General features: G+C 34.2%; 10 protein-coding genes across 29 annotated transcripts; 4 read left to right on the top strand and 6 right to left on the bottom strand.

Annotated features, from left to right (window-relative positions):
• Positions 1-12,332: 12,332 nt before the first annotated feature.
• LOC112275868 (uncharacterized) lies at positions 12,333-16,172 on the bottom strand. Its single transcript, XM_024506572.3, has 3 exons — positions 15,850-16,172; positions 14,821-15,217; positions 12,333-14,560 (listed from the first exon to the last, which is right to left on the bottom strand). Exons 1-3 carry the CDS (start codon positions 16,046-16,048, stop codon positions 12,727-12,729), a joined length of 2,430 nt encoding a protein of 809 aa, XP_024362340.3. The 5' UTR covers positions 16,049-16,172; the 3' UTR covers positions 12,333-12,726.
• A 15,220-nt stretch (positions 16,173-31,392) lies between these two features.
• LOC112279033 (uncharacterized) lies at positions 31,393-39,562 on the bottom strand. Of its 2 annotated transcripts, none has more exons than XR_016500912.1 (18): positions 39,269-39,562; positions 37,986-38,119; positions 37,512-37,569; positions 37,087-37,302; positions 36,560-36,835; positions 35,874-36,008; positions 35,531-35,656; positions 35,132-35,176; positions 34,811-34,921; positions 34,417-34,562; positions 34,104-34,227; positions 33,774-33,848; positions 33,197-33,515; positions 32,854-32,975; positions 32,517-32,609; positions 32,176-32,373; positions 32,023-32,073; positions 31,393-31,756 (listed from the first exon to the last, which is right to left on the bottom strand). XR_016500912.1 is itself a non-coding variant. In XM_024513074.3 (18 exons), the coding sequence occupies exons 1-18, from the start codon at positions 39,449-39,451 to the stop codon at positions 31,545-31,547; spliced, it is 2,604 nt and encodes an 867-aa protein (XP_024368842.1). In that variant the 5' UTR covers positions 39,452-39,560; the 3' UTR covers positions 31,393-31,544. The 2 variants fall into 2 exon arrangements, 1 of the variants encoding a protein (XP_024368842.1); XM_024513074.3 differs by having other exon boundaries at positions 32,176-32,353; positions 39,269-39,560.
• Positions 39,563-41,728: 2,166 nt separating this feature from the next.
• On the top strand, positions 41,729-43,821 carry LOC141045074 (uncharacterized). Its single transcript, XM_073532146.2, has 7 exons — positions 41,729-41,836; positions 42,083-42,166; positions 42,380-42,592; positions 42,699-42,740; positions 43,002-43,035; positions 43,231-43,381; positions 43,800-43,821. Exons 1-7 carry the CDS (start codon positions 41,729-41,731, stop codon positions 43,819-43,821), a joined length of 654 nt encoding a protein of 217 aa, XP_073388247.2.
• LOC112278853 (uncharacterized) lies at positions 43,231-46,980 on the top strand. Its single transcript, XM_024512707.3, has 10 exons — positions 43,231-43,359; positions 44,036-44,198; positions 44,294-44,409; positions 44,622-44,675; positions 44,807-44,831; positions 45,069-45,191; positions 45,359-45,528; positions 45,750-45,831; positions 46,057-46,155; positions 46,453-46,980. Exons 2-10 carry the CDS (start codon positions 44,079-44,081, stop codon positions 46,537-46,539), a joined length of 876 nt encoding a protein of 291 aa, XP_024368475.1. The 5' UTR covers positions 43,231-43,359; positions 44,036-44,078; the 3' UTR covers positions 46,540-46,980.
• A 374-nt stretch (positions 46,981-47,354) lies between these two features.
• Positions 47,355-53,811, bottom strand: LOC112278851 (sphingoid long-chain bases kinase 1). The gene is made up of 10 exons (XM_024512701.3): positions 53,666-53,811; positions 52,313-52,698; positions 51,863-52,086; positions 51,190-51,546; positions 50,801-50,894; positions 50,454-50,491; positions 49,665-49,811; positions 49,290-49,389; positions 48,048-48,832; positions 47,355-47,882 (listed from the first exon to the last, which is right to left on the bottom strand). The coding sequence occupies exons 2-10, from the start codon at positions 52,554-52,556 to the stop codon at positions 47,739-47,741; spliced, it is 2,133 nt and encodes a 710-aa protein (XP_024368469.1). The 5' UTR covers positions 52,557-52,698; positions 53,666-53,811; the 3' UTR covers positions 47,355-47,738.
• A 616-nt stretch (positions 53,812-54,427) lies between these two features.
• On the bottom strand, positions 54,428-57,339 carry LOC112278852 (psbP domain-containing protein 7, chloroplastic). 5 transcript variants are annotated; one of them, XM_024512704.3, is made up of 5 exons: positions 57,080-57,339; positions 56,218-56,539; positions 55,674-55,865; positions 55,070-55,280; positions 54,428-54,956 (listed from the first exon to the last, which is right to left on the bottom strand). In XM_024512704.3, the coding sequence occupies exons 2-5, from the start codon at positions 56,402-56,404 to the stop codon at positions 54,641-54,643; spliced, it is 906 nt and encodes a 301-aa protein (XP_024368472.1). In that variant the 5' UTR covers positions 56,405-56,539; positions 57,080-57,339; the 3' UTR covers positions 54,428-54,640. The 5 variants fall into 5 exon arrangements, with proteins under 5 accessions (XP_024368472.1, XP_024368473.1, XP_090103706.1 ...); XM_024512705.3 differs by having other exon boundaries at positions 56,218-56,536; XM_090247580.1 differs by having other exon boundaries at positions 55,128-55,280; positions 56,218-56,536; positions 57,080-57,306.
• A 4,915-nt stretch (positions 57,340-62,254) lies between these two features.
• Positions 62,255-67,245, top strand: LOC112279116 (uncharacterized). Of its 4 annotated transcripts, none has more exons than XM_024513250.3 (8): positions 62,255-62,999; positions 63,323-63,689; positions 63,898-64,119; positions 64,686-64,821; positions 65,413-65,602; positions 65,901-66,033; positions 66,301-66,597; positions 66,865-67,245. In XM_024513250.3, the coding sequence occupies exons 1-8, from the start codon at positions 62,890-62,892 to the stop codon at positions 67,117-67,119; spliced, it is 1,710 nt and encodes a 569-aa protein (XP_024369018.1). In that variant the 5' UTR covers positions 62,255-62,889; the 3' UTR covers positions 67,120-67,245. The 4 variants fall into 4 exon arrangements, with proteins under 4 accessions (XP_024369018.1, XP_024369017.1, XP_090103691.1 ...); XM_024513249.3 differs by having other exon boundaries at positions 66,862-67,245; XM_090247565.1 differs by having other exon boundaries at positions 62,422-62,999; positions 63,326-63,689.
• A 1,068-nt stretch (positions 67,246-68,313) lies between these two features.
• On the bottom strand, positions 68,314-86,393 carry LOC112279115 (protein SHOOT GRAVITROPISM 6). 2 transcript variants are annotated; one of them, XM_024513245.3, is made up of 51 exons: positions 85,923-86,393; positions 85,709-85,799; positions 85,492-85,546; positions 85,046-85,189; positions 84,831-84,902; positions 84,618-84,708; positions 84,099-84,194; positions 83,688-83,766; positions 83,362-83,425; positions 82,957-83,060; positions 82,571-82,673; positions 82,161-82,250; positions 81,857-81,934; positions 81,570-81,637; positions 81,221-81,320; positions 80,806-80,982; positions 80,422-80,511; positions 80,060-80,125; positions 79,742-79,840; positions 79,523-79,597; positions 79,345-79,404; positions 79,138-79,227; positions 78,899-79,020; positions 78,419-78,548; positions 78,023-78,102; positions 77,755-77,890; positions 77,098-77,179; positions 76,803-76,960; positions 76,597-76,677; positions 76,275-76,375; positions 75,901-76,136; positions 75,468-75,577; positions 75,182-75,310; positions 74,802-74,876; positions 74,406-74,539; positions 74,067-74,139; positions 73,665-73,787; positions 73,166-73,353; positions 72,939-73,058; positions 72,428-72,488; positions 72,231-72,329; positions 71,622-71,722; positions 71,366-71,471; positions 71,072-71,185; positions 70,604-70,690; positions 70,053-70,151; positions 69,784-69,855; positions 69,511-69,596; positions 69,211-69,304; positions 68,848-68,955; positions 68,314-68,732 (listed from the first exon to the last, which is right to left on the bottom strand). In XM_024513245.3, the coding sequence occupies exons 1-51, from the start codon at positions 85,963-85,965 to the stop codon at positions 68,628-68,630; spliced, it is 5,145 nt and encodes a 1,714-aa protein (XP_024369013.1). In that variant the 5' UTR covers positions 85,966-86,393; the 3' UTR covers positions 68,314-68,627. The 2 variants fall into 2 exon arrangements, with proteins under 2 accessions (XP_024369013.1, XP_024369014.1); XM_024513246.3 differs by having other exon boundaries at positions 75,907-76,136.
• A 944-nt stretch (positions 86,394-87,337) lies between these two features.
• Positions 87,338-93,659, top strand: LOC112273108 (protein HLB1). 11 transcript variants are annotated; one of them, XM_090247540.1, is made up of 15 exons: positions 87,342-87,713; positions 87,868-87,924; positions 88,989-89,075; positions 89,233-89,308; positions 89,595-89,720; positions 89,973-90,042; positions 90,229-90,342; positions 90,587-90,626; positions 90,967-90,996; positions 91,180-91,242; positions 91,367-91,432; positions 91,685-91,800; positions 92,234-92,269; positions 92,372-92,491; positions 92,678-93,659. In XM_090247540.1, exons 4-15 carry the CDS (start codon positions 89,289-89,291, stop codon positions 93,023-93,025), a joined length of 1,149 nt encoding a protein of 382 aa, XP_090103666.1. In that variant the 5' UTR covers positions 87,342-87,713; positions 87,868-87,924; positions 88,989-89,075; positions 89,233-89,288; the 3' UTR covers positions 93,026-93,659. The 11 variants fall into 11 exon arrangements, with proteins under 11 accessions (XP_090103674.1, XP_090103666.1, XP_090103663.1 ...); XM_090247537.1 differs by having other exon boundaries at positions 88,985-89,075; XM_090247532.1 differs by having other exon boundaries at positions 88,493-89,075.
• Positions 93,660-102,808: 9,149 nt separating this feature from the next.
• On the bottom strand, positions 102,809-104,426 carry LOC112274008 (uncharacterized). Its single transcript, XM_024503139.3, has 2 exons — positions 103,760-104,426; positions 102,809-103,643 (listed from the first exon to the last, which is right to left on the bottom strand). Exons 1-2 carry the CDS (start codon positions 103,961-103,963, stop codon positions 103,035-103,037), a joined length of 813 nt encoding a protein of 270 aa, XP_024358907.1. The 5' UTR covers positions 103,964-104,426; the 3' UTR covers positions 102,809-103,034.
• Between the last annotated feature and the right edge of the window lie 39,753 nt (positions 104,427-144,179).

Genomic DNA, 144,179 nt, shown 5'->3' with positions numbered 1-144,179 from the left:
AAATAATTTAACCAAAGGTATAACTTATAAAAAACAATTATAAATTTTAAGAAATAATAGAAATCATTAAAATATATTACTCTAATATGTCATATGTGAATATTAAAAAAACTCTTTAGATACATAGATAACTCTTATTAGATATTATATATTTGACTAATATGTGAACAAATGATATTGAGTTACTATGAGCTGATACTAGCTTATCATTAATTGACAACTTCTAACACCCATAAATTGATGGTACTATTGTATAGTCATAAATGGCCTAATAAGATAATTATCTCTGAGTCAAATAGACCTTAGTAGTAAACTATTGTTAATATGTTTGTACCATAAAATCCTACTTATTAAACTATATTTTTGTACTATAAGAGCCCAAAGCCAAGGCTCACTTCATATAATTAGTTCTTTTGAATCATTGAATTAGGTGGTAAAATTATTTTATATTTGCATCATTAAGCTTTTATCTCAGCAATACACTTCTTCATATTTAAGAATTCACCTACATAATAGAATAAAAAAGATATCAAGAAAGAATTTGATTAAAAAAAAAAAAAAAAAAAAAAAAAAAAAAGATACTCAAATTTGTAAGAATAGGATTTTGTAAAGAATAAGGTCATTTCTAAAATTAAAAAAAAAAAAAAAACTAATACATTCAATAAACTAAAATTCTAAATTACTTCTATAGGCTTGGCCTTTGGAAATCCTTGCAAGAAGCATTATTCTTTGATCTTCCATGTTAACTTGCAAGTAAGGTTGTTGCCTTCCTAAATCCCCCTTCCTTTCCTCCCACATTCATTGCATGTATGAATTAGGCTTCATACAATAATAATTATTAGGATATTAATTTTAAAATAAACATATATCATTTCGTATTATTTATTTGAATTATAAAAAAATATATTAAATTTACATAGTATACTATTTTTATGAATATGTTCTTATAATTTAAGTTGGCCAAAAATAATATGACATAGAGAAGACATATCTTTTTTTTCAAATATGTTTTGAAAATCATCTTTGTAAAATTAGTAAAAATATTCCTACATAATATAGTTTAGATATAGCATGATTCAATATTCATATTTTATTTTTTATTTTTTTTTGTGCTTAGGATAAAGTAGGAATTAAATATTTTTGTAGTGTTTGAATTTGATAATAGATACACAAGGGCAGAAAAATTTAAATTTTTCTTGAAATATATATTAATAAGGAAAATAATTCTGACGTTATTGGGAGACCTTGAAGGCATATTGAGATGAATGAAATTTAAAAAGGAGATTGTGTGTGAATTATCCCCGCGAACAAGAAGAGAATGTGCATGTTGGATGAACAGAGAGGGAGAGAGAGAGAAAGAGAGAGAGCAGAGAGCTCGCGAGAGAGTCCTATCCATCCACACCCCCTTCCATCCACGTCAATTAGCCCTTGTTTCAACGAACTCTCAGCGCCACTTGTTCATCCATACATCCATTCATCCATCCATATAATCATCCCAGAAGATGTGCCAATCCGGGTGGTACAACTGGCAGGGGTCCTGGTATCCAGCATGGCCACAACACCCTAAACCTGCTCCTCGATGGCACTTTCAGGGAACGGAAGGTGACGTGGCAGGGGAACGGGAGGAACGGGGAGGTGGGGGGAGCATGGTTGGGCTTGGAGTTGTGGCAGATGAGGAAGAAGAAGAACAACAACAATGATTGTGGGTGGGTTAGAATCAATCAATCAATGCAGTTCCCCTTTCATTCCCTATTGTACCCAACACATACACACACTAACACACTCTCCTAGCACTCCTCTAACACTAAGGGAAGGGGTAGTAAGTTGTAAGTTGTAAATAGTAGTAAGCAGTAGGAATGTGGGGGTTTGGTGGAGTTCTACCATTACTACTCATTCTACTCCACCATCCTATTCCATTATATACATATATATATATATATATATATATATATTCTATTATATATATATATATATATATATATATATATGTGTGTGTGTGTGTGTGTGTGTGTTATATTTCTACTTCTCTACCTCCACTTCTACTACTACTACTGCTAGGCATGAATGATCCAGACTTGCAGACATGCATCAGGGAGGGAGGGAGGGAGGGAGGGAGGGAGGGGGGACCCCTTCCATGCAGTGCAACACTCTGTGTCCTTATGTGTGTTTCTCTCTTTTGTCAACCTGTATTAGTATTATAATATTGGGTTCTTCCTTCTATACTTGGAGTGGAGTAGAGTGGAGTGGTGCCATGATGTAGTAGCTCCCCCTCCCTTTGTTATGTTCACACTTGGTGGGTGGGTTAAACCCAGTTGGTGTCCTCCAGTACCCTCTTCCCCTCTGTGCAGAAAATTACAGCACCCACCAATTCCAAGAGAAACATTGAATAAAAGAGGGAAAAAAAAAAAAAAAAAAAAAAAAAAACATAATAACAATACATACACACATGCATACTAACCAGGTAGACCAAGTTTCAAACCATTCAACAATACACAAATATATATATATATATATATATATATATATATAAATGATTTTGATATGGATAATGATTTCCAATTTTTCGCTTTTTCCCTCTCTTTTTTCACTCTCAAATGATGGCCAACCTGTAATCCCAAGCTAATCTAATTTCTTACAGATAGATGACTGGTTTAAGCATATTAAAGTTGTAATCAACCTAAGTATCAAGTTGTGATCCAGGTGTTAATCTTTATTGTAGACAATTATGAACATTGGAATGTAAAACAAAGTTCAGTAGATTTAATTCATTACATTTTCAAAGATTACAGGTGGATTGATCTATAAATCCTATTGTTCTAAAATAAAAATATCTTATACAAGAAACAACAACATTACAATATGATATTTCTTCATGTCAATTAATGTGAAACTCATCTATACTAAGATTATCAAGCTATAGGAACATCTTCTAATATCATAAAATAAAATAAGATTGTATTTCATTGTCCTTCAAATGAACAGCATGTCATTTAAAAGATTTTCACCTCAATTTTGGCATTATTATTATTAATGTTTGTAATAATCGATATGGCTTACCTAAACTAAAAATATAAATTATTGTTACAATTACTACTTTACAAATTGGTTGTTGGTTTTTTATTTGATTGGGGCAAAATTTGTGAAGAAGTAACAACCATGCTTTAAAAAAACCGAAACAATAATAAATAGTAAAAAAAAAAATAGTAATCATAATGATATCATTATATTTTATACATATTTAGAATGAAAATCAAACTATACATTTTATTTTTTAAAATTTATTTTTACAGTTCTTAGATAGCTTATACATTTATTGTTTAACATTGTAAACAATTTATGAATGAAATGTCTAACAGAAAAAATTACATAGAATTTAATTTTTTTACAAAAATGCAATGTGATATTTTTTAAATTTTTATTTATTTTTAAAATAAAATCATAATAAAAATAGATTTCTATTGACACAAAAAGGATAGATTATGTACAAACGTCCAGCAACCATAGTTTTGATTTTGTAGTTAAAATACTATTATTAATTCCTAATCTTTTTGATACTATCCTCTATACTTCAGTATAATGTACCATCCTTTGGTAATTTAAGGTCATTTTAAAGGTCATATATTGTATACATATTATATAAATTAATGACCTTAAATATTATATAAATCAAATATAAATTATAAATCTGATAAATCAAAAGTAGAAAGTACATAAAATTTTAGTCATAAAATAACTTGTATATAAATAGAGGTTTGATATATAGACCCAAATTTATACTAAATTGACCCGCCCATTGTAACCATCATGAAAAAAAATAATGATTTTGGATTCATTTCTCTATTAATAGATTTGCACGAATAAAAACCAACCACATTTATTATGATTATCATATTCTTCGTCAAGGGTAAGTTAATTTAGTAATAGCATGGGTCCATTTAACATATATATATATATATATATATATATATTATATAGCATAAAAATTTAGATAAACAATATTATGTAAAAATTAATTTGTTTTTTGTTATTAGAGATTTACAAACAAAAAAATTGAAACATTATATTTCCATGTTGTTATGCTCTTATTGAAAAACTTATTTTGTTGTTGCATTGATATTTTTTTTAATATGAGAAAATTTTCTTTTGAAGCAAGCTTGATATTTTTTCCAGTAAAATATATATATATATATATATATATATATATACTAATAGAATTAATTGTGTACATTGAGCTGATATATTTGTGTTATACTATCAAAGTTATGAATCTACAAAAGCTTGTCAAGAGTTGAACACTTTAATATTTTTAAAAAATACAATAATTTCGATCAAACTTCCAACTACACTAGCTAATAAAAAGGTAGTAATGAATTTATTTAAAGACCACAAGGCTTGTAAATAAGTATTCAAGTGAAGGAACACTTTGACAATGACTTTGTAGATCCATGAATCTTCTTCAGAGAGGCTTTCAGGTCAACATGATGCATCTAAGAATACTTGTGGATCTAATTTATGTCTAGAAAACTTACACAATGTTTCAAATTAATCTGAATATATATATATATATATATATATAGCAAACTGTCTCTTTTTAGTTTATATGTGCAAAAATAGATTATTTTAAAATTATTTTTAATAAAATAAATTTAATATTATCTTAGTTTTGAAGTATATATATAATATTTTTTATTACTTAATAATATAAAAGAACTATGCGCATGATATAAAAAATTAAAGTATGAAATAAAAAAGCTAAAACAGCCAAACACATAATGAAATTGTTTTGTAAGCATGAAATGAAAGTGACGAAGCATTATGTCTGAGTGGTGCCAGATATGGTAATGTAGCTCGACCAATTATAATCTACAATTCTAACTACATTCCTTGAGATAAATGATATACACTACAAGCTGAACTTAAAAAATTGGTGGTAAAGTTGGTAGAATTAACCTCAGTAAAAAAATTGAAACAGACACCACTTTATTTAAGATGAGTGAAAGTAATAATTTGCCAGATGTTCGATAAATATATTTTATATGTAAAAAACATGATTCATACATCTTTTTGAAAAATACTCAAAAAATAAATAATAAAAAATTCAGCCATATTCCGATGTGGGTTATTATTTAATATTTTTTTAATGGAAAAAGTTGCAGACACATGCAAATAAGAAACTTGATTTTAAAAAAAAAAAAAACAAACGGAATTATACATCACAACGATAACTTCCTGTCCATTGATTCTAGCCTGATTTTATGGGTGACTTATACTTGTAAATAAATAAGAGAATAAACAAATAAATTGATGTTTTATCATCAATTCACATCCATGACATACCTGATATCAATGTCTTCATGTTCTTTATCTTCTTCTTTTTTGTATTATTTTTATAAATAGAACATATAAATAGTATAATAAAGTTGTACACAGAAGAAAAACACTATAAACTTTGAACATGTGGATCCTTTTTTTCTTGCTTCACTGATACTTACTAACTGTACCAATCTATGCACTTCTCCCTAATTATTGTATAACCTCATATAATATTTTTCCTAATTCATTTGATACACATTATTCTTAGGATAGTGCTCTGATGTTCCTTTTGGTTACACAGTAGGTGTGTGTAGTTGTGCCCACTGTAGTTGTATGTGGACCTATCTGTAAGTTGCATGCACTATACAGTACACACTTTTTAATATTCTTTGATGAAAAAAATTATATGCAATTGTTACTGTTATTTATATATATATGTCGCCCTGAGTTAAAGATAGAGAATCATTAAGAATGAACCTTCGAGTTTAATATAAAGTGAATTGAACTTTGTTATATCAATGCAAAAAAAGCGAGCTGTGATTGTATAAAAACCATTGTGTTCTTTTTGCAGCTTTTTTTTTTTTTTTTTTTCTATTATATTATATCCAATAAATTTTGAAAAAAGAAAAGAAAAAGGGATGATATTAAAGAAAGCTTATTTTCAGCACGATTTATTATATTTCATCATTGCAGTATACAAAGCACTTTTTGGGTGAAATTATAAAAGCTCAATTATTGATTAAAAAAAAATGAAATCAATAATTAAATCATCAGTAGAAGGGGAAAAAAGAATCATTGGCACTTCCATTAGACACCCAATAGTTTGTAAAACAGCAATTTTAGTTCAAATATTATAAATTATTTATAAAGTGTTGACTGCAAAAAGGCTCGGCAAGTAGCTTCATGTGTTACTGCATGAATCAGACTGTGTCATGGTCACCATTTTCATAAAATAGATTGACATGAATTCAGTTCAATAATATATCATTTATTTAATATTTTTCTTTTGATATGTGTGATTTTCATGAGTAACCAGTTGTAAAGTAATCTGAAAGCTTTGTATCAAAACTATACAAACCCAAACAAAACTTCTCATATGTTAAAATTTTAATTGATATGGAGTTTCAGATGTTATTATCCATGTACAATTGAATATACTCTCATTAATTAAATGTGTGCCAATATATATATATATATATATATATATATGTGTATATGCATTCTAACTCAATGTATTAGACCAGACATATTTTGTTGAAAATTCACTCTTCGCTCAAAAACAAGCATGCTGTACTGTTCTAATACCAAAGCAAAGATGAACATTCCTTCTAAAAGGAATAATTGTTCAAGAATTTGTTAACATTCTTATTAATTGATTTATCAGAGATTTTAATGAAATAATTTTTAGTAGCTTTTAAAGATAATTACGAAAACAGAAAAAGTTGAAAAGGAAAATTTGTTTTGCGACAATTTCAATTATTGACTTCTTGTAAATAAGTCTTCTTGTTGGGAATAAATTTCTTACCAATTGGAATTTCAGTTAATCTTTGAAACAACGGTTTTCTTTTTGGAAATTTAACCGTCTTATAATTTTTGAAAGGAACATGACAATTGTTCGTAGGATCTCTTATTACCACTTTGGTCTTAGGATCAAGTTGAAATCTTTTGAAAAAGTAATTTAAGACTTTTTTTGCTCTTTCCCCTCTCAATAGAGACTTGCAACCAATGCCCTTGACCAGATATTGGTCCACAGATCAGAAACATGGTGGAGGTAGATAAGAGACAGGAAAAAATAAATGAAAAAGGCAAAAGGCAAAAGCAAAAAAACGATCTTTTCCAGCCTTAATCCCATTCGTTTGCTCCACAGGCACGGTCAAGGATTATAAAAGAGTATTTGATTGATATCTTTAAAGGAGAATTTGAATGGGCAATGGATGAAAATATCCTGCTAAGCTAAAGCATTTCTAGATCCAACTACTACTTTGAAGTTGAAATTATCTTACACTATTATCATTACTTCTTTTTAATTCTGCTTTTAAGACTTCCTAAAATCAAAAAATTCAGTTCTTATTTATCATAACTATTTTTAGTATGATTGAAAAATACCATTCCTTTGTGTGATTGGTTTGCCTTATGAAATAGCTTTTATTTCTACTTTTTTTAATTTCAAGAACTAATTGATGACTTGCAAGGTCAATTATCAATAGGTTATATGAAGGAATTATATAGCGAAAAATCATATACTTCTTACCTAATGTGAACTCTCTTTTTAATTCAATAATTGCAATGGGAATTTTTCAAGTAGAAAGAATTGTTCTATTAAATTTAATTCTTGTCCTAATAGATGGTGTATTGTCTATAAAATGTATGGTTGTCATCTTATTTTAAGGCTTTAATTTTAATTTTAATTTTAATAGATTCTACAATATGTATATATATATATATATATATATATACATATCATTTCCATTTTTTATACTTTTACATAATTTACATAAATAAAAATAATACTTTTGCTATCTTTATCAATTACAATATAACTTCATATGTAAAATTCAAAGTTTTAGAGATATATACAAGACCATAAAACTTATGTTTTTCATTAATAGATCGTATTACTATATATATAGTAATATATGAAACTTTATTTAAAATAAAATAGAACATGTTATCAATGTGAAAAATCACAATATTTCAAGAAGCTATCAAATTATTCTTGATATTATATACAGCATTAATGAACTCTCGAGAAAAAATTATACATACATATATGTGTACAAAAAGTTCCTCATATGTACAACAAAATTATAATGCAAACATAAAACTTTAAAATTTAATCAGGTAATAGTTGAGTCCCTATTGTAATTCCTATTGTTTCATAATGTTCTGATATTTCATTTTTTAAAACCTAGATTTCTGAAGGACGGTTCTTCAATTTTCAATCTAAGAACTTTTTAAACTTGTGCATTTCTTTTGTTCTTTTATGATTTTCTTTTTTCTTTTTTCTTTTTATGTTATGGTTACACACAAAAATAAGTTTGTAACTAATTGTAAAAATTTATCAAAGACTTGAAGATACCAATATAATCACCATTAGGGTTTTATCCCATTTGTGCCTAATTTATGCTACATATCAAGGAATATTCAAAGCCCCCTCAAAGATATTTTATATCCCACATATAATAGAATCATCCAACGTATTTGAGTACCTGTAAATAATAAATCTTTAGTTATACAATTTACATCATAAAATCATTAAAAAAAATGTGTAGATTTCTCTTAAATGTTAACTACTCTGTCCTTATTAATAAATCTACATTTAGTCTGTGACATACAAATTGGACCAGAACCATAGTATTTAGAAAAATGATAATTTTTTCATGTTGGGATGAAATTTGAGATTCTATAAAACTATGAAAATAGCATTCTAATTTATTTGCTTCATGAAATATTACTCATGCACCATACTGATGTGAGTAGGAAACAAGATGTGATTCACTTCTGAGGGAAAATAAAATATAATAAAATAAAAACTGGATTCATGATAGATTACATGTTCAAAAATGCATACACAAATATTAAACTTTAATTTGGAAACAATGAGCACAGATTTGAATGTGGAATTTGCAGACCTTAATATCCTTTTGTGCAATTACAAAATTTTCTTAACTTGTAGTTGAATTGCATCAATTTGGACTTAAGTCCAAAGAACAACAAAAATAAGGAAGCATAAAAGAAACATGAAGCAATTTGTCTCTATTGCATTTGAAATCAAAATTTCTGAACCTTGTTATAGTTAGTATCCTACTCTTCAAACTACTCAAATATTGGGAAAATTTCAAGTTATTCATATGTAGGAATAATTTTACTTTTATCATTTTGGGTTACCAATACAAAGTAGGAACATCAAGAACAGTTAAATGGACAAATGTACCCTACAAGTGATGTTCCCACAGAGCATATCCTGTCAAACATTTATATAATCTCCCTCATTTGTCTCCAATTTTATTTTATTTTTGTTTTGTTTGAGAGGTAATAATCCCAAGAGGTTCTCCTCTTCCCACTAACCAAGGAACCCTTCAAACTTCCAGGAAGAAAAACCCTCATTAACAACAGTCCACTTGTGTACCATGAAAAGGTGTGTGACCTCTAATGCTAGTTGTGGAGGACCAAACTCAAACCCAAATGAAACTTACATGGATGGTCATACAAAAAGAAAATAAAAAGAAAAAAGAAAAAATATCATAACAATATATAAAAACAAATGAAAAAGAGGGCAAAAGGCCACATTGTGTGTGTATGTGTTTGTTTGTGTGAATAAGTTTGAATGGGGTTGGGAAAAAGGAAGAAGCTGGATACTGTCATGCACCACCCCTTCCCCATTTGTGAAAAAACAAACATAGGAAAATGGAAAAAAAAATATATATATATATATATATATATACAGTATATAGAATATATTCCTCACAAACCTCATGTTACCTCCACACCCAACTCAACAATGCCTATTTTAAGAAATGGATGAGACATGCTGACGAATGATAATCTGAGGATGATCCTCCTCCTGCATGGCTCATCATCATCATCATCATCATCCAGCAGCACCTGAGATGGGACCTTGGATGTTGGGATGGGACTATAGAGTTGGACACAGAAAACAGGTACTACTACCACAACAAATTATTATTATTATTACAATAAAAATTATAAGAATAATAAGAACAACAATAATAAAAATAATAATAATAAGGTGTATGATTATTGCTTTATTGGGGTGTTTCTTCTTTTGCCATGAAATGCAAGTCAAGGTCTCTCCCAGCTTAAGTGCATTCAAACCCTCAACACACAGAATAATCCCCAGAATCCTGATGGTATCTACAATCCTCCCCTTAGATCTGATGTATCACCTGCCCCAATAATAAATTTATTGTAGAGTGTGTGTGTGTGTGGATCTCAGATAATGTGGACCATCAAGAGCTCTATGTCAGTTGTGGATTATTGGCAACTCAAACCCCCTCTTGACCTCATTGTGGCCTTATGCTAGAAGCCCTGACTTCTTTTACAAAATCTCTCTCTCTCTCTCTATATATATATATATAAAAATATCCCCCCACCCAATTTCTTACGAACTCTTCAATGTAATAATAGAAAAATGAAAGGATGAAAGAAAGGATGGACTCAAAAGCCAAGTGAGTGAGTGACCAAATTGTGTTCTAGATCTTCCAACCTGGAAAGTAAATAAAAAGTAAAACCTGTAGAAAAGGCATAAGGTTGGTGAAGTATTGGAATGTAAGGCTGAATCCATGACACTTGGTCACCCAACAAAATCCTCTGGCAGCCTTAGAACACACTTAAACACATGGACCATAAGCAGCCAAACACAGAGAATGGAACAATAAGGGGAATCATTCCATGCTCACATACAATGTGAGCAGCCCAATACTAGGGCTTCTCTTTGTCCACTTGCAGGCAGGTATCTTTCTTTTTGAATGAAGCAAAGGCAAGAGAATCCAGGTTAATTTCCTTTTCTATTTCATAGGTAAATAAAAAAAGACTTCAATGCCACCTCCTCATAACACTGTCTCCAATCCCTCCCACAGAAGATGTCAGTATGAACACACTCACACACAAACACACACACACACACACACCCTGTTTTGTCATGTGTAGAGGGGAATCATGAGTTTGAAGACAACCAAGTGTGGTAGTGGAATTTGGGGAGGTGGGTCTTGAAGGGAATGTTTCAGGTGGGTGGGGGCTGGCTCTGTTGCATTATGTTGCTGCTGTTTCTGATAGCTTATGCTTGACAGGCTTGTTTCTCTGTTTGCCAAGCAGAAGAGGGGGGGGGGGGGTACTGGGACCATGGAAGCAAGCAATAGAGGAAGGACATTGGATGGAAGTTGTCATAATGGGGGAGTGGGGTGGAGGGGGGGTGGCACCATCTGATGTGAAGCCTACCATTGGAGTTGACAAGAGAATATTGTGGCACCAGGGAATGAAATCCCAGGCTCCATGAAGTTGATGTGTTTTTGTCTCATCATTCTCTACACTCAAGGGAGGGAAAGTGAGTTCCCATTAGGGTTTTAGTGGCAGTGTATGCACTAAGTCAACCTATCTATGGAACTATGTGACACCAGGAATCAAGAGTTTTTAATTGGGTAGCTTGGGAACATAGATTGGTAAAATTGAAATATGAATGAAGAGGGTTTTGGTTGCCTGTTAATTGGTTGCATGTGAGAAGCTAGCTAGCCATTGTTGTTGCTTTTGCTCAAGTCTGAAGAGATGAGATTAAAGCATGCTTAAAACATCCAATAAGGAAATCCATCACTGCAAGTACAGTGATGAAAATGCCCTGGTTCCTGCTGATGCTGCATAATTGTGAAAGAGGGTTTGAGATGGGGGGGGGAGCTGTACTTCTATCATGTGAGAGTGCCAAGCATTTTGTCCTGGGGTCTCCATCCTGGACAGCAACACTTTGCATGGCTTGCCACTTACTGGTCGCAGTAATGGGGCTCCCCTTAGGGTACAAGGCCAAGGACAATGAGTTGATTTCCAGGCATGGAGAAAGAGAGAGAGCAAGCAGGGCAGAGAGCAGAGCAGGTAAGTACTGGCAGCAATAATGTGTGAGATGACAATCTTGAATACCAGGCATATAAGGGCCCTGGCGTCCTGCTACAGGACAGGGAGTGCCAAGGATAAGGAGAGAGGTCGCATCCAGACAGCTCTCATCCCATCAGTTAAAGGGGATTAAAAAAAACACACACACACACATACACACACCAGCCTAGCCCTGTAGCCTCACAAGATTCCGCCAGCGGGTAGTAGGGCATGTCATAACCCCACCACACACCTGCAAATCACGCAAACCGAAACTAGACATGAAGGAGAGAAAAAACCTAGGATGACCAAGCGTTCGGTGTAACTACAAGTGTTTTGAAAGTTTTTGAGGGAGTTTTAGCATACAAATTCAGATGCCGATTGTGGAGCAAGAGTTTAACATTGCGTACAGAGAAAACGGGTGCAAGGAAATGAGAAGCATATAATTTTGTTGACAAAGAATTGTTACAAGGTGGTAGAAACCAGCTATGAAACAAACAACTAGTGGCACCGCAAAGCTGGCCCAACAGAATGGCCAAAAAAGGCTCGCAGCGCTGAATGGGCTATGTTACAACTCAAACGCACCATCAGCTGAATTGAAGAGCTTTTCTCAGTGATCATGGCATGCGCAACATCCTTCAGAGAGGGCAGGAAGGGGGATTGGGACACGATGTACAAAGGGGCACTGCCTGCCGGCCATGTATTACAAAGGAAAGACTAAGTGTAATCAAAATTGCATCTGCCTCCTAGGTAATCCGATTGACCCTAGACAGGAAAGGGCTCCACACTACCATCGAAGGAAAATAAAGAAAAAAACTAGGTAGCGGCGTCCCATGACTTCCCAGGAGAGTGGCCGCTTGCATTAACAGATCGCAGGTTCTCTCTTTGGTTGAAGAAAGCGCCTAGGTCTACCCCGGGACCCAGCGATGTGATACTAGCCAAGTCTCGTTGCGAGAGTGTGCGACCCATCCCTCCGCCAGCAGCTGTCATTCCTGAAGCTCTTCCTACCCCCAGGAAGTCACGAGTAAATCTGTCACTACCATCGTTCTCCCCTCTGGAGGAACCTCCAAGACCTGGCAACAGAGAGGAAGGGCTCAAGCCTTGCAACACTCCTTGTCCTCCAGCGAAAGCACTGTTGGCAAGGACTTCACTCGGAGACATCCTATGAGTACTGGGCGGCAGCATTCCTCCCATGTTGTTCGAACTAGGTCCGAACATAGAGGGCATGTTACCTAATGGTCCTCCGAATATTCCAGCACCTCCAGACAGAGAATTCATGAAGTCTTGCACATTGGCGGAACTGTCGGACAGTCTCCCTTGACCTCCTCCAAAATTGTTGCTCTGCCCTGGCGACGTCCCACCCAGCCCTTGTGAAACACTCTGCAGGTCACCTGGCCGCCTCATTAACGGATGGTTGACCATGTTACACATGCTATTAAGTGGAAGATCACCTGCCCTCCCTTGCTGCTGTTGCTGCAACTGAGGTTGTGTCTGAGATTGCTGCTGCTGCTGCTGTTGTTGTGGTTGCTGCTGTAACTGAGGTTGTGACTGTGATTGTTGCTGCTGCTGTTGCTGATGTTGTAATTGAGGTTGTGACTGAGATTGCTGCTGTTGCTGGGACTGATGCTGTTGCTGGGATTGATGTTGTTGCTGCTGGGACTGCTGTTGCGACTGCTGCTCTTGACGTTGGCCCTGCCAGATGCCCATAGAGCTTGAGTCTGTCCCTCCTAACCCAAATCCTCGCAATAGGGAGGTGTTGCTGGCAGTTGCGCCCATTTGAGCAGCTTTCTGCAGCAAAGCTGTTGCAGACATCTGCGCAGAGGCAGTGTGTTGTTGTTGCTGGTGATGAGCATTAAAGAGTGGTGAAACGGAGGACAGGTTCCCGGCACCATTGGTATTCCCTGAAGATGAGTTACTCGTCAACCCAGCGGAGGAAGTTGGAGACCCTCTCTCCATACGATTGGCTCCTGCTGTTAAGTCTGAGAACCCTGAAATACCAATGCCAGCAGTGGATCCACTTTGCGATGGACTTGATCCTTGAAGTCCATGCATCCCATTTCCCGATGCAAATAAATGAGCAAACAGGCTTCCTCGGGGTGTCAATGGAAGATGACCACTTGAAGGTCGAGGTGCCTGAGGCACATCGTAATCGAGTGGGTTCATCATTCCAGGTAGACCTGGACCACCCTGCATCCCTTTGTGAGGCTGCATCAGGAACGACGAATTCCCATCCGATCCTGACAATAGTTGATGCATTTGGTGCTGATTTCCAGGAGGACCTGGCCCAGGTCCTAACCAGAGCGACAATCCAGTGCCAGTCCTTGAGACAGGACTAGAACCGGGGTTTCCACTCCAACGAGGCAAGAGGGAATGGCCCCCCTCACTAAGACCACCCAAACCCACCATAGACTGCGGCATACCACCACCAGGTCTGGATGCTAATGGAACCACAGAGGCCAATGGATCTCCACTCATACGACCCACGTTATTACCGTGAGGAGAGGAAGGAGCACCCATGACTGATATGGATGACGAACCTGCACCCATGAGGCCATCAGGTTGTCCACCACCTTGCTTTCCTGCTGACACTCGGGCACTCTCTTCTGCCAGAGCATCACAGAACGCTCGGTGGGTAATAAAACTGTCACGCCTGCAGCATTGTCATGGACCCCTAACGTCAGCCACCAAGTGTATTCACCAAGATTGAATTTACGGACGAGATGCAGATCATCACTAGAATTACAGTGCAACGACCTACATCCACCCTGAACGAATACAGCTAGTATCGCAAAAACAGATGACACCAGGGAGCTTCCCGGAGTTGACACAAGCACCCTATGAATTGGCTGCTCATCGTGTCAGTGGAAGAAACACCCATCTAGGGAAAAGAACCAAGGAGGAGAAACTGACCTGGAAAATAAGGTACCACAATCGCAGCGGTACTCTCGAGTACCACAAGTCTTAGAGTGGGCCTTCCAGTCGGATTGAACAGCGTATCTCTTAGAGCACTTGTCACACTTCCACTTCTTCTCACCGTGCTTTCGGCAAAAGTGTTTTTTAATACCAGTCAAGTCGCCCAGAGCACGCGACGGGTCGTGATGCACACAAGAGGGCTCGGGGCAGATGTAGACGCGCTTGCGAATCTCCTTGCTGGTCCGTTGCCGCAGCTTCCACGGCAAGTTGTGGCCGCGTCGGTGTAACTGCAAGTTTTGATCTCGCTGAAACCCCTTGTTACAAATTTCGCACACGAATCGATTCGTGGCCATCAATGTCTTTGGTGACAAAGCTATCACCTCCGCTTCCGGGTCTGCGTATTCAATCCAATACCAATGGAAAAAAAATTAATTCACCTTCACGATCTTAAAAACACGTTCGAGCTAGAGACATTCGCAGACTAATCACGAAGGACACTTCACCCGTTGTGTAGAAAAGAGAAGACTGAAATGTGAAGGGTGAAACTAACTAGTTACGAACCGGAGTGACATGGAATACCAGCTCTGCATGTGCTGCACTACCTTGACCTTGTAAAGGACGTCATTTCCAAGTGAATGATAACAGTTCGAACTTGCGACAAGGGACAACAATGCGCATGTGACCAATGGCCCATGGATGTAGAGCATCACATGTAACACTCGATCGACTAGCGATCACATGAACATCTCAGCACATTCAGAGGTGTCAGTACATATGCCAGATAGAAACGGAGAGTGATGATATCAACTGCAGTGCAGTTGGATGCTTCAGACTAGAGAGTCATCGCTTGTCAATTTAAATGTCGTGAGAGAAAAGGCTTGCACCCTCACAGGTGTCTCAATATGTGCTACAGCACATGCAGGAGACGGACCCAATTCTTAATTCCATTTCCTGCATTGAGCTAAGCGAATACGGGAGGTTGGAAGATTGCAACACCCCAGGAAGAAGTGAGAAGAAAAATCGCACCTGGGGTACCCGGCAGATTCCGCTTGCGTTTAACCGCAACAGTGAGAGGCTGCCCACTCGAGACCGTGACGGTGGTGGTAGTAGGTGTGGGCGGGGTGGATGACGTTGGGGGCATCCCAGTATTGGTGCCATCCATGCGGTTGCCTGATGACACACTCACCTCGCCAGCTGATGCGCTGGTTAAATTTGACAATGTCATTTCCTCTTCTTCTTGTTGCTTCTTCACTGCAGCGGGGAAGAGCTCAACGAGAGCGCAGGAAGCGTCTGACGTCCCAGAAAAGCAAGGGAGAGAGTGAGTAGGAAGAAGGGAGTCTAAGGGAGATGCAACGAAGCTGCCGTTGACAGCAGCTGACGACACCAAACCTGAGCTGCCGAGGGCGTGCTCTTTTCGCGCACCATGCTCAACCCTGTCTGCAACCCACACTAGCGATCCTTCTGAACACGAGAGCGCCGTTGCAAAAAACTTTGACAATTCCGCCACTCCCGGTGATTCCTTACCAACTCGTCTTCTGGTTTCCGATCAATACCTTCCTATGAGCCCTGGCTACCACGATAGGCACAAATTGCATCATCGCCAGCGCTTCTACAAGTATTTTCCTACCCCACCGCCTGCAGACGCCGTCCAGGCTGCCGCTGCAGAACGATGATGCTACTCCTACCTCTTCGTCCGCCCCTAAAGAAACAAGCCAGAGGACAGGACCGCGGTCTCTGCCGAACGAAGATTCATCTCCTCCGCCCTCTTCGTCCATGCCTGTGCCTGCGCCGTATGCAAGCCAGCCCCTGCGGACAGCACACTGTACCTCATTCTCAAGACACCCCCTCCCAGCGAACAAGGGGGGTGTGGAGGAGGAGGAGGAAAACAAACAGTAACAAGAGAAGGGAGGAAAAGGAATCTAGCAAAATGGAGGCCCTATAGTCATTAGATTACACCAGGAAGGATGGAAGAGAGGAAGAAGGGGGAAGCGCTCGAAGGAAAAGAAGGCTCCAAAAACAGGCTTTCAACGATGACGACAAAAGGATGCGCAAGAGCAGGACCTGCCTGACCCGACCCGACCTGACGTGATGAGGGAGGGAGGGAAGGTGGCGGAGGAGCGGAATAGTATAGAGGAGAGTGAGGACAGTAGAGGAGCGGCAGATGGGCTGGCAGCCGAGCGCAGACGACGACGACGACGAGTTATTTTGCTACTACCGTAGTTGTTGATGTTGTTGTTGCTGCTGCTGACGATGATGCCCAAGGGTGCCCACGGGCTGAACGGCACCAACGGGGGATGGGGGCCCAACACACTAGTGCTGGCTGGCTGGCTGGGTGCAGCAGCAGAGGCAGCAGTGGTAGTAGTAGGAAAGAGGGAGGGAGGGAGGAGAGTAGAGTAGAGGAAAGGAAAGGGGGCGAGAGGGAGAGGGAGGGATTGTGTCGTCGTGTACCGTAGAGTATTGTACTTGTCTCTCTCTCTGTGTGTCTGTCTGTCTGTCCTCACAGCGAGAGTGTAACTTCGTATAATGAATGGTGCTAGAGGAGAGCGGGCGAGCGAGTGACTCGGTGATGGAGCGACCAGCAATGGGTGCCACCGAGCACGACACACACCACTACTCTCCTCCACTCTACTACTCTACTCTCAAAATCTCTCTTTCTCTCGCTCTCTCTTCGTTCCAGCTCCAGCAGCACCATCCTCGCAACTTACCCCCTTCTTCCCCTTGCCCAGTTTCCCTGTTTCCCTTCTCGACCCACCCCCCCTTCCCTTCCTTCTCCTTTTTCTCCCTCCTGCCAACCAGGTCCCCACCTTGCTCGCTCCATTCCTTTTTGCTCCTCCTCCGCATTTTTTTTCTTGTTTTTTTTTCTCCTTTTTTCTCTTTCCTGTCAGGCGTACGCCTTGCTGCCCTACCACTGGCTCCTAGCTGTCCCTTTAGTTACAGTAGAATAGAGTGGTAGAGTAGTAATAGTAGTGTAGCTCAGCTGAGCCTAGCCATGAGGACATCCCGTCTCTTCACTATGACTTCCCCTCCCCCTGCCTGCCTGCCACAGCACAGCACTGAAGCAGCTGACCAGGCTTGCTTGCTTTGCCTTCTCTTCCTCTCTCCTCTCCTCCTCTGCACTGCACTGCACTACCCCCTCGCTCCCTTGCTAGCTAGCTAGCTAACCTAGCTATCTATCAATCTATCTATCTAGCTGCCTGCCCTGCCCCTGCCCCTGCCCTGGTGTTGTCTTCTTCCATTTCATTTCACCTAATTGGCATGCCCTCCTGGCCCCATTCCACTTCAATTGATTCTCGCAGTCTGAGTCCCGCTTCTCACTCAGATTTGTACCTGCTCCTTCCTTGCCTTTTGCTACTATTCACTGCTCTCTGTCCGATCCTTTTTGTTCCATACTTCTTAAAAGCATCCCAAATCTTGTTGTCACCTTCCTTTGAGCATGGAGGGTGGTGCTAGACCTTGCTTGTGCGTATCTGTAACACTAAAACCTAAGGTGGGATACATGTGAAGTAACATGTATTAACATTCAGCAAATATATTCTAATTTCTTCTTGCATTTTTTCAAATATGTGGGGCTTATGCCATTTTAGCGTGTGTCGCCCAGCTAGGCCTTCGTTGCAGGAGATTGCGGTTTCTTTTCGAGGGCTAACTTCACATCCAAATGACATATGGGTGAATGAGGGATTCATCCATAAATGTGGATGTGATTCATCCCGTGATCCGAGGACGGAATGTCTTTACTGAGGGACAAAGGCACGGGGGACTTGTCAGATCCTCCCAGTCCCCACATGCGAAGAATTGCAGGTTCTTCATTGAACCTTGAGCTTGGGGAGGAAGGGGGTCTTCAAACGCAGAGAGGCCCCAAAGTGTGTGTTCATGGGTACCTGTGTGGGGCTGAAAAGGTCAATGCCATTAAACTCACTTAAAAGCTTCGTTTTCATAGGATGCATGTCTCCAGTGAAAGAGTCAATGCTACTGCCTTTCTCTGGTTATAGGATTGGTTCTCTTCAAACAAATCCAACAAACACGACTTTAAGATATTCTAGGTGAAGTTATCAGTTTTGATCAAAGTACCTTCATACATAATAGACATATATATATATATATATATATATATATATATATCAGATAATATACTACTTATCTATGAGATGTTGGCATGGGCTAATAAAACCAAACAAAATTCAATTTTATTGAAATTAGACTTCTCTAAAGCATATGATAGAGTCTATTGGCAGTTCTTATTTGCAATTATGACTAGAATGGGCTTTTTGTCAAAAAAAATTAAATATAATAAAGATCACACTTACATGCACTCGCTAAAGCAATGGTTAATGTTAATAGCAAAGCAACTACACCCTTCCCAATTAATCATGGAGTATGTCAAGGATGACCAATAGTCCCATATCTTTTCTTGATAACAGGAGAGGCCCTGAATGCAAGAATACACCTAACTCAACAGCAAGGATTACTTAAAGGAATGTGTCTATCATGCTTAAAAAATCAACAATTCAACTTACAATATGTGGATGACACCTCATTTATAGTAGGAATAGAAAAATAAAACTCAGTAGCACACTTAGTTAAAATTCTAGATACAATTAATAGAGCATTTGGCCCCATGATCAATTGGTCTAAATTAGGTACATACTGGATAGGAAAAAAAGATCCTCTACCTATACAAACAAACATATATGACTAGAAATGGGTAGAAAATGACAACATGGGTAAACTTCTAGGCACTTCTTTTGGTGTGGGAATCTCAATTCCAAATATTGATGAATTCTTCATTAACCAAGTAAAGCAAAAACTTAAGTACTAGAGCACAATAAAATTATCTTTGGCTAATAGATGTCTCATAGTCAATTAAGTATTAATGTTAACACTTTGGTATTTCACAAGTATTTGAACATGTTTTAAGAAAGCTATGAAACAAATTAAGAGTCTTTTAAAGAATTATCTATAGGGAGGATACAAACATGAGACTTGTACTTGTGTAGCATGGCAAATATGCACTAGAAAAAAATGAATAGGTAGATTAAGTCTAAGAAATCCAAATGCCATCACAACAACTTTATTCAATAAATGGATTATTTAGGCCTTCATGCTTAGTAATTCAAATCTTTAGAACTTTATCAAATATAGATCATGATGTTTTTAACTTGAGAAAGATGGTCAATAACCACCAGATCAAAGATAATACATGATAACTTAGTATAAAAGTGCACATGGCTCTAAAAATATGGAACAAAATGAACCATGCTTGGAAGTAGGTATTTCCTCATATTGAGTAGAAACAAGCGAATTCATTTGAAACAACTATGAATATTGAATTATGACACATTCAAAAACTTGCCTTAAGCATTTTTTCACTGTTTTCAAAGAAAAGAGTGGCAGAACTTTGCAAAAAGAATATGAAGACAATTGCAAATTATTGGTCAACTACCAATCAAAATTTGTTACTATGATCAAAAACTAAAATTGATTTTTAAATAATAAATAAAGAAGAATAGAATTGGCAGTTGATGTGCAACACAATCACAAGCACATATAGTAATTTTCTATCTAGTGGGCCTTAACCACCTACAAAGGATGAATAGATTGGCCTCTTCCTCTCAGGATTTGATCATATTCTTGCAATAGTCTATCATGCATTTAAAGAAAATCAGTTTATATGTGAGCAAGAAATTCAAATTTCATTGGAAGTACTACCAAAGAAAATACTTTATATTAATTTAGTCATATTGATATTCTTTTTAATTCTTGATTCTCAGTTATAGTTAAAAACAATAGTTAATTTCTATATGAGCAATGTAAGAAATGTTAACTTAAATTTTATTCAAAAGCTATAAGTCATTAAACAAATCAAAGGAATAAAATAATATAAGATCCGCTTCTATTTTGGCCTAATAATTGGATTCAATCTTAACTCAAATAGATTTAATTGGCTAGGAGACATTTCAATTTTGAAAATTACGACTAAAATGAAGAGAAAATAACTAGGTAATTCAAAGTTACATGTTGACCTATAATATAAAATGGAAGGACCAAATTCCTTTCAATCTTCTTTTTAATTAGAAGAATACTTGGCATAAGCATTGTATGTAAAAAGAAGGAGCTTTCATATGGATTATGTGTCATAAGGTGATAGTTGTTAATGAATGATGGAGCAAACTCAACCTTAATATTGATGTTTCTTGCATGTTTAGCCCAATGATTGTAGAGACCATTCTTCATAGGTTTTGGTACTACTCCAAGGTTGATGAAGTTTGAAAATGGTGATTTGTTATCATTCATAAAATATAGCAGAAACTTGATGTATTGCCATCATGGTACAACATTCAATGGTACCATTGTATATTTATTAAACCATTATACCAGTGGTTTAGCAAATTTAAGCTTGTTTGGATGTTGTTTAAAAGAACTACTATTTAAGAGTCATGATTAGAATATAATGCTATGGTTTTCAGCAAAGAGAAATTGTCAATAGAACATTTGTCATGGATATATCTATAATTATTTAGATAATATAAATAAATAAAAGTAAATAAAAGTAGGTTAATTTGATAATACCTCATGGAAAAGCTTCTTAGAAGCTTTATAGATGTAGTTTCACTTTTATGCATGTCTATAGGTGATTGATAGGTTAGAAACCTATTCAATAAGTTAGCCATGTTTCACACGTATTGGTAACTTGTAGTATAAGTTAACAACATGGCACACATATAGGCAACTTGCCTTTAAGTTAAAATATGTGTCTTGCAAATTGGACATGTGTTGGAGATCTTGTAGAATGTTGCCACATAGCTCTTAGATAGATAGTATATATATAGGCAAGAGAGAAGTCCTCTTCATTCTTGTCAATTCTTTTCTTGCTTCCAATTTAGTTTCAAGAATCTCTAGCTTCTTAGTCTTTGGCAATAGTCATTCCAATTTCTTATTAAATATATTTACTTTCTTATTTCTATTTAATTTTTTTCTCATTTATTTACATATCTTCTTTGAGTTCTTATCTTTAACAATGTGTCACAATTAGAATATAGCGATGGTTTCAAGACTTTATTGCATTGAATAGACAAAACTCATTGAGAAGTTGCCAAATGAAGAAAATATAGCTAATTTTTAATTTACAAGTTTTGACAAGACATGGAAAAACAAGAAAATCCTATGTGTCCAATCTAATAAACAATTAAGATGGTAGTTTAATAGAATTAGCATATAATATTATAGTATCTTAGCTAACTGGATTGTAATATAAATATACATTGAGTCACTAGTTCATTCCCAAGCTAGGTTAGGTTTCTTAACTCTATCTTAACATGGCCTTGTATTGGTTACTCTTTGCAATGAAATCTTTTGCATTTGTGCCAAAAAACAAACAAACGAACAAACAAACCCAACAAACACCTTCATGATAAAAGAAGAAAAAGAAGAAATTTAAAAAATAAAAAACAATCTAAGGTTAGATTCTCCCACCTTGTCACTAGAAAAAGGCCCCATCCTAGTAGATTAGACTACAAGCTTGCTATTTAAAACAAAAAAACACATTTCTCACTACAACCTTAAATTTGGGTGATTTTTCTCCAAATCTTTAAAAAACAATTGTATGCACACAAACTTTTTTCCACTGAAGGTTTGGAAAGTGGCTTTTCTTGGTCTAATAATTCTCCAGTGGCTATTTTGATACCACAAACAATTATATTTTTACTACATTTACACTTATTTAAAGAAAAATGAGAGGAACTTGGGGATCTATGCTAGGGAGTGGGCAGAGGTGGCAGAGAGAGGGTTCCTGGAAAGCCCACTTGGGAGCAGAGCAGAGCAAGCAGGGTCATGGAATAATTACCCACCCAATGCATTCCAAAGTGAAAAATCCTTAAATTACTTCAACTCTTACCAAGATATGATAGTTGCTTATCCCACTCTAGAGCATCAAGGAAACGGTCTGGAAATATGTAATCTGTTTTATTCCCAGAATCTTAGTAAATACAATAGTAAGTAGATTTACTAACTTATATTCCAAAACAGACAAGAGAAAAACAAGGATAATGAAGTAGCAGCAGAAGAAGAAGAAGAAGAAGAAGAAGAAGAATGATCATATTGGACATTCCAATTTTGAGAAATTAAAACACTAAATAAATAAAGTAAGTAAATAATGAAGAAATATGTGCCCTATATGACATGAACTTGACGTGTGTCTCCCCAAAATTAATGACGATAAAGATAAATTACATAATAATAACAAAAATTGGGAGGCAAGGTCCCCCCCCCCTTCTGGTGTGGATGGAAAGCCCAGTTTTGGAAGGAGGGAGGAAGGGGGAGGGGGATGATGGAAGCCAGGAGCAGATCCTGTGCGTCGGTTTCGATATGTCGATGTGGCACCCAGTAAAGATAGATAAGCTTTGGCTCTTTATGTCAGAACAATCCCTGGACTGCACTGTCAGAGTTATTCATCCCTACCCCCCTTTTCCTTCTCTGAATCCCTTTTGTGGGGGCATTTTCCAGCCTGGAATAGGTCCTCCTTCGAAGCACAGGTGCAGGGATGGGCCAATGGACACTCCTCCCTCGCCCACTCCCCTTCCATTTTCCTCATTCAGCCCTTGAAGTCCCACAGGCTCTCAACACATCACATGTCACGTGTTCATTTTTCAATATGAACACCACAATATCTTACTCATTCATATGAGCATTCCATGGTGAGATCTATTTGGAACATTTAATTATATCTTGGGTACCACATATTGTTTGGTCTTTATTACCAATCAATACGACAACATAAGGTTTTGAAACTTTTTCATGCTGCTCTCTTACACTAAATAGATTATCATGCATCATAGGCACCCATTTGACAGTAAATCTTGATGTTGGCCTAAAGCCCACTGATCATACATGTGTATATATATCCACACACAGTGCCATGCTTTCATGTTAAACCTTAAAAATTGCAAATATAATAATAATAATAATATTATTATTATTATTAAACCCCGAACTTTTGAGAATATTCCACCACATGATCTGTGTGCGGGGAATTGGATTTGAAAGCTGAATCGAAAGGAAATGGATGTGAATCATTCGTTCGACCATAGAAACATCCATCGACGCCTGGGCATCTTCCCTGACACCCATCCACGGCGGACAAGGGGCGATAGACGTGGAGAAAATGATTACTGTATAAGATATTTGATGATGATGATGATGATGATGGTGGTGATGATCACATAGTGATCGCAGATGCCTGGGCTTGCTGGCTGCAAAGGAGGGGGGCGAACGGGCCGGGCGAGGAGGGGACCATGTCTGAAGATTCCATGGCCCTGGGATTTCCACCGAGCAAGCACCCAGGGGACGGGCTTGAGGAGAATGGTGGAGTTCCCGAGGCAGCGATTGATCGATCCAGGGAAAGGCAAAGTGAATGGCAACTGAGGGGAATAAATAATAATATTAATATATTAATATACAGCCCGGGTGTGAAGAAACTAAAGGGCATCAGGGTCCCACCCTAGATCCTCTTCAATGCCCCCCACATTTATGGATCCTGCACGGACCCCACGGGCTCCCCCCAATCACCCTTGCCCGTCCGGTCACAGTCGTGGATGGATGAGTGAATGAACGGATCCAAGGATGGATGGTGTTCATGTCATCACTACCCCGCCCTCTATATACTCACCACATATCTCTTTCGCGCTCTCTCTCGCTGTCCTCCTTTATTCTCCTCCCTCGTGTAAACGCATCTTCACGTCCTTGATTCTGCTTCCCCTTTCAGTTACCATCCGTGCATCCATCCGTCCATCCATCCACCTCCTCCTCCTCTTTCACGGCATTCATCCATTTTGTGAGTCCCATTTCATTCATCGTGCTAGGCTATTACTTACTTTTCTTTCATATTCAATAAATGAAACGGGGGGGGGGAGAGGAAAACAATGGAATAAAATGTACTAGTAGGAGTGGGCCCTCTTGTTTATGAAATACTATATGGAGAGTGATTCTAGGTATGCTTATGAGATTGTTCTACATGCAGGGTGGTAAAATGTGGTTTTCCTGAAGTTTTACACTAATTTTTCACTGGAAACCTCCTCATGATACTTGAATTCTGTTCCTGTGTTCAATAATATGATTCCACTTTCTCTTTTGAAGTAAAAGATGACTGAGTGGAAAAACTCCATTCCGAAAATAACCAACACAGAGCTAATTTTAAAGCAGAGAAGAATATATGGGATGTGGTCATGGTGTGAACCAGCAACATTGAAACATCGAGATCCTCAATTACTTCAAACCAAGTAATTGACAATAGGAGGAAAAAAAAAAGCTCCGTTTAGCTTTTCTTTTTCCTTTTACGTTTATTTTATAAATAAAAAAGGGAGAAAAAAAACTTTCTTTCAAGATTTTAAGGATCAGTTTCCTGATCATGTTAAATTGCATGGGCTTTAGAAAGGGTGAGAAAGTAGGCATGGTAGCACTGTACTTGGAAATGGGTTTCCTTGGACAAAATAGCCCCAAAAGTAATGGCACAAACAAGCTTTTGTGAGTCATTAGTGACTGTGATTATAATTTTTTTTTTCTTTTTTTCTTTTTTCTTTTCTTCCCCTCAAAAGAAGATGTTAAGGGTGATGCTTGCAAATTATCCTTGATTTTTTATTAAAAAAAAACTCGTGGTATGATTGTTGTGTGGTTGTTGTTTGATTATTATTATTATTATTATTATTTTAAATTTTCAGTGGAAAGGTCAATCATTCAGTAAAATTTGATTGTTATTGGTGCAGATTCATTCATCATGTGAGGCAGATGTCTTTTATTCCAAGTAACCAAAAGTACATTTTGAAGAATTAGCTTGACTTTGTGTTACTATTGTTAGACCTTATTGCCCCACTTAAAACTCCTTTCTTAATTTTTATGGTCAGTTAATTGTTAAGATTTGTGCGGGTGTTTGTTTTTTTTTGTTTTTTTAAAGTGAAACTAAATGTGCAAATAAATAAAGAAAGAACTGTGAAGGAAACAAGGAAGCTTTCAAGATTAAAGTGATTGAAGCTTCTTCAATGCCATGTGTCATTCAAAATCCGGTGGAGTGTTGAAATTTTTTTTCTGATTTGAAACAACTGCTTCAGATTTATATATGCAAATAGTCTAGGTTGGCACAGTATAACCGTAAAAAAGACCAATCTCATTTCAAAAAACCCAGAAATACAAAAATTAACACAAGATATCGATGAACAAACGAAAGAGAAAAAGTACCAGCTTATTGGTTAAAAGCAAGACCACAATAAATGTGAACTTAAGATTTCAATAGCTTTATTAATATTATTTTGAAAAAGCATACGATGATTGACACCTCATATACGGTGTTTTCTTGGCTTTTCTGTGATAATTTCATGCATAAACTAAGTATTTGAGTATCAATTGATGGGATGATGAACTCAATGATAAACCTGATGGGAGAGAAAATTAATAATAATAATAATAATAATAATCAAAATAAAAAATATATGTATCTAACAAACTTCAAAACCGAATTCGAAAAGGAGTAAAGAAGAGTAAGAAGGTGATCAGATACAAGAAATTTTCAGTTTAGAGAACCGCAGAATGTTCCAACAAATCTTTGTTGTTTTGATTCATTTCATATTAAGCTTAAAAAGATCAACAATGGTGGAATGTTCATCAATTAGAAAAGCATGCTGATACTATTGATGTCACCCTGCTTATCTTTCTTCTTTACCTGTACCTTTTGGTATTTTACTGTATTTGTTTTTTAAAAGGAAAGAGTGAAAGAAATATCAATAACTATAATTCTTACTTTTTTTTTTCTTTTCTGGCTTTTAAATTTTCGTGTTATAAAATAATGTAGACCGTAAAAAAATAAAATCTGAATCCGCTTCTGTTTCATGTTAAGATTTCAACTTTGTATTAATTTAGTATTATTATTTTTTATTATTCATAGTTCTTGGGCTTAAAATTTCTCAAAGTCTTTTGAATCCAAGTGAATAGTGGTTGAAAAGATTTTTTTGAATAAAATAAGTTCTATTTTGAGACAAATTAATTTTTGTGTAAGGAAAAACCCATTAGTATGTAAAATAGTAAAGTATATATTATGGTTAAGTAAATGTTAGTCCTTCAACAATGATGCCATGCAATCCTTTCATGAAACGAAGTGCAACCATGAATGAATAGAATATTTATAAAAAAAAATACAATGATTCATACATTGCAAAAACCATGAAATTGAATTTCAGTGTTTCCTTAAATTATCGATATTGTTTAATTCAAATTAACAAACTAATCATATATTTAATTTATAGTAGTATCCAGTGCTCTTGAAAATCGAGCTTTTAAATTTGATGAACTAACATTTCAAATCTTCAATTTGAAATGTACCACTTTCTTCTAAGAATATAACTGACATTATATATAGAATTTTAATTAATACTGATAGTGATTAAATCAAAATCAATCAACATCACAAACTCTGTCTCAAACCATCTTCAAAACTTGATATTGTCTTGATAAAACATGAACTTGGATTATCTCTCCAAAATAATTATATATATATATATATATATACACCCACACACACACACACACAAATAAATAAATAAATGTATACTTATTCAAATTGTACCTTTCCTTCAAAACTTTCAGTGATAGGTATCAACATCTGAAGTTTCATTGTTGGTTGTTTGCAAAGTTAACATGCTAAATCAAACAAGTATATAATCAAGTGGGAAAGTTGTTACATGTTTTAAGTCACAAGTTTTACATGTTAACAAGTTATTTTTTGTTGCTATGTAAATTATTAAATTAATTAGTATATTCCAAGGTGCTTTTCAGTATTTGTTCTTTCACCACAAAAGGTGTTCAAATGTTTTTATGATTTTTATTATTTAATATTTGATTTAATTTGTGTCATTTTATAAATCGTTTCCAGATCAAAAGATTGTGTAGTAATGTAAGAATCACTACTACTTATGTGTTTCTGTATTTTTGTGCTGTATTATTTCTATGCACATTAATATCTAAATGTTTACCTTTTAAAAATAACTGGAGTTTAACACAATAAAAAAATTTATGCATAACTTCATAATGAATAAGAAAGCAACACAATATTTTGAATTTTTTTAAATAATACTTGACAAATTAAATTTATTCCAGTAACAAACATTGTAGTTTGCATAGTTAATTTAGATATTTTCCGTACAAAATAATTAACCATGATTCAACCATTGCTGTAATTTTCAAATCAAAATAAGAACTGGAAATGAATAAATTCATACAACATATTTGGGACCATACACCTGCGAAATTTGATCTGTACAGAATAGAGGATAAATATTTAACAAAAATTTTAGGGGTATTGTTAAATATTTATTTCTGTTCTACTACTTGTGAAATAAATATATATATATATATATATATATACATATCTACATTTTCTCAATGACAATTGTAAAAAACGGATATTAATGATCAACTTATCAAGATCACATATTTAAGCAAATTTGAATAAATAACTGAAAAATTGACCAATAATACTTCGACCATATTAAAAATTGAAAAGTGATTTTAGTATAAAATTAGATATTAAGTTTTGACTTTATTCTTTATTTTTCATATGAACCATTTTTTCACAAATACATATTTAATAAGATTCGTACATATTAATAAAATATATTTTTAAAATAAATAAATATATTCGCTACTACAAATCTGCATATATGAAAAAATATAGATTTTTTTTTTTTTATTTTTTATTTTTATTTTTTTGTAAATTATAGATTTCAATTATTAAAGATGTGCTTATGAATTATATTGATATTTTTTAATGAATTTTCAAATAAAATTCTGGGTAAAATATTATTGATTGTATTAAAAGTCTACACATTAAATACTTTAAATAATTAAGTATACTTTTTGTATTAGAATTAAACAAATAAACATTGTAAATCAACAATTAAAATATTTATGTATTATATAAACTATCTTAACAATCTACAAATACATATAAAGTTCTACAAATATTTTTTAAATTTATATTTTATACTTAATTGTTTATATCAAAGAAGGATAAGAGATATAAACAGAGAAAAGATTTTAGTATAATACAATAAGAAAATAAGTGTTGTCAAGATACAAAATAGATTGTAAGCCAAAAGAAAAGTAAGACTTGAGAAAGAAATTGGGAAAAATAAAGATTTCATCAACAACTTCACATATACAACTTGTAAAGCTAGAAGCTTCTAGTTTGAGCTTCCAGTGTTTAGCTACCTGAGTTATAATAAAAAGCTTCGTAATAACATTGGTTATCTAAGCCATTAAGAAGGCTTTTGAAGAAACATACTAACAAGACTTGTAAACCAAGTCATTAGATCTAGTTTCTTGATATTCTTATTTAAAGTTCCAAAAGTATATGTAAAAGATTCTAGCTAACAAATAAGTATAAAAGAATTATATTGTGTATCAAATAAAATCCTATAATTCTACTTATATGGTTGAAAGAAATATCATATAAATAAAGAGAGATTAAAAAGTATATATATTTATAACGATAATTCCATAGTTGCATTGTTTCCAAGATACTTATTTGTAGTCCCATATAGAAACTAAGATAATTTTAACTTATGGCAATTTTATTAGTTTTGAAGAATTAGTAACCTTCTACAACTTTAATATTAAAAAACATTTGTACTCTATCATACTGTTTGTCATAGTTACAATTTTTGGTAGATGTTAAGTTTTGATCTAAGATTATGCATAAGTTATTTTTTTCTAATATAACATTAATACACCATATGCAATTTGTCTTTGTATAATATTCTCATTTAAATTGGACTATATAGATGAAATTTAAAGTTTTAAAAAATGCCTACTGTAAGTTAAATTTGTAATTTAAACATATATCATTGATTTATTAATTTACATAAATAATTTAAATCTACAGAATATGTATAATTTGAATCTATGGGGTTTTTTTTTTTAAATATAAGTATTTTTTTAAATATAAATATTGTTGACTTAGTTTATAATTTTTAAATTACTAATTTTTTTTAATGATATAGTTCAAAAGACATAGTAGTTTTGATTATTTAAAATTCTTCCAAAGTATTTTAATTTTCAATATGTGAATTTGATCTTCAAAATATAGACAAAGTGCCAAAATCAAAATATTAACCAAAATATTGTCCAAGAATATATGATTTGAATTCCTAAATCAATAAATTGTAATTGAATTTAAATGAACATTTAAATCTCATGCTTTTATTGGGGAAGCCAATTGAGTTAAAGAACAGAAATTCAAATAAGCATTACCCATTGAGATATTATCTATTTGTGTTATAAATATAATAGTTCTACCTGCTATTAGTCTAATTTCAAAGATGCATCTTGTAAATGTGACATATATGTAGAAACATACATAGACAATAAAGAAGGATTGTTGTACTCATACACAGTCACAATTCTGTTATTACATAGATTACAGTTGAACTTTATTCGTCAAGATACACCTATTGTGCACATATATATATATATATATATATATATACATTTGAGGATGCTGAAAACCTAAAATTCATGATAAATTATATAAGAATAGTTGGAAGTTACTATGTAAATATAAAAACTCATAAAAATTATAAATATGTTTGTGATAATAAAAATTCCATAATTTAGTTCAAAACAAATAAACGACAGGGCCAATGCTTTTCATTTTTGTTTTATTTATGGTTACATGTAGGGAGAAGAGAATGTCCCAGAACCCTGGGGAAGAATTCCTATCGAGACAAATAGACCGCAAGTACTCCCCCCCCCCCCTTCTTCCCGCTATGGACAAAAGTTGTCTTAGTTCGTCTCAAGCTGATAATCCTGCGGTGCCTGCAGAGAGCGAAACAAATAACAAACAAAACAATACAAAAAGACCGCTTGACGAATCATTTATAGTGTTTGTTTTTCTGTACTGGCCTCAGTCCTTGACGAACTTCCATATTCCTCTGAACGTATGAATATAAAAGAAAAGAAATGAACTTTAGTTCAAACTATTTGTACTTATTCTTTTAGCTCAACAGTCAAGGATTCAGGCAGCATTTCCTGTATCATTATTTCAGCCGGTTACCGATTTCTTGGTAATAATGTCCAATTTCAGCTTTCTGTAGATTAGTCTTCTAAATACAGATACTTCTACTTAAAGACTGCATCGGGAGCTTTCTGGTGTACACAAGCTGCCTCCTCCCTTGGATTTTCGGGTTGTAACTTTACCCTGAAACACCCTTGGGGCATGAGAAACGGTCAGTATGGTCAGATAAAGTTACAGCAGTTGTAAAGGAGAGCCAGAAAGGATTAGAGAACGCTTTTTTTGGCATTGAGATGAGGATATTTCAAGGTTGCAACCACTGCAGAACCCCCCCACCAACCTGGCTTCCTATGGCTGATTTTTTTGATCCCCAGTCTTGGCATGAAGATCTAAAGCTAGAGGCTCAAGTCGAATCGTTCTAAATTTCTCTTTTCCTAGATGAATATTTAACACGTATAATAACATCATCTAAGCCAAGGATCCCGGGAACTGTCGATCTCTCAAGACACCACCAACAAAGCTTCGCCAAAATTACACATTTTCCACAAAATTGATCATTAAAGTGAATGGGCGCTTTGAGCTACACCCTTAGTGCGAAATTACAGACCAGGTTTCAAGAAACCCATCTTAGATCTACTTTGAAACTATGAAAGAGCATATTACACTTCCAAACTCAGCTTTGCTTCAGAAACATTTCTCGAAATTCTGTATTCGACTTGGGCACTTCACCTCCACTGGCATTCGAGGAACTAGTGGCTAGGGGATTGCCCCAACCTAAAGGTCGAGGTACATTTCGTGGCACAGCAAACGTGTTGGAACCTGTAAGTTTCAGATGACCACCACGACGATGTCCGACTGTTGGAGGTCCAGCCAAACCTCGACCACCTGAGTGCCACCGTAAATGCGATGATTGTTAACTCCAAGTTTAACCCAAGGCAAAGTTTTGAACATCATACCTAGAGGAGTAATATCCAGACAAAAGAACCGAACCAAAACCTTGGTCCATCATGAGATGGTTACGCCAAAATACAAGACCTGGTAAGTAGGCGTTTGCACTGAGGCTTCAAAAGTTTCAACTCGATATTATCGTAGGTATAATTCTACAGCGAAGACTTATTTTTCTACAAGGACGTGAGGAGTGAGAAACATACCTCCAAGGGCGTTGCTTGAATCACTTCCTCCTATGCCTCCACGACCCCCACCTGAACGAACAAGGTCAATGATAAGTTTAAAAGTTGTTTCGAGGGGTGCGTAGCAAGGGTTTCAGACATCAGGGTTTCTATCAAAAGGTCAAAATTTCTCACCGCGCCCGAGGGCACTTGTTCTTCCACGGCGACTGGATCCAGAGCCTCGACCTCCACCACGACCTCCTTTGGGATCTGAACGAGCAATGCTCAGTTGTCGCCCTTTGAGTTCCTCTTTATTTTTGGCTATAGCTGCAGTTAGAGACTCTTCGTCTTCAAAATCGACATACGCAAGCCCCTGTTCACATACACAAAAACCTGAATATAATGAATAAGATAGGAAAAAACCAAACTTGTAAGTCTTAAGCACCCTTAGTTACCAGATCAATTTTTAAGCGCTTTGCATGATGTATTTGTGAATAAAACCTGGAATTGGAAAGTCTTATTTGGAGGAGACTTACTCGAGGTCTTGCAGTGCCACGTTCCCGCAGTATACGAACTTCTTTGACTCGAGAAGAGGGAGAAAAGAATTCCTTAAGATCCTCCTCAGTCACCTGCATTATCTCATTGAAAATTTAGAATGCCACTTTGGGATTTGTAGTCCTAAGTCATTCACGCTTAAATTTCATCATGAATATACAGTACAGAGCTAAATTCATCTCGATTCAAAATCAATGGGAGTTAATATAAACTAAAAAATTTGGCATCAATAGTTATTGCACAAGATTCAGAAATGTCAATCTTTCACTCTCATTTGTAGATGTTAATAACGGATTGAGAAGGATTGCCACCACATACTTCAAATGCTACATTAGACAAAAATGCAGTACACTCGTCCGTGAAAACAACTGCCTTGTTCAACTCCTTCACTTGTTTTGGAAGTTCTCTTGATGCATTTTCCGACTTTTGCTCCGTTCGCTCTGCGGGAGGTAAAATTTCACCCCAGCAATAAGCTTGCAGTTTATCAAGAATAGAGCAAACACAGATTACAGTCGTAGAAATAACACGACGTACGGTATAACTCGGATGAGGAGCATAGCTCGCACACGTAAATAAGAGCGTAGGAACAGGACTCTCGTTCGCGTAACTTTATCAGTCACTTTTATATATGAAAACAAGGAGAAGGTGCTTGAATGGACACCTGCTTCTTCCATTCCTGTAACTATGCCAGCTGCTGTTTCTGAAGCCCCTGGTTGATCGGTGTCTTGAGCAGTAACCTTGGGAACTTTCTGACGTTTCACGGCGTTCTCTGATTCTGCGTTTCCAAGTCCTCTTTTTCTGCCGCTCGTTTTAGATGCGTTGTCAGTTATCTTGGATGATCTGCTTTTGACATCACTTTTAGGTTTAACTTTATCCGACGGCTGAGGCCTGGATTCCATCTTCACTCTTTCTGTTCCTGTTGACTGCTTTTGCTCCTGTTGGGTCTGCAAATTCTGAACCTCCGCAACCCTAGGGCCAACCTGATTTGACCAAAATAATACAATATCTTAACCTCAAAATATTTACTGAATGCGGATGACCATGCAGTTCCAGTCCGATCACTGAATATCTCTAATTATTCTTGTAAAACAGAGTACACTTTGAACAAGCAATATTATGCACAATGCCTGCACTTAATTCTTGGGGGATATGCTAAAGATGACTAGTTCCTGATCTATTGAATAAGCAGTTAGATTGTGAATTTCTTACAACAATAGAAAGCACAGTTTGAAGCCCACCTTCAACACAGCCCGGTCATAGTCTTCCAGAGCACCATGTTCTTCTTCGAAGCGCAACCATGCAGCACACATGACCTAAGAAAGGAATGAAAAAAACGGTTGAAATAAGTAACAATACATAGCGCTATGGGTTTCTTATAGATCTCGAAAAGCTAGATAAGCAAACAACGAACAATAGATACGCTGCAATGATGCAGAAAATAAAGTGATGAAAAAAAAACCTATGAAATATACACTAAATTCAGAAAGATAAATCACTTACAATACCTACGCATATTAGAAAGTGAGCAAACTACCGTATTCCTTATCAACATATAAGCTTCTAAGTACCTGTGTTCCAGTACCCTCTAGCCTGCGGCTGTAGCAGCGCTTATATAAAGTTCTTGCCTCCTTCACATTCCCAAGGAGCAGCTCCATGGAAATGTAATTTTGCCACACCTCTAACATCCAACCACTATAACCAAAATAATCAGTATCTTTACTGGCCAAACCAAGTATATTGTACCAGTAGCAGCACACTTAAGAACCATAAGAGGCAAAAGTGCAGGATTAAAACATTATATAATACAACAGATTATGAGAAGTAAAGACATTAAGACAATCACATAAGAAAAGGACATTGAAAATTATAGTAGTAACTCACTGAGTCTTTATCAGGTTCTCCCAAACACCACGAGCTGCTGTTATGTCCTTTAGCAATGTAGCTTCCAAATGAGCCCAATAGGTCCACAGTCTTATGTTATGATTTACATGATCCGGGAAGTAAGTAGACAAAAATTCCGTTCCACGCTGCAAAAACAGACTGCAGATGAGCATTATTGATGATTGCAATGAACTTGTACAAAATGTACAACCTGAAAAGATCAATTTGCCATCACGAATGAAAGAGAACTATTAGTCAAAAGAAATAATGACATACTTGATACGGCTGTATAAATACCAGCACAACTGGTCGCCAACGATTGCCAAACTGCAATACAGATAATTAAAGGAACATCATAAATACAAATAAAAGGTCAGACCACCAAAGAAATTACCTCAAATGTATCATGCAAAAGTGTAAAATTGGAAGTCTGATCAGAATTTGCATCTGCTGCCATAATCCGTCGCCTTAGCCCATGAGCCCTCGTAGAGTATACCTCCTCATACTGTTCTCAATGTAGTCAGTGAAACAGGATCTTTATAAGTAATCCATAAAATAAAAAATTGCCCATTAAAGAAAAGAAAAAAGAAAAAAGAAAAAAATAACATCAGTACACAGTCGTCCCAAAGTAGAAATCCACATTTAGAAGGACAACAGGCACAGATGATCATATGATAGCATCGTCTTCGATAATCATAATGAGTAGGAGCCCCACCTCATTTGGTGACTGAAATCCACACCCTAGTGCAGTTTCAAATACCTGCAGCAACGACCGTAGTAATTAACAGCAAGAATTTGAACAACCAAGTAGCTGGAGCATGTAAATATCTTCGCTGGCATGATCTACACATTGTCATAGTCGACAATTGAATGCACCTAGACCACTGAATTCGTTAGATTTTTTCAAGAACATGTAGTTCAAATCCATATTTCAAACATTGCATTAAAAGAAAATCAAACTCATGGAAATAAATAAATAAATGACACTCGTGACCATAAGGGAATCTACCGTGAACATGACAGAAAATACGGCAATCACTGTTATCTATCCATCTCAGTATTTGAGCGACATGAAAACACTTTTATTCATAAACAAACTGATCATGATTCTTACTACTGATAGTTCTGTTTCTGGAGCAGCTGCTCGTTCAAGAGCTAGCATATATTTGGTCCACAAAGCACCAACCCAAGGACAATTCCGCACAGCTCGAGCATACACACTCCTTAATACAGATGCTACCTACAATCAGCACAATACATTAATCATGAGAAATATCAAACAACATAATAAGCTGGAACAAACTATAACAAGTTTACGGCTCTACTTGACAATACAGGCTTGTTCTCACTACGTTCATTGATTCAAGCAAATAAAAGGATGAAAGGTCACTATGCAGTAAAACTCACTTCATGTCACGCTCCTAATAGAACAATCACTCCACATCATTGAAAGTTACCTTGAGGTTGACGTCAAGATAATGAGTATATTTGAGCCAAACTTCATGAGTAACAGGGAAGACAGATAAAGCACGCTCGTACAGTATCTGAGCGCGAGCTGGATCACCTGTTGCCTCCTCAACGCTGATGTATTCCTGATCACAGAGGAAATATGTAAATCAATACCGAAAGTGCCTAACATGAGCTGATAACACCTTAAAAGAAGGTTTCTATGCGTACACATCTCACCTTGCATCTGAACATTTGAAGCATTATCAGAAGCAAGAACCCGCCCTCTAACGAAATCTACCTAAGAGAATTTTTTTGAAGTCTTCTCAAAGACACCGAATTTCGACAAAATTCGGAAAAATCAGAGCATCACTAAGAGGTGGACTAGTGTTCATATTATCAGCCAAGATCCTACACGTCATTACGCACCCCAGCTGTCTATCACTATGAGGTAACTCCTGTTTTCTTCGGTTTGTGGACTAATGCATTTCATTAATAAATAAAAAGTTCTGTTCAGTGGAAGTAGGTAATGTGGATGTATAAAACTGCAAACTGAGACTACCACACAGCTTCATCGTGCTGCAGAATATGTGGAAAGCGTTGCCCTAAACAGCTAAAACTGAAAAAAGATTGTAAACATAAGATGGAAGCGTCTCAACAGAAATAAAGAGCACAGGGAATTAAAAAAATGAAATACCAAGTAATGCTGAAGCAAGTCACCATCAACAGGCTTCTCAGCCGTTATGTTATTTTCAAACAATCCTCGTGCCTTGCTCATCTGCTCTGCCGTCTTGTATGCAGATGCCACACCTCCAGGAAGGCCAGAGAGATCATCATTGTCAGCCCCAATTTGGACACCTTGCTGTTGCTCCCAGTCCTTGTATTGCTCCAGAGTCTGGGCATGATCTACTAAAGGAACTCGCAACTGACGATGAAACAAGCTTCTTAAGATCTCAACCTGCTTGCTTTTTGCCTGGCAAGGTCGCGTGAAAAATAATCAAAATAACAGAAAAGAGAACAGACATGAGTCATTGAACTACAAAGCAAGCGGCCATCGTGTACATATTTCACACAGTATGCAGTACGGGCCACTTTACTCCCCAACATTAAAAATATAAAAATATAAAATATAAAAATATAAAAAAGACCTATGACTCTGCAGTTGAGATCAACATGCTTCAAAATTAAGAATGTCGTGCGCAATAGGAATAGATCTTGCAGCACCTCAGGACTTGCTTCGGCCATACTAAGCAGGAGAGCTGATTCATAATCACGATAAGCCTCCCAAACCTTTCCTCCTTCGGTGAAATGCAACCCAGTTGAAGTCAGCGCCCGTTCAAAGAGTGCCCTCATTTTAGCTATCCCAGGTTCAGTGCAGTCAGCAACAGACGTGTCCCGTTCTTCCACAAACTCGAGATATTGTAGCCACAGGGGAATAGACTGGAACAAAAAACAGCAATCACGTATACAAAAAACGTAATGATTAACATCTACGTTCCAATACTAATTTAATAGCAGAAACATGCAGCGGTAACCAAGTGTCGAAATCCAAAGCTATTTATTTGAATTATAATTGAAGATGATGATAACCATCTTAAATAACAATGCCATCTGGAAACAAAATTAAATGCAGGGTTCGATGAACCTACTAAATACTCTTTGACACCGCGCTCGTACAAAGCCTCTACTGCTGGAACTGCTCCACGGCTAGAAGGATTTAATAAAACAATAAGTCACAATTCAAGAAATATGACACAGAAATATGATTATATAGATAACATAATCAAATGCGCCAAATTTCCAGTACCAAACTGGGTGGCCACAAAATAATAAAACGAAAAAATTTCAATCCCAAGAAAATTGAATTGTTGGTCAGCAAAGGATTGATGTTATTATCCCATTACTTAGCACATAATTACGGGAGTAATCATCCACCACCTACTAAAGATAGTGATAAATCCGTACCGGCAAGTAATCTATCGAGATAAAACCGACAAATTTTAGTTTAATGGCAACTTATTACTAGGTGAATTGAATTCTTACTTCATAGTGGGAAACTAAATAAAGATTACAATAGGATGATGTTGGTTGCGGTAATTACAAATTGATGAATTTTCAAATACCTGGTTGCTAAACGTGACTCGTCTTCACACCATTCTAACCACATGTTAGGAGTTAAAGGAAAGACCGCATTCATAGATTCCCTTGCTAGCCGAAGCTTCTCCAATTCTGCCGCCTTTCGAAGTGCGTCAATGTACTGCACCCAAGAACTGCTATTAAAACATACAAAAGCAAGTAATCTAAATGATTCAAGTCTGATTTCAAGTGGTGATAGATCGAACTTGCAAAAATGTTTCACACTCCAAGACGCTCAAATCCATGTTATCAGGTTTAATTCAAGCATCAAATTGTTGTGAAGGTCAACATTTACGCTAAATAATGGACCAGAATGTTAGGATAACGACTGAAGGGGCTCAACGTTAGGAAACCACAACCTTTTAAAGCATCCACACTTATATTGCGCGGAAAGGACGCGATCTCTACATACAATTCTGAGGATTTACTTGAACGACCAACAGTGAGAAATGAGGGTGGCATTACAGCATGTATTGAACGCCAAAATATTTCCAACCCTACACGTCAACTTGGACTATTCCAACAGTATATATATGCTGCGTACATATCAATGTATGTGTGTGCGTAATTGTATTCAAAAAAAAGAAGTAAACAGCCTGGTACAGTATCCTGAATATATACTTCAAAGTACACAAGTGAAACAAATCTATGCGAGATTTCTGAACCCTTGATTGAGAAAACGGCATGATGTCTAATCAATAGTAGCTGAATTTAGCTCCGCTAAGAGATTTTGAGAAAAACTTCAAAGTTCTTGTGACACTATGAGGCATCTGAACACACCAATTCTTAGATTATCGAAGAGGAGCTACAGTTCTTCAAGCAACAAGAAATATCCAAGAATTTATCACTGCGTTGATTCAGTCAGTCAAGACGTACTTCAATCTATTCCTGATAAGAAATGTTTCAGACTGCATTGATCGAGCCCATCGACTACATGTGCAATTACCTGTAATATGCGTGATCGAAGCACACGGCTGGAGATATTGCAGCCTAACAATGTCCAGAGCACTGGCAAGGCATAGAGACAGGAGCTAAACATTTCTAAACGTTCACGCCAATGTTTACAACCGGCTGTGCACAAGGATCAAAGAAGTACCAGCTGAGAATGTAGCATGGAAACTGTGCAAGGTAATCAAGAGGAAATGAAATCCATGAGCATGATTCAATAGCGAGAAGTGCGCCACTGCCGTTCAGTTGGACCGCGTAACGAGAGCCGTGAGTGACAGTATAATTGGAAGGAAGCAATCCGAGAGAAGGAAAGAATTGGTACATTAACATGAGCCTCGTAGGAATTGGACTCGTTCACTTGGGCCTGGAGGCGCTGCAGCAGCAAGGCAGTGGCCTGATCATCCTCATCGTCATCGAGGTCGGAATCAGACTCGGAGCCGGAGTCAGGGGAATCGTTAGACGGGACGGGCATTGGATTTTCAGGCTCATCGTCGGAGGACGCCATGGATTAAGCAAGGAGAGCAAGCGAGAGAGGGAGAGTGATGCAAACTAGGCCGGAGACAGAGAAAGCACAAACAGAAGAAAGCAACCCTAATCACAAGCTGAGTTAGAATGCACTCTGCTGAGATAGAATTCACACACATGTCCATCAGTATCCTATTCACACACATGTCCAACAGGGTCCTATTCACACACGTGTCCATCAGAGTTCATATTCAATAATACCATTGCAATCAATGATATTAATTTCTTAAAATTAATGAACATTATTACTTTTTTCCTTGAATATATACATGTCTATATTTTTTATTAAAAAATTCAATCGTCCAGAGATCATATTTACTTACTAGACCCACAATAAAAATAATAAAAAATAAATCATTTCTTTTTTAAAAAATATTGTAATTACTTAATAATCATTTTAGATACAAGTATTAAGGTATGTCTTTTTCTTAGAACAATCTAATCCATATTATCAAAAGCATTAAAAATTTTAATCAGAAATAAATAAGTATTATTTATATATTTATCTATTAATTAAATATTTATATTTTAATCATTATTTATGTAATATATATATTGTAAATTTATTTATTTATTTATTTATTATATATATGTGTGTGTGTGTGTGTGCTCATGCATATTCTCTTTGTCTTTTTCTTCCTCCAAAAAATTTTATTTTATTTTTTACATTTACTTTCTTTGTTGTGGTACAAACCAACATCTCATAATAGCTACAAATCTGAAGAGGCATAACAGAAAACAAAAATAGATATTTAAAAGATAAATCAATTAAAAAATGAAAGAATGATCAGAAATTTAATTCGAATGATCAAAAAAACTTACATGACCTTAAATTGTAGGCCATGAAGTAAGAACAACTGAATAAGTAAATGAGATGGATCAAGCAGATTGGGCCTAATTTCACTTAAAAAAAGACTTTTTGTGATAGCTTATCAAGTTGAAGGGTAGTTTTGATATTATTACAAAAATAAAGGATAGATTTGCTCTTATCAAGAACACAGGAATATTCTCGATATTAAAACATATTTCAAGGGTATGTATGATATTTTCCCTTAAAATAAATGCCAAATTTAAATTTTATAAAACTCCTTAGAAATTACCATTTCTATCATATTTTCTATATATATATATATATGGATATATTTAATGTATTCCATTTTACCATACAAATGTGGAAAAAATCTAATATACAATATCAAAACATCTTTCATTTTTTTGCAGCCAAACTAGATATTATTCTCACTTTTTTAATATAATAATCATGTAATATCTACTAGTTATATATTATTAAATATTTTATTATGTTACAAAGAATTCATGTTTATGTTCTTATTTAGCATTGGAAGAGGAGTTATAACACCTTACTAATTTAAATCAATACTATATTTTATTTTTAAAACTTTCATAAGACATTATTAAGTATCATAAGCTGATTCAATTGTGAATAATATTTCTAAATTAATGCACTTTTAATCATACCAAGATGTGATAAATTTCAGACATTCTTTTAAAGTTGTGTTTGTTTTCTAAATGATAATAAAATCTGAGATAGAGGTGCATGTCACTAACATTTATCATAAAATATTGATTTTTTTATCAATTATTGTAGTGACTAATGCACCAACTTTAAAAGGGTCAACATCTACTTGGAACTATTTTTTTGTAAAAATGAAATTACATATTGAGTTATGAAAAGACCAGAAAATATTTATTATATGATCTATTTTGTCACAGTGAATTCGTTTTTTAGGAGAAGAGTCATCTTAGGCATAGATTTTTGTTTATAAGTACAATGGTAACTATAAAAATTTAAAAAGTATCATAGATACCATACTAAACTATGAAATTTTTAAAATTATTTTTTAAATTTGTATTCTCTTTCATCAGATTTTATTATTAACTTTAATTCTATTGATAACTAGTCATTAAGTTGAAGTAAATTTGACACTTAAACAACAACCACATGATTGCAAAAAATCCTATATAATTTATACCAATCTTGTTTTTCTGCACTAATTAATATTTTACTTTTCAAAAATTAATTAAAAACTTCATTTGTAATGTTACTTTTCCTATCTTTACAAAAGCTAGCACTTCTACAAAATGTTGCCTTAGTTTTTACTTTTATAAAAAATAAATGACATCAAAAAAAAATATTAATAAAAATTTATTTCTCCCTTGTTGAAACTATATGTCTTCCCATGTGCTTCTATGTCAAAAGAAGACACAAGTTCAGCCAATGCAATGGAAATGAGCAATGGGTCACCTTGGTGCCAAGCTCAAAGATTTTGGAAAACAAGGTTCAAACCGAGAAAGAAGAGGTGGCATTTCCGTGGAAAGATATCCTATTCCCGAGACCGCACATGTCGTGGCAAATTCAAGACCGAACGGAAGCAAGATGGATGACAAAAACCATCCACAACGAGGATGAATATGAATGAACAGAATGGTGGAGCCGGATCGCATCGGGAATGGCAACGGGGGCAGGCTGCTGAATAGTGGGGGCAATGATCCATGTCCTTTTCCTTTCCTTTCCTTTCCTTTCGCTTCCTTCCTCCACTGCATTCAAATCGGATTGGCCTGATTTCACCGCAGCGGGAAATGTCACCAGATGGCGGCCGCGTTAGTTCACAGGCTTCCGTGTGTGCATGAAGGGTTGCGATTGTTGCTAATGGGAGAGAGGGAGCGAGGGAGGGCAAGATTGTGATAAGAATCCAATCAATAATCTTCCTCTGTGATCCCCCCCCTCCCCCTCCCTACCCTCCCTAGCCTTCCTGTCCAAGCGGAAACCCTGGCCACTCAAGTGTCAGCGGCACAATTTCAGCTCGCCTGGAATTTGTGTTATGCGTCGCAGCTTCTACACCCTCCCTTTGTACTACTGCTCCGTGTGATATTTTGCCTTTTCTAGCTCTTTCTCACGCACACGTATCGTAAGTTTGACGCTGGACATGTGGGCGAGTGGTTTCGAATTGAGCTGTGGCGTCTCCTGAGGCGCACCCTCCTCTCCATGCCTCCAACTCACGCTTTCGGGCCTCCGTTTGTGGGTGCTGTGTTGTGTGTCGTTGTGCTGCTGTCTCCTCTCTCCTTTCGTCCGCTTACCAAGACCGCGATTCGCTTCGTGGTCAGTTCCTCTCTAGTTATCGAATCCTTGTCTTTGTGCATCGTGCCAGTTCTGCCACAACCCACCAATTCTGCACGACTTACCAATTGCTTTGCTTCGTTTGCAGAAACCGCGCAAATGCCCGCAGTGCCTTGGTGTAGGGAATAATGTATGTCTCAGTCTTCCCGTGGATATCCTTACTGCGATTGTTAAGCTCTCTCGGATTGTGTGTCAATGGTATTGGCTGTAAGGTAGTCGTAGATTTGCATTGTTTCCTGAGGAGAATTCGTCAGATGCTGCGTTTCATCTTGACATCGTACGAGGCTTTCGTACATGGCTGAGTTCAAGGCATTATCGTAATTATGAGAGCATCGTAGAGGGATCAGGTCTTCTTTGCTCCTAACTGAGTTGCATTGTGTGCATGTGGAAGCTTTGTTGCCACTGTAAGGGTCGTGGTAAACAAGGTGAGATTTTATTTATTTATTTATTTATTTATTGTCTTCGATTGAGTTGTTACATTGTATGCGTTAATCAAAATAGCATCCTGCAATTTGAAAATTACGTATTCCACAATACGTAATCGCATCATTGATTTGATATGCGGATAATTCTTTTATTTCTTGGGGTTGTATCTGAAGATACTGTATACGGGTGTGTAGGCGGCGTCTTCACAGGGGTCCCATTGCGGAAATGCTCGGTATGTGATGGACGTGGTCGACAGCTTTGTTTGCTGTGTAAATCGTCAGGTCTCTCCAACCATTGGCTTTACAGATTGCGTACGGACAGAGGTGGGTTGGAAACAATGCAAGGGTACCTTGTTTGTGAGATGATATGGACTGGGTCAAGACGCTTTTTGAGTATACAGTAGAGTAACATGGCTTTCGAGCAGGGGGTTATCATTACCCATGGATAGTGCAGGGGAGCGTCTTAGAATCAATTACGATTACTAATCAAGTATTTATTTTGGCTCAACCCGCCATTGCCGGTTCCGAAAAGTAATGTTGGAGTCATAGTTGGTAAGATGTACATGACACACAGCAAAGCCGCAACATTACGTTTTATAGTCTCGATGAGAACTGTTTCGTCATAAGTAGCGTACACATACTAAGTGAAAGAGTTAATGTCAGCGCTTGTTCAGCTTATTCATTTTAATTAATGCTTGGAAATACTAAACCTAGTTCAAGGGTGAGAGCAAGTGCTGATTCCTAATCCTTGTTGTTGATCGTAGACCTGAAATCGCTGAAGAGTAGAGTTATGAACCATCAGCATGAGTGACTAGATATTCGAGTCAAGTCTTTACAGTATTGTCCTTGTATTAGTTAAGCACGATCAGTCTACGAAACCTCCGCTCAGCATGTGTATGTGGGACGTGCTTCCGTTGCTTTATTTAGGCGTTGCTAGTAGTAATGTGCAGATTTCCCCTAGCTCATGAATGTTAATCTTCAATCGTGTTGTTGTCTACAGCTAAATAAATAAGTCCGAAGTAGTTAGTCATCGTCTTATCGCCATGGCTTACGTGCGCTGTCCCTCCCTTCATCCCGCACCTCCGCGTCTACTTGTCACTGTACAAGCTGTCGCCAAGCGTAGTCCCAAGCGCCTCAAGTACTCTTCTCCTGCCTCACGCAAGGTACCCCCCGTGTTCCTTATTCCTATCATGCGCCATCCTATCTCCAATGTTGCACGTCACTAAATCTGTTCCTTGTTTGATCGTTGGTTTCACAGAATTCCCAGGTCCAATTGGTACAACTCGATCCATCTGGCTCTGATGTCTGGCGCTTGGATCCTCTTGTCGAACTCATAAAGTCCGGGGCTGTGGGAATCATCCCCACTGATACCGTGTACATTGCCTTTACCCTTCTGCTTAGCTTTTTCAGCTTTTCCTTATAGCTGAAACGAATAACCTAGATCATTGTCTTTATGCACCTCGGGCGGTGGACAAGCCCATGAAGAGAGCTGTGAACTAAGTACCTGTCCGACTCATTTACGAATTTTGACATCTCCACCAATTGCATTGCTTTTGACATGAACCTCAATCTTGGCTGTGTTTCAGATACGCGATTGTTTGTGATCTCAAGAATCGGCAAGCCATTGACCGTCTATACAGGTGCACACATGTCTGTTTATTCCCCAAGCTTGTACCTGTTATCTGTCAATGCTGGTTGCGAAGCTATCTGGAAATATGATATGTTTTGGTTGTGCGTGGTATTTCGTTTGACATCCCACATTGTTGTGCAGAATTAAGAACATGGACCCCATGAAGGTATGCAATTGAGCTATCTCGGCTCTTTCGAAGTCAATTATCGCGTGCTGCTGGACAGTAGTCAAACATAACCTTGCTCCAGAGTTTATCGTTGGTTTTTGAACACGTAGAGATCATGCAAATGAACCAAGGCTTTGAAAAGAATTCGCTGTTAGCCTTTTTACGAAGCTGTAGAAAACGTACACACTAATATGTGCCGATTTTGTACTGACTTGTATGTCTTGGAGTTTATTGCAGCCATTGAGTATTCTATGTAGGTCATTCCAAGACATTGACAAATACACATTGGGGTTTCCACGAGGCAATAGCCATGGCCAAACAAACGTCTTCCGAGCTGCTCGACAGTCCCTCCCCGGACCTGTATGTACCCCGAACACCTTAGATACAGTAGCTTTGCAGTATTATTGATGGATCTACATTGGATGTGAGACGCAACTCGGAGCCATAGGTTTTTCGTGATGTAAGAAACATTGCTTGTTCTACTCTTCCTACTTTCCTCGCTGCTTATTGTCGCTTGTTGTGTGAAGTATACATTTATTCTTCCTGCGAGTAAGGAGATGCCCAAACAGTGCACAACGTTTGGTGGAAGTTCTGCAGTAAGCTGTGCACCACGTAAAAGTGTTGGTGTCCGAATGCCGGATGATGTTATTTGTGCAGAACTACTCAAACGACTGGATGAGCCCTTGCTATGTACCAGGTGGAAACCTTTTATTTGTTATTGAAGCCTCAGTCTGCATCTCAGTTTGTTGATCTATCTAATTTGAAATTTTTACCAAAAATTGAGAGACGCAAGTATGCGTCCTTTAGGAGATAGAATTTCTCCCTCCACCACTCAAGAGTCGATACCTTGCAATTATTTGAAGATTTTCGATGGATGAAAGGGGTGGTCTTGCAATTAACTAAAGCTGTAATGTGCAGTGTGAGACAGCGGTCAGAGGATGAGTGGATGCTAGACCCAGTTATTATCGCTGATACCTATGGTGCCTCTGAAGGCAGGGAGGTATGCTTCAGTTTTGTGTCCATCTGTGTGATTCTTCTTTCTCTCTCTCTCTCTTTTTTTTTTTTTTTTTTTTTTTTTTTTACGTCATTGGTCTTTCGTCCCTGGGTTGTGTGTTGATATGTCTCTTCGCTGAAACACAATGACGAAGATGGAAGTGGTGTCATTGACTGCTGAGTTTTAAGACAGTAGATAATTGATGTGCATGTATGTTGATGCCATCTTCAGGGCGTCGACTTTGTCATAGATGGAGGCGAACGTCTTGCTTATCCATCAACAGTAATAGACATGACGGGTGAAAAACCTATTATCTTGAGACGTGGAAAAGTGGGTACTTCTTCCCTTGTGTAGCCATATGATATGAATTACCAAATCAGCCTATTCTTTAACCTTGCAAGAATTTGCTGGAAAATGGCTAACTATTTGTAGAGTGCATTATCTGAAGGCAAAAGCAATGTCGAACTACCGTCGAAGTGGTTCTCGAAACTGCCGCTTTTTATTGCTTCTGTTGATGCACAGCTTGAAATGTTCTAGTTATCGGATGCTGTACAATGACTCTTGGTGCAATGTGTAGAACTTATCTTTGCTGTGGTTTTGATGTGTTTGTTTACATCACTTGTGCAGGGTCCTGTGGAAGAGTGGATGCTTATGGAATCTCACGACTCAACCGAAGCTGTCGGGATGGATGGCTTGCTGAACCCTTATGCTTAAGTTTCTCTCACCTTTGTATGTGACGTGTACTATGCGTATGTAAATAGGTCATTGCTGAGGCTTGGATTGCGATAAGCATGGAAAGCTTGTAAATGAAGCCTTATGGTTATCCCAATTTGTTACCTCTGTACCTTTTAGCAAAAGAATCCTTTTTCATTTTCTATTTTCGGACACCGTAGCATTTGTATGTAGAATCAGGCAGTTTTATTGAAAACTGCTATGCATGGATTTTAATACCTTTTGATAGGCATTGGCTGCAAAATGTGGAAATGAGGATGGTATTCCCAATTCCATGGTGAGGTATTTTTCTGGGTGTTGCCTTTGACTGGGTAACATTTATATAAAACATTGAGCCCGTAAATGCTTCAGCAATTTAAAACTCATGTATGTGGGTTTTGTATACGAGTAAACCAATATACTGCACATATTTATAATTCCAAATTGTGCTCATATTAAATTTTCATGTCCGATTGGATAGCTATATACATGTATGTAAGTACACGGAATTTTGTCCGGCTTTGGCACCAGTAGAAATGTGTACATGCGAAGTCTATCCTGAGTGCATACGACGGACTGTTTCTATTTACTTCATGGAGAGGTATCTAACCCACATGCTTGGAAAATGTTTACCATAATGAACAACACTTGAACTGGTAGCACCTTACTGTGAACTAAATATTTGAAATGCAAATTTTTTATTCAAAAGTCGCAAACCCTATCCAGCGTCGAAATTGCTCAACGAAAAATTATTTTCAAGGGAATCAGTTAATAAAGAGCCAAAACTATGCCACCGAACTGAATGATAAGATCGAGCCTTGAGCTGATAAAGGTGGGTCTGTCCGTTGGGAGTGCCTTATTTTGTATATAAAAATATCGAAAGAATGACTGTCAAGGAAATACATAATTCAACTCAAATATCTACTAGAAGCATTTCAAGTCAGTGATCTGTCGTCACCACTACCTGTACCAATCCCAACATCTCACGAAATTCTTCAAACTCTCAGAACATGTTATGACGAAAAAAATATTCTGCCTAACAAGACCAAATTCTGATTTAACTCTAGAAACCATATAGAGAACATGCAAAGGGTTTCTTCTCCGTTACCCCTCCTTCTACATCCATACCAATGCATTCGATCTCCACACAAGAAAACAAATCATGCAACCTCTTGAACGCAGCACTTGCTTCAATCCATTACCTAGGTCCGTTGCTGCTTCCCAATTAAGTGACATTGGAAAGGTTGCATTCGTGTTGTGATCGGTCCATCCAGAGTAAGCAGCTCACCATCAATGCCGCATCCTTGATGGGCTCTTGGAGCTGGTTTTAGCCAAACTGCCCGAGCCTGTGTGCAACAACAAAGTCAGTCATAAATAGAACTATCTGAAGTAACCGACCAAATTAATTCCATAACATTAACACCTACCTTCATGAAGCATTCTAGGAAGTGAAACGTGGTACAACTTGAGCAAGTAACAAAGTCTTCATTGGTAAGGACGAGCAACCCCACCTTAGTGTACTCTACGAACGGAAGAGAAAGGTGGCGTCCAAACTGCATCAGTAGGAAGAAACGAATCAGCTGCAAACGGCCAACATCTCGAACTAAAAGCAAATGAACCAGCCCATCATCATGCTCAGCACGAGGAGCTAACGATTGAGTCTTCATGCACTGGACGGTCTTGCACTCATGATTGCACATGATGATCCCCAAATACGTTCCACTACGGCTCTCCCACTTATCCTCTTCATCTAAAAGCCACCCTCTTGTCTTAGTCCCATCCACTTCATTGTCCAAAGATCCATCTGTAGACCCACGACGAGAAATCTGTACTGGCCTAGATACTGACTCAGGTGCCATAGCATTAAGACCAAAAGATCGACTCCTTGTCTTGGATCTTGTGCGCGCTCGAGAGACTGGAGTTGCAGAAGCAACTGTAACTGCATCCTCTGCACAGGGACCCATTCGACCTAAGGAAATGCTCCTTGCTTTACCATCCAAGCCACGTATATAATCAGAAGGCTCCGTATTGGCCTCTACAATACCAGTCAAACTATCACCGTTTAGTCTAGGTGGCACAACAACCCCAGAGCACGCAGACAAGGATCCTGTTTCTTGTGCGAGGGTATCAACACTGTCCGCCGCATGGTCAACATGCACTGATTCCAGCTCTAGAGGAGCGGGGAGATAGTGTACTTCGCATTGATAATGAGAGAGGCAAAGTAACCTCAAGGCCCCTGCCACAAAGTAACGCAATGGCCCAAATCGACGCTGATATCTGCCAGATAATTCAAGCACTGCACAAATCCGAATTTCAAAAGGGAGCCAGCAATTAGAGATAGTGCCGGTTGTATGTATGAAATACAAAGTAGTAACTTCAAATACAAAGTGCAAGGAAATAGCCTAATAACACATACGCGGGCGCTTCTAGACCATTAACTTTCTGACACAAATCGTAGTGCTCTTTCGATTAAGAGACGATAATGAAAACAAATCCGGCATTAGTTTACTTTCATCCCTTCCTACAGGTCCATCATATCATCTAGCGTGAGAAACCTGCCTCAAGTCGTCCACTCTTTCTAAGCAAGTCGTACTTCCCAACATTTGAGGTAAAAGTTTTCCTTTTGAGTTGCATCTATAGCTGTAGCTGTATTTTAAAGAAAGGTGCACTTAATATCTCGAAACAGCTAAACTAACGCATCTGAACCTAACAAAATTTTAGAAAATAAAATAACTTGACCATATGATGCTTACCATCACTCATGAAACCATAATACGCTACTGTAAGACCGTAATGCACTGCACCAGTCTTATGCCACTCCACCCCAATTACATCAGTAGAAATTGTGCCTCCCTGTAAAAAGATCACGTTCATAAATTATCATTTAAAGTGATCATTAAATTATCTGCTATAACGAATTAGATACATATAAATAGACATGTGAGTACTTAACTTGAATATAATATTTAGTTAAGTGTACTTCGATATTAAAATACGATGTGAACTTTGCGTCACCTTGGATACCACGCAAGTTAATGACACCAAAAAAGATGGCACTTTTTAGTACCTGCGCCCTACTATAACTACAAAGCCACTAGGGGAAAAAAGTTTTAGACCCCAAGATTTACCTTGACAATTGCAACTGCAGCAGTAGTAGGATCTCGGATGCCAAAAACAGTCCACACAAGTGAGTTATCAGAGCCTGCGGGAATTATGCCAAGAGGAATGGTCCTAGCAAATTCTGAATCATCTCTGCTCAGTAATCCATTCAAAACCTGCACAGCGCGTCGGTTTGAAAACTCATTAACTGTTCACATATTTAAAAGAAGAAACGGTAGTGAACTAGATCATACGAGACAAATGCTTCAAAATTCTACATTGACTAGTCAACAAGACACTAGGGCAAACAATATTGATGAAGAACATCTTCACACTGTATTAACCGCATGGTAGCGACAAAAAGAAGGCCAACAGTCATACCCCACAAAAAACTAGCTGTTGATGTCAGTTAAACAAACTGAATTGATTTTAAGGAAACAAATGTAGAAGAGTATATTCTGAAACACATCCAATAATCTACAAGTGCACAGTTATTGACTCAGTATGCGATAATCATACAAGGTCATCGATTACTCCGAGTTCGCAAACAAACATCGACAACTCATCTTAGGTGTAACTTAATAGGGCAAACATGACAAGGTAAAATATGTTATTTTGTTTCATTAAAGTGTTCAACCACCTTCCGTCCTCTCGGGGGAAGGCGGGGGTGGAGATTTTAAAGCTGAGAATTTTCACCACCCTCAAGTTCACAATACGTGCTGTCTGTCTTTATTTTCCTCAAACTTGCCCAAAACAACTACATAAAGGTATGAGCTAGAACATTGCTGCCTTGATTCAAAATGCACAAACCGGATTACCTCATTGAGTATGCCGTCACCACCCACACAAATGATACCTGTCATTAAATTGAGATATTAGTAAGACACCCATCTCCACTATCACCTCACATAATCCGATGTCGAGGGTAAAATGGAAAGTCTAAGCATCAGCTCCAATAATCTACAAGTGTAGAACGAAGAACGCTTGGGACCAGCCGCAGCGAATAGAAGCTCTGATTAAACTGCAATGAAAACTCATGAAGTAGTATGCAGAGCACTCTCCACAAGAAACGTTTCCCATCATAAACAAATCCACGAGTTATTGAAAACTGAACAAACGTTTCACTGCTGAAGTAATGTCTTTGGAATAGAACAAACTATCATACCGTCAGCACAGGTAGAAAGATTAATGCTAGCAGCTAGCTGTTGAGCATGACGAGCATGTGTCGTCTCCACCACTGTAAGTGTCAACCCTGCCAACTATCAAAAAATGGGCATCTCAGATAAAAGATGTAAACTGGTCAAAGCCGTGCTGTGACTGTCCAAACCATGGTCAAATGCAAAATGCAGAACTTGAGACCAACAAAAAATTAAATTCAAATCATCATAATTAAATATCCGTTGGCAGATGCAAAGTTTCATAGCTAGCAGGTAAATGTTATGATCATTAAATCCACTACATTCCAGGATAGATTCGTCAATGTAAAATTCTGAAAAATCCTTATTTCATTGAGCTACAAGGGGTGAAATGATAAAAATAGAATAACACTGGTACCTCCAAGATTGGCTGCACTCTGGTTCGAAAGACCTTGCTGGCCTTCCCTCTACCCGAACGAGGATTGAGGACAACGAGCATAACAGGTCCTGGCTTGCTCTTTATTGCCACATCCACCACAACCTTCTCCTTCACAGAAGCCCCTTTCTGCTCCTTTAAAGGAAGCTTATTAACATTCACATGACAGTAATTACCAAAGACATTGACCCAATTAGCAGCTTCTTCTTGACTAGGTGCTATAAGATGCACGTCCTTCCGGCGTCTGCGGGGTTTGCCAAATGAACTGGGCACCCACCGTGTGCGCATGAGAGGATAAGAATGTATCGTAAAGCGCTCACTGCCATCGTGACATGACACCTATCAGGGCATTCCACCTTCATCCATCAATACAGTTGTTCAGCATAAACACCACTTTTCCAGGCCGATGCACATTACACAGAAATTTTAGTTCTTCATAAAAAGCACTACGCCAACTAACTATTTCTTAACATAATACTCTTAAGACTCTTACTAAAATTAAAATAAACTGAACTGTAAAACAGAAAACTACCTAGAGTCGCTCTACATGACCACAGGTACCCTTAGCTTTATATCATTCTTTGAAACAAACGTTGAAAGCATGAACCAACAAAACCATTTATGATTGAGAAAACCTTGATCAAATCATGCTCACCGCAACTATGTCATCGAGGTGGAGATGACGTAGACCCCAGAAAAATGTCTTTGTGGTCAGCCTTGCCGAGACTTCAACAGGCGGAGTTAGTTTAGACGACAATCCCGTACTTTGAGGAGTTAAATTACCCGTCATGACAATCTCCCCCAAAAGGTCGGAGCCCTCATCTCCACCGACATCGATTCTAACGTCACCATTTTTCAGGGACGCTGAAATGTTGGTGCCTATGACAAGGCAATCACACTTTCTATATAAGCACTTCTCTATGTAAACATTTCTTTTCAAATGAAATGATTGTTTAGCTACAACAACAAAAGAAAACTATCTTTCATACATTTCACGTATACCCTAAACAATATTTAGACCTTTCTGATTCAAGCAAGTAAGACAGGCTACACAGACCCTTATGTCAGATCTACCGCTACACAAGGACAGCGATGAAGGGCTTACCGGCTGATTCACAGTGATTAGTAGATCGACATCCATTCTGACCGCATCTCCGGAAACTCCACTCTGTAGGTCGCGGAGATGTCTCACCAAGCGCAGCTGAAACTGAATGTGCTCCAAGTCCATTTCCATTGAGGTCCCCATTATTATTCCGTGCTATATCTACCACAAACTGGTTTTGGTTTGATGTCCCTAAAGGGTTTATCTTACGGGACAAAGCCCCAAGCTTTGCCCAAGGAGCCCGCATTTCTACACATTATTCTTAAAATCGAAACATTCTGGCAAACAAACTGATCATTAATTTATGATACGGTAATTCCTAAAACATGAGAACTCAGAACAAAAGAATTCCCATGGGTGCAATTCAATGTGTCGGCCTGCGTTTAGCCCTGCAAGGTACATAGCCAACCGATGCAACAAAATTACTTCCACAGTTCTGACGGTAACAGCAACTGCATAGTATATTTCCAACTGCTATTGCTCATGCATTAAATTAAAATCCAACAGCACAAGTACGCTTGTTACTCCTCCTATACAGACCACGTCAAAGAAAACATAAATTTGCAGTAGCAACTCCACTTAATTGCGCTGAAAGAATGTCATAGCTTAAAAAAGAGCCTCAACGGTCAGCATCATCGATGTGTTCACCAAAGTCAATTCTGATGAATTTGAATCTCAGATGAGTCCGAATTATGATGTAAGAATGAAAACACTTTCTCAGCACACAAGCTGATGTTTCGAAGCAACCAAGCCCCATTACAGATCTTATTTGCAGTTAATATGATCCTTAGATTTTGGACTCTCTCGATATGTTCAACTCACATACAACTGTTGTATATTTGTTAAAACTATTTCACGACGAAATTCCTCGCTCTGAGAACGTATTGAAAGAAGGCTTTGAGGCACTAGCATAACTGATCGCTACTTGAGAAGTGTTAAACCTCCACACGGACCTCGACAAACCCCACATTTCCACCTTGGTCATTGACTTTAAATCCAGACACCAACACCGACATTTGGACAAATAATTTAAAGCTGATAGTAGGTCTTAGGATAACTAGTTAGGTGAGTGAATTACCGCCCGTTCATGAGGCTGGAACAGATCCTAAATGCAGAGATGGTAAGCATCCCAGAACCCTAATTAAGAATGGGGCACTGTAAAAGAAAGCACCAAGAGGGTTTGACAGTGGAAGTGAAGGTGAGTTGGGTGTAGGAAAACCGGCGGGCCGAAGGCAGATGAAGAGCGGACAACAATAGTTCTGAAAGAGGAGGATGCATTACAGGCAGACAAGGGAGGAATCAAGGAGAAATGCCGGTGAGAGAGACGAGAAAATGAGCAGCGTGAGAAAGACTTACGTGACTGCAAGGAATGCAATGGGCAAGGGCGAGCTTGCACGGGAAGGCGGACGGTAAGATGCCGGCAAGGAACGAGGACCAAGAGCGTGATGGCGATGGCGAAAGAAATGGTAAGGAGCTACAAGTGCTGTGGGGGCGATGGATCTAGGAAGAGTGTTAAGCGGGAGAAAGAAAGTCACCATGAGTATCGTCATGTCTGCGGGGGAAATCATTCGTCATCGTGGATGAAGAGGTGGTGGAGTGGGCCACTGCTTCATTCGACGGCATTTTCAAAAACTGCTCAACAAACAATCCTCCCCATAAATGTTTGTTGAGGCGAATCACTGTTAGTTCAGGTTTTTCTTCTTTGGTTGCTCGATCTCGCTCAGAACAACCACACCTTAGGTGAATACACAAATAGCGTAGAGCTGGATTCGAAGGCTGTGCTCTGGGTGTGTTTCAGTAATTCATTTGCCCCACAAATGTTTTCTCATGGATAAGACACAAGGGCTTGCTTCAGTCCACTGCATTGTTTGCCACAATCTACTGCGTCATTTTTGCAACACTGTATGGACTGTGTGATTATTCCAGAAAAATCTTTAGGTGTAGTTATTCCTAAACCACGTTCCACACTACCAAATGAACCCTTGACAATACCAATAAATATTTACTCCGAAGAGGCTTTGCAATTTATGATGTCCACAGCACCTCAAGATGCTCTCTAACAAACACACTAATCTGGCCCCATTAAGAAGAAAATATTCGGTGGTTCGGTCGTAAAGATGCTGATAATTCTTTTCATTAGGCTTGTATTTTGAGTAAATAATCCAGAAACTTGTAGTGTTACATGACATTCACAGGAGTAGACATCACGGGTCTTCCGTGAAAAATGACTACGTTAAGAAGGTGTTAAAAAGACTGGATCTGCAGACCCATTGAAGTAAATGTTACGACTCTACACCAGGTAAATTCAAATCGCTCAAATTACTCAGCACCTCAGATTGAACTAACCAATCTGAAGGAGTCGCTAATAATCTTGAACTGGTTTCTGACATCTGACCACATGGTTTCTGGTGACTGGGCACTTAAGGTATAGAGTTCCGCCGAACTACTCACAGCATACACTGCTACATTATGTCTATAGAATGAGGGTCCTCGCACTGTATATTCTAAGGTATAATAAGTTACCCCCGCGTCGTCTCGTCTGGCTGCAGCATCAATCAACTCGGCCACCTTGTTCGAACCTTCGGGAGCAATTGAACGCTTCAAAATAGTTATGCCTGCCTCCGTAGGGTTGCCAAGTTTTTCAAGTCTGAGCCAAACAATTATCGAATCGATTAATTATATTATCCCTCCCTCGCACCCTCCCGCCCATCATGAAGTTTTTTCTTGTAAAAGAAATTCTGAAATATTTGGAGAGCTTACGTGAACCCCTGCGCCACAGGTGCAACGACAACGCTGACATTCAACTCGCCTAGGGTACCTGGAGGCCCGAAGGCAACTATGGGCTCCGTAAGTCTTCGTTTACTTGGTTGTCGAATGGGAGGAAGATCGAGAGAGCGCTCACGCTCGCCTCTTTGCACTGCCCTATACAACAACGTTTGATCTCCAACCCATGTCTTTGGAAAGATGAACTCTGTTACAAAGCACAGTTCTTCAACTTTTCAAGGATTGCAGTAGTTCTCCAATCCTGGAGAACTTTGAGGGCATCCGCCATCAGCTATCACCGAACAAGGATTGGAATCTTAAATCGAGCCAATATAACAATGTTCCGAACTAGCACTTTCATTTCCCAACCAGATGATCCATGGCACGTGATCCTGGCTTCTAACCATGGTTACGTAAAACAATCAAATCCTGCCATAGTTTATGAACATGTCTATCTACCAAGAAAAGGTATGCCAAACTTCAGCCGTTTCTTTTTTAGAAATAATAAAAACTAGATAGTCAACCACATGCTTCAAAACTCACAAGTCTAGTTTCAGTCTACGATGCATATGTAAGACGGAATCACCAAAGTGCAACTTACCAAATCCCTGGCTGGTTTCTAAACAGCGCTTATAACCTCCAATTGGATACAGAACGTCCACTCGTAAACCACGAAAAAGTTCTGGATTCAATGACAGGATTGCACTGGTGCTCCCAAGAAAGTCAGCCCCCAATGCAAGTGCCGTACCCGTGATTGTGCCCAGAATAAATCTCCGGCGGAATACCGAGGGAGCTAGCATCATGGCGGCGACGACGTCCATTGTCAGAAGGGTTGTTGCCACTGATGATCTTTAACAACATCTATTGCATAATGGAATAATATGGTGATCATGGCTCCTAATGCCATAATAGATGGCCCACTCCGAAATGATCTAATCATCAGTAATTCGAAAGCTGAAAGCTAGAATTTTATCACAAACAAACTTCCAGCCACATGAAATGAATGATCAGACACTTATCCCATTCAACTGCTTGCATTCACATTCCAACAGGACCAAAAGGACGCTGTTCAAAATCTTACCTATCTAACAACTTCCATTGACAGTGAAAGGTAGTCTTTCTAAGATTTTAGAAAAAGATCATACCGAATAAGGGCAATTTGCCGTCGAAATCAATGCGAGTTGAAGTCGACGGAGCTTCTTGCTCATCTTTCAACGACCTCACCACCACCACGGACGCAGAACTCCTCCGAACTACTGATTGTTTACTGTGAAGAAGACGGCTTGATGCGAGGGAGAAATTTGAAGAAAGTGCAAAGCAAGAGATTGCCATGCCCGCAGCTTCCTATTTTATGTTGCAGACAGAGATTCTTTACTACCATCTACAACAGCTACCTCCAAGAATTAGGCGATGCAGTTTTGACCTAATTCGGCACAAGTTGATGCACCCTCGCAAGCTGTTGATCTGCTGTAACAGGTAGAATACAATGAGACATATCAGTTGGTCTCTGGAACTGCCATAGCACAATAGGACATTCTTCCACTCAAAGTCTAATTGGGTTGAAAAGACCCAAAACACTGGCCAGGTTTAGGTTTTATATGGTCTACTTGTCTGTACTTCGAATTCTTTAGCTGCAAACTCTATAGGATTTGTGTACATTTAATTCAGCAGATTCAATTCCCACCCACAGGTCTTCCTCTGTTCAGCGTAACAACAAATCTTTGGAATAACTACGCTCAGAATCAAAGGTTAAACCATGGTATGTAGCTGAGCAACTGAGTTACGCGTGCTTATTCTGGCTGAGCTAGGCTTCTGAAATCTAAGTGACAGGTTATATAAGACAAGCATGCCAAAAGCACATGTTACCCATTCCCCTTCCACACTCATCACTACAAATCAGATTGCACCCGCACTGAGACTGCAAGTTCAAGCACCGAAAATCTAGCGCCTTTTCAGATACTGGTGCATTGACAAATTTGAATTCAGAAAGAAATTCACATTACTCACCCACGGCAGTTCCGACACGCAAAATTGTGCGAGTGAGAAGCACAAAAGGAAGAAAAGGAATGGGGAATCCTAAGCATCAGGAGAAAATTGTAGGGAAGGGTATGAGGACGAGGGTTAATGAAGAGCAACAATGCAGGCTCCCTCGTGCAGAGCAATCAGACGAGATCCGCAATCCTCAGGAAAGAAGAAGACGTCGACGTAGTAGAGGAAGCAGAAGAAAGGAATTGACATGAAGATGGGGGGCTGTCCCTCGGGCTGCAGCGTCTCCTTTTGCACAGCGGTGGGTCCCGTGCAGCGATGAGTAGCCATGGTGAAGATGGAGTGAAGCCTGGTGCACAAGTGGCACATGCCCTAATTTAACTCGCCATCCTGGCCATCGACGACGCTCTGTGCACAAACACGCCCACCCATCATCGACGCTCTGCTGCATACTATTAATTTTTAGGTTTCTGCTTTGTGACTTTAAATTGATTATAAAACAATCCATTTCATGTGGTTGTTGTTTTTTTTTTTTGAGACGAACAAAATATAAATTTATTTTGGATATGAAAATATGCGTGAATTTTGAAAACTGGGTAATAGTTCTACATCTCTGAGGCAAATTTTGTGACAAAGGAATAGTTGAGAAACACAAACATAAATTTGTAAATTGAATCATCCCGAACTGTAAAATGCACATTAATTTTAACCAATTATGAAACGTATATTCTTATTTTATTCATTTATTTATATATTTATTTGCTCTTAAGACATTCAAAATCATATTTTTAAGAGAAAACAAATCAAATTGAATGGAATGTTTCATTTATTTATATATTTATTTATACATTCATTTATTCATGAATATATTTCACATGCTATTTAGCCATACAGTTTATGTACTCAGAATAATTACACAAAGCTTCACAATATTTCATGTGATCATTTTAAAGATATGTTTCACATGTACATGCAAAGTATTAATTGTTACAGTACATTATTTAATTAGTAGAGTTACTAAGTAAATAAATTGAAATGTTTAGAATATGATTTTTTATGATCTGACTCCATTTAAATATGTACTGATACATGGAGCCTGCTAAATTTGGCATGTCCACAATATTACACAAGGGTATCATTTTAGGATCTTGTTGAATATCTTGATGCCCCAGTAAGCTTGTGCATGATTTGTGATTTACTTACTTACTTACTCCATTGCCCTAACTGTAACTTGTGATGCACAATCCACAATGTCTTGCCAACATTCCATGATCCACTTCCACAATATCTTAACAGTGGTCCTCAATTCATGCAATATTCTGCATTGCATATTCTTAATTGGGGTTTAATGGGGTTTATTTATGACCCAACATCACTAGAGAAAGAAAACATAAACAAAGTATAAGATGAAAAATAAATGAAGTATTCTTTTTATTTTGATTTATGGAAGAAATAATTCAAAATTTGAGAATGCAGGATGTATTCAATGTTTTAAATGCAAGAATGTGACCACGCTCTTTAACAGTAATGAAATTTGGAGAGAATTTCAATTCAAATATCAGAAGTGGAAATAATCTCTTTAAATGTATGATTCAAATGATTGTGAATTTGTACAATTAAGATATTTTTGTACAAACAAAACATTCGTACAAATTCAAAATACAACTACAAAGATTAAGATTAATTGAAAACATTGAGCAAGACGTTACAAATGTACTGATAAACGTGCACAGACATATATGTATATGTATATGCATACATACATGAACTATAACTTGTATCTCAAAATCAGTCCTTGTCCTTGCACCCTCATAAAATATTTTGCAATTCCAGGATACACAGCTTTTATATATGTCAGTTCCATATGTTTGCATTTCATTTCAAAAATGTATGCAGATAATACTCTTAATTGGCATTTGAAAAAATTTAGAACAAGTACAAGAATGCACCACCTTTCAATCATCTAGAAGATATTAACTTACACTATTTTTTTGTTCCAAACATACACAAAGACACATATCAAGGTTTGGAAGCTAAAAAAACACAACATGCATTAAATGTAACTAGAACTGTGCATGAGGAAAAGTAAGCAAAAGTCGGGGTTTTCAAACATTAGACAACGAGAGAGACAAGATCAAATGGAAGCCATTGACAAAAGTGGGTCCTTGTTTGCCAACCAATAGGTGAACCTGGGCAATGCTAAGGAACCCACCCCTTCACTTTGTGAGGATGCACTGCAGTGCACTTGCCTGCCTGAGGGAATGGTGGAGCAACAACGTCCATATGATAAGCCACCGCACGAATGGACGAACGTGGCATGGATGAGGCGTGACGTCGACAGGGAAACATCCATCCCATTAAATAACAGCGTTCATCGCTCCTCCCCTAGGGAACAAACAGGATAGGGTAGGGGGTAGGGAGCGAGGGGTACGTGAGTGGAACGAGTATGGGAGCGAATGAATGGTGCTCTGCTGGCCAGCTCGCACCAGTAACAGCATGCCACGAGAGAAGCTGACGTGGGAGATGGCGTGTCACGGGTAAAGTCGGCAGGCAGGCAGGCAGCGAAAAAGGCAAAGTCATGAACATGCAACATAAAGAGTTGGGGGACGAGAAGCGGAGATCAGAAGGCGCGAGTCGACAGAGGAGCGGCGACGGAATCGCATTCGTCGATCAAGCTGAACGTTCGTCCATCCGTCCGTCAATGCTGCTCCGTTGCCTCCAACAATCTTGCGCGGCAATCTTGGATGTTATGTGGTGTGAGATTATCAATAGTTTTGTGGTGTGAGATTATCAATAGTTTTGTGGTGTTGTGTTGTGGACCAAGAATGTAACTCATACCCAAACAAACAAACAAAACCACGCAAACAGAAGTACAAACACACTCTCTACTGAGAAGATGTCTAGGAGAGTTGGAGAGATAGGGCTCATCTCTACCATGCTTTATATTACTTGAAGAGGAAGGAACAAAATGGAAAAAAAAAAAAAAAAAAAAAAAGTTAAAACACATCTCATATATTTCTTTGGTGAGTAATTACAAATTTTTATATTTAAAATTCAAAATGTTTAAAATGAAGAGGGATATATCAGCTACATTCATGAGGTGATATGAATTAGTCTCTCACATTGGCAAGGGCTTATATTAAACCTATATCACTGATCTATAAAGACACAAGAGCTCATATGATTTGGGGATTATTAAGTTTGACCTCCCCTAATAAAAGGCATGAAGCTACCACCATATGAGTGTGTGTATATATTTACATGTAATTGTTTTTGTAGTGGAATCCAAATGAAGATAAAATGTTTAATGAATTAACACAATCACAAACAAAAAAGAAAAAGAAGAAGAAGGTGTATAAATGATACTAGCAAATATTTTATTCTAGAATTGTTATAAACTCTTAATAGTTATATTACATGCACTATTGACATAAAAGCTGTAGATTTAACACAGTTTGTAACAGTGACTTTTGTAAATTTCAGGGCCTGTATGAATCAGGTTTTAGATCTTTCTTTATACAATAGCCAGCTTCTCTAAAGAGTTTAATATTATTATGTGAATCATCAAAAATTTAAAAAAATCAGTGGACATGGTCCAAAAAATTAAAGAATTAAAGAAGCTTCAAATTAAATATAATGATTTACAAAAAAATGTCTCCATGATGAGGTAAGCATCACACATGTCATGATGATTGATTAGTGGGATTTTGTGATTAAAAAGAAATCTAATCAATGCTCTTATTGTACGTAAGACGATGATTACTCACATGTTATTTTATTTCATTCTAGTTTATGACCTCGCAGATCCAAGATACCTTTTTTTTTTCTTCCCTCCAACTGAGACGATTTCAGATGTTTTTCAAGGGTCAAACCATCAAAGGAGAAGAATGGAACTCAAAGGAAAATTCTAAATATTCCTAGTGGTCTGATCCTCTTCAAGTGGTGTTTCTTTTATTGCTTCCTAAAATTGAGGACCCAAAAACAGCTCACGTATAGTGCCTGGAATAAACCCTGCTCAAAAAATGATTCTCATTAGCCTTAACAAAATCAACCTCCTCCTTGTCTGAAAAGTTATATTTCTCACAATTTCACTCATGTTATGCTCACAGTAATTGTAGCACCCAGTAAACTCCATTTCTTTTTTTTTTTTCCTTTTTTTTTCCTTCTACTGTTCACTCTCCTGCTTTGACTGTCCCATTGTGGAAGGCACATTTTCCATGAAGATTGCTCCAGAAGGATTTGAGGTACAAAAGGATCAATCATAATAGGCACATATAAAAATAGGTTGCCTCTAGAATTGGTTGCAGTCATTTCCATAGTGGGGGCCCCATCAAAGCTGCAAATTTGTGCTTCAAAGATCCTTGACCTCTCTGGTGATGGGGTATGATAATTAGGGGTGGCACCACATCCTAATACCATCTTATGGGTGGGGATGCTTATTCCATTACAATGCTGACAGTGTCAAGCAGGGTCAGCTTGGAAACAATATTACACAGGCAGTTGGCATTAAGGAGAGGGGAGAGTTAACTTATGCTACCCTTGCAATCTATCCAATGGGCCTTTCATCCCTCCTCAATACATCATGTGAATGCAGACCTAAAATCACTACTTCCAAATCACATGCATACAATGTGGGACAAAACCCAAGTTTATACAAACTCTGGCAACAGTGTCTTGTAAGTAAAACATTTTATCACAGACATACATTTGTGAGCAATGTAATAACCCAGAACAGATCACGCCTGAAGTGCTAATCACTGAAAGTGGAATATTTCAATCCCCAAAACACACAATCCTTAAAGTATTTTGGTATTGTTAATGATAAAGGGGAGTTGAGCGAAAAAGGTATGAATGTTGTTTAATGGGTTTGTTGAGAAAGACTAGAGCCAGAGGCATGGTTGTGATGTGACTGAAACCAGACCCTACCGATGGAAAGAAAAGTGAAACGGAAAAAAAGGAAACGTGAAAAGGGGTTCGGGAGGGGATGAAGGGAAGTGGGGCTCACACACAGAGTAAGGATGGATGATAAGGAAGTCAATTGGATGAGATGGGAAGGGGTCGCGGGGTGCCAACGAATGTGCGAGGGCGGCTGTTGCTACGGTGGGTGGGCGGAGGTCAATCCGACGTGGCCGAGCGAGGCCGGGGGGGGGGGATTGAACTTCTCCCTCAGCTTCGCGGGGGCGAGACTACTGTGCTCTTCGTCTTCTTCGCCTTCTTCTGCTTGTGGACTTTTGCTTGCTTTTTGCAGCGACCCCCCACCGCAGGATATTGTCATCCACAAAGCCCCCCCCCGGGTTGCAAGTCAGCATCGCCATCCCTCCCTCCCTCCCTCCCTCCCTCGCTCTTACCCCTATTCTCCCTCCGCACTTCGCACTGTTGTCCTCTATTTCTCGCGCTCTCCAATCTACTTCTACGCAACCACCACTGACGACTGAGAATAGCCCCTAAAGCAATGCTCAGGTCGTTTAGATGACAACCACCAGTCCGCAGTAACGACATCCCCCGTTCCTTCTTCGCTGCACCTTTTCCATTCTCCAAACTCTCGACTCTTGCTCCGTCCTCTCTCCTTTTCCTTCCACGGAGGAGCCCAAGGGCGATTCCTGCAACCTCTCTCTCTCTCTCTCTCTCTCTCTCCCTAAACTATGTCATGAAATCCTTCCCGTTTGTAATTCTCTCTCTCTGTCTTGATTCCTAACTCACAACTTGCTGTCCGCTGTTGGATCCCGCTCCTCCTCTTCATCATATCTCTTCCCCTTGGTTTTTCTGCTCTGCTAAATTTTCTCGCTCCTGAATACTCGCTCGTTTTGGTATATGCGAACCCGCCACTCGCCATGTCTTTCCTCTCCACTGATCTGGTGCATGAATGGAGTGCTCCTCTTCTCGTTCATGGTTCTTCTGTGGTCAGCAGCAGTATCAGCAGCAGCACTGGCACCACTTCCTGGTACTTGCTCACCGTTCACTCGCCTTTCCGTCCTGGTACATGCTCATCTGTCTTAGTAACGCACATCCACAACAGGGTTTAGGGTTTAGGGCTTAGGGCTGTCCCTACCACTGGGAGCGCTTTTCCCTGTGAGCTTGTAGTTAATTCTTAATTTTCTTCTATTTACAACGAGATTCATTTATTCCGTCTTTGTTACAATTTAAGTAATCTCTCGGATAGGACATTACCGCAATTTGTTGTGTACGTATTGTCACGAGCCTTCATTTGTTATCAGGGGAGTTAAGAACACGTGTAACTGATTGTTATTGCGAACTGGTGTGCAGCAGCTTTAGACCCAATCTGAGAAGCGGGAGGTTGGGACTGCTGAAAGCTCAAACTACTGAGAACGTACTTGCAGCTCTAACCGGTTCAGCACTGCACAACGAAGGTTATAAAGTGACGGGAGGCAGTTCTAGGTCCACTGTAAGATGTAAGGGTATGAATGGTGCACATGTTAGTCGCGCCGATATCAATAACAGAGCTGTAGTCGGACTCGATTCTAAGGACCTCCAGGAGAGGCCCTCATTAGCACAAAACGGCGTTCCCACTGTCGATCAATTCCTAGAAATTGATGCAAACGAAAAGTCTGTTGACATTGGGGAAGGATTTGCAACAATTGAAGAAGCAGTGGATGCCATCAAGGCAGGCAAGGTACACAAGTCTGGTTGACATCAATTTGGCAACCTATTGTTTTAGCTGATGTTGATTGTGATAAATTTCTTTGAATTCCAGCACTACTCGAATTGTAAATTCTGTCCCACACCATTTTATACAGATAACAGATAGCTGGCTTGCTCAGAATTATCTTGTGCTATCGACAGAATTCTTTCGTTTATGTAATTTATTTATTTTTCTCCAGTTTGTGTTGGTCGTGGACGATGAGAATAGAGAGAACGAAGGGGACCTCATTATGGCAGGCTCACTTGTAACGCCGCAAGCAATGGCGTTCTTGGTGCGGTACAGTACCGGCATTGTATGTGTGTCTATGAAAGGCGAGGATTTGGATCGACTTGGTCTCCCACTGATGGTCCCTCAAGATGAGAATGGCGAGATTATGAGGACTGCTTTCACCTGGACTGTGGTACTTAACTTATAGACACCCTGATATGCGAAGCATTTTTTGAGAAATGTGAAAAAAAGAAGAGAGTTCTGGATTAGACGTGGCCAGGAGTCAGCGGTACCACAAAGTGTGCGTTAATGTGAGGCGCATAATGTAGCTTCTTGATTGGGGATTTTGATATATATATATATATATATATATATATATATATATATATATATATATATATATATATATATATATATATATATATATATATTTACATTTTAATGCTTGCGTCATGCAGCTTGTTTCCCATGAAGTTGGCTATTGCTGTCAGGTCTTGAGAGTAGTGTAGCATTATCTTTTAGCACTACAAATGTTTGGTTCTAACATTGTTTCCGTATGCCACTTTTTGAAGAAGTGTGTCAGCCAGGATTTAGATTAGCGTCATTCTCTGTCTTTTGTTTTTGTTTATCTAGCGTAACTGGATTGTTTAATGAAGGTTACAAGCTAATGGCACTGTGAATTCGTTTGTTACGCGGTAGTGTAGTATAGACAATAGCTGTGGTTAATATGTTTTAATTCTAATGATTTGCTCCAAACAGGACGCAAAGCATGGGACGACAACAGGTGTGTCAGCATCAGATAGATGCCAGACGATAAGAGCATTAGCATCACCAGATTCGACTCGTGGAGATTTTGTTGCACCTGGTCACATCTTTCCTCTTAGATGTCGAGAGGGTAAGAATTTTTGATGTTATAGTCGTACGCAAACAGGTGGCATTTACGCTTGCAGTCTTAATTGCAAATCGTGAGAACAATTCACCATTGGTGGACTAAGTCAGTGACAAATGTAATTTTGTTTGTATTTCTTAGTGATTCACTTGATCGCAATGTATCATCCTTTTTTACCTCTTTTTGGTCAAATCATCGTTCGCTGTGGGGAATAAAATCAAGGGATGTTCTCAATGGCTCAATTCAGGTAATCATAATCGGTAGTGATCTAGTTCACATTGGCGTGAACCTCTCAGATTTGGTATTGCTTCAGTTTTCGTGAATACAGAAAAGCCGGATTGTCCTCTAAAATAGGGGCGGTCACAGTTTCAAGTGAGATTCTTGTTGGCCATAGTGATTGTTTCCTTATACATTATTTAGCTCATAGGCAATGAAACTCACAGTGAGTGGGGGATCTGCTCATGGTAGTATCCTGCTACAGGATTTCTTCCTGATTCTTCTGGAGAACATTGAGCTTGCACTTGTTCTCACGATTTGTTACAGTGATTAGATCGGTGGCGATACTTATATTGTTGATGGTTTGGTGTCCATCTGTAGGTGGGGTGTTGACCAGGCGTGGGCACACCGAAGCAGCACTAGATTTGGCGGTACTAGCTGGGTTACCTCCTGCAGGAGTCTTATGTGAGGTTGTCAATGATGACGATGGCTCAATGGCTCGCCTTCCATATTTAAAGAAGTTTGCAAAGGAGCATGGAATACTTTTAATATCAATCGACGAACTTGTCAAGTATTGTTCTTTCCCATGTTCCAGCCTTCCGCACTCTGCAAAACTTGAGTATAAGCTAAGAGGTTTTATAAACTTACTGAAGTGAGTTGTCTTCGTTTAGGTTTTGGAATGTTGTAAATTTACCAGGCTTCATGTAGTTCAACGTTTTGTTTCGAGATGTCTAGATATTATTTCTTTATTAGAAATGGTGTCTTTGAAACGCACGGCAGTCCTTCAAACACATTGAGAACGCAACAACAGTTCACGAAACTGGTTTGTGCATGTTTTCGATCGCTGATAAGTGGTTTGCTTCTTGCAGATACAAAGAGGAACGCAATAAAAAGGTTTTGGTCAAACGGACAGCGCAGGCAAGACTTCCCACCGAGTATGGGGAGTTTCAGGTTTACAGTTTCGAGTCAAATGATGGCTTGGAACATGCTGCTATTGTTGAGGTATTTTCATGGAACCTGTTGCCACTCCCTAATTCTTTTTAGAACGCTGCAGATTGACGCAGAGCGCACCGATGGCGGACTGGACTCTGGTTTATTATGATTGTCCTGAGGATGGTGCGAGGACGGTTCGTAAACTTGGATAGTTATGATGAGATTTTCTGCTATCTTGGGGCGATACAGCAGATCTATGAAGTGCTTGGAGCATTTCGCCCTGAAGCATTGTATGAAAGAAGCTCACGGTCTCCCAATTGTCATGTAAATGCGCAGGGCGATATAAGCAGTGGGCTGGAAGTTTACGTGAGAGTACATTCAGAATGTTTGACTGGTGACGTGTTTCGTTCTACCCGTTGTGATTGTGGTAGCCAACTGTCGGATTCTTTGTCGTTCATAAAGAAAATGGGCAGAGGTGTTGTGGTTTACATGCGAGGGCATGAAGGTCGGGGAATTGGGCTTGGCCATAAAATGAGGGCTTACAACTTGCAAGACGCTGGCGCTGACACCGTTGAGGCAAACCTTCAACTTGGACTTCCTGTTGATTCACGGGAATATGGTATCAGTGCCCAGGTATTCGATTGCTGCGCACTCCTCATTTGCTGGTTCAGTTGTATGAGATCCGTGACATGTTCCACTCTGTTGTTGGTCGGACACAAACCACAAAACATGTTCGAGAAACAAAGTAATTCTTCTGGTGGAGCAATTGCGAACTTAACCAGTCAGAAGTTTTCTATTTTTGCATGATCGGGCTGTGAGAGAAAAAGTTTGCTTGGGTTGCGTTTGGACACAACACAGAAGTTACTGATTTGATTGTGCTGAACATGTATGTCTTAGCAGATATTGCAAGACTTGGGGATCAAGACCATCACATTACTCAGTAACAATCCTGCCAAGGTAACGGCTCTGAAGGAGCTTGGGATTCGGGTCAACGAGCGCAGGTCGATATTCTCTCCGGTGACAAAAGAAAACCGACGGTACCTGGAAACTAAGCGCATCAAAATGGGACATATGTATACTTCGAGGTTGCCAGCCGTGGGGTCAACGAATGAAGTTGACATTACGGGTATTCTGAACAATAACGACTTAGATTGAACAACTTAGCATGTTCATTTTTTCTTAGAGCCTTTTTCTTATATGTTAAATCTTTGTAGATTTACTTGTGTTACATTTTGCCTGGAACATTTCCAGGTTTACTTGAATTGGAAGCTTTTATCAAAACCGAAGTCGAGCAATGAAACCATGCACACACGTAGTGTAGTGGGCAAAGTTGCCAAAAAGGAGTGAGGTCGCTTGCTTGCATCAAGAAGTGTCTGAGCATCCTAAATAGATGATCTAATTAGCAGTCCAATCACTTTTTTGATACGTCTTACAATTGTGTTACCTTCAAGATCACTGTATGATTTTTTACATTTAATAATTGAAACCGAGTGTATATTTCACATTCTTTTAAGTTTTTGTAGTGGGCTAAACGAGAATGACACTGTGGTTGAGTTAATAGAATGAAAATAATTAATGGCTTGGCAGAAAGTGTGATTCTATTATTTAGACCAATAGAATAACAGTAGACGTGAAATTGCAAAAATTAACAGAACAAGGAAGTTTCGGCAAAGGTTGAATGTTTCTAAAAGAAAACTGTCACCTATATCGCTGTAGGCATAAACCACAAAATTGTAAAGCATTAGACCTATCTGCATGCATATTTACATATAAACCTTAAATGTTGCAAGGAGAAAAGTGATGTGATCTACACCTGAACGCTTCACAGAAGAAATCTTCAGGATGAGGAAGTCTCACAGAAACCCACATCTCCCCGGTCTATTACCATCACGCTTGGGTAATCTCCACGTAGAAATCCTTCATCTCTAAGATTCCCATTATAAATGAGACGTCTAAGGCACATATAAAACTGACGTGCACGATGGAAGTTTTCTGTATTTAGAGACAAATATGTTTTTCCCACTAGATCCATTTAAAATTAAATTATTAACCAATTGTGGACCTCTCATTGGGAACAGATTGATAATTGGAATCTCTGGATTATTATTATTGTTATTATTATTATTTTCTGCTGGAGCATTCTACATAACGTTGAACAGTTTTGCACTTTCCACATTTTGAACTCGCCTACATCTCCCGCTCATTTAAGTGTAGTTCCATGGACATCTCGAATCATTATAACTTCATTAATAGGAACAAACTCGACGCCAACCAATCCTAAGAAGCAAATTGCACATATGCGAAAATATGGTATGGGATTCAAGCATTCTCATCAATTGCTTCCGGCAGTTAATCTCACAAAGAAAATGTGTATTGAAAAAGAATAGCTTATATGTTCTCTTAGTAGTCACTCTCAACTTGTAGTATGGGTCCAGTGCTTTCGCAATCTGAAACCTTGACTCTCACAAATTTGAATTATTTTCATAAGATTTTAGATAACGTCTAACTGGACATAGCAACCGAAGAAAAAAGAAGTGTAATCTAAAAAGGCTATTCCGAAATGGATTACAGCTTCAATGGCGGATGAAACACATGGATCACTCTGAGTTATTATACATACATTGCGATATTTAACAGTACTTGAAAATGGTGTCTCAGATGGTTCACGACTTCATTTCATCAAGTAATAAACTCAAAGCCAAAGCGGACTTAGCTCTGACCACCGCGCTCGGAGCTGAGGCTGTCATTCGCACTAGTGCCCCGGTTACCTGTTCCAGCCAAAATGGTAATGAATCAACAACTACTGAACCCGTTGAATGTTTGCACGTACAATCACAAGATGAACAGTAACTGAACATGAACATGCTTAAAAAAAGAGGATACCTGAGGTAGGTAGATAGCCAACGGTCTCGAGTCACTTATTTCCGAGAGCATACACCCAGCAAAGTATACTGCATTTGCTTGAATCAAAGGCCACGGGCTTTCGAAAGCCTGCAAAATGCCACTACCAGCAATCTGAGATCTATCTTGATGTTCCACGATAACCAGATAAGTAGGACACAAAATGAGAACTTCAGACATTCCACCATTTTACTCTTCCAAGATCGTGGAACCTGGCACGAAATCCCATTTCAAAAGCTTGCAACTTCGAGTCCCTAGGCACAAAAGACATAAAATACTTCGAGGTACGAAGGCTATCCAGCAGAAGCTGTTTGCTGTCACAGAGATTGACTTCTGCACACTTGCCTGCATAGCTGCAGTGACATAGGTGTCCACCCGGTCACCAAATTGTAGCACCAGATGCTTTGCGAATTCTCTAACAAACTCATCATACTCCAGCCTGTGTCAAGAACACAATCGTATAAGCCATACAAGCCAATTTTTCCAAGTTCGTTTTTTTCCAAACTCAGTTTAGGAAGACGTACATCTAAAATACAATATCCCAAACCAACATCCCAAAATGAAACATCAACAGCTACTTTCCATCTGGGAGCAGTTCATTTAACAAATAGGCTCATTGCACAATGATACGGGCTCTTCACATACTCTTCACTCTGAATGTAAGTTTGCAGATTAACCAATGCCCTTATATCTTGTGCGTGCAACAGAGGAGCGAGCCTTTTCAGAGTATCCTGCACTTCATGAACTTTTATTAGGATTGAAACAAAGAACAGATCCTTTCAAGACAATGGAACATAGGAAAATTAGTTCAACTTTGTTGAGTATTGCTCATTTTATGGTTAATCATCTCATGCCTAGAAACTGCTAGGACATATAAAACCAAAAATGAGTGTAAGTTCAAGGGAAAGCTGAGCCTACCTTACAAGCTTGGCACACAGAAGGAGCTTCATCATTTATGTGTAGTACTAGGCGTGGTAATGTTGCATGGACCTGCCATCACATATGATACATGATCCTTCTCTAAGTATCGTGCTTACTCCTAGAACACCGCATCCCTTACTCAGATCAACAATAAAATGCCGTCTACATCTCGAGTACACTTTCATTTCGTTAAACAGAACATGAAATTAACATGACACAAAACAATTTTCTGATGGACTAGAAATAATCGATAGAGGTGCATTCACCTGTTCCATGAAAGCCTCCAGCTGGACACCTACAGCATATCTGGTGAGGGAACCTAAAGCTGCAAATGCCGCTGCTCGTGTGTTCTCCTTTTGACGACCCTATAGTCCCACTCAAAAGTGAAGATGGAGGAGTTATTCAGGTTCACACTATTCTACACACATTGGTATGTTCTTCAGACACCAAAAACAAAAATTGAAAAGGACTCCCACAACTAAAGGAAAGTCGCATTATGGACCATTTTCAAGCTGAAAAGAAGAGTAGTATAGCAGCGCAACATCCAAATATGAAATTCTCAGGTAAGATTTGCACACTGCCTTCAAACAAGTTTGATATACTCTAAGAACGAACTAAGTGTAATCATTCAAGGTATCCAAGAATACTGAAATGAGAAGAGTCGGAACTTGTGAAGAAGCCAACATAAATTGACTAAACAATTTTAGATTTTTACATGCAAGGAAAGCAAGGTACGATAATTCCTCGAGTACATGGACCATGAAAGACCACTTGCATTAAGCGTAAAGGTTCCCTCAGCATATATGCTATCACTTGCCTGAAGGGATCGCAATCTAACACACAGATTAAGTAGCATTGGAGCCACAATCGCTTCTGGTACTACCTCAGCTTCAAAATCGAGGATCTGATCAACATTTATAAGAACATGATTATTCCTGCTTCTTTTAGATTACAAAATTAATAATAAAAAAGCTTGAAGTTGATATCAGAAACAAATCTGTAAAGAAGACATTACATTATGTAAGCATGATAACAATACTCTTATTTTGTTATCAATTTAGCATTACTGAAAGATACAAGACAGAGTAAATGGGTTGCTGGAAATCTCAGACAGCAAGGAAAACCTTTATTATTTACAGAAATTTTAACTGTGTAGCAACTCTGACATTAGAATTGAATGCATCGATCAAGACAGTACCTCTACGTCCAAAACAATCCCACGCATCAGTTCACCAGAATTGTAGACCCCTTTTGCAGATGATTAATTTGACAGAATATCACTTACTTTTCCAAGTCCCTGAACAGCCTCAAGTGCCACCTCTTCCTCTGCGTCTTCTATCAATGCCACAATCACGCTTAATATTTGTGATGCATACTTGGCCACTCCTAACTCTGGTATCTGCAAAAACATGAGATGTACAAAATGACATTTGAAGGTAAACAATGTAGCACGATTAGAAACAATCAACGTGACCAAAGCCAGCGATTCAATTAATACATCGTAGTGTTTACCGTGCCTCTGACTTCTAAAAAATCGCACATTCATATATGTTCAACAACTAGCTTCAACATCAGTTACCTGGACCAGTCCCTTCACACATAACCGGCGAACTGAAGGTGAATCGTCTCCAATGTGTGCACATAAAACTCCAACCAATTGTCCTAAGAGTACCTCATCCTCTTCACTGCAAGATACAAGGCAGAACTAGGTTACCATCGGCATTCGCAAAGACATATATTTCAGCATATTACTTAAAAAGGACTGTAATCTTCCATAAGTTTTCTTCACGTACCACTAGCATTTATCTTCCGAAAAAGGATCTAGTAAACAGTACCTGTGCTTAATGTAATCGGAAAGAGCAGCAGCAGCAGCAGCACGCTGGAAGTCACGAGTCCGCTTCAAGGCAGGCCAGATAATTGTGCAGATATTACTAACCTACAAAGACATCAAACAACGCATATATACGAAACTGTCAGTTGGTCAATAGACAGATATTCATTTTCAACATTAATTCGAAGGATGCTAACAAGTTGCATTCAACATAAAGAAGTGACCGTTGAAAATAAAATAACTACAGCCTGTCGCTAGTTATCTCATACAAAACAAAGCGCGAATTCTATAAATGGTCAAACTAGTTTTAGACATAATGATCATACTCTTGCCGAGAACGTAGTGATACTCCTTGCAATTCGTGGGAGTGTGAATAAAAAGAAAAACCAATACCTAAAGGTTAGGTGTTGAGGAGTTGAAGCCATTTCATAAGTCAACTATAGCCCTCCCCATCCATGCTTAGTCTAATGGCCTAAAATCCTAAACTCTAGCTTGGAACGAGCGGAATGAGAGAAGAATTAGATAAGAGAAACGCCATTCTTAACATTTCCACTTGTAGAAGATACAGAATGTCACAGCGAAAAGCCTCAAAGCAACCATATAACGACTGCACCTGTTGTGGTCTTGATTTTGCTGAGCATGCAGCAATTTCTTCAATAGCTTCTGTCCACCGGTCCCCAGATAGTCGGTGCTCCCCGTCTCTCATCAAAACCTGTCAATTGTCACTTTGTTACAAACTGAACAATATTTCAGTGAAGCCAAAGAAAGGAATTATGATAAGTAACAAATCAACTAAAACCCATAGTATACCTGAGACATTTCTTCATCCCCTACACACTCACAGAACGATTGGAAGGTTGGAATGACATCCCTGCACAAGTAAAACCTGGACTCAGAAATCACACAAGATAACAAGCTACAAGTAAGAAGTGAGCGTTTGAGAATCAAGGCAGTGGTTTCTTGGTGTGGTAATATCCACGAAAGTGACTGCTACATTCGGAATCGTAGCATTAAAATATTATAATCATGTCCTATATCTTACAAGTTTCCAGAGAATACATCAAAACTTTCATGTTAGTAAGTCACAATCAGCCATCTTAAATTTCCGATTTCGACCGCATGTTACACTTGTATTAGTCCTTACAAGCACTTGTATTACTCGAAGAGGTAAATATCATTATTAAGAACCCTGGGCACTAAATAGTGTTCATGCTCTGAAAGACATCTCGCAATGGAAAAAAACGCTTCCTGAGACATCACAATATAAATCCACTGTTCTATGCGACAAATCACAAAATCTTATTCTCTTGCAACCTTCTACCTTAGTGGTTGGGAATCAAGGCTAGCTGTTCCATGGCAACTCCCAATGCGCAGGATCAAAGCACAGAGTACGGCTGAATATTGTTGTTCAACAGCTTTCGTGGCGACCTCATTCCCGCTTCTGTAAACAATGATGAGGAATTTCCACCATGATATCAGTGAGGCAATTTGTTCCACCAGATAGAGTTTTCTAAGGAGATTATGATGTAATTGGAGGAAGAGTGTTACCGGAAGATACACCCAAGAGCCAGAGTAGCAGCTGCTGGAAGTTTATTCAAGGTATGCGGAAGCAGATTCTGAGAAGATTCTGAGTCAGCCTTATCAGCCTCATCTTCTCGGAACACAGGCACATCGTTGATGATGCTGACTACGTAGTTTAAAAATGGAAGGGATAGGTTACAGTGGTTTGCAAGAGCCTGCAGACCATGTCAAGTTTTAGACCATTTGAATGTGCTTATTAAAAGGAACAAGCAGAAAGATGAGAGATTGAATGTATGTATAAATACCATCTACAAAAAAATAATTACAATCATAAGATCTTTTGCTGCATTCGTAATACTTCACCGGATCTAAAGTGCTCAAGTCCTCTGTACACGTGATACATAAAAAGGAGATGTAGAAAACTCATAACTGGGAAGGATATGGAAGCAACTCCATAAGCCAGAAAACTCCAAAAACATGAATACAATCTGTATGAAAGTACCATTAAATAAAAGTGTTCACTCACCAAATATGCTTCTTGTACTGGCCAGGCTCCTTTCTGCTTAGTTCTTGAGGCATCCTTATCTGCTGCACCTAACACTTCGTTGAACACCACCCTTGCTTGCGGATGTTCAGCAAGACAGCACATCTGGAAATAACAAATAAGTGATTTAAGAGTACATAAACAATGAACCAGCTGATGCTATTTATGTCTTAGATCAGTAGACCATCACACTCAAGCACCTCGATGCACGTCAATAACAGACGATTCTATACTCAGCTGCTCATGATCTGAACAAACATGTCCAGCATACTCACTAAGGATCTAATCAATTGCTAGATGTACCTCGAATTCATAAAATGAAGAATGAGGAGGAGTTCACTATAAACTTAAAATAACAACGTAAGTGCGCAAAGTTTCTCATACCGCAGCTAGAACTTTTTGACGATTTATTTTTTCATGTAAATACGATGCCGCAGTAAAAAGAGCTTGAATTATTCTGCATATAAAAATCACCGCAACACGTAAGGTTAGCTGCACCTTATAAGTTGAACTTTGCAGATAAACTTGACAAGAAGCGCCAAACCCATGCATCATGAAATGATTGGATCTCAGAGCTTCCGCAAATCTCAAGTATAGAAGATTTTTATCACGGTAGACCAGATGTCAGAAAAGAATCCATATAATATTCCTCAAATGCGCACATCGACTAAGAGCGGACTCTTATATGAGCAAGACTTCAGCCATGGGTTCTTAAATATTTACCTCGATACATCGGCTTCCCCTATTTCAGCCCCTCTCCGAACAATGAGGTCTGTGACTGCAATAATAGATCCTTTTGCAGACTGAGGAACTTTGTCACAGATGGCTGGAACACACCCTTTCAATCCTGCCACGACCTAAATTGCCATAAATCCATCACCTGAGTACTCAACAAATGGAATAACCTATACATCTCTAAATGCTCTGAGTCTATTATTGCTAATTCAGACATCGAATGCACATGCAAGACATTAAGCCTTAACAATTTTCCACCTTACTGAAACAAAGAGGCACATAAATAAAATTACCTCGGGACGAACTAAATCATTTGCTAGACATAAAATTAGTTCGACGAAAAACGAGAAAACTAGCGAAACTCAAAACAAAAACCATCGTTACCTCTTGGGTAGTCAGCAAAACACCAACAGAGCTTAGTATTCCCTTCAAGACGCTCGTATCTTCAGTGGACGTTTCCTACAAAAAGGATGAACTCCAGTTAATGCGAAGCGAGCATAACCAAACCTACGACTACATTCCCTTCATTTGAATCAATTATGGTCCTGAACATTCCAATCACAGTACTACCTTAAATCATACTTTGGAGGCCATATGATGAAGATCAGCATTTTCTGTGACGTTAACAGTCTAATACTGAGGAAGATTGACAAGCGGCATGTGAAAAAAACCAAAAAAGAAAGAATGAAAAAGTGAACATTTATAGAGCTTCATCCGCTCTCACCAGGTAAAATTAACATATTAGCAGAAAAAAGAAAACGCACCCAGTTAGTGAGAGCAATAAGATCTTCCAAAGCAGAAACAGCAGCATATGAAGCTTGTCGATCCTCGGAACCTTCCGCGCCTACTGGCCTTGGAAGCAGTAGCGAGGTACTGAAAAGCAAGTCCAATATCTATATCGACACGGTGAAAGTTGTATGTTAAAATAATGCTTTCACCAAGAATTTACTTGTTAAGGTATAAGAGGCTACTAATGTTCTACTCTTTACACTAATGCAGTCAGGGAAGAGAAAAATTGAGCCAGAAATATAAAATAACTTGACCACAGACCTCAGTAGCCGTCTTTCTCACTTCACTGGATACATCTGAACAACGAGGCAGGTAAGCAATAATCCTTTCCCCGAGTTTCAATCCCTCCCTCGGAGGAAGTAGAGGGGCAGCTGTTTAATACGGTCCGTTAGAAAGTGGTTAGTAAGCTTGACAAAAAAAATATTATAACTAGCAGGTAACAACACTGAAGAATGCAGATGATATGATGTAGAATCAAATTATCCTATTGACCAAACTACCTTAAACAGAAAAGACGAGACAAACTCACTGTAGTAGCATTAAGTACTCAAACAGCTATGAACGTTACGTATGCTACCGAAAACCCATTGGGAAAGTTTGATCAACGACATTGAACTCAAGGACAACATCCGCTCAGAGTGTTAACGACGTCAGATCATAAAGCCTTGAAATTGGCCAACATGAGCACACTCACATATACCTGCAGAGCTGCTCTGGATACGCTCTGCAGTTGAGCGAAGATGCATGCAGTTACCAGCACAGTTGAAGGGACAGCTACCAGTTGTACAAAGAGCTCGAAATTGTTTCAGAAGTGCCAGAACTGTGTAAGAAGCCCTCTGCCGCTGATAATCTATAGGTGAAGCAACATACTGATCCAAATTCTTGAGTAGATGCTGAAGCTGGTCAGCCCTACTCTTTCCATCGTCTCCACTGACAGCAGCACAGAGTCAACACAGTAAGCAGACCAGAAAAAACAAAGCAGAGAGCGAAAAGGATTGTTGTAAACTATCAGTGACAGTTCTTGCTTCAAAAATAATCATAAATATATAAATCTTCATATCATTTCACCTGGTCAAGAGAATGGCACAAAGTAAGGTTGTCAGACTGGAAAGCAATGAACTTGTCACATCAACTGTTTCAGGTGGCAAGGTGAAGAAACCCAAGGTTGCCTAACAAGCAAGAACCGTTAAAAATCATTAGTATGATCGCAGAATCAAGAGTTGTGAGTGTTCTCAATGTCATTGCACAGAAGAAACATCTCTAATTGCGTCAGACAATTAGACTGAGGAGAAATAGAAGTTCATCAAGAAATACGTTCGGATTCACATTTCATTTGTTTTGATACAGAGATGAAAAAGTATGAACAGAAGAATCTTACGAAGGCACTTACTTGAAGAATACGATCTCTGGTAGTCATTGTGAGCTTCGGCTCAACGGAAACCAGAGTTGTGCATGCGTTTAATGCCAACTCCTGTAACATCGAATTAACGAGAGTCAATACCTTCTCCAGATGAAAATTCCCACAAACTACAATTTAGAGTAGATCCGCCATTTCTTCCAGCTCATTCCAATAGTTGTACTGTACTCAGGCCTAACCTGTGTACGCAAAAGTCCAGCATCCAACGACTTGGAAGTGCTCAGGACATAGCCTGCACCTTGATCGGCCATGAGAGCCATAGTGTAGTCCAGCATGGTGTCCCTTTTCTTCAAAGGGAAAAACGCCCCATTGGCAGCAGCCTTAAGGACCGCTTGGCCTGCAATTTGATCATCAAACTGTGAAGATACGTTTTTGAAGTACACTTCTGAAGAAAGGGCTGTTTAAAAACCACAAAAAACAAAAACAGAAAAAGAAAAAAGAAAGAAATACAAGAGTAAGTCGGTGCAAGTAAACCTAAAAGGCTTATTGCAGTTATGACCGCTTGTTTTGCTGCCGGAGATCTGACATTTAAAAATCCAGATAGCATATTTGTCCCCTGGTGAAAATGAGATCCATGCATTTGGCAAACAAACAAACAGATAGACAAATCAGAAACCAAAGTAGTAGTGCAATAAGACAGTAACACGACACCGAATTAGTCTCATTTCAGTAAAATGATGACGATGATGAAATGAAAACTGCAGATGAGTGAACAAGTTTCCTCTAACATCTCAGTACTGGGAAGCTACGATTCTTGTTATTGAGTCAAAAGGAACTTTCAGGTCGTGACATGAAATGAAATGAAAAAAAAGAAGATATATTAATCATAATCTGATGCAAACAACGAAAAGTGGATCGACATGCGTTTTAACTTATTTTCAGGGGCCACTGATTACTACACAACAGCCGACATGCAGGCACATGACTGACAGGTCAGAAGCTGGATGAAAACATGGTCCCAATCATTAAGACGCAAAACAGTTGCATGCTTCAGAAAAGAAAAGACCATCTTGTTGATGCCTACAGTCGTAAACTCCAGGCTAATTCAAAGCAAATAGGCAAAGTTGAGAAATCGAAGATGTCTCGAGTCAAACGTGAAGCCATCATCAGTTCAGTCGACATGTTTCTTACCACCAGAGTTTCAATGCGAGCTTCAATAGCAGCCGAAGGCGCGTAAGATGCCGCATATCCATACATAAGAGCGAGTGCAGCACATACGTCATCTACTTCGGTAGTGTTCCCCTGCGAAAATAGATAGGCGATAACTCTGAAACATAAAAGAAACAATCTCTTAGCATTTACTGCCACTAAAGAAAAGAAAATTAGGAGGATATCGTGAGAAGAGATTAACGAGTTTCGTAGTGCAAATTGAAGGCTTTGTAGGTGCAGCCAGATAGACCTGCGAATTCCCGTTTGATTTTGGCTTTCTAACACTCTCCTGAGTTTCTCGAGCACCGTATCTAAGTGGGAGGCAGCAACCTGCAGATTGACAGCACTAAGTTTAAAAAACCTAAAACTTTGTGGTTGGAAGTTGCTTTTATAAAATATAATTAATATAATTTCTAAGTTTCATCGATAGCATGCATTACAAGTTGGGACCTAATAAGTAAAGATCCCAAATGATTCATTAGGCTGAAAATTGTTAGGGCACCGCATTCATACTACATGAGTTCCTGTTCAACACCAACGCACTCCAGAAAACTGGAAAACGATATAATAATAATAATAATAATAATAATAATAATGATAATATTTTTTTAAAAAAATCGTTCAAGTCGAAAAGCTGAGTCGATACCAAGCCCATGCCCTTTGCAAGACCAAGTCGATTAACCTCGTCAGCAAGGTCGGCATGCTTGTACATTGCTGTGATTTTCTGCTGCACATAGCTCCTGTTGTTTACCTTCTGCAGTAACATCCCCATGCACCTGCAGTATACACCAAAAGCACAACAATCATGAAAACGTAAGAAATTTTTTATGATTGTAAATGCACGAATTAATAATTTCCTCAGTCTTTGTTCTTGCAAAATCATGTACTTCCGCATTAGCATAGAAAGCGTCGAAATCCATTACAAAATTGCTCACTTCGCGAACCAAAAACCGTCCGAAGTAGGAATTTAATCCTACGTCGGTTCAAAAAGACTTCAACATCCTTACAATAATCAAAAGAGTGCAGAGAAGATACAGCAGATATAAAAGACACAGGGTATTCCATAAATGTCTCCCTAATAGGTACGTGGGCTACAACCCTCGTGCAATAAATGTTCGACACAAACCTGTGCAGCAAGGCTGAATGCTGGTTGTCTCCCACATACAGATCGTAATGCTTGGTAAACGCGTTGCCCATAGATATTGTCCACTCTTGATCCCGAATAACATCAAGTGACTCTGACAGCAGCTGCAATTACCACGATCAAGGTGAAGCTTCGCAAAAGCATCAAAACAATAAAAAAAGATGAAGTGCAAGTGGATAATATATTAAGTCAGGAGTCTCATGGCGTTGTGTGCAAAATACATGTATGATCATGTCCTCCCAAATTGTCTGCTGCAAGGCATCTCCTCTCATATCATCAGCATCAGTAATATAAGTCCTTAATTTTGGAATCTGCAAGTTCACCCACCACCCTTCAGAATCGGAAATAATTTCCAACACACGTTTCGGTTACTCTCAGTATTCTAAACGAACAGTCTCAAGTAAGGCAAATTAGAAAAATGTACAAACCTCATCTTCCCAAAGGAGAACCACTGCTGGTGGGAAAAGTGGGCCAATATGATAAAGAACCTGCAATAAAACCATGAATGTAAGGTACATCTGACATAACCAGCTCCTGAAAAATTGAGAATACTTACGTCAAGAAGTTACTGATACAGTTTTGTTTAAGAATGGATAAGGTACCCACTGTCAAAATGCGGGACCCCAGCTGATCCCTTGCCATAGGATCTTGAAGAAGCACCAACAATCGAGCCAAAACTTCCTGCAAAGTTTTGTTTCATTTTAAAGCAACCACATCACAAGTATTGCAATTTTCGATCAAAGGAAATAAGAAACTTTGAAACTAAGACTACATAAAATAAAACAAAACAAAAATACTAGTCACAAACTGGTGAACGGAGAGCACCTCTGGCCGAGGAATATCTGCATGTAAAGTGTAATCTACATATATGCTTTCCGCACGTGCAAGTTTTCGGCGCGAGAGCTCTGAAATACACCTACACACCTAGGCAATTCAAGAACAGAAAGGTATATTCTGTAATCTTTAATCTTTAAGATCAATATATAGAGTTCAAAGATGACAACAATTGAGAAGAGAACAGTAACAGAAGCTACACACGAGCCCCAACCCCGCAGACATCATCATTGTGGAAACACGCGGAAATATAGATTAAGTCAAATACAGGAAGCGGCAGTGACTATCAAATAAGAATGAACAATATACCGTGGATGCAGCGCCCGTATACTTTTCCACTACTAGCATCTTCAGCAATAAAGGCCAAAGAACGACCTGCAACAGGAACACCAGGACAAGAAGGGAAAAAGGTAGCCAACATATTAAAGACAAAAAATAGGGCATAAATAACCAACTGCGTGACATGAGGAACAACGTCTCAAATTTTTGATGCGGCAAAATCTAAATCAATTAGAAAGGACTCACTCATTTCGACCGTCTTGTGTCATCCATTATTCAGAACCCGGATTATAAGCAAAAGAGAAAGTTTGAGAACTTGAATTAAAAGTCAAATGCCTTAACACAGGCATCCTGTTCTTTGTGCCTCAAAAAGCTGGCCAGAAAGGACCAACCTCCACGTTAGCGACAATGCCTGCGAGCAAGAGCAAGCTTTTCTCACTCACAGCTCGCAGTTCAGATGGTGAAACAGCTCCCACATTGATCTGTGCATCAGAAATTGACAAATCCTGAATATACATCGATAGATATTTGATAGACCTCTGCTGAGTCTCCATCTATTAACAAATACAACCCTTTACAAGTTCCGCTCAAAACCTTGGATGGATAAAAATCTACAGGTTTCATCACTTTTTCCAAACATAAAATCAATAATACTTTAATTAAAGATAGTAGAATCATACCAAAAAACGTATCAGTAAAGGTACAAAACAAAGAAAAAAGAAAGAGGAAATAAAAAAATATATAGTATAAGAGAAAAATCAAAAACAAAAAAAAACCTCGGTTTTATTGGGAGAAGCAAGCAGCATGCCCATGGCCTTCTCAATAGCTGCATGTTCCGCTTGTACTCGTTCAACCTCAGCATCCGATATAGCACACTGCTGCACTAAAAATTCAACATATGGTTCTCCAGTATCCTTCGTGAAAACCCCATGAGATGCCATCGATACAATGAGCTGAAATAGATTAAGATATATCAACAACTTGTTAGCTAAGAGATATAACAGAATAGTAATAGCTTGTTTCTTTATGAAGATGGAAATCGATAAATAAATGTGATATATCTTCGACTAACAATATTTAGGTACAATCGAAATCACTTGAGAACATCTACTTATCTTAATTAATCTAAATAATAAACGGCGATTATCCATATAAGATGATAACAAGAGCTCACAAATAAGGCCCTAATACCTCGGCAACTGCCTTTTTAGTATTGAGGTCTTTCTCCTGCAAAAGATCCCCCACCACCTCAACAAGCTCCACTTTCCTTGATGCCCATGGCTCAGACAACCTGTAAATAAATGGATCCCAGGTGCATCAATGCAACAAAATTGATGTAGGCATATCAGCAAAATTAGGCGACAGTGTTGAAAAAGAAAAGATTCAGAGTAACGAATTATCTTTAACTAGCAGAATGAAAGCCTGAAATATATTCCATAAATATAATACATACAATTGGTAACATAATGAGCAAACTCAAGAAAGCATAAATATATTAAAGTGAGCTAAAAAGCTCATGTAGGATTTCACATAATTGCACCTTGTTAGTAAATGCTTTATCACTGAGCAGGAACCGAGCCGTATGGGATCCTCTCTGGCTTTTAAACGCTGAAACAGACCACCCAAAGCAGTGTGTGACTTAGAAAGCTGATGACCTTAGGAGTAGTAATCAATCGTAGTTATCCAATAGGCTTATCCGCAAGAACAGTACCAAGAAAGTCAAACTTTACTTCGCGTGCCACCGATTCGTTGCAAAACAGTCCTATCAGCCTCATGTACAGTTTCACTTAATAGTACAGTAAAAGGGTCTAGAAGAGAGAAACGTACGTGCAATAGGAAAGTGTACATTTCCTCTGGATAAACAGCACCAATTATTACAAAGCAGTGCAAAACTTCGTTGAAGCTCTACAAGAACCAGAAAGGAGCACTCCAACGCATTAATTGCAGCTCATCAATTTCAGCCAATTTACCCAACTCAAATCTTTGAATCGTCCTATCAGCAATTTCAGAAGACAATCAACTCTGAAGATTGTAGATACGCATAAGAAAATGATTGTACATACAACATGAACACTATCCTCCAAATAGAATTCACGGCCACCCATCACAAATTATATGAAGTACAAATCACCTTCAAGTATGAGCTAAGTTCATCTCCACTTCCTTTGCTTGTAGAAAAATATGCCACTGGGAGTAATACATTCAACGTGGCCAACAAGGCCTGATCAAATATGCACGTATCCAATAGTATAAGGTTAGACAAACATATAATCTTATTCTTTCTTCTTTTTTCCCTTACTGAACTGTGCTGTAACAAATATCAACTTAGAAAGAATCTTCATCCATAAAGTGCAGACCGCGACCACCAGAGCTGACATCCGGAGAGCTCAGTGAATCATACGCATCATGCGCTACCTAAAAGAACAATTGTGAATACCAAACCTGCTAGTAGTCAATAATTTGTAGAACAGTTAGGAATTAGAGGAGCAGTTCGGCAAAAATTGCCAGCCTTAGATTGATAGATAAAAAGTACAAAAGTACCTGAAAATCGACCAATGGAGAACCATAATTCAATAATACTGCATTCAGAACCATATGGAGACTATGTGCAGCTGGAAGCGGATCCTCCTTTTCCTTCTTGTAGCTGCCAACAGCAATGTTGAAGATGTCAACAGGGATAACGACTTACAATGTAAAGGTGACCCCAACTAGCTGGAAACACAGGGAGAAGAACAGTGTAATTTTAATTCCATGAGTCGGATACTAACATTGTTTAACAATGATTAACAAAGGTAGGTGGCTAACACTTAAGCGGACCAACCACGCACATGATGCTGAGCCAGTAACTGTAAAAGTACACCTCACTTCTTCTAACCATTCAGCATGAATTATTCTATGAGGTTAGAACTTAAATAACGGATACGTACACGGCTAATATAGCGGGGAGGAGTCTAGGAAGAGCCAACGTCAGTTGTGGTTTGCTCATCAAACCCACCAGTTCACCCAAGGCTTCTGCCGTTGCAGAGCGCACCTGGATCCAGGAACAACATCGTTATTCTTCAACACTAAATAAGCTTTCTAGTTTCAAAATATTGAAGTGAACATGGGAAGGTTACTCCTGATAACGCGTATCCTCTCAAGCCAGAGCTTTATTAAAGGAAGCTAAAGCAAGAAATGTTCATTAGCTATGATACAAATAGGAACCCTTCATGATGCAATAGAAAAACCAAGTAGTATCCTCTGAAGTGATGCAGGGACGAAGATGTAATCAGCACTGCAACACTCAATTCAGTGCTTCACAGCGCTTGCAGCTGGTTGGGGAGTAGACTTACCTTCCTATCTCGAGAAAGCACCCACGAATTGAGAAAAAGTTCAAATGCTGAGTGCAGAAGTGCTCTGCACAGGGGCAAATTCCACAAGTATACTGATTAGTATTGTCCTTACGCATAGCATGTGTCCGAAAGGCATGATGGAAAGAAATTCATCTGGAACTCCATCACTAGTTCTGAGGTAAAAACTTACATTACATAGATAGAGTCCAAGTTATGTTCTGCACTCTAATACTGGCCTAACCCGCAAAATTATATTTCCTACAAAACATCAGACCTTGTGACATGTTTTTATTGTTGAAAGCAAGGGAATGATCAGAACCACTTACTGCAGGTCACTTCCCAACGGAGTGGGTGTACGGGAGGCTTCTTGATGCTGAGAAACAGCTTCACACCAAGATGTCATGGCTGCAGTAGCATCATATTGCATTTTTCTGTCAAACATACCATTCTTTGATATGTATACAAACTAGAGCTCGTATCGAATTCATCTCTCCAAGTCAGCGCAAATCATCCTCGTAACTTTTCTGAAATGAAAGACTTGAGCATCCAAACACGATGCACGAACACTTGAAACGCAGATTCCTATGGAGGCATAGCAAGGTGGTAGATTGGCTAATATACCAAATAAAGAAACCTCTTAAGAAAAGAATATGGTGAATTGTTCACCAGATAGCTACTAGCAAATGATGGGGGAGGTGCAGGGAATAAATAAAAATGAAAATGCTAGAACTCCTCACCTTTTGCAAAGATATTTCTTTGCGAATCTTTAACACTGCCTAAGAGAGGTAGCACCCGTGAGAGTACATTCTTCAATCGTGGAGCAAACTGCAAAGCTTTCATTTAAAACAATGCAAACTGTCAGAATTGACAAACCAGCAATCATAATCAAGACTGTTGCAATTGTGAAGGCACAAGGAAACACGTCATGTACAGACTTGAGTACTGAATCAGCAAGGAAGTTTATGGTTAAAATTCTAAGAAATTGAAAATTAAAAATTGGGGTTCAATACTCTAAAATATGCAGCCTCAGGTCACGGACAGGTCATTCTCAGCCATCAGCCCTTGAACTATGTCGAATCATTAGTGGAAAACTTTACACAAACCACCGTTTGCACAAATATATTTTTTCCAGATGGTCAGAGATACGGAAATATTGAAAATGAGGAGAGAATCTCATGGCCAGCAGATAAATTTCATTTCGAGGAGCACTAATAGAGATTCAGACCGATTAAGACAATACATAGAAAACAACCAACCATGTAATTTGGCAAACTCCGACAGCGTCTGAACGAGGGCGACAACAGGAACTGAAGGTCCTCCCAACTGATTAAAAATTTCGTCCATCATCTGTATAATGAAGCAAGGACTAATGAAAATACGAAAAAGAAACAAGAACTTTCGGAGAAAATAAAGAATTCAACCTACATAATCAAATGTCCCATGACAAAGATCGGAAACACTAGCAATACCATATCGGGGAATCTAGACCCAAGTGCCACAAGAAGACTTGAAGCAGAGTGCAGCCAATCCGGGTTCATCTCCTGCTCACACCAAATACAAACTTGTGAAAGACATGTGATTGTGAAGGTCTAAAGATTGAAGGCGTCAGGAGCACTTTCACAGTCCATGGGCTTTGCGCGAAGCTATTTAATCTTTCACAGATGCCAAAGCATATTGAAAGTACCTTGTTCATAGAAAGGTCTGCCATAGCAAGTTTCGTGACTTTACGCATAAACGCGGCATCGACTTCTTCGTCTCTCATTTCACGCACTGTGTGTGCCATGATGAGAAGCAAACCAGCGCGGTAATTGCCCAGCTGAACACTTCGCTGTATGATGCACACCGCATAGTATTTGATCAACGAGTTCTCGAGTGACGAAAGAGAAAACCATCAAAATAATAATTCGATTAAACCTGAAATCAAGTAATGATCGACATACAACTCCTGGTTCGGTTGCAGATGGTGTTCGCTAGCAATGACACAACATGAAAGCATCAGTAATACTTACCTTTGTAACCTTCTCATAAACCACCAGGTGATTTTGTAGAAAGACACCAGATGCATGGATTTTGTAACAATATGCATTCTGAGAACAGGAAAAGTGGTTAGAGACTCGTGGAAAGCAATACCTTCTTGGACCCTCGAAGACTTGCAGCGCAGCAGTCGAGGACTGTTGTAGCATTCCTGCAGTCACGCACAACCCTTATCCATCAACCACATCGCACTCATGCTGTAGGCTATCACCTGAGATTGATGATATTCCCTGATTCACAAGGGTTGAAAAGGATTTAAGTAGCATGCTGCGTGGTTCCATACAAATATATGATTGCAGGGAAAGAGACATACTGTCGGGCATTTTGGCGCAAGGCAGCTGCAGCGGCATCTTGAACAGTAGATGAGTTATCTCCCACAGCTCCCACCAGCACTCGTATCACCGCTAGAAGATGGAAACAGAGAAATGAAAGAAGATTTAATTTTGTTGGGTCATCTGAGGGAAGAAGCATATGCAACAATGAGCTCAAGGATTAAATGGTGAAAAGACAGTTGGTGTGATGACAACCTGTTCGAGGAGAGATTGAAGTTCCCTCAATAGCCATGGCCATGACTGGATTGGTCTACAGGAGCACCCGAGTTAACGAAGAAGAAGCAGAAGAAGAAGAAGAAGAAGAAGAAGAAGAGCGCAACATGGATGAAGAGGAGTAGGAGAACGCAAAGAATGAGAATGGGCAGCGACGATCGACCAATTGAGAAACGGGAGAGGAAACCAAGAGGGCGCAAAGTAGAAATTCCATGCGCTAGAGAAGAGGAATTTTTGTTAAGTGTAATCACAGAATTGCATGGAGAAAGGGGAAGAGATGGGGGGAGAGCGGCGTAGAAGAGAGAATGGAGGAACAGCGAGTGAAGGGATCCACGCGGCCTGCCTGCCTGCCTGCCTGGGTGTGAGTGTGTGAGTGAGTGTGTGTATGTGTGATTGTGAGTGTCTGTTGGGGCTGGATTGCCGGGCGTGGCGATGGTGCGCCACCATTTGAGAGAACGAGAGACCAAAAGAACAACAAAATCGAGTCCAGCCAGGCAAAAGGGAAGGGAAGGGGCGGGAACAGGAGCAGAGAGCAGAGCAGGAGCAGAGCAGGGCATCCCCACTCCTCTCGACCCCCTTTCACACCGCACCCCGCATTCCCATGCCCTACCGCTTCTCCGGAGCATTTTTATGCCACGTCAGTCGCGAACCGGATTGGTGACCTCGCATGAATTGCAACTTGGCAGGTATTCCGTTTTCACCTCTCATACATGATGGATTTCTTTTTTGAAAGCAATAATTTCAATCATTAAATAATTTAAAAAATAAAATCTGTATAGTCATTCTTTCAACTCAAAAAGTAAAAAAGATTCATGTAATGCTACATATACAAATTTTAAAATTTGATAATGAAAAAGATGTTTTGTGAATTAGCTTGAAAGATTTTTCTGTATATTTTTTTTATAGTCACGTGACATATTTAAGGATACTTATGAATCCAAGCCCACATTTAAAAAGCATCCTTTATATTGTATGAAAAAATAAAATCATTGTGATTTATTTATTTCTATTTTATTCATATTTTATTTAAGTCACTTGGTTGTTCATTACAATGTCTGATTTTGCAATCATGTGCACTAATGACACAGTTCAGGAGTTTTCAAAATACTTAAGAATTAGAAAATGGATGTATTTTAAAGAGCTTTTCAAATAATTATTAAGTTTGATTACTTGGTTTCATACACATGCACATCTTTTAACTTTTATGAAAGTGTGAAACCCCTTGCTTTTTTACCAGTCTTATGAAAAAAAAACTCACACACAACTACAACCATATCAACTAAAGAATGGTTACTTAGAGATCACACAAGCACTTACAACTACTAGACAATTTTCATGTGTTCAAAGCTATCACCCAAAGTTGAGGTGGGTACCCATGCCATGCAGAAAAAATGGTTTAAAAACCACGCCCTACTATTTTCTGAGGGAAAAGTGGCTGAAGAGAGCCACGTTGGCAGCACCAAAGGAGGGAGATACACGTGTCGATGACGCGAACCCATGAAGGGGGAGGAAGAATGGCTGCAGCCTCCAAGTCCTACTTCGAGCTCCGACAATGCTCCCCCAAGCTCAGGCCCCTGTCGCAGTGCGGCTGGCTGGCTTCGCACCATGAATGCAAGCCAATGTCGCGTTCCAACGGGATAGAGCAATGCTGAGGATCAGGAATTGGAGGAGGAGGAGGAAGAAGAAGCGGAAGCAGCAGCAGAAGGGACAGTATAGTCGCAGTAGTAGTAGTAGAAGAAGAAGAAGAAGAAGAAGAAGGGAGGAGGATTTTTGGTTGGTAGACTCAGTTTCTTGTCTGCCCCTTCTACTACTACGACTACGATGCCTGGGCTTTGATCGCCAACTTCCCTTTCATGGAATGTGTGCGTGCTGGTGCATGGTCTCCTCCCGCTTACACTCCTCGTGACTCACTTCTCTTATCATCCAGGTTTGGCTGGTAGGCCCTGCAGTTGAGGCGAGCGCATCTTCATTGTTACCACTGCTTGTAAGTCAGTTGAACCTCCCTGGTGCTCTTCTCCCTTGCCCTTCTGTTCTTCTTTGTTTTCGTTTCTGTTTGTTTGTTTGTTTGTTTGTTTTTTTTTTCTCTCCCATTTTGCTATAGCTATCAATTGCCGTCCCTTTCCGTTCTCCTTGCGTCGATCAACCCTGTTCCTGCTTCTCCTGCATTCCCTTTCAATTTGTTGTGATTCTTCTCTTCCGTCTCTCCCTTGCTCGGTCTCTCTACATGCATTCCCTTTACAATTTTTTTCGTCAAACTTGCTCTTCTCATCCACTTCATGCGTTGAATTAGACTGCATCTCATTGATGGCTTGCGTCTGACATACTTAGGATTCTTCGCTGCTCACCTCTTAGCGTAGCTCACACTTCCTTCTATTCCAATTAGGGATCGCCTTTTACCCTTCGAACCTTGTCTAGGCCATGAGGACAGGATGTTACTCCTATTCCGATCTTGTAGCTATGGCAGAGGACGGGAAGGACATGATGCTTCAGATTTTGTACAGGGGGTCACGCCCTTCCCCTTGTCTAAAGTTCTCTTACTCCTCTTGAAGCAGTCGCATTTGGAAAGCGTTCTGTTACAGACAGCGTTGAGCAATTTGAATAAACAAAATCAAACCGAAGATAGCATCAAGAAAGCAGTGCATCCTCCTGAGCCTCTGGCATTTGACCATTCGAATCTTTTTTTCACGGATCGATTGTAAACAGCAGGGAGGCTGTGGATGAATCTTAGAGCCTTGCCACGGAGAACATTGATGACAACGGTTCTCTCCTACCTGCAGAGCACGCTCCTTCGAATGATCTCAATTCTGGTGTTGCGGGCACAGGGTATCTCTATGAAAATAAGAGTGGATGAGAAAATTGCACTGGTTAAGGCCTGACTGTTTTACAAGGAGCTGACAGTGAGCAATGGAATCTAAAAACATTTGAGCATGTAGGCAGCCAAGATAACCATAAGAATACATCGAGGACAGTGTCTGGGGCTGATCTGTTGGAGGCACCTCTGTTCAACGATGAAATAGTTGAGATTTGTGTGGTTGATGGGGTAGGTAGTGATGTTGAACAGACAACATCCCAATGCAATGGTGACAATGCGTCTTCTAGAACTTTGAAGCCGGCACATTTGGGCGATTCGGACAGGTATGTTGTCCATTGGATGATGAAGTTTCTAATGCTGCCTATTCAGTTAACCATGCCCTTGTTAGTAAGCGCAGTCAATGTTGATGTTGCTGGTAAATCTATGTCCTTCTCACATGCACTGAAACGTGTTTTTCTTTGCGAATCGATCTCTCTTTAGATCACCTGTGATGCTTCAAGTTACTGTGGAAACCTAAAATATTGGGCGGCAATGCCATGAAGAATGAACTTGTTGGGTACCGAATCAAGTCCTCTGCTTTTTGACTTGTGTTCACTTGCTCGCTCGTTTTCATTGTCATTGTGTTGCAGTCGTATGTCATGAACATGCAGTCCTCTCTTGGAGCTTTATATCAACTAGTTTGGTCATGTAGAGAATTGATGGACTCTGGAGTCATTGAATGCTAGTTAATCGTTGACTTCATCTTGTTGTTTTCCATGTTGTGCATCTGTTATCTCTTCATCTGCACTTGATTATGTGGTGGTTATTTTATAAAGTACGAGTGCAATCCTCGTCATGTGCAGGAATGACGTTCTGAGTCACAGGTCATCTACCAGTGGCGCAAACATAGTTGGAGACATCCTGTATGATAATGCTGTTGAGGATGAAGGACACTCCCGACAACTTATTCTTGCTTTTGCAGCTAAGCGGTATGCAATGGTTACTTTCTAAAAAAATCAGCTTTAATTCTAGATTATGTAGTAGAATTGGGAAGGCAAAATCAAAACCCCATGACACGTATCTACGCAACTTTAGTTCGGAAGGGAGAAAATCGTGCACATTTTTGCAGTTGGGTGCAAGTCAAGTTTTGAAAGATCTGTAAGATTTCAGGTAACTCTCATCAGGCTGTTGTGTACACTTGAATCTGGATGTGTCTGACGAATCCACATCTTCCTTCACAGGTATGCAGTGGACGTGGAGAAAAATCCAGAGAACCATGATGCTCTGTACAACTGGGCACTGGTTCTTCAGGTGTGTTCTCTGGTCATATGTACTCGCAAGTTGCTTGTGAGCAGGTGATATGTCATGCAAGCTATTTCTTCAATGTTTCATATTTTCAATTTTTTTTGTTTTTTTTGTTTTTGTTTTATTTCTCCCTTAATTTGAGATTGTCATCTGTGCCGCTTTCACTCATGATCAAATACCCCCTTTTGGCAGGAAAGTGCAGACAATGCAGGACCAGAGGTGGGTTCTCCAGAAAAGGATGCACTGCTTGAGGACGCATGCAAGAAATATCAGACTGCTGTTCAACTTTGTCCTACTCTACACGAGGTGCTACTTGGTCGATTAATGACTTGACATGCTGCCACTTCTACCATCCTGGTCTTGTATAAATTGCGCACCAGTCTTTCTGATCAACCCTGTAATCAACGATGTTGGTTATTGTCTCTATTGGCGAGGATCAAGTCTTTTTGTTTCTAAACTTAAGTAACGTGTGTTCTATTTTAGTGTTCTATTTTAGTGTTCTATTTGAGATACAGCCTAACATCTTGTTCGTTTTGAAGGCGTGTGACAGATACGACCGGGCTGTGCAACTGAACTGGAACAGTCCTCAGGTATTTGCGGCCAATCTACTGCATCCTACTCTTTAACGACCTTTGCCTTTGACCCCCGAGACGTTTGAGTTTATAACTATTTATCTTTGGTCTACGAGAGATTTGTCGGATGCTCTCAAGTACACCCATCCGCAGGTTTTGATAGAAAACTGCCTGATGCTTCCTCCCTACATTCGTGCCAAATGTATGGACACTTAACAGGACTTTGTTGTTCTTTCTTTGGCAAAGAAGTATTGTGCACCAGCTAGAAGCAATCTATGTTCTTCATTATCTACTTGTGGAGTTATTAAATCAGTATGATCATCTCTTGTATGACCAACACTCTGGTTCTTCTTGGCAGGCATTGAACAACTGGGGTCTTGCACTGCAGGTTATATTTTTTATTTAATAACAATTTATCAAATTTTTGAAATTTAGAAGAACAGCATTTTGCAATTACGCGGCTGCTTTGTGAATTGTTTAAATCCCAGAAATGGTTGTTAGCAATTTTTTTATTCTAATCCTTAATTGGGGTTTTCTCGCTGGTGTTCAAATGTTGACTTTGGAATCGCAGGAACTTGGAGCCATTGTTGCATTGAAAGAGGAACGTGCTATAATCAAGATGGCAATAAGAAAAGTACAGTTTGCCAATGCCTCCCCAAATTTGAACTCCTGGTTTTGAAATGCCAACACAGAGATGTTTTCTTTTGATCTCAAATTTGATAGCTTCCGCAAATTGTTGAATTATTCATTTTCGCCAGTTTCGTGCTGCTATTCGACTCCGCTTCGACTTTCATCGTGCTGTTTACAACTTGGGAACCGTGCTGGTAAGTTTGCAAATTTTTTTTGATATAATTTCTTCTTTTCTACTCGTTTCCTTATAAATGTCTCATTAAGTCAGAGGTCAACCCCAGCGTTAGTACGAACCAATTCTTGATCCTTCTTGAAGGGACGGTGCTTTCTTGTAAACAGTGATCATTGTCGATATATAGGCGTTTAATTCTTTTAAGGACGAGGAGGGTTTTTGGTTCCATCTATATTTTGGTGTGTTGTTCATGTGGTGCATCCTTCCTCAACAGTATGGTCTGGGAGAAAATATTGCAAGGACTGGAAGAAAACTCACAGAAAAAGAGCTTACACCACATCATGTGCCATCTACATAGCTTCTGCACATGCGCTGAAGCCTGATTATCCAGTAGGAGCCTAATCTTTTCACTACCAATTTAAAAGTATTTCACTCTTTTTTTCTTTAATTTTAATTTAATTTTAATTTAATTTAATTTAATTTTTCTTTAAGGGCTAATATTCTTTCCTTCAAACATTTGGCTTCATCGAATATACGGATTTTTGTGGTTAAGTCACTATAGTTTTTCGGTGGATGTAGTGAATGCATGATTCTATAACTAAAATGTAACATGGCTCAAGAAAGAATCAATTCTGAAATACTTATATTTGGAAATGGTCTTTTATTTGGAGTCTCTGTTTACTTGTTGGGAATAGAGTAGATACGTTGGTATGCATCAATAGCCTGTTCACTTATGTTAGACTTGCTTAAGTACCATCGCTTGACTATTAAGCTTGAATCTGGATTTTAACTCACAGTTGAAATATATGTTTGGAAAGTGTAGGTGTATAGAGGTGGTCTACGGCGGGTGCGGAATTTCGTAAGAACTCTCAACTTGCTTTTGGTTTCATATGGAGGCGTTTCGTGTTGTATGCATTTTTCAGTCAGTCTATAATTGTGTTTCAAATATTTGTTTTTACAGTTGCCCCTGCCTTACCTTCGAGCCGGATGGTTGACGATTCCTCCTTTTGGGGACCCTCTGGCTCCACATAATGACTGGTTGCGATTGTGGTTTGTTCTCGACCATGAGGCACTTTATGGGGTAACTCACTTCATCATACGCATGTAAATTTTTTCTGGACTTGCGAGATTCTTAGTGTTTGAGTTCATTTATGTTTTTTATGTATTACTTTCCCTGAATTCTATCATTAATAATCAATCATTGCTAATTATCCAGCAATGAGTTTTTCCATGGGGTTAAGGGTTTGGCGGGGGTCTCTTTGTACAGATGGAGAAAGTTGACCGAAAGTCCCTTGCACATAGCTACTCGAGACACTCTAGCACTCTTACCTCAGAAATTAATGCAAGTAGCAGTATTGCTCCAAAGTCATCGGTTTTAAGAATCGCAATGGAAGATATTTTAGGTCTAGCCCCAACAGCAGATTTCAGCCTCCCGCCTGGAGGAAGTTTTTGCATTGATACTGACGCTGGTGAACAATATCTGGTTCGTCTCCTACGATTCTTCCACTTCTGTTATGACCTTGTCCACTATTTGATGATGGATTGTGTGCTTGTCTTAACCCCTTATCTACACCTTATTCTTTTTTATCTTATCGAAGGCCATATTCCGACATGATGATAATGTATGTTAAATGTTTCAGGGAGGCTATAGTGTAGAAATATGTTTCTAACTATTGTGTCGCCTCCATGTCGTTTTCCCATTGTACATAAATAAAAATATGCAAAAGTATTCTTTTCTGATCTTCATGTAATTTTTGTGTAATTTTTAGGATGTGCTGCTTGTTTTCGCACTACCCATCCCTATGCAATCTCTTCGTTTGCTTCTAAGTTGACTTTCTCGAGCTGTATGGATTCACTCGTTATTGTTACATACACAAGTAGTTTCAATCCACATATTGTGTGAAATTTGTCATTTTACCTTAGATCATCACGAACGGATTCTTGCGAGGGGTGTTGGTGTGCAGATTGCAGATACCTGGGATAGCATGGATGCATGGGTAGACGCCGTTCGGCTTGTATACACCATTTACGCTAAAGGCAAAAGGGATGTCCTTGCTAATGTGCTAGTAGTCTGACCAAGAGTAATAGCGATCAGTAGTAGTGCTGTGGAGTATCTCCGTTACTGCAAAGTTAGCACTGCAGGTGCTCATATTGTCTAGACTGGTAACTCGGGGTCACTGTTTTTGCCTAGAATTTGGCTGTAGTTAACCATGCTGAATTAATAAAATTTTGTTCTTCGATATTATTTATCTCTCCGTTTACATGACTTTCACACTGAGCCTTCATTTTATTTGATTTTACTTGTTCCCCACAGATTGCATGGACGCATCCACTATTACAGGTTTTTTACTTGATTTTCTATTTTTGAATATGCTATTTAAAAATTTAATGTATTATTTTGAGTGACAAAGTATACAAGTATAAAAATTTATGAATAGTGATTTTGAATGTTGAAGAGTATTTATTTAATCATTTTTTTTATAATTATTAGCTAAATCTATTTTGTAGTTTCTATCAAGATTGAAGAAATTTATAGTTTTAATATGCCATAGAAAAAAATGTTATTTATTTGTTTCTTCACATATTTATTACCAAATATTATATATATTTTTTGTTTTAGGTGGATTTCCATTTTTTTTTAAGAAGCATTTTTTTCCCTTTAGATTTCAGAAGCTGTACAAGAAATTATTATCATCATTTTGTATTTGCATAAATGTCTTTAGGTGCCTTACTTGTCATTATTTTATTTTATTTTATTTAAATATTATAATATAAATTTTATTAGATACTAAATTTAGTACTAAATATGTAATAGATAAAAATATTAAGCTTAGATGTATTTTTAGATTTTAGAAAACTAATGATTCAAATTATTTTGATTTTATATTAAATATAAAAAATTAAATATAAATTATATGAAACTTAAAAGTAATAAATTAGTTAGATTTATGTATTTAAAATAAAATATACTATAATTAGATTATAAATATTATGAAAGCATAAAATTTTATTAAGGCATTTAAGAATTTACTAAAATCAAGTTTTGAAACTATAGCTAAATAAATAAATAAATAAATAAATAAATAATATAAAAAATATTAATAACTAACTAATTAAAATTTTAGGAAAAATAATATATAATATAGAATTTGAATTCTTGTTTGGAAGAAGAAAAATCTTCATAGAATGGAAGGAACTACATTAAGAAAGTACTACATAAAATTGACCATAGAAAAAAAAAGTAGCTTCTTGTTAGATCCAAACCAACATGCTTCATTGATTGTCCTTGAGACTTTTATTTTTATTTTTATTGCAAATACAAGTTGTATTGGAAATTTTTTTATATTTAGAATAAATGGAAGCTCTTTTATTGAGGAAGTTAATGTAATTTGCAAAATAAACACCAAATTTTGAGCAAATTAGCCTTCAAGAATTCTTGCTTTAAGAACTCAATCCATTAGTTGTGTAGTTACAAATTGGATTCTATTGCAAAGTCTTTAGTAAGGGGCAATATTCTTTAGTAGTATCACCAAAGATCCAATTTTGAGACAAAGCCTTAATTTGGCTATTTTAGATGGATTAAGAAACTTGATGAATTTGGTTGGATAAACATTATTATTGTCAATACCATCTTCAACAACAACTTCATTGATGTTGTTATGTAATAACATGGCCATTAGGTGAAAGAAAAAAGAAAGTATTTTATTATAGAAGAACGTAATTAAAAAGATATAGTAAGAAAACATAGATAAATGATAGGTAGGTAGTAAAATCTATTAGTGTTAAAATTGCCTTTTTTAAAAAATGGATTCTATTTACTTTGTAGAGCCATAAATAAGAGAAAATAAGAAAAATAAAGACTATAAGCAAATGCAGGAAGAAGTTAAGAGTTGATTTTAGTAAAAAATATCTTAAGAAGACAAGAGTTGATACCTAAAGAGGACTAGTTGCCAACCAAGGTCAAATTAGACTTTAAGGCACAAAATCGAGCACCTATGGTGACTCCAAGGTTCTTTTGTAAATCAATGGAGAGATTTACTCTCAAACTTGAGGAGAGATTTTTGAATATTGGTTTCATATCATTTGGATTAATATTGAGATTTTGAAGGATTTTCAAAATTAATAATATACTCTGTAGGTTTATATTTTGAAAAATAAAATTTGCTTACAAATTTGAGGGTTTTTTGAGTTTCATAGCATGAATATAGGTAAAAATTAGGATATTTATTGTTGTGCATGTTTTAAATGTATGTGAGAAATTTGAGGTCAATTGATCAATTATATTGAAGCATATGATGGTTTTTGTAGGTTATGATCTCAAAAATATGAAATTTAGGATTTGTAAGTGATATCAAGATTTAGGAATATTTCCACATTGGATTAAAGAAAAAATTGGTAAAAATAATAAAGACTTAAATATCTATACATAATCTAATTTTTGAAGAAATTGAATAGTTTAATAAGGAGAAATCTTTGTTGAAAGATCAACATTCAAATCAAAGAAAGAGTGCAGCCAATGAACAAGAGGTTTTGGGAGCTTTTCTTGCAATTGGTAAGTCCGATTCTTCTCAAATTTTGTATACTTGTAAATTGCTTAAATTTTGGATGGAATTTTTAATAATATCTATAATTCAATTAATATTTATTGATGTTTCAAATAGCTACAATAATTAATTGAAATTTATTTGAGATTTTCTTGGAATTGTTTAGGATTTTATCTAGTGTTAGGATTTGATTAGGATTTTTTTAGGATTTCATTAAGATTTGGCTTAAAATTAGGATTTAGGATTTTTTAGGATTTGATCAGGATTTATCTAGAAATTATTTAAGATTTTTTTTAGAATTTGATTAAGATTTATTTAAGATTTAGAATTTCATTAAGATTTGATTGAGATTGGTTTAAGATTTTATTAAGATTTTCTTAGGGTTACATTAGAATTTGATCAAAATTCAATTAGGATTTTTATTTTTAATAATTATTTAATATTTATTTATTATATATATTTCATTAAGATTAATTTATGATTTCTTTATATTTCTATTATGAATTCTTAAGACTTCTTTTAATTTTATTTAAAAATTTATTAGTATTTTTATAATTAATTAAAGTTTATTTAAGATTCTATCAGAGTTGTTAGAATCATCTTGTTGCAAGTTCCATTTTTTCTTTTACAACTAAATATCTAGTATATTCTCAAGCAAACTTCATGTAATATGACAATGCTTAGTGGTGTTTGCTCATTTCAAAAAAGAGTTTGAAGTGCAACAAAGGACCTTTGTAGAGACTTGCAATGGAAATTTCTCTAAGGCAATAATATATATCAAGAATATATGGATTGATGCATACAAGGATATATTTATTGCTACAAGGAAAAAATGTTTTTGCCACTTTGGGGATATTGTGACCTTTGTAGTAGAAAACATGCATCACATACTCAAGCAATATCTTAGATGAAGTAAGTTTGATTTGTTTGGCATATGTCAATGCATTGAGCTTTGCATCAAGATCATGTATAAAAAACATGTTGCATAACTCTTTCATAAAAAAATATGCATCTTGATATTTGACAATCCAATTCTTTGCCGTGAGAACTTTTAAGATGTCAACGGACTGATTTCTAATTATGCATTAAGAAAGGTCTACAAACATGTTAAATTTGCATGTTTATATATTACTAGAAATATTGAATCCTGCAAAGACACCTTCAACACAATGCTTGGTTTATTATGCTCACATAAAATTCAAACTATGCTATGTGAGGAGCAATGCTTAAACCTCAAATCTTTGATTGCTGTTGGTACTTGTCAAAACAACCAACAATCTCCCTTCTTATTAAAAATACCTTCATTTCTTTGCTTGATATATTAGAAGATGTTTCAACAATCATTAATAGTCTTTCATTACATCAACAAATATATGTGATTTTAGAATTCTAAACTTTGTCAAAGAAACAACAACAGCATATTGATGAATCTTGGATGGTGTAGACTAAAGAACATTTGTCATAGAGAAATGACATAAGAAGAAATCTATTGGATGTTAGGACTTTTAATAAAAAGTGTTGACTATATCTTATAGTACATAGAGTAATGTTGGACATTGATAAATAAATTACAAGTTCTTTTAATTTGGACAATTAACAAAATGATAAAGTTTAAATTATTATTTTTTTGTTATTTTTTCAACATTAATGCAATAAAAAGTAATAAGAATTGAAAAAAAGAACATAAGATAACATAGTATGAAGCATTAGTACTACTAGGTATGTTGTGATGTTATTTTTTACTAAGATAGATGTCATTTTATAAAAATTGATTGTAGTTGGTTTGAAGATATTGAGATGAAAAAAGAAAAAATTATTGCTTAGCAATAATAATAAATGGCTTGTTGGTTTTATTGGAACATAATTGTATTGAAGGTTTGTTGCAATCTATTTGTATTATAATATGATATTATGAAATATCTTGTTTTAATTGCATTCATAGCTGAAAAAAGATAATATATGATTCAGATTTCTTCAAATCCTAAGTTATATTATTTAGCTAGGATTTTATTTTGTACCATTGTTTCAAAGAAAGGTATATAAGGATCATCTTGTAAAGAGCATTATATGATTTGTCAATATTTGCCTTGTATTTTTAAAGATTTGTTGGTGTAATTATAATATAAATTATAATATCAAGTTAAAGAAAAATTGGTCTTTTTGTCTCTTCACAATAGACTTGAGATGTACCTCATATATCTCCTTATTAAAGAAGAAGAGACAAGTCTATTGCTGTGGTTGCTATGAGCTATGTTATTGCAAAGTTTTCTTTTGAGCTTCTGATTTTATTAAGAATGATTCTTTGTGAGGACAATATGGATTGTTACTTTTGGCAAGATACACCTTTTTACTACTAGCATCTATTTATTTATTTATTTATTTATTTTAATTTTTCTTATGTTGAAAGAAGATAAAAAATTGAATGATTTGTTTCTTATCTATAATGCAATATAATGATCTTTTAAAAACAATAGTAAATTGCTTAGACAAAGTGCAGATTTAAATTTTTTTGGGGGGAAACAAAGCCCTCGAAGGCCTCTATAGATACATTAGAAGGGCTATTGGAGGAGGAGTTGCTACCTCTCTTAAAATCCTCTCTCTCCTTCTTATTGTTGTATGATAATTTAAGTATATGATAAAAAATAAAAATATAGATGTTATTGTAGAAGAACCTAATAAAAAGATATAATAGAAAAATAAGAATAAATGATAGGAAGGCATTAAAATTTTTAGTCTTAATATTGTTTTTTATAGAAGGAACTTCTATTTATTTTGAAGGAACATAAATACTCCAAATCAAAGTAAGCAAGATAAATAAATAATATAGGTATCTTTAAAAAAAGATAATAATAGTTTTAGATAAAAATTATCTCTAATTACCAAAAATTGATACTCAAGGAGAACGGGTTGTAAGTTTGAGTCAAAATCAGACCATGAGGCACAATTCCACATACCTATGGTAATTCCAGGGTTCTTCATCAATAAGAGAGAAAGGTTAGAAGGCAAACTTATGAAGAGAGTTTTAAGAGTTGGTTTTATGTTATTTGGATTAATATTGAGTCTTGGAGGGATTTTCAAAGTTAGTAATGTACTTGGTGGGTTTAGATTTTGACAATTAAAAATATGTTTATAAATTTGAGGATTTTTTAAAATTTGTAGTATGTTTAGAGGTAAAAATTTGGAAATTTTTCATTGAATTTGTTGTAAATGTGTGTGAAAAAATTTGAGATTAATCAAGCAAATAAATTGAAGAATATGAGAGCTTTTGAGGATTATACTCTTAGATAATTGAAATTTAGGATTAATAAGGGATTTTACTTTCTTGCAATATTTGCCAATTCAATTAAGTAAAAATTTATGAGAGAAATTTAGACTTAAATAACTTTCCACATCTCAATTTTTGAAGCAATTGAATAATTTAGCAAAGAGAAATCTATGTTGAAAGATCAACATTCAAGTTAAAGAAAGAAGGCAGTCAATAACCAAGAGATTTTGAGAGCTTTTCTTCCAATTGATAACTTTAATTCTTTTTCAATTTTTTGTGCTTAATAATTGCTTGTTGATTAAAATTTGGATGAAATTTTAGTCAAGATCAATAGTTCAATTAATATTTATTGAGGTTTTAAACATCTATAGTAATTGTTTAAATTTTATTTAGGATTGTTTTAGAATTTGATTAGGATTGGTCTAGAATTTGGTTAGGATTTAGGATTTTATTAAGGTTTCATCAAGGTTTGACCTAAAACTTGATTAAGGTTCAATTAAGATTTCAATTAGGATTTCAAGTAGGATTTAATTAAGATTTGAAATAAAATTTGGTTAAAATTTATGTTATTTGAATTAGATTTAAATTAGGATTTTATTAGGATTTATTTAGGATTTATTTTTTATTTATAGTATTTTAAAAAAAAATACTATTATTTTTTAACATTTTATTTTTAATATTTCTTTAGAATTTATTCATTATTTTTCTTTGAAATTAATTTATGACTTCTTTGTGTTTCTTTTACAACTTCTTTTAAATTTACTTTAGATTGATTAAAGTTTTATTAGGATTATTAAAGATTACTTAAATTTTATTTAAGACTCTATTAGACTTGTTAGGATTGTTGTTGTATTTTTACTTATCCTCTAAAACTAGGTGTCTAGTGCATTCTCAAGCAAGAATATATGTAACACAACACTATAATTGTATTAGGTAGTAGGATCTATATAACAACATCAAGCCAATTAAAAATCTCTAATTTTTTAGATGTGCATATAGTAATATGATATGTATATGTAGCAATTTAAGATGTGACTGTAGCTTAAGCCTTAATAATATATTATCACTTAAAAAGGCCATGATTACTTGAAATAGGACTATATATTATTTATAAATAAATAAACTTATATAAAATTAAAAAAATATTAATTTATTTATAAATATAAGATTATTTTAATTAAAAAAATAATATAACCTAAAAAATGCAATACTTTGAAGCAAAGAATTTTTTTTATATAGAAATATAAAATAAATTAAATAAAAAGTAGAATATCTTATAAATTTTAACATTATTATCTAAAAAAATTAGAAATTTAAAAGATATTACACAATGTTGAGGTAAAAATACTAATTTAATAAAATTAAAACTTAATTTTATAAAATAAAGTAATTCAAAACATCATATTGTAAATACTCAAATAAAAAATTATATATATATATATATATATATATATATATATATAGTAAAAATTGAATTAATTTATAGTTATTTTAATTTTTTAAAAAAGATAACGTTTGTGATAATAATTTATGTCATGAGATTATTATTTGGTATTAAAAGCTATTAAATTTTTTAATGATTTATTTTTAATTCAAACTATAAATAAAAATTGGCTCTTAGGGTTTTATAGAAAAAGGAAAAAAAATTTAAGTTAAACCTTGCTTGAAATTACATATCAAAAGATTATACTAGTATTTAGATCTTTTATTTTATTTTTAAGACTAAAAAAAATCTCTTGAACTATTTATATATATATATATATAGTTTTTATGTTCATAAGTAATTCCTTGTAGCTAAAAATTTATATTATATTCAAAGAACATATAATCATGGTTAATATTTTAGAATGCATTAATGTCCTGTAAAACAACAAAAATCTAATAAAATTATCATAAAACTAAGTTTGAAGTTTAAAAAAATTAGATTTTATTGAATTATTTGAATAATATGAAATACTAATAATTATTATTTATATTATAGTTCAATAATGAAGTTACTTTAGTTTTAAAAGAAAAATTTAGTATTCTTCATAAGTTGTTTTTCTTTCTTTTGATTTAGGATCATAATGTATACAAAAGATATCTAATAATTCTAGTATATTATGGAAACAATATAAAAAATTAAATAAAAAACTTATATAATATATAAATTTTATAGAATTAATAGTAATTTAGGAGATGTGCTAATAAAAAGTAATTAAGAATCTTGTGAGCAATACAAAATCTAATTATATTAGAAGTATCTTTTAGATAATGACAATATTTTTAGTGTAAATCTACATAAGCAAAGATTTATTTTCCTTAGATCTTATGATATGTTATTTTTATTGAAAAATTTATTTAATAAAAGAAATAGATATTATATCTGAATTTGATTTTTAGTATTTCATTTACTGAATTTAATATATTTTTCTTTACATAAAATGCTTTAAGAATTTAGAATAAAACCAAGGAAACTTAGAATAAAACCAAGTTTAAAAGAATTAAATAAAAAAATTATTTTACTTTTAAAACTAATTTTTTAATATAAGTTAAATCTTTAAATTAATAAATATTTGTAAAAAATATTTCAAAAAAAATCATCAATAGATTTTTAATTTTGAAATATATTAATTTTTTTAAAAAAATAGACAGTTTTTATCTTTAATATTAAAGTGGTGTTATTTTAGGAAGTACTAATAGATTCTTAAAAGATACAAGAATCTATTATATCCTATTAGATTTTCTAATACATAACTTTGTATTTATAATGGTTACACCTTACATAAAATGTAGTATTTTATTTTTTTATAATATAAATTTATTTTACTATTTTAATATATCTATATTAGTATAAATTTTAGATTTAATTTATTAAGTAAGTTATTTTAATATTAAAGTTAAGGGTTTTTTTTTCATGGTTAATTTCTTCATTCAAAAATAATTTCTACATTTATTTTTCTTCTTTCTTTGCAAAAAAAGATTAATGTGCTTAGAAAAATATTTTAATGTCAAATTAAATTCTTTATAAGCATATAATCAATATATTCCTTAAAGAGATTAGTTTGTTTTGAAATAAGTTGTAGATTGAGCTTGGTAAGTTATAAAACAACACAATAATAACAATAAAAAAATTGACACAATTTTTTTTTATAAAATCAGGATGTGCTCAAATATTAAAGGAGTTTGTAATTGTACATTTCTTTTGTAAAACAGTATTGAATATTCTTTAGATTTTCTCAAATACCTATCATCTTTGATGTGACTTAGTTTGTCATAAATCACAAAGTTCTATAGCGATCTATACATTATTTGATGTAGATGACCTCTTCATCCATGTCTTTCACAATCTTGTTGGAAAATGTGTTTCTATCTAAGCATTTGACACTACAATCGGTCATTGTACTCTTGATTTCATTGTTATTTAAACTCCAACCATTACTTGAACATTTTCTTTGGTGTTTTGGGCATTCTCAAAACAAAATTAAAAACTGATGATTTTTGTTTCTTTCAATGTTTTGAATTCACAGAAAAGCATACAAGTATTGTGCCAAAAATCCAAAAACAAACATACACAGTTTTGAAAAGGACAAGGTTGTGAGACTCAGGAGAAAGAAAATGACCAGTGGCGATCATTATGGTTGCTAAGCAGCGAACATTGGGCTTCCTTGAGTAAACCATCTCTCTAAGCAAAATGGAACAGAATGGGTGGTGTCGCTGTTCGCCTTGCAACTCCCTCCACAATGCCATGGTAGACTATATATTTTAATCTACAATAAAACAACACTTCTCTATGCAAAAATAAATGAATGAATGGTACAATGGGAATTTGACCCTCACAGGAACTGCAAAGCCATATCCTCCGGAGGATGTTGCAGTTTAGGAGTTGGTGGGACACCAGGTTTTCCACCTGGCGTTGGGCGTGGAACTGGCTTTGCTTCGATGATGGTGCTTGCTGATCGCTGTAGATGAGGAACATTTGGAGTTGGAGGTTTAGGTGGATCTGGTGTTGGGCGTCCTGCTTCGATGATGATGCTCGGTGGTTTCTGTAGACGAGGCGTTGGGTTGGGAGGAGGTAATGCTGTCGGCGTTTCGTGTCCTATGTCAACGCTGCATGCTAGTTGCTGTAAATGAGGAACAGTTGGAGCAGGTACAGATCCACTTGGAGTGGGTTTGGTATCAAGTTGAGATTGCTGGGCAATTGTACTTGATAAAGGGTTTCTCAATAAGGTACAAGGAAAGGTTTTCATAGCAGGAACATTCGTGGTCCGTGAAGGTATGCCTCGCAAATAATGGCCTTCGTGACCTTCGTGTACAGTTTTGCTGTCCATCTCGCAGTCGGGGATGATATGAGTTCTTACTTGCAGATTTGACATAGGACGATGCTCGCCCACAACTCTTTGATAAATGTTGAGGACTTGATGGGGTAAGAAAGGCCTCCAATTCTGCCAAACGATTTCATCACAGCACATGAGTCAAGTCAGATACACGTTTATTGCATAGTAAATGCATATTTGAAGAGAGTTACAACAAACTCAATCGGACTTAATTTGAAGCTTACCACTTGATCTCCAACGAATGATTTGGTGAGAAGACCCGTGAGCCAGCCATGAGGTGTGTCCTGCACCTCTGTAGATGCTGGCAAAAATGTGGACTGCTGGGGGTGGTCAAATTGTGCTGATACTGGCAGCTCTGAAGTTGCACCAATTGACAGAAGTAAATTAAGGCACAGACAATGAACCAGTAGACAAGAAGATTTCGCCATTGTAAATATCCTCGCAGGCAAGAACCAAGTTGCTTGAAAGTGAGCTGGTTTTGTAAGCGCAATCTTCAGTTCTCGGAGATGCCGTGTTATTGCTGCATCCTTCCGACCTCAATACTTCCGAGCTGCCGTATTCTATGGAAGTGGAAACGTTAGAATGCTTTGAAAGAGGCCTTTCGGAAAAACAGTTCCCTCAAGTCAGATGCTCTGCAGCAGGGTCTCTTTCGAATCACGAATTGCTATGGATTGCGACTCAAATAGCTTCGTCTTCAACGCACTGCAGTAAATATGCGATAGCTTCTCGACTTTCGTAGAGGAATAAGTGCAGGTGGGATTCGAATGTGCAGTCGACTAAGCGGAGACACTCTTTGTTGCATGGCCTTGAATAATCACCGTCTGGAATGAATGGGGCATATGTCTGTTGCATGGTCTCAAATAACCACTGCATGGTCTCAAATAACCACTGCATGGAATAAATAAGGCATATGTTTGGAATGCAACCTCTTATACAATGGCGTCACAGTCAACAGTCAAAGATATCAGTATTGTCTCCGTAGAGATTCAACACGTAAAGCTCCTCGAGGGTTGCTCCTCACGTGGGACACTACAAACAGGGAAGGAAACCAGTTACCCACCATTCCTCGTGGTGACCCACCAGGTATTCGACGAAAAAGATAACTGTTACTAAGAACAATCACGTGCTCCTGCTGTCAAGAACAATCACGGAGCGCGACATCATATCATGTTGGTCAAAGGTGACCAGTAGAATCCGAGGTTGTCACAGCTTTCTGAAAAGCAACCGGATTTTCTAGAGATTCCAATCTAGCATTGAAACTTATGTCTACGCCGGAGAAAATCTGGCTTTGACACATATGCAATGCAGAGTTCTGCAGGGTACCGCGTGTTGAACAGGATGGACTTAGACCCAGGATGCGGCGTCGATGATCTCCTGAATAACACCGCGCCATGCAAGCGAGTAACTGCGATGACCGTGATGACCAAAATCAGCGACCATTCCCGTTTCAGAGGAGTTACAAATTTCTGCAGAACCCAACTAGATATCTGCTATCCACTTGTGCAGGAAGCAGGCTAGTGGAACAGCTCATTGATCAGGCTACTGAACAGCTGGTAAAGTTTTTTGTCAACAGTCTCGCAGATTTCCTGGAGCCCACTTGAAATTTGCGCCTCATGAGAGTGCGAGCTTCTGGCTGGGCTTCTCGCACTTTCGGCGATAGTATCGTTAAGTTGGCTGTGGTTCTTTTGAAGAAAGAAAAAACGGCAAGTAAGACAAGGTTGAATTCAAGGCATTACTCCGAGGAATTGGAATTTTTATGATGGTTTCTGATTTTGAATCCTGATACTTTTTTGCAGGGAATAATTGCTCCGCAGTATTGCTTCTCTCAGTCGGTTACAAGTCAAAATGGACCTTCCGCACACAATTGAGATTCTAAAGAATAATTCTGACTTGTGCATTATAGTGAGTCAGATATTATGGGAATGAAACACAAGTGGGTTGATCTTAAGAGAAGTCAAAGAGAGCAATTTGGGTCATATTCAGGTGGTTAGAAAAAATCAAACTTGCCTTGAAACGATGGTGCGATGAAGTGGTTTTTTGTATCTTACAAGCCTTGTCCTCTCTAACCACATGTCTATTCACCAAATATTTTGGGATTTGGGATTTTTTTTAGGATCTCCAATTTGCCATGTATTAGGAAGAGTATCTTTTGAACCATTCTTTTCTTGTATTTATTTAGAAGCATCAATTGTATCTCCAATCCTTGATTTTAATTCACTCTTGTCCACCTTAAGGTCCTTTCTTGTACTCTGATACATTATTTTAGTTAACATTATAATTCTTAACTAGTCAAAATCTTTTTAAAGATAGGCATAAAGAGAGTATTTCGACAATTACAGCTATTATTTTGAAAGAGATATTTTCTACATTCATAATGTATTTAATAAATTTATTTGTTTTTTTTTATTTTATTTTATAATAATTTAAAATTAATTCTTAGTATTTCATTGTAAATTTATTCTTATGAAGATTATTGAATTACCAACTTATAATAATGAAAATAATTACTAATGCATTACATCATTTAAACTTATTAATTATTAAGTATTAATATTATTAATATATATATATATTTAAATTGAATACTTATTGATATATATATATATATATATATAATTTATAAAACATAATTATATATAAAATTGAAGAAGATGTTTAAATTTGAAGGTTAATAATTATAAACAAACTTACAAAACATCTTTTAAGATATAAGAATTAAAATTAGTGTTGTGTATTTAGTAAAATTTAAAATAAAATACAGATACTAATTTTTATACTTGAATTTATTCTTATTTGGTTATTTTTAAATTGAGATTATTTCAATGATATAATTTATTAAAATTATCAATTATATAAAATAATTTTGTAAAATAATTTTGATAAAATCTGGTACAAGTTATTTTTGTATTAAATAAATCATAAGTTTGTATATTTTGATTATTTTTTATACTAATTTTTTACATATTATGGTACTATGTATGTATATATATTTATACATATACACATTTATATAACTATATTATTTAAGAAGAATTTACAAATAGAGGAACAAATTTGAGATTATTTTCAAACAGGGAAACAAAAACAAAATAATTACAAATAGAAAAACAATTTTTCTACATATTTTTAGTGATGAATCTAAACAGAGCATATATTTGACTGTGTGGTAGAGTTATGGTCATTATAGAAAACCTTTTTTTCATAGTAACTCATCTGAAAAATATATTACAATAGAAGTTGAAAAAAAAGACATCAGTCTTTGAAAAGTAATCAAAAGAAATCTAAAATAGATTCTAATAGTAAAAAAAAAAAAAAAAAAAAAAAAAAAAAAACTATTTTTTTGATTTTTTAAATAAAATTTAGCTCTAAGACAAGTACAATTGTTAATAAGAAGATTCATTTCTATAAAATAAGTCTCAAAAGTTTATACTCGGTCAAGTTGTGTCAATCGAATGATTCAACTTAATTAATTAAGTTAGATTTGGAGTCTATATAAAGTACATATCAATAACTAATTAGATCTTAAAAAAAGACCTAAACATTAAGAGAACATCAAAAAATATGTAAAATTGATAGAAGAAGGAGTGAGAAACTTAGTAGATAGATGCATCAGAAAATATGTAAAAGGAAGCTCCTAAGGTGCCATAATCTAAGAGAGTTTTTGTAAAGAAGTTGTATATTTTTGTCTCTGTGCTACAGGCTTCAATAAAAAAATTCTATACTTTTTCTACGAGATTACTAATAGGTTTCATATGCTTTTGCTGAGATTACGTAGATTAATGAAGAGCAAAGATAGAAACTACATCTTTTTAAAATTATAGATTGAATGAAATTTGTAATACATAATTTAATACAAACAAATTTTACCTTTGAGTTCACAATAAATTCTTATTGTTTATATTCATTGAGTTGAAGTTTGAATCCTAAGTGTTTTAAAGTTATATAAATAATTTACTAAATAGATGAGGTTTTGATTAAGATAAAACAATTTTTTAAGAGGAAGAACAAAATTAAAGAAAGAAGCATTTATATTGAATTATAAAATTCATAAAGATAATAATTTAATTGAAGATAGAGGTTGGTTTATCCAAAAGTTAATTAGATATTATTATAATATATTAAAAATTAAACTAAACATTTACAAGTTGCTACAAAATAACATTGAATTATATATACTAAATCATCCTTCTATTGTCTTTTACAAAATATTCATTTTTAGATTAAAAGATTAGATTGTATTTAACTTTGTTACACATTAAAATTGTCAATTTTAAATATTTGGAAATAAAAAATAAAAATATTTATATTTAATAATTATACTTTTCATACTTTTATTGCTTACAAAAATTACAAATTCTTTGTTGGATAGAGGAAGATGAATTATTGCACATATTGTTACTAAGTTTGGCTAAGAATTTTAGTAGACTGTCATTATTCTATATTAATTCTTTCTATTTATATTTATTCATAATAATATTCTTATTAAATATAATATCAACATATAATCAATAAGAATAATTTGTATAATCCTTTAAATATAATATTATTTTATAAAAACTTATACATGATTAATTTTGTGTATTTTTGGAAATTATATCAAATATCAAATGTAAGATTAAGTATATATTAGGACTACATAAATATTTAAAATAAATTTTTGGATTGTGAACATTTAACGTGTGCCAAATAAAATAATGAAAAACAAACAACAAATAAAACAATTAATTTTATATTTAAAATCTACAAAGTAGATTATTTTGCTATAAGCTTTAACTATAGAAAATCTTATATAACAAGAATATTTCCTACTTAAAAACATATTAATGTTATTGCCAAAAAATGATCAACATTATTTTATTAAGAAAAAATATTTTAGTAGCAAAATCATCTTTATTGTTTTAAAGATTAGCACTAAGGTAATAAAAAATTGATTCTAAATGTTATTTAGATAGAATAAAATAATTTTTAGAAAATATTCTTCTTTAAAGATTGATCACATTTGAAATTTCATGTTAGAAATAAATCTCCATGTGATCTTTAATTTATATTTTAACTTAAGATTTAATAAATCTTAAGCATTTGGTATCAAGTTTATCTAATTTAAGATAAAAATATTATATTGTAACATATCATATAAAATAATTAAATATAATACATATGACAAAATTAATTTTATGACACAAAATTTAATATTTTATTTTTTTAAAATCTCAAAATATATTTATTTAAAATTTAATATTTCTCTAATACTATTTTGATATAATATTTATTTTTTGATTATTTAGAATAATTTTTATTTTTTTTAAAAAATATCTTTACATTAACATAAAATTTAAGATCAATAATTGATCTATAATAATAATTTATAATTTTTTTTATGGAATAAAAAAATATCTGGTTTTTACATCCCTCTTATATTGCAAAATATCAAGCTTGATAATAAAACTATTCTTTTATATATATATATATATATATATATATATATATATATATTCAAAAATAAAATTTACAAGAAATAACAGAAGATTAATAATTATTTAAAAAATGTTATTTAACTTAGAATTCTCTAGTTTATTAGTTTTTTAACTTAAATAATATCTATAAATATAAGTTGGTTCTTTCTACATTGTAAATCTGTTTTGGATTGAAGTTATATGATAGTGTTTTTGATACAATATAAGAACCATATTTTGAAATTATTATTATTTTTTTTTGTTTATTTTAAAAATTTTATGTAGTATTTATTTTTCTAGCTATTTATCTAAGAAAACCAATATAATTAGTGGTATTATATATATTATACAAATTCATCTAATAAATAATAACTAATAGGTTATATATATATATATCTAATTTTATCCTATTTCATACCTTATATGATCTTTTTTTAGTTAAATTTTTTAAAAATACTACTGAATATATATATGCTTAAGAATTTAGAAAAGTTTCTAAATTTTTAATTCATAAAAATATTATTTTATCTTTTAGTATAAATTTATTTATAAAAATAAAATTTCAAAATAAATCTATTCATAAAAATATTAAATTTAAACTTAAGTATATATAATTTATTAATTTTAAAACTATTACTCTTATAATAAGTATTATATTGATTAAGATTTTAACTTTCTATAACTATAAAGTAATTGAAAAGTATTTTTAGTATAATTAGAAAAAATAAAATTATTATTTTTTATAGAAAATGATCTATCTTCTAATTTTAAATAGACTTCTAAAAGATACTGAATATATAATAAGAATTATAATAATATGATATTTTTTTTATGTTATATCTAACAATTAAACCAACTCTCAAAATACATCCATCTTGCAAGATTATATATATATATATATATATATATATATATACATACATACCTATATACATACATACATACACACACACACACACACACACATATATATATATATATATATATATATTAGTGATTCTTGTCACATAATTCATATATTAGTTTTTAATTATTATGAATACATGATTATTAATGAATTATTATTTATAAGTAGTGCAAGTTAATTTTATTATTGGAAAAATAAGATGATCCATCTAAAACATTTACCTCAATTGCTAAGCTTTTTGTGAATACTACAATTAGTTCCATAAAAATATTGAATTATATTGATAAATATTTATAATTTTAATATATTAGAAGAATTAAAATAATTAGTCATCATTTCAAAATAATAGTTATGGTTTAATTAATCTAAAATCAAGTGAAGTTATAGAGTTAACCTTTGTCTAGAATATTAAGGATAAAATTATGCTAAAATTATAGAAATAATTCAGCCCTAGTATTTGAACTTGGATTTTGAATCGATATCCAATTGACGACTATTACTAAGAAGACTAAAAATGTCAGAGAGGTTATACAGGGTTCTTTGTAGTTGTACTTTAAATGATAAAGTTTCAAATTTTTGGAAGAACGAAGCAACTTGGCATTGCAAAGCTCTGAAGTTTGACGGCATTTGATGATAAACAGAATGGAAAAAGTTTTTGAGGTAATCTTTCTTAATGCTTTAAGTTTGAGAAATTGAGATTGATGAAGAAATGTAGAAAAACTGGGCATGGTGGTTGTCGTTTCTCGGTGGTAATTTTGAACTCAGGAATTTGTGGAATTGGGCTAGTATGGTTGAGGTGCTGTTAGAAAGAGGTGTCGTACTGGAGGTGATGCAAGCCCTTTGAAATTGATTCTGAATCAAGCATTTCCAATTTTCGGTTGGAAAACTGATGGGCCATGACCTCTATCATGTCTTAGATTGCCGGGGGCGTCTTCAGTTGCAACTTCTTACATATAATGTAGTGCGGTTACCTCCTCTGCTCCTCGACATGTGTAGCCAAGCACAAACAAATGCATGATCTACCATGATGCAGCAGGATGCAGATGGGAAAACCAGCTTTTTTAATGTTGGAGTATTTTTCATCAAAATGAGAAGTCCAACAGGAAAGCAGTTGCTTCGGGGTTGAGAACTGGATATTGATCGAGAAGTGTTGCATAATTGTTCTGCTGCGGTGAGTAGGATAATAATGGGGGTTCAGGATGCATACAACAATCCTGTACATCTGGGGCATTGTCAATTAGGTGGGCATGCTGTGGACGATCGCTTCATACGTCTCTGGTTGTGGCAGATGCAGAGAAAACCCAAACTTGATGCAGAAAAGGTTGAGAACAATGTAGAAGTTGCAAATATAATACTCAAGGATGCTGGCAACAAGTTGAAGGTTTGCAGTGACATTGAAAATAGACACATACAGCTTCCACCTGCTAATTTCAGAAGGAAAAATTTAGACGGCTTGAAGTCTAATCAGGAGGCCGAAGTCTCGACGATAAAGAGAAGCTACTCACAGTGCACAGAGCTTGGTGAAGCATTTGAGCCAATGCATATTGATGTTGAAAATGTGGCACTTACAGGAACGTACACCTAGTTGGAAGCTTGGGTTCAGAATGATGGCATCTGGTGATGGATTGAAGTCGATGATCAGATCAGATTCTGGTTAAGAGTCCAGCATCCGTCGAAAACCTGGAGGTTAAGCGCTTGAAAATTACGTGATATTTAAGGAAGCGATTGAACTGTACAGTTGTGCACTGGTAGTCACAAACACATGCTTCGACGTCGACTTTAACATCAGTCATCGCAACCAACGGGGATGTAGCCTTGAGAACCAAGCGGTTGAAACATCGTGCATTTCGGTTCTGAACAAAGTGCACTGAGGAGTCCTCAAAGAAGCAGCCCTCCCAAAAGGTACGCATTATTTTTTAATTCTAATATTTTAAAACTCTTACTACATTTGCTCTAATAGGACTACTTCCAATTAAAATGAACAAGAAGAATATAAATCTAAATTTAATTATTTATTTTACTTAAAATATGTATAGGATTCCAAAAAAAAAAATACTACTGAAACTGAATTATGGAAATAGAAGGTAAGAAAACTTTTTTTTTTTTTTTTTTTTTTTTTTTTTTTTAAATAATGCTAAAATAAAAAACTTCTAAAGTCTTAAAATAAAAAGTAAAACACATCAAAACTTACAAAAATCTTCATAATTGTAACATCAATTTAAAAATTAAAGTGGTCAAATCTTCAATATCTACCAATCTATGAACTTCTAGAATAATTTAAATACATTATTAGAGACAAAAATTGTAATATGAAAAAGATGGTGAAACTCATACTTGCAAAAAATCATATAGTTTTTTTTTTTTTTTTTAATATATTGTATAATTATAAAATTTTATTTATAAATATTTTATTATAGTTATATAAAGATATCTATTTTATATTTATAGTATAATATGCAAATAGATTGGTTGCATCAAATTAATTAATATTTTTTTAATTTTTTTTTATAATTATAATTATTTTTATTTTATAAAAAGAAATTTAATTTAAAAAAATTAAAAAATGGATTGTTTATTTTAAATTAGAACATTTATATATATATATACATTCAAATCATTTAGTATTTTAGTTAGTTTAGATTTTGATTAGCATTGTTGTGTTATGTGAAATTTAGCTTAGAAATCCTTTAGGTATCTAGCTGTATAAAGATTTCAACTTATCTTAAAGTAGTTCTTATAATTCAATTGAACTGCATGAAGTATTTAAAAATATCTATATTAATAATCATGACCTTCTTAAAATCTTTAAGTTTATTAATTAATATTTTAATCAAGTCTAAATCACATCTATATTACTACCAATCTTATGCCTAGATAACCTTATTTTGATAAGGTTATTTACATATCTTTTATTTATTTCTAAGACAATTAAGTGTATTTCAATGTCATGGATATGGGCTTTATTAAAACTCTTTAAACCACTACTGATCTTATTATTAAGTAACCTTAGATAATTTTTAAGGTTATTTATACTTCCTTTACTTATTTCTAAGACAATTAAGTGTATTTTAATTTCATAGAATTTGCATCTACTAACATTCTTTAAGCCGCTTCTAGCCTTGGTTAAACATCAAAGAACCTTCAAGTAAATCCTAAACAATCTTAAACATTTCTTATTAAATTCCAAAATTAACCTATCAATTCCAAATAAATTCCTAATCAAACTTTTAAAATCCTTATCTTAGCTGTAATTAAATTATAGTCAAATCTAAAGTTTTAAAGACTTTAAAGAAATCTTGAGAAAATCTATAAAAAGTCATAAATAAAATTTAATCAATCTTAATCAAATTCAATTCAAGCTCTAACTAATTCAAAAAGAGACCCTAATCACATCTCAACTAAATTTAAAGAAGTCATATCTAAATCCTAATTAAATCTTAAAAAAGCTATAACCGAATTATAACTAATTCTTAATAAATCCTAATTAATCTTAAGTAAATCTAATTAAAGATCAAAACCTCTAAAATTTTATTAATAGCAATTGATATTACTTAAACCTTTGCAAATATTTTAAACTTCTAGTTGATAGAAAGTACAAGAAATTTGAGAAGAATTGTACTTATCAATAATAATAAAAAAAATCAAATATTTTATATGGAATCAAGCAACCTCTTTTCCAAGCTTAATCTTAAGCTCTTAATTCCAATATCTTTTTCTTGAACCATCAATCTACTTTCTAAATTTACAAAGATATTGATATTTATACCAACTACTAGAAAACTAATTTTTGGTATCATCAAGTGACAAATTATTGCAAAACATAGTAATCTTTATTAGGTCTCAAATCTCTAAGTTTTGATACCTTAACACACTTAAATTCCATAAAATTTTAATTTAATTTTCCAATTGAATTGAAATTCATGTCACATATAAAACAATTGCAGTCACAATTCCATAGTATTCTACTTCCAAATCAGCTACAAAATTCACAAAATTTTCTAAAATACAAAATTCAATTTATTTCTTGAAAATAAAATAAAATTATCCAATCTCGACTTTGCTCTTGTTATATGAATACACACCAAAATTTATAAAAATCAATGTTTATAGAAATTTTCTTAAATCTATTTTCTAATCATACTCTCTAATTGAACAAATAATCTTGCATCTCCCATAGCTTTGTGATTTTGTGTCTTGGGATCTGATTTCAATTGTAATTTACAATTATTCTTCTTTAGATATCATTTTAAGATTTACTAAGAAAAGAGTATATTAATATCAACAGTATATAAGGGTGTCATTAATAATATAGAGGTATTTTTTTAAAAAAATTATAAATAAAAGATAGAAAGAAATAATTAAATAGTGTTTGAATTTTATTTTTTTTAATAAAGATTCTACTTATCTTATAGGAGTATAAAAAAGATAAGAAAAGGTAGATTAGCAAAAGTAATAATACAAGCATCTTTTTAAAATATAAATAATTATAATTAATAGAAATTATATATATATATATATATATATATATATATATATATTCAATAGCTTATAAATAAAATATATTTTTAACTTTTGTATGTTCATGTTCTTAGTAAAAATAAGATTTAATTATAATATTATTAATATCATTTAGAATTAGAAATTTATGTACATACTTATTTGGATTATTTTTGATTTTTTTATATATAAATAAATTAAATTTTAAATAAGGCTTATTAATATTATTTTTTGATCTTATATTAATTGATAAATATTATATTGATTTTTTTTAATTTGATAAAGTAGAAGGATCAATATAAAATAATTTACCTTTTGAAAATTATATCTAATAAAGGTGTGGTTAAAATATTATTATATTTCTTTCTATGTTATTTATAATAATACTAATAATAATAAATAATAAATTTAACTTAATTATAATGCTTAAATTTTTTATTTTTATTCTTTTAATTTTAAATCTTTCATCAATTAGAAGCAACTTAAAGACCTCTATATTATTATATTTAATAATAATAATTAAAAAAATGATTTTTAATAGTATAATTAATTTTTTAGAAATATATAATTGATATTTATAATACATATGAGTTTATAGAGGGCTCTTAAAAATGTTGCTTGTGTGACATATAAGTAATTGTAGTAAGGTGTTGATTGCTTCATTATGCCTAATAAGTTTCTACAAGCCAAAGTATAGTAGGTTATAGCAGTGATTATTAAAAGGGAGGAACAAGTAGATCAATTGTGTACCATATAACTTATTTTTGGTATAAAATCTCTAAAGTAGTAGAAGAAAGAAACATTTTTATATTATGTGTAATAAAAAATATAAAACAAAGAATATGGACTTGCATGAATGTATAAAGAAATTTTTTGTAACTTAATATGTAGTATGAACATTGCATATCTTCTTTGACATGCAAGAAAATGTGGCTCTTAAGAACAAAGATAAAGAATGACTAAAGTATTTGATGAAGAAAAATAAATATAATATGAATTGAAGCATTTTAGGTAGATATTTTAGAAAGAAAAATATTGAATATGCAATGAGAAGTACAATAAAGTTGATAAATATAAATCATAACAATTAGAAATGAACTATTAGAAAGTAAAAATAAAAAGAAATGTGAATACTCTTTTAAAGAATGAATTATTAAATAGGTCTTAAAGCTTTGAGCAAATGAATGAATTATATAATAACTATTGCAAAACCAAAGAATCTAATAAGACAAATACACAATTGAAACCAATGAGAAGGTATTTTGAGGAAAAATATCAAAGAAGAGAGAAGTAAATCTTGATAGAAATGGAAAAGAAAAAGACCAAATGATAAGTAATAGCCAATTTAGATGGTGAAATATATATATATATATATATATATATATATATATATATATATATATATATATATATATTTCAAACTAGGCGTCAAATTGATCAGAGCTATTAAAAAGCAATGAATAAAGATATTTATATATATATATATATATATATATATATATATATATATATATATAAAAATTAGGCGTCAAATTGATCAGAGCTATTAAAAAGAAATGAATAAAGATAAATAAGAAGACGATTAATAAAGTATCAAGGATAAATTTTTAATTGACAAAAACAAAGAAGAAAAAATTTGTACTTTATTCTTAAAGATTAAACATATATAAAAAGAGATTGTTGTTGAATATATAGAAAAAAATTATATTTAGTGAGCATATTGGAATATATTTAAAAAGTTGATTTTGAATCCAAAAAATGATAATATTCTTAGAAGAATGAAATAAAAATATTATTTTAATTTTTATGGATTAAGTTTTAAATAAAATCTTTTGAAGTCTTCAAAGTTGCCTAGTTCCATTGATTTTAGTAATGTTTAAGAAGGATTAAGAAATAACATAAAAGTAGAGATGATATGTTCAAGATGTCATGAGTTGAACATGTTGCAATGTGAATATATATACTTATTGTTGGAAAATAAGTTGAAATACATGAAAAAAATAAACAAATTATATCAGCTTCAAAAATATTTACATGGTTATTAAATATAAAGAAACTATGCTATCAAAATTGAGTTGGTTTATTATTAATGAATATTAAATTTTCTTAATTATTTTAAGGAATTACCAAATTTCTTAATAATTTTGATGAGTTAAAGATTGGAACAAGTTTTAGTATAATTTATCATTAGTTTTTCATATCAACAAAGCTAATGTATTAATCCTTGATGCAATAAGTGAATACTATATATGATGGTATTAAATATATGTTATTTGAAAGTAGTTATTAAGGCCTTGAAAATGATTGAAATATTAGGTGGTTTTTTTGCCTTCATATAAAAATTTATTGATAAATAAAAAAAACCAATTAACTAATTTTGTGTAGAATTGTCAAGGACATGAATCTCAAAGAAAGAAAATCCTCAATACACTCTTCTATCATTAAAGAGAACTAAAAAGTCACTCAAAAATGATATATTATTGAACTAGAATGGCTATTGTCAAAGATAAAAAGACTAAAAAGTCTTGGAATAAGACTAAAGATTAGAAGTGCATTGACAAGAGTGAAGAAGGCTTCACTCTTGCCTCCATATATACTATCTAACTGAGACCTACATAGCGATGTCCTATAGGACCTCCAACATGTGTTGACTTTGTTAGCCACATGTCTTATCTTGCAAGGCAAGTTATCTATGTATGCACCATGTAGTTGGCTTGTTCCACAAGCTACTATATGGAGATAACTTGTTCTATAAGCTACCAATACATGGTTAGCTTTTTGATCAAGTTTCTAACCTACAAACTTATCTAAAGTCAAAACCATGTCTATGAAGCTTCTAGGAAGCTTTTCTAGAAGATTTTATGAAGCTATTCTATATTTATCTACTTCTATTTAATCATATAAGTAACTATTGATATAAATATATATGTCGAAGATATTACCTCTCATTCTAGGGACGAGTTCTACAAGGAGTGATCTTCATATGTTGAGGAAGTCCAAGATACGGCAAATTATATTTGCTACATACTCCGATCTTTGCTTTTTTCGAAGATGGTTGATAGGTCCTCTCAACCATCTATAGTGTCCCATACCAAGGCAAAAAGATCATCCTATTATTTGATTATTATTGAGGCCTCCATAACTTCCTTCAAATAAAACAATTGGAATACCGTTAGGAGTTGTTCCTACCTCTAATAAAATCACTAAATATCGAGAGTCTCTTCTAAGGTTGAGATACCAAACACATTGTATCTTGCCATCTATTCGAGGAAGGACATGCCATTCTTGAGGGTCTTCATCTCGATTTTTTCGTCTTGAAGGTTGTGACAATCATAATGTCTCGTTTGGTAAGTCTACAAATGAAAGTTCTTGAGTTGAATCTATTAGTTGTTGGTACTTGAATTTATCACAAATACACAGAAGCTACAATGAAAGATAGAAGGTAGAATGTTATTTTCCTTTGATCTTGTTTCTTTTATAGCAAAGGTTTTCTAATTCTTTATCTTCATTTTGATGGATGTCGTTGATGAAAGACTTCAACTTTCTTTGCTGCATTTGCAAGATTTTTTGATGGCTCCCATGTGCGTTCACTAATATCATATCTGTGCCAATGAACAAGATATTCCAACCTATTTCGGTGCCACCTTGAGTCTAAGACTTCTTCCACCTCAAATTCTTGGTTATTATCCACTTCTATAGAAGGAGGTGGCATTTGTCTTCTTTCCAAGATATTCACTGTCTTATATGGTTCCAAAAGAGACACGTGAAATACAAGATGGATCTTCATAGACTCTGGTAGATGTAATGGATAGGCAACAAGATTAATTTATTCACAAATAAAAAAAGGTCTTAGCCTACGATAATCTAATTTATTACAAAGATGAGTAGTCTTGATATTATGACAAAGTAACCATACCTTGTCACCCATATTATATTGTGGTTGCTCCTTACAGTAGGCATCTGCGTTGGTCTTTTGTCATTCTTGAGCTTCCTTTAATTGTATCTTCATTTTTGTATGTAGCTCTGAGAAGCGATTTGTTAAATCTTTTACCATAGGATTATCAACTTTTGAAAAGTCAAAAGTATGAAGACATGGATGATAACCATAATTGGTAAAGAAAGATATTTTTTGAGTGGAAGAATGCATCTAATTATTATATGTAAACTCTTCCAATGGTAAAAGAGTTGTCTAATCATTTTGATGATAGTTGATGGTATATGTCAAATACTGCTTTAGAACTTGATTTATCCATTCCGTTTGTCTATTAGTTTGAGGTTGAAAAGCTGAAGAAAGTTTTATATCTACCTTTAGAAACTTGAATAGGGTTCTCTAAAATCTTGATACAAATTGAGTCCCCCTATCCGATATAATATCCTTTGGTAATTCATAATAGCGATAGATATTGTCAATGAAAAGCTTAGCTGTTTCTTCATGTGTGATAGATTTTGTACATGGTACAAAATGTGTCATCTTGATAAAATGATCTACTATTACGAATATAGAGTTTTAAGAACATAAGATTGAAAGATCCATGATGAAATCCATAGAAACATAAGACCATGGTTGTTCTGGAATGGATAATGGGTGAAGAAGTCTGTAAGGTCGATGACGAGGAGTTTTTGATCTTGAGCAAACACCACAAGATTGTACAAAATCTTTAACTGCCTTCCATATTTGTGGCCACCAAAAATCCCTTAATATTAGTTCCAAAGTTTTATTATATCCAAAATATCTTGCTACTGAAAAGACATGAAAAACTTGAAGAACACATAATCGAGCTTCACCTTCTGGAACATACAGGCGTCCTTCAAAATATAATAGATTATTCTTGAATTCAAACTTGGAAGTATCATGGGACTTAGAAGAAGTATCCTTGATATCTTAAACAAGAGGGTCAGAGGACATGCTTGATTGAATTCAAGAGAATTGATCTTTGTTGATCAATAGATGCATTTCCTTCTTTTGGTGCAAGATAAGAACGTCTAAAAAGAGCGTCTGATAGACCTTATTATTTTTTAGGTCAATAAGTGATCTTGAAATTGAATCTAAATAAAGATATGCTTCAATGAGCTTGACGATGATTCAAGTCACATGCTGATATGAAGTACTCGAGGTTTTTATGGTCTATATACATCGTAACTTGACCTAAGGTGCTTTCTAAATAATGATGTCATTCTTGAAATGAATCCACGATTGCAAAGAGCTCTTTATCATGGATTTCATAATTAATCTTGGCTGCTAAAAATTTCCTTGAATGAAAAGCTATTGAGTGGAATTTGTCATGTGTTCCCATTTGTGACAACACGGCATCTATAGCAAAATCTGATGCGTCTATTTCTATAAAAAATACCTTGGAGAAGTCAATGCAATATAAGATTGGTGCAGAAAAAAATTCCTTCTTTAAAGCATCAATTGATGCTTGTGCTTCTTTATTCCACTCAAATTTGTCTTTACAAGTCAAACATGTAAGTGGAGCTGCAACTTGAAAAAAATTCTTAATAAAGATTTGATAGTAATTAGCAAAGCCCAAAAAGTATTGCACATCTCATACTGTTATTTGAATCTTTAAATCTATGATAGTTTGAACCTTCTTGGGATCCATCATAAGGCCTTTGTTGGAAATAATGTATCCTAAAAAGTCAACTTGAGTAGATTGAAATACACACTTTTTCAACTTGACATATAATCTTGCATCTCTAAGTTTCTGTAACACGCGACAAACATGAAGCTCATGTTCTTCTATGTTCTTAGAATAGATTAGAATGTTGTTTAAATAGCAAATAATGAAATCATCTAAGAACTCACAAAAAACATCATTCATAAGATGTTGAAAAGCGGCTGGTGCATTCATGAGTCCAAAAGGCATGACAATATATTCAAAATATCCATACCTAGTTCAAAAAGCAATCTTCTATTCATCTCTTTTTTTGATATAAACTAAGTTGTATGCTCCTTGTAGATCTATTTTAGTATAGATCTTTGCTTGATTGAGTTGCTGAAGAAGTCTTGAAATCAAAGGTAAAGGATACCTATTTTTGATGGTGATCTTGTTGAGTCTTTGATAATCCACACACATTTGTAGAGATCCATCTTTCTTCTTCAGAAATAAGATAGGAGCCCTGGTTGGAGATTTAGAACGGCATATGAAGTTTTTTGCCAAATTCTCATCAAGGTATTCCTTTAATGCAGCCAACTTATTATGCAATAAGCTATAGATTGGTCCAAATGGTGGTTGAGCTCCTTCTTATAGATCAATTGAACAATCATAAGGTCGATGCTCAGAAAAAATATCTACATTCTTTTTTTCAAAAACGTTTTGGAATTCTTGATATTGCTTAGGAATACCACTCGATGTTGTTTTACCATTAGAAATGGATGTAGCATATATACCAAAAGATGATCCTTCTTTTATAGCATGCATGAAAGCTTTTGTACCTACTAGTAAAGGTTTGGACATACTAGACTTATGTACTTCTACTTTGCTAATGCAATCTTGGATTAAACTATTAGAAAAGTTAAGGTTATGAGAAATCCAATCTATTTGAAGGTTATATTTTTCTAGCCATGATAATCCTAAAATAACTGGATTAGAGGGAGATTTTATTATATTAAATACTACTATGATATTATGATCTTTAATTGCTATATCTAAAGGAATAGTTTCATGGATAAAATTTTCAAAAGACAATGAATGACCATCTATGACTTCTACATGTACGGATTTAACTTTCTTCACTAAAGGTATTTTTTGATTTTTGGCAAAATCTTCGTCTATAAAACATGTTGAGGCTCCTGAATCTAAGAAGGCAAAGACTTTGTGATTATTAGGTCCTAAATATACTTCTATTATAAAACAAGGTGAGAGATCTAAAGAGAGGATAGGACCTTTATTGGGTGTTTCATATGATTCTAGTCGCAAAGGTACCTATTGTAACTAGAAAAACTTGTTTTTCGACACATTATCTTCTTTAATAATTGTGCTCTTCATTTTATAATTGTATTGCTTTTTTGGATAATATTGAGTAGTGTACTTAATTTCTTCATAATATAAACACAACCCCTCTTGGCGGCGTCAAGTCTTTTCTTGCTTTGTGAGAGGTTTAAAACATATCATATCAATTTACATTGATTCTGGCTTTGACAAATACGTTTCAGAAAACTTGAGAGCTGCCGCTATTACTTGACTTATTCTTCTCCAATGAAATCTTTGTTCTTGACGCCTTTCAAATAAACGATTATTTCATGCAATGGCTTGAATAACAAATTGTTCCAAAGATTCTACTTTTGGTATGGTTAATAACAAATCTTCTCGTTAATATCTTCTAAAGAAGACTTGATTTTTTTTTTTTTTTTTTTTTTTTTATTATTATTTTTTAAAATTTAGATTAGATATTTAGACTTTTATAAGTATATTATATAATTATTATAAGTTATGTTACAATTGTATTATTTTCAAGAAGTCACATTAAAAGTAACTTCTAACTTGATGCTTTGACCATAAGCCATACAATTCTTAGTAAGCTTCTATATGATCTTTTTTATAGTTAGTATATATAGAAGTAAGACTAAATCCATCTTTAATTTTTTCAATTTTTTTTTCAAAAATTATAGTCTTAGTTCAAGACTTTCTAAGTTCTTTGTAATTGGCAATAGCTATTTTAATTTATTTCTATTTTATATCTATCTCTTTTTTGTTTACTTTCTTCTATTAAGTAACAAAGGTTATATTTTTTTTTCTAGTTGTGTCTAGGTTCCTATCTTTGACAATAAATGCAACACTTCATAGATTTTTTAATACTTATAAATTATTTATTTTAAAAAATTTAAATATTTATTTTATTTTTTACATATAATTTTAATTACATCACAACTATTTTAATTGATAATAATAAATATTTTTTTGAAATTAATTTTTTAAAATTTATTTATTTAATTAAAATAATATGTATTTTTAAAAATTATGGATTAATCTTGTAATATTAAAATTAAAACATAGAAAAAATATTTAAGCCAAAAATATTTATTTCTTTAAAATAAAAATTTGTTACAGAAACAATCATAATTAAATTTTTAATCCAATTATAAATCTTATATTCTACATTAGTCAAACTACCTTTAACTGAAATGTTTACTATTATTTTAATATTCTTATACTCACCTTTAGTATAATTGTTTTGATACATAAATAATAGATATTTTTTAATATTTTAAATTTATATGTTATCAATATAATAATATTTTAAATTTTATAATAAAAAAACATTTTTTTCTTATTAAAATAAATAATTAATTAAAATTACATGTGAAAAAATAGATGATAAAACAATTTTAAAATCATAAATCCAAAATTATACTAATTTTTAAGAATAAGATGATAAAAAATTATTAAATTAAAAGTATTTATATTTATTTTTTTATTTATTTCATTACATCTTTATTACACATATTAAATATAAAATATAAAATTCATATTTTAAATTTTTTCTATGTTTTAATATATTAAGATTAATTGTTATGATTATATTTTTTTATAATATTTTAAATTAATTTTAAAATTAAAATTTAATATTTTAATAATTTAAAAATATAAAATATCTAGTAAATTTTAATTATAGAAATATATTTTTTAGATGAACTTTTATATTAGATGTTTATTTAATATAAGAATTTGAGTAATTTTAAAATCTTTTGACTTCTATATTTCTCTTCATATGCTCAAAGATAATGAGTTCATGGAAAGATGGTTTATCTTACAAAGAAAAACTAGGTTTGGTGCTTATGAAAAAAATACCTTTTGATTATTATTTATATTAAGAATCAAACTTAAAACCTTTTATGTTATAATACATTCATCTATCACAAGTATCATAGCTTACTACTTATATATTCTAGTAAATTTTTAAAATAAGCTCAAGCTACAAGCATACTTTAAGTTGTTATAAATACACATCTAATTGCTATACATACATCCAAAATAAATAGAGGCATCTGATTGACAAGTTGATGTTATGTGAAGACTAATATTTGCAATGACTATGGAATAAAGGGGCAAAAAATCTCCTTTGCTATCTTCCTAACCAGTTTGAAAACAAAGTTTTTAGAGGCATAGCATCCAAAAAATAAATTTAAACTTTGTTCTTAGTCCCACTACAATTGTGAAGGTAAATTTCACCCTTCAATTCAAATTATAAGATATTCTCAATTAAATTTTTTTTGTAATTGGTGGTATGAAGTGGAATTAGCAAGAATAAGAACAAAAAAAATACAACACAAAACAAGTGAAACAAGTACAATCAAGCAATTATACACTATAAAACTAATTATAATCTATTATTAGTTTCTTATTTAATAAATAAATAAATAAATATAGATAGATAATATTTATATCTTTTCAAAAATATAAAAAATATATAATTCCAAGTTATTGTAAATAAATTATATTAAGTTAAAAATAGAAGATAAATAAAAAATTAAATAAATAATTTTTACCTTAAGAGTATCTTGTTTAAGAGATCAAGAGTTTGAGCCTCACCAAGGCTCATAAGTAGTGTATATGGATCTCTAAGAGAGGCCACAATGCCTTTGTTTTATCCTCCTAACTATTTTCAAGGTGCTACAATCCATATAGAACTTGTACACCTCTTTTCTTACAAGGACTATACTAGCTGCTGGTCCTCCTATTTTCTACTAGTAGATTTAATATTTTTTTTATTTTTTACTTCACCATGGTATTTAAAAATACCGAATTAGCCTAAGGACCTTGTGTGGCCTTTAATTCTTGCTCCATTTATTCATAATGGCTTCCAAAGTAGTAAATTTTATTTTTACTATAATCTTAAAAATTGATCTAAAACTTCTAAATAAATTCTAAATAAATTCTATTTTTTTTTTGAAATGATCTTATAATTCTAATATCAATTTAAAGCTATAATTTCCTATCTTAATAATCTTTTATAGTAATAAAATAAATTTAAATTTACTATAAATTCTATTTTTTTCTATAAATAATTAAAAAGACATGAGGTTCTTTTTTATGCTTTTTCTAACTATTAACCAATATTTATAGTTTTTTATAAGTAATATATATATATATATATATATATATATATATATATATAAATAGATAGATAGAAGAACAATATAAATATTAACCTTAATAAATAATCTTTAATATTTAATAATAAATAAAATACTAAAAAAACTAAGATAATTACCTCGAAGACTTACTAAGATTTTATTTTTATAATTATTATTCTTATTTTCTATCTTTTTAAAGATTTCTACACTACTTACCATATATTGAATTTTTAAGCACTTTAAGTGTATCTTTTTGTCCTAAAACAATTAATGAGTCAATTTGATGACTCACAATTACTCTTAGTCTTACAAAAAGTTATCTACTTTCTAATAGACTTCCTAATCTTATACCTTTGACATATCTTATCTTTGCAAGCATCTCTTATTGTCTAGGCCAATCAATCTAGTCTAATGGAACATATGCAATCTATAGAATTTTATATCTTTACATAAAATAAAATAAAATATGATGAATTAAATAAATTATAAAATAATTCATCAATAACTTTTGTACCTCATTTCACAATTGATTGGATTGTGGTATCACTAAACCAAGTTATAAATACATTTGTCTACAATCACAATTAACTAATATTTATGACAAACTATCAATTAAACTTAGCATTAAGAGACCACAACCACATTATTATGTGATAATACAATTATATGTTAAAAAATAAAAATTTAGATATTATTATAGAAGAATCTAATAAAAATATGTAATTAAATAATAATAATAAATTATTAAAAAAATAAAATTTGTAGTCTTAATGATGTTTTTTATAGAAATAATTTTTTATTTATTTTGTAGAGGCATAAATAAGCCATATTAAACTAAATTAGATAAGAATTTAATATAAAAATATTTAAAAGAGAATTTATAATAGATTAAAATAAAAATTTCTTTAAAATACTAAAATTTGATACCTTAAGATAATTAATTGTCAACTTGGATCAAAATCAAATCCCAAGGTACAAAACTGCACATCTATACTAACTTCAAGGTTCTTTTATAAATAAAAAAGTAGAATTTAAAAGAAAATTTGAGAATATTTTTTTTAGCATTGATTTCATATGATTTAAATCAATATTGAGATTTTGAAGGATTTTTAAAGTTGATAATATTTTTAGCAAGTTTAGATTTTAAAAAATAAAATATGTTTACAAATTTGAGAATTTCTTGAGTTTTGTAGTATGTATAGAGGTGAAATTTGGAAAATTTGTTGGTATGCTTATTGTAAATTTGTGTGCAAAATTTTAGCCAATTGAGAAATTAGATTAAAACATATGAATGTTTTTGAAGGTAATAGTCTTGATAATTTGAGATTTAGGATTAGTAAGTGATTTTAAGATCTAACAATATTTGCTAATTGTATTGAAGCAAAATTTGGAGAGCTTACTTAAGACTTTAATATCTATATACAACCTAATTATTAGCAAGGAGAAATTGGTATTGAAAGATCCACATTCAAATTGGAGAAGGAAGGTAATCAATAGCCAAGAGATTTTGGGAGCTTTTCTTGTAACTTGTAAGTTTGATTCTTTTCAAATTTTGTAAGTTTGTTAATTGTTGGTTGATTGATGTTTGGATGAAAATTTTAGTCAAGATCTATATTTCAACTAATATTTATTGAGGTTTCAAATAGCTATTAAAATCTGATTGGAGTTATTAAAGATTATTTAAAGTTTATTCAAGATTCTATTAGACTTGGTAGAATTGTTGAATTTTTACTTACCTTCTACAACTAGATGCTTGGTACATTCTTAGGCAAGAATACACATAATATGATATAAGTAGTGAATTCAACATAAAATTTTAAGGTCGGAGGTTTTAGAGTTTATTTAGTTTTATTTAGTTTTAGTTTTTTTTTTTAGTTTTTTTTTTTTTTTTTTTTTTTTTTTAATATTTATTTTGATCTAATGAAAAATACAAGCAAGAGTTTTGAAGGAGTTATAGGAGGAGTTTCAAGTAGAGGTTTTAGTGGATTTTCTACTAAAAGACAAGGTATGTACATGGATCCAACCATTTCAAGCATATTTCAAGCTTTTACATTGTCTATGAATTAACAGTAAAGCAATGATTGCAAGGAAGCTTTAGCAACCAAAGTATTGCAAGCAATACTTAACAAAGTTAGCCAATTTGATGGAAGAAATATTTCAAAGTATTTAAGATATTATATTCAAAAAATCGAATTAAATTGGATTTTTGAAAAGAAAATAATTATGTTTTTTAAGCTTACCACGATATCAAAGATAAAAAAAAAAATATTTCATATTAATTATGAAGCATTATGGGAGTTTATAGAAGATATTTTCACATGCATTGAAAGACAAATATTTCTTAAAAGATATTGATTGTATTATTGAGAAATTTTTTTAGAATGGATTTAGCAAAGTAATAAGAATTTACAAGTACTAGAGCTATTAAAGGAATTTGAAAGGTAATATTTTCTATTATAAAAGGTGGAAAATTTAACATTGGAGCCAAATAAGGTTGAATTATTTCTTCAAGCCATTGATAGAGAGTTAAAAAGAAAATTGGAGTTGCTTCTTGAAGACAAAGGTGAAGGATTGACAACAAAGTCAAAAAATATTGTAGATGTTATAGATATGCTTGCAAAATAAGAAAAAAAGATAAGATTAATATTTTAAGAATAATAAAAGCACCTAAAATTTAATATGTATATAATATAATTTAAAATGTATATAATATAATTGACAATGCCTATTATTCAATCTCTAGTATCTACATCAAAGAAAGAAGATATGGAAGTTAAAGAAATTATACATAGTATGCAAGATCTTAAAATAAAATTGGTAAGACTTAAAAAAATGACTTCTATAAAAAAATTTGAAGGCTATTTTTAAATAAAGATACATACAAAGATATATTTGATGTGACAATGTTTTTCATATTAGGAAGGATTGTAATAAATTTAATATTATGATGCAACATGGAATCATTTTCTAAAATATAGAAAGATAATATTAAAAGATACAAGATACCTCCTTAATACCGATTTTGGCAAGAGAATTATGAAAGCATTATTTTAAGACTATTTAGTAACACATGTAGTAGCAACATAAGAAAGTGTAAGTTATGGTACTAGGATAGATGATGATTTTAATGAAAATATATAGATAAGTGGATTTTGGACTTTTACAATTTTTATAATATAAAAAAAATATTCCTTTGGAAGCATTATTGAAAATTGTAGCTACAATACATAGTACAATAGGTTGGAAGGTCATGTAGAGACTCTTTTAATTTATGCATATATTATTAAGAGCCAACATGAAGCTTTAATGGAAGAAAAGAGACAAGGAAATTTTGATGATATAAGAGAAGGAAATTCTTCTAATAAGCAAACTTGAGGAAATAAAACTCATGAGGCAGCTTCACAAGAATTGTAAAAAAAAGATACTTCAACAACATTAGAAGAAAAAGCAAAGGAGACAAAAGATATAAGTAAATCAATAGCTTATAAATTACTCTTTGATATTGAAGCATCAACAGATTTAAAGGAAGTATTGGAAGAACATGTACATAACGCTTAAGTATAAATTCACATTGAAAGAGATTTTTGAAATTACAAAGAAGGAGTTTTATAATATTATTATTAGTAATATTAAATGAAAGAGATATTTAATGGATGAAGCTAGAATGAGTCATGCTATTGATATAAAGATATATAATGATAAAGAAGAGATTGATAATTATTATAAGAAATTACTAAGTGAAAGAAATGGTTATAATCAACAAGTACATTTTGAGGATTATAATAACAATGGTATAGAAGCTTCAAGCCATTGTACTCAAAAGCATTCAATAAAGGCCATCATAAAAGTATTGGTGAAGGTAGAAGATATAGAAGAACTAGTTGTTGGTTTAGTTGACCATTAGTCCAAAATAAATCATGTGTCTCAGGATCTTTAAGAAAAACGAAAGTGGCGAATTGATATAGAGCATGGATGGATAATATAAGTAATTAATAATTCATGAAGTATATTATATGGAGCTTACTTAAATAATAAAATCTAGATTGAAGAAGTTGCAATATAATAATATTTCTTTATTCAAGATACAATATTTTATCTATTTATTTTAAGACAATTATATATTACAATGTCAAAAAGGTGATCATTTTAAAAAAAACATGAGATCTTTAATTTTAAGTAGGTAATAAGAAGCTTAATATTATCTTAGTAAACTCAAATATAAAATAGTAACCAAAAGTCTATATACAATTTTTAGATTAATTTCTTTTTTAAGTTAAGATGTACGTAACTCCTAATTCTAATTTCAAATCCAAACCTCCTCTTACTAAAATACCTATAATTCACTTATTACTAACTCAATCTATCTAAATTTTACTTTATTGAGCTAAACTCAAGCTACAAATTTTAAATCGTCAAATTCAATAAATAAAATTTTGAAAAAATGAGAATCAAACCAAAAAAAAAAAATTAACAATGATTCAGCTTATGCATGGATATATGTTTTTCTCGTTGTGTTCAAGCCTCAATATACCAAAGCAATTGAACTAATAGAGGTGGGTTTGAACATAGAGAAAGACTAATTATATGAATTGGGTCTGTTAGTCTTACAATTGACTGTACTCTGACTATCTGAAATCAATTATCAAACTATAAAACACCAAGGCTTACTACTTCCATCTTAATTCAACCCATAATCCATTCTACGACTATCAATTCAACAATACTTCCATATTCTTATCCGTTCATCTTCCACTTACTCTCTTTGTGGTTTAGATATATTCAATTACTGATCTTCAGCTTACCTATTGTATTCAGTTTCTCAATTCATCATACAGAATTATGACTATCATAGTCTGGCTCCGATCTCCCTTTCCTCAACCTCTTTATCTTACCAAAAGATGGACCATCGGCCAACAGATTCCAAAGGTTATGACTCTTTAAATTCTTAACCATTTATTCTATTAACAACCTACTGTTACCAACTAAACTGCCTAACTATCAGTCTAATTCTCAAGGTTATCAATAACCAACCAATAACTTACCACAAAGTTTATTTGCCTATTCTATAGTTGGCCTCCTATTCCAATTACAATTTTGAACTTTCAGTGCTAATATCTCCTTGTCAAAATGTTTAATTTTTTTAAAATTTCACATATATCTAAAAAATCAAGTCTATTATCTTTACACATAAATTTCACTCTAATCAATTTAATAGATTATTAAAGATCTTAGAAATCCTAACTATCCCTCAAAGTCCAATTTTTGAGACCTCAACTTACTTGAAATTCAATAATATTTAATTTAAATATTTGATTAAGCTCAAATTTATAGCATACACTCTAAAAATTTATTTATATAATTTTGTGAAATTTTAATCATATATTTCTTAGAAAACTCACAAAATTCTTCAAAATGTAATACCCTTTTTATTTCACAACTTCCAAAATCATCTAAAATAATTTTGACTTTGCAAAGCTCTTGCAAAGTCATTACATATTCAAATCCTTCAAAATCAATGCCCAAAGAAATTCTATCAAATTTGCTCTCAAATTCCCTTCTTTAATCTACAAAAAACCCTCGAATTCTTGTAGGTGCTCGATTTTGTGCCTCAAGGTTTGATTTCAACTTAGGTTCATAACTAGTCTTCTTTGGATATCAAACTCTATCTTTATATATTAATTTTTACTCATATTCTTTATTTTTCTAATTTATCTTGTTTTGGCTTATTTATGGCCTTACAAAGTAAATAGAAGTCTACTTTGTAAAAAAAAAGCATTTATATTTTTAATTTTATTTTCTTTTGGACTATTGTCTACTTTTTAAGATAATTTGCTATAATATTTGAATTAAGATCTTCTATAATATAATAATTTCTTCACTTCTTTCACTTATTAATTATGTTACATCACAACAATAGACTATCTACCTTTAAATAAATAATCTTATTTTTTAACATTGATCTGTCCTTTAAAGAGAGTGGATTATTTTTTTTGTAGAAATTTTCATTTGATATTAGAAGATGCAAATTATCCTCCTCTAATTTAACTTTTTGAACTTATTTGTATTATCTACAGAAGAAAAGATTATGGATGGTACTCTCAAGAAAAGTAAGAATAGATTTACAACTATTGCAGAACTTCATGAGCTTGTCAACACTCTAAGAATAAAAATCTCATGTATTTCTAATAAAAATTATAGAAGTACTATTCCTACACCTATGGAAGAAGTTCAAAGTTTGCAGTAAGAAGTTGTACAATTGAAAGAAGCAAGTAGATCAATCTCACAACCAAATTCAAGGAGTTTTGCTTCTACAAATATGATGGAGACAAGGATTAGTATGCCTAAGAAGTTTGATGGAATGAGATTAAAATTTTGAAGATTTTTGCATCAAGTCAAGCTCTATCTAAGATTGCATTTCTTCTAATATCTCAATAGATTTACTTAAGTCAAATTCATGAGTACACTTTTATCAGAAAGTGTTTTGTTTTTATTTACACTTTTAATGAAAAAAGATTCGAGACTCTTTTTTGATTTGAATTCATTCCTAGAAGTATTTACAACTACATTTCAAGTAGCAAAGACCAAGCTCTTATCTTTATGGCAAGGATTGTAATTAGCCATTATATATGCTATTGAATTCCAAAACCTTGCTTGCAATATAGATTGGAATAACAAAGCCTTTATCAATCAATTTTGATATGTATTGAAAGATAATATCAAAGATTTGTTATTAGAAATTTCAAAGAAAAAATCTTTTAAATGATTTATTGCTCAAGCCATTACATGAGATAATTAATTATTTGAATGATGTCAAAAACAAAGACTTAGGTGAAAAAAAATAAATCAAATAATGACAATGTCATAATGTAATATGACTAATAGATAAAAAGAATAAAGAATATACTATATTATAGAAGATATTACTTCAAATATTGTTATCAAGGACATATACTAAGAAGTTATAGAAGATTCTAGAAGGTACTAGAGAAGCTTTGTAGTTTGTAAAAGCTACTTGAGAAGTTTTCAAGCTCGTGGAAGCTACTTGAGAAGTTTCTTAGCTTGTGGAACCTGCTTGAGAAGCTTCTTAGTTTGTGGAAGCTACTTGAGAAGCTTCTTAGCTTGTAGTATATATAGGAGCCGAGACTGAGAGGATCCTCAGTCTCGACAATATATTTCTTGGAGCTCTAGCTCACATCTCTAGTGTTGTTCTTGTACTCATCTGACTAATCTAGTTCTTGCCGATTTTTCTTAAGCTTCTTGTCTAGATTTCTAGTCAGTATTCTAAATTCGTGATAGTTTATCAAGACTACACTCATCTTTCATATCAAAGCTAGTTCTTTCTTGTTAGAGTGTGGATTACCTCTCTCCTTGAAGGTGTTGATATTTTAGAAGTTACGGATTATCCTCTTCTAAACTAATATTTCTTCTATTATAATATTAGAGTCTTATCTTTCTTGGAGAGAATGGATTACCCTTCTTCTTGAAGGTTTTAAGGCGTTTTAGAGGTTGCGGAGTACCCTCCTCTAAACCAATACTACCTTCTTGTAGAATCATTTCTTTCTTTCTCTTAGAATGGCCGGAGGTCAAGATATTAGTATGACTGAAAGTTTGAAGTCCAAGTTAGATGCCATTATGAATGTTCTTGCTACATTATTACACAGAATTGTAGAGATTGAAAGAATTATTGCAAGACTTCATAATGATGGAGCATCCGAGATGGTACAATTGAGGATTCTTGAGCCTCAAGCTTCAGCACCAAAAGAAGCAGCTTTGCCTCTAGTTCAATAAGGATCGTTGGTCTTATAACAAAAGGAACCCCAAATTAGCCTTCTAGACAAGTTTGATGGTACACGTTCTAAGTTTCGAGGTTTTGTCAATTAAATTAGATTGATAACAGCTTTACAGTCCAAACGCTATCTGACGGAGGAGTCACGTATTGGACTGGTAGGAACTTTGCTCACGGAGCAAGCTTTATCATGGTTTGATCCTTCGTTTGAGAAAAGATCATCAATTTTGAATAACTTCAAAACTTTTTTGGAGACATTTATGAAAGCATTTGGCAAACATGATAAGGCGCAATACATTTGTTTAAGATAAAAAACTCTTCATCATTGATCCTATAGACTTTTTCAATCCTTATCTATTCCAAAACAACCATGGTATTTTGTTTCTATGGATTTTGTCATAGATCTTTTAGTCTCAAGTTCTTATGACTTTATATTTGTGATAATAGATTATTTCATCTAGATGGCTTTATTTTATACTATATACAAAAACTATCAGTAGTGAAGAAACAACTAAGCTTATTGTTGAAAATATCTATCCCTATCATAGATTGCCTAAGGATATTATATCAAATAGAAGAACTCAGTTTATATTAAGATTTTAGAGAATAATTTTTAAAATTGTAAAAGTAGACATTAAACTATCTTTAATTTTCTACCCTCAAATTGATGGACAAATAAAGCATATAAATCAAGTTTTGGAGCAATATTTGAAATGTATCATCAACTATCAATAAGATAATTGGACAATGCTTTTGCCATTGGCAGAGTTTGCCTTTATTAATACGATACATTTTTTTATGTAATAAATAATTTTTTTTATTAATTATGGATATCATCCATAATTTGATATTTTTGACTTTTCAAAAGTTAATAATCCTATGGCAAAAGATTTGACAAATCATTTATTCGAGCTACATACAACAATAAAGGCGCAATTAAAAAAGACTCATAAACAACAAAAAAAAAAAAACACAAATGCTTATCACAAGGAATAACCTTATTTCCATGTTGGTAATAAAATATGATTAATTTATTATAATATTAAAATTATTTGTCCTTGCAATAAGTTAGACTACTGTAGACTTGAACCTTTTCCTATTTGTAAACAAGTCAATCTAGTTGCTTATTAATTACATCTATTAAAGTTTATAAAAATCCATTTTATATTTGATGTATCCTTTTTAAAGCCATATAAGACAATGAATATCTTGATAAGAAGACAAATACCACCACCTCTTATAAAAATAGATAATGATCAAGAATTTGAGGAAGAGGAAGTTTTAGACTTAAGGTAGCATCAATATAGGTTAGAATATTTTATTCATTGGCATAGATACGATATCAGCAAATGTGCATGAGAACCACCAAAAAATCTTACAAATATAGTAGAGAAGATCAAAACTTTTTATCAACAATATCCATTAAAACTAAGATAAAGAATAACAAATCTTTACTATGAAAGAAACATAATTTAAGAAAGATTTTATTCTACTTCTTATCTTTATTTGTAGTTTTTATATAATTATGGCATTAAAGAGATGAAGAATCAACAACCAAGGGATTCAACTTAAGAACCATTATTTAATGACTTATCAGAGAAGACATTGTAATTATCATAGCCTTTAAGATGATGTAATAGAGATGAAGACCTTCAAGAATGACATATTTTTCCTTGAATAAATATCAAGATACAATGCATTTAGTATAATGACTTAAAAAGAGACTCTTGATGTTTGGTGGTTTTATTAGAGGTAAGAACAATTCCTAATGGTATAACAAATCTTTTAATTGAAGAAAGTTACGAAGGTCTCAACAATGATTAAATAACATGGTGGTCTTTCCACTCTAAAATGGGACATTATAGATGGTTGAGAGAACCTATCAACTATCTTCAAAAAGGACAAAGATCAGAGTATGTGGCAAATATAATTTGCCGCATCTTAGTCTTCTTCAACATATGATTATCACTTCTTATGGAACTCATTTCTAAAAAGAGAAATAATATCATAGATATATATTTATTATAACTATTACTTAGATAATATAAATAAATAGAAATAGATAAAAATAGATAAAAATAGATTAATTTTATAGTATCTTCTAGAAAAACTTTTTAGAAGCTTTTTAAATGCTATTTTGACTTTACATGTATTTATAGTTGATTGGTAGGTTAAAAACTTATTCAACAATCTAATCACATACTACATATGTTTATATTTGATTGATAGGTTAAAAACTTGCTCAATAAGCTAATCACATGTTATATATATTGGTAGCTTGAAGAATAAGCTAACTATTTGTTGCATATATAGAAAACTTGTCTTGTAAATTAAGATATATGTCATGCAAAGTCAATTTATTTTTGGAGGTCCTATAAAATGTTGCAACATAAAATTTAGATAAATAGTGTATAAAAAAGCAAGAATAAAGTCTACTTCACTATTGTCAATTCTTTTCTTATTTCTACTCTAGTTTCAAGAGTCTCTAGTTTCTTTACCTTTTGGCAATAGTCATTCTAATTTTTCTTTTAATATAAATATTTATCTATTTTTATTTCTTTGAGAGAGTATCACTTGTTTATTTGCTTTCAACAAGTTCTTATGCTTGACACTATTATCAAGATGATCAAACAACCCTTTTGCCATTTGCAGAGTTTATATATAATAATTTGATACATTCTTTTACTCAATAATTATCTTTCTTTGCTAATTATGGTTATTTTTTATAACTTGATATTTTTAACTTTTCAAAAGTTGATAATCTTGTTGCAAAAGATTTAGCAAATTATTTATTAGAGCTGTATACGATAATAATGGCACAACTAAAGAAAGTTTAAAAAGAACAAAAGATCAATTTGGATTCTTATTGTAAAGAAAAACTACAATTCAACGTGGATGACAATACATGATTACTTTGTCGCAATATCAAGACTACTTGTCCTTGTGACAAGCTAGACTATCATAGGCTTGGACCTTTTTTTATTTGTAAATTAGACAATCTTATTGCTTATTTATTATATCAATAAGAATTTATGAAGATCTATCATATATTCTATGTGTCTCTTTTTGAGTCATATAAGACAATGAATATCTTAAGAAGAAGAAAAATGCCACTTCTTTTTATTGAAGTAAATAATAATTAAAAATTTGAGATAGAAGAAGTTTTAGATTCAAGGTGGTAGTGAAATAGGTTGGAATATCTTGTTTATTGGTTGGGATATGATATTAATAAATATATGTAGAAGTCAACAAAGAATCTTATAAATATAACAAAGAGGATTGAGGCTTTTCATCAACAACATCCATCAAAATCATGATAAAGAATAGTAAATCCTTGTTATAAAAGAAATAAGATCTAGAAAAGATAGCTTTTTACCTTTGATTGTTATAGCTTCTATATATTTTTGATGTTAAGATGATCAAGAACCAACAATCAATAGATTCAATTCAAGAGCTATCATTTGCTAACTTATAAGATAAGATATTATAATTATTACAACCTTCTAAGTGAGGTAATCAAAATGAAGATCCTCAAGAATGACATATTTTTCTTTAAATAGATAGAAAAATATAATGTGTTTAATATCACAATCTTGGAAGACACTGTCAATATTTGATAATTTTATTAGAAGTAAGAATGACTCTTCACAATAATTCAAATATTTTATTTGAAGAAAATTATGAAGGCTTCAATAATGATCAAATAATATGGTCGTCTTCTTCCTTTAATATGGATACTATCGATGGCTAAGAGGACCTATCAACTATCTTCAAAGAGAACAAAGATCAAAATATGTAGCAAACATAATTTTTTGCATCTTAGATTTTTTCAACATATGATGATTATTCTTTAAAAAACTTATTCTTAAAAAATAAGAATAATATTATGAATATATATATATATATATATATATATATATATATATATATTTATTCCAATAATTATCTATATAATTAAATAATAAGAAGTAAAAATAAGTTAATTTTATAATATTTATTAAAAAAAAATTTATAAATGTAGTTTTGACTTTACATGTATTTATAATTGATTGGGAGATTAAAAATTTGATCAACAAGTTAACTATGTGTTGATAACTTGTGGAATAAGTTAATTAAATGGCACATATATAGAATACTTACTTTACAAGTGAAAATACATGTCTTGCAAAGTCAACACATGTTGAAGATCCTATAGAATATTGTGATGTAGCTCCTAATTAATAGTATATATGGAAGCAAGATTGAAACCTTTTTCATTCTTGTTAACGTCTTTCTAGTCTTTAGTCTTGTTTTAAGATTTTTTAGTTTTCTTGTCTTTATCAATAGCCATTCTAATTTAATATATTACTATCTTTGAATGATTTCTTAGTCTTTTTTAGTGATACAAGAGTGCATTAAGATTCTCTTTTTTTGAGCTTCATGTCTTTGATACTTCATTATCCATCAAATGGACTCCTACCTTCATTAATTTAGGCTCTTCATATTTAAGGAATACATCCATGAGTTTGTAATCCATTTTTTGAATATAAAATTACTTAGTATGCCTCTTATATCAATTATTTGATATTTATAGATAATTTGCTATATTACTTCCAATCGTAAGTCCACTAGAGATTTGTTTGAAGTACAAAGATGTATTGAAGTTAGTTTCTTCTATTATATCTTCTAAGTCATGGATTTGAGTGCTATCAATGTTCACTCTATAAATGGCTATTGATAAAGACAGTCAATTTTTAAGATTGAATATAGATGTTACTTAAGATTTTTTGTCGCTTATAGATAATATAGGATTTTTTACGACTTCAATAAATTTTGGCATTAATTATCTTTAATTAAAGTTGACTTAAGAGCAAGAAATAAGAATTCTTGTTAGGATGCATATAAATAACATAGAAGATGATGAAGTACTTTTCACTACCAGTTATCATTCTATAGCCACTAATTTGTTTACAAGAAGTACCTTGACTTTAATTAGTCATAATAATCATATAAAGAGAAGATTCAATGATACTCAATTTTTTTATAATTCTATTAAAATAATATTTAAGCCACTATTTCCTTCTATTATTAAATAAGGTATGTTTTTTTTTCCACTGTAAAGACTTCTAACTCAATTGCCTTGATATTTGGTTTTCATTTAATAATTTTCACATAGATTTTTATTTTAGTCTTAAATCTTTGACGTCTCTTCATGGAGTTTTTAATCTCAAGGAATTTTCTCATTGTTGAAAAAACCTCAAAAAATTGAGTAATTGAAATATCTTCCTTGTTTTTTTTTCAAAACATTCTATAGATCATAAGATAATATTTTATCTTCATGTTTGAATTGTGAAAAATGGTTCAATTTAAGATTGATTTTTCTGTGTATTTTCTACTCTTTTTTGGAAGGAACTTACTTTGTGTAGATACCTTTTCTTATATTTTCTTGTAAGTTATTTGGCATGGATTCTAAAAATTAAGTTAATTACTTAAAAGTCTTAATATTTGAAATTATTTCTTTAATGGCTTTATTAAAATTTGAAAAAAATAAAAAAAAATCTTTGAAAATACTTATCATTGGATTTAAATATAAAAAAATAATTTATTCTTTTATTGGATTTAAATATAAATTTTTTTTGATTCTAATAGTTATTATTACAATCATAAAAAAGGTTTAGAGATTTCATTGTCTTGTAAAAATTAGGATTTTTTTATCTTCTTAATATTATCTTGACCTCATTGTTGATAATTCTTTTATAAAAAAATTTAAGGAAACCACCTTATTAGGTTGCCTATACACTTGTATAGAGTAATTACCTCCACAATTTTTGAACACAATATGATTTTCAATCCAAAAACTACCACTGGGATGTCTTTTGTCACAAAGATGGTATATTTCTTATTTTTATCTTAGTTGGTTTTTAAAACCTTGACTAAGGTACTTATAGCCTTGTAGGAAAGAATTAGATTATATATACTTTATTTTTATGATGAGAAGTATACAATTATTGTCTCTCAAGATTTTGACAAAATTGGCCAGTATGACTCAATTGGACAAATTTAGTATACCACAATTCTAAAATATATCTATCAAATTCTACAAGTAACAGAACTTGGTTGGAATTTTGATTCTTAATCAACCAAGTTATTTGTTCTTGCATCATCATAATTTGACATGCAAGTTGATTCTAAAACCTCTTTTGGCTTTGAAGGACTCTATTTTTTATTTTCTCTTTTTACCTATTCTTATTTTCTAAATAAATAAGTTTTAAGAGTTTAGGTGGTAATCAGATCTATAAGAATTAAGGATAATAGTCTATGGATTGGAAAATATTGCTAACATATTCATGGAGGTGTCTTTGAGAGATCCTTATATTTTGCACATAGATAGATTTAAAACTAGAAATCTTATGGTCTTCTTTCCTTTACTTTTATTCTTTTTTTTTCTTTTTTTTTCAATCTTGCTTACAATCTTTTTTACATTCTCTAGGTTCTTTAGTTGTTCCTTTAAGATTTTTCTATTAATACTTTTATTTTTGAATCTTTGAATAAAGAAATAGATAAAGGTATCATTTGTGAAGAGAGTTCTTATAAAACAAATTTCAAAATGTATGCAATAATTTTTCCAAATTAACTACTAATTCAAATTTCCAAATGTATGCAATAATTTTTCCTTTTTTTTCTTGTTCCAAAGAAGAAAGAATTGTGATGGCATTATTTTTTCCTACCTCTTGTTTAAAAAAATTTAAGAATTTTTTCATTAACATATCTCAATTTTTGAAGGTTTATAGGAAAGTAGTTCTTATACCATTCATAAGCTCCATCTTTCATAGTACTTGAAAATTATACTAGATAATATCGAAGATTTGTAAATAAAAATGTTGAGAGAAGTTCTATGAATTTTTTTATATGTACCAATGGATCATTATCTTTAGTACCTTTGAAAATTGAAAGATTTTTAGGCATAAGGGCTGCTTCTAATCCTTGTGGAATTACAATAAGTAAATTCTTTAGTTTAACCAAAAAAAGTATAGGTATAAGATTGAAAAAAAAAAATCTTTTATAATCTATAAGAGGTGAATTGAATATTGATTCTTTTTCTTCTTGGTTTATTTCTACAAACTAATTAAGAGATTCTAGCTTTTCATCTTCTTACTATACTACTTGATTTAGATCTAAATTAATTAGATTAATTATAAAAAAAAACTTGTTTGGTCCTAGGTAGGTTTTGATTGTCCAAAAATTGAACTTTAATTTTTATTTGGTTGAAAATAGGTTTTTAAATAATCTTCTTGGGAATTTTTATAAATAATACTAAATTAGATCGTTGGAACTTAATAAAAAAATACATTTAGTACCCTAAAGACATGATATTTAATCTAAAGATACAACTTTAAAGACCAATTACTTAATTTTAATTTAATTAAATAATCTTAATTCCTCTACTTATAATCCACTTAAAATATCTTTCAATAGGGAAGAAAAATACAACAAAAATAATCAAGAAAAGAATGCTCACTTGAATATTACTCCAAACAATATTTTTTTTTTCTTTTAGTTTATTATACAAAAAAATCTTGTATGGAAGTGATTCTAATTAATACTATTGTAAAATAGATTTTATTATCACAATAACAAAGAATCCCATTTTTTTCTTACTTAATATTAGTACCATTAAAAAATTATCCACTATAATAATTAACGAGAAATTATTATAATTAAAAAATGGTTCTTTACAAATAATATATTGCAATATAAAAAAATATATTTAAATGCATTGTCAGCCAATCTATCACATATTAATGAATACTTCACATTCTCTAAATTTTATTAATCAATCTTTAACTAAGGCTTAAAGTAAGGACAAAGATCAAGAAAAGATTCTAATTTAATTCCTTATATACACATCTTAAAAAAGAATTGAAGTTCATCTTTTGCATTTTTCTCTACAGTACTTTCTACCAACCTCTTTGTTTCTTACTTCAATTCCTTATCTAAGTCTAGTAATTTTTTTAGACTTAAATTAAATTAAAATTTCTAAAAAATAACTTACTTCATATTTTTCTTTTTTTGTTTTTTATGTCTCTTTATCTTAACTTCAAGCTTCTTTCTCAACAATATGATTTTGTTCAATCTTAAATTTTAAGGACTTAAAATAAAAGATAAGGTAGGATGCTTACTTTGATTGATTTCTTCTTGGAATATTTTTTTAATGAAGTAAAGACCAAAAAAATATTTTTTAAAGAGAATTACTTTACATATACTAAATTTGTGAAAATAAATGATATGGTGGATGGTAAAGGTGTTTAAATCGGTCTACTATTGGAGAATAGCTGCCAATAAGAAATTATAAGAAAATATAATGGAATGTATGAATAGTTTTGAATTATATCTACTAATAAAAAAATAATAAAATAGATGGAAAAAGTGATTAAAGTCCTTTAACTACTAGAAAACAGCCATCGACATGGAAATACAAATAAGCAGAGAAGTGATGATCTATTTTGGAGTTGAATACTAGCTTGAAAATAAAAATTCTTCGGATTATGTAGTATCTTATATAAATTCTTCAATGCCTTCTATTCTTATAAATCTCTAAACTCTAAATTTTAAAATCTTAACCTACAAAATAACATTCAATTACAGAACAAGAAAAAGAATAAAAAAAAAAAAAAAAAAAATTAACAATTATATCACACATCTAAAAATCTCCATTCAAGCAATTAAAACTACCTATCTTTTGTCAAATTTATCAAAATTTAAATTAAAATAAATCCCTACTAGTGATTTTATTACTCACAAAATTATTATTCATAAATTTTTTTTTAAACATCTCCTAAATCTCTTTCCATTAATCCTATTTAATACCAACCTTTATAAACATCTATACATGTAATGTCTATATCTTCACTTCCTGCCAATCTTATTGCTCCTTATGATGGTAAATTGAGTTGATGTATCGCAAGCATTAACTCCCTCAATTGCTCTTGCATTTGTGCCATTGCACTCTTCATTTCAGCAAGTTTTGCCATAATAACACTTAGAAAAAAAGATGTCTAATATCGCTTAAGACAAATAGAAGAGAAGACTTGAGAACAAAGAAAATACTAAGGAAAATATTAATTTAGAAGAGGGTAATCTATAACTTCTAATACGCTTATGTCTTATCAAGAGAAAGGGATAATTATCACGGACATACATATAATTACCTATATGAATAGATAAAAGTATGTAAAAGTAGGTTAATTGTGTAATATCTTCTAGAGAAGCTTCTTAGAAGCTTCATAGACGCTGCTTTGACTTTATAGGAGTCTATAGTTGACTTTTAGGTTAGAAACTTGGTCAACAAGTTAGCCATGTGCCACGCATGTTGGAAGCTTAAAGAACAAGCTAACTACGTGGTCTATCCATAGAAAACTTGCCTTGCAAGCAAAGGCATGTGGCCTAGAAAGTCAACATATATTGGAGGTCTTATAGAACATCGCCACGTGGCTTCTAGTTAGATAGTATATATAGAGGCAAGAGTGAAGCCCTCTTCACTCTTGTCAACTCCTTTCTTGCTTCTAGTCTAGTTTCAAGGGTCTCTAGTTTTCTTGTATTTTGGCAATAGCCATTCCAGTTTCTTTCTTAATATACATATTTCTATTTTGTCTTATTTCTTTTTGAGAAAAGTCTCACTTACTCTTTAGCTTTCATCGAGTTCTTGTCCCTGACAGATTGACAATAGTACACTTACAATATCAGAGCTTTGTCTTTTCTTGATTAAGAGTGGATTACCCCTTTTTCTTGATAAGACATAAGCGCATTAGAAGTTGCGGATTACCCTCTTTTAAACTGATATTGTTCTTAGTATTTTCTTTGTTATCAATTCCTCTCTTCTATTTGTTTTGAGCGTTGTTAGACATCTTCTCTTTTCTAAGTGCTACTATGGCAGAGCTTGTTGAAATGAAGAGTGCAATGGCACAGATGCAAGAACAATTGAGGGAGTTAATGCTTGCGATGCATCAACTCAATTTACCACCACAAGGAGCAACAAGAATGGTAGGAAGTGAAGATATAGAGATGATTGGGGCTGCTTCAACATCTGCACCAAACCATGTCCCTTCTCCCAGAATGGAACACCCTTCGAGTGTTAGAGAACCGAGAGTTGCCTTGCCCGAGAAGTTTGATGGTACCAGATCCAAGTTTCGAGGATTCATCAATCAGGTCCAACTAGTGATTGAACTTCAACCCCAGAGCTATCCAACTCCAGGGTCACAAGTAAGATTCATTGGTACACTTCTTTCAGGTTCAGCATTGTCATGGTTTTCATCTTTTCTTGAACGACGAGATCCAATATTGGATAATCTGGAGGCTTTTTTGGCGGAGTTTCGATCCATGTTTGGAGAACATGATGCAATTCGTGTTGCAACCAACAAGATCCGTATTTTGCGACAAGGCAATCGATCAGTAACATTATATGCTTCGCAATTTCGACAACTTGCAACTGATATCAAGTAGGATGATGCCGCACTTGTGAGTCAATTTCTCTACGGATTACAATATGAGGTAAAGAAATTGATGCTTAATTTACCTGATCCTCAAACATTGAGTCAAGCAATTGACTTTGCTGTGAAGTGCGACAATCGACTTTTTGAATTTCGATCCGAGAGTCGCACAAGTGGGCCTCAACGTTACTACAATTCAATGGCAACACCGACGTCTCCTCAACACATACCTTCGGAAGTAGAGGATATGCAAATTGATGCAGTACGTTTCAAACCTCTTACTGAGCAAGAAAAGTCTCGTCGTCGACAAGAAGGATTGTGCTTATATTGTGGAGAACCTAAGCACACTGCTCAACATTGTCCAAAGAAGCGACGTAACTACAAAATGAGGAGTACGGCTGTCAAAGAAGACAGTATGTCGAAAAACGAGTACGTCCAGCTACAATAGGGACCGTGCGGTTGGAATCTTGTACAACTTCTAATAAAGGTCCTATCCTCTCCTCAAAACCATCTCCTTGTTTTATAATAGATGTGCGTTTAGGACCTAATAATTACAAAGCCTCTGCCTTGGTAGATTCAGGAGCCTCATCTTGTTTTTTAGATGAAGAATTTGCTAGATGTCATAGAATATCATTAATACAAAAAACTAAACCTGTACACGTAGAAGTCATAGATGGTCGTCCGTTGTCTTCTGGAGATGTAACTCACGAAACACTTCCTGTAGATGTAGTAATAAATGGTCATAGTAGTTGCATAATTTTTAATATAATTAGATCTCCCTCTAATCCAGTAATTTTAGGCTTATCATGGTTAGAAAAGTATAATCCTCGAATAGATTGGATTTCTCGTAAACTTGATTTTCCTCAGAGCATTAGTAACAGTTCTATTAACCAAGTAAAAAACCATGAGTCTAGTATAATAAAACTCGCACCTATAGGTGCAAAAGCATTTATACACGCAGCAAAAGAAGGATCAACTTTTGCTATTTATGCTGCACCTATTTCTGAAAGCGTAAAGACTTCAAGTGGCATTCCAAGTCAATATCAGGATTATCAAGACGTTTTTGAAAAAAAGAATGCAGATATTCTTCCTGAGCATCGCCCATACGATTGTTCAATCGATCTCAAGGAAGGAACTCAGCCACCATTTGGACCAATTTACAGTTTATCGCAAGATGAGTTGGCTGAACTCAAGACATATATTGACGAGAATTTAGCGAAGAATTTCATACGCCATTCAAAATCTCCAGCAGGAGCTCCAATTTTATTCGTAAAGAAAAAAGATGGATCTTTACGAATGTGTGTTGACTATCGAGGACTCAACAAGATCACAATCAAGAACAGGTATCCATTACCTTTGATATCAGGACTCCTTGACCAATTAAATCAAGCTAAGATCTATACAAAAATAGATCTAAGAGGAGCATATAATCTAGTACGGATCAAAGAAGGAGATGA

Source organism: Physcomitrium patens, chromosome 2, assembly GCF_059467195.1.
Source record: "Physcomitrium patens ecotype Gransden chromosome 2, ASM5946719v1, whole genome shotgun sequence".
Lineage (NCBI taxonomy): Eukaryota > Viridiplantae > Streptophyta > Bryopsida > Funariales > Funariaceae > Physcomitrium > Physcomitrium patens.
The sequence above is the reverse complement of the archived record's forward strand: the minus strand, read 5'-3'. Positions and strand labels throughout refer to the sequence as shown.

Excerpts from the sequence above, each read along its gene's own strand:
- LOC112279116 (XM_024513249.3), top strand. The coding sequence starts at position 62,890 with ATGTCTTTCCTCTCCACTGATCTGGTGCATGAATGGAGTGCTCCTCTT. Across the intron at positions 64,120-64,685 it reads CTGCTTTCACCTGGACTGTG|GACGCAAAGCATGGGACGAC; the intron begins GTACTTAACTTA and ends TGCTCCAAACAG. Across the intron at positions 65,603-65,900 it reads TCAATCGACGAACTTGTCAA|ATACAAAGAGGAACGCAATA; the intron begins GTATTGTTCTTT and ends TGCTTCTTGCAG.
- LOC112279115 (XM_024513245.3), bottom strand. The coding sequence starts at position 85,965 with ATGGCCATGGCTATTGAGGGAACTTCAATCTCTCCTCGAACAG. Across the intron at positions 77,180-77,754 it reads CTCGCATTGAAACTCTGGTG|GGGACAAATATGCTATCTGG; the intron begins GTAAGAAACATG and ends CATTTTCACCAG. Across the intron at positions 73,354-73,664 it reads CAGTACAAGAAGCATATTTG|GCTCTTGCAAACCACTGTAA; the intron begins GTGAGTGAACAC and ends CATGGTCTGCAG.
- LOC112279033 (XM_024513074.3), bottom strand. The coding sequence starts at position 39,451 with ATGGCGTCCTCCGACGATGAGCCTGAAAATCCAATGCCCGTCCCGTCT. Across the intron at positions 36,836-37,086 it reads TGGCCGAAGCAAGTCCTGAG|GCAAAAAGCAAGCAGGTTGA; the intron begins GTGCTGCAAGAT and ends CGACCTTGCCAG. Across the intron at positions 33,849-34,103 it reads TAGAGGGTACTGGAACACAG|GTCATGTGTGCTGCATGGTT; the intron begins GTACTTAGAAGC and ends TTCCTTTCTTAG.
- LOC112278851 (XM_024512701.3), bottom strand. The coding sequence starts at position 52,556 with ATGCGGGCTCCTTGGGCAAAGCTTGGGGCTTTGTCCCGTAAGATAAAC. Across the intron at positions 49,390-49,664 it reads CTGCAGTTGCAATTGTCAAG|GGAGGCACAATTTCTACTGA; the intron begins GTAAATCTTGGG and ends ATCTTTTTACAG. Across the intron at positions 47,883-48,047 it reads CGTTCGTAGAGTACACTAAG|GCTCGGGCAGTTTGGCTAAA; the intron begins GTGGGGTTGCTC and ends TGTTGCACACAG.
- LOC112273108 (XM_090247540.1), top strand. The coding sequence starts at position 89,289 with ATGAAGAATGAACTTGTTGG. Across the intron at positions 89,721-89,972 it reads CTTGCTTTTGCAGCTAAGCG|GTATGCAGTGGACGTGGAGA; the intron begins GTATGCAATGGT and ends CTTCCTTCACAG. Across the intron at positions 90,997-91,179 it reads ACTGGGGTCTTGCACTGCAG|GAACTTGGAGCCATTGTTGC; the intron begins GTTATATTTTTT and ends TTGGAATCGCAG.
- LOC112275868 (XM_024506572.3), bottom strand. The coding sequence starts at position 16,048 with ATGACATTGTCAAATTTAACCAGCGCATCAGCTGGCGAGGTGAGTGTG. Across the intron at positions 15,218-15,849 it reads GAATCTGCCGGGTACCCCAG|ACCCGGAAGCGGAGGTGATA; the intron begins GTGCGATTTTTC and ends TTGAATACGCAG. Across the intron at positions 14,561-14,820 it reads TGTGGTACCTTATTTTCCAG|GCGTGACAGTTTTATTACCC; the intron begins GTCAGTTTCTCC and ends ACAATGCTGCAG.
- LOC112274008 (XM_024503139.3), bottom strand. The coding sequence starts at position 103,963 with ATGGCGAAATCTTCTTGTCTACTGGTTCATTGTCTGTGCCTTAATTTA. Across the intron at positions 103,644-103,759 it reads CATTCGTTGGAGATCAAGTG|AATTGGAGGCCTTTCTTACC; the intron begins GTAAGCTTCAAA and ends ATCGTTTGGCAG.
- LOC141045074 (XM_073532146.2), top strand. The coding sequence starts at position 41,729 with ATGGGTCACCTTGGTGCCAAGCTCAAAGATTTTGGAAAACAAGGTTCA. Across the intron at positions 41,837-42,082 it reads CTATTCCCGAGACCGCACAT|ATGGCGGCCGCGTTAGTTCA; the intron begins GTCGTGGCAAAT and ends AAATGTCACCAG. Across the intron at positions 42,593-42,698 it reads AGACCGCGATTCGCTTCGTG|AAACCGCGCAAATGCCCGCA; the intron begins GTCAGTTCCTCT and ends CTTCGTTTGCAG.
- LOC112278852 (XM_024512704.3), bottom strand. The coding sequence starts at position 56,404 with ATGGCAATCTCTTGCTTTGCACTTTCTTCAAATTTCTCCCTCGCATCA. Across the intron at positions 55,866-56,217 it reads CGGCAAATTGCCCTTATTCG|CTCCCTCGGTATTCCGCCGG; the intron begins GTATGATCTTTT and ends CCATGATGCTAG. Across the intron at positions 54,957-55,069 it reads CCTGTGGCGCAGGGGTTCAC|ACTTGAAAAACTTGGCAACC; the intron begins GTAAGCTCTCCA and ends TGTTTGGCTCAG.
- LOC112278853 (XM_024512707.3), top strand. The coding sequence starts at position 44,079 with ATGGCTTACGTGCGCTGTCCCTCCCTTCATCCCGCACCTCCGCGTCTA. Across the intron at positions 44,832-45,068 it reads AGAACATGGACCCCATGAAG|CCATTGAGTATTCTATGTAG; the intron begins GTATGCAATTGA and ends AGTTTATTGCAG. Across the intron at positions 46,156-46,452 it reads TTATCTTGAGACGTGGAAAA|GGTCCTGTGGAAGAGTGGAT; the intron begins GTGGGTACTTCT and ends TCACTTGTGCAG.